The following is a 132,270-nucleotide window of genomic DNA, read 5'->3' on the forward strand; positions in this document are numbered from 1 at the left end:
TTAACAAACCCTTTTACGTTTTCGGATTAACAAACATTAAGGTATAGGCAATTTACATGTTTCGGAATTACGAACCTTCGGAATTACGAAGTGTAACCAAGTTGACCCCCCTCCTGTTTTGTTATGCTCAGAGTCATTTCTATGCATAAAATCATTTGTTCTAAATAGTTTCTCTTTATATTATTTGGACATTTCCATTAAAATAAAAACTCATTAACAGCAACCAATTTATGTTTTTAATGATGATATCGCTGTGTACCATAGTATAGTTTATCACATTCGTGGGCCTTTCGATATTATAGATGTATTTTGATGTAGATTTCCTGAGGAATACCACGTTTTTGATGTATTGATTGATGCATAACAATGTGACATCTCGTTTCAATTCGTGATGATTCCAAGGATTATGATAGGATAACAAGATAGGTATGGGGCACAGGATGGGTTTCATATCACGGCCCTCTTCACATTATAAATATCATTCATTGCAATGTGGATAGGTAGATGTGTCAACTGGAGTATCAGACAGGATGTTGATAGCTGATGTCAATATAAAGGCATTGAAATTCTAAAAATCTCACAAAATTTTTGTTTCATGAACCTTTTTCATATACTGGAAATAAAAACACCCTTCATACCATTAACCTGTTGCCTACGGGAACCGGGTGGGACCTGTACAAAGTCTATGGGGATTGTTTAATCTTGTGGTGAATGGTTTAATGGGGGTTAATGACAGAGGAGGTACATTGATTTATTCCAACTTAATCAGGATGTGTGTGTTCTGATAAGGATCATCATTATCATGGTATGAAACATAATAGCATCCTTGATTAAAATGAATGATCAGTCAAACTCAGTTATATGATTTACAGCTATGTTTATTCAATCAGTCATATAAAAAAGAAAACCTTTGATTAACTTTAGCATGTGAATGGGTCCATCATGTATTGATGATGCTCATTGCTATGCATGAAGATTCTACTCATGCATGGTTTTAACCCATTAGACTCTTAAAACATGAAGGCTTCATCTTGATGAAAATATTCCCATTTCTCAATTTGCCTCTGATTGGGTTTCTTCTCTTATCGAACATTCATCAAATTTTCGTGACAAAGAGCGTATTTTTCATGTCTCTTTTATTTCAGTATGGATTTGAATACAGACTTGTCTTTTCTGGAAAGTGCTTTGCAGAATTGGGTTTCCTTCCAAGGAAGAGATTTTCCTTGGCATTATGGGATCTTCTATACCTTTTTATTTTAGGTTTTATCTTTATTTATTAAAGTATGTATATTTTCACATATTTTTTCTCTTGCACCTAAAGTTTCTTTAAACTGAATTCACTTTCTTTTGAATTAGAATCTCCCTCTCACTATCTTTCTCTCTTTTTCTCTCTTTCTCACTCTCATGTCTTCCAAGTCTTCTTTATTTTCTACGTCACCTTCTCCTCTCTCTAATTTCTTAAATCATTATTTTCCCAATCTCCAGAATTTGTTTGATTGTATTTGTTCCACATTTTGCCTTTTCTACAGCCTGGATTCTCTTCACCCCCCCCTCTCTTTCTTTCTTTGTCTTTCTCTTCTGCGCTTACTCATTGTTGGATGTCTGACGTAATCTTGAAGACATGACAACAGAGCATCATTACATTTGATTACATAACATTAGACCTTGAAGATGATGAGCCTTATTAAGAGCACCTGAGGGTTCAAAATGACCGCATCCGCAGCAGTATATCCAGTACGTGGTGATCAGTCAGGTAGGTGATGATAAAGTGCATCATTTCCAATAAGATAAGCGATCTGTAATGTCAAAGATATCATCATGTAATAGCTCTATGATATGATAAGTCTGAGGCAAAATTGTGTACGAAAAGATGTGATTGATTACAAACATTTTTTCATCTTTATGCTACAGGTCCCTGATAATGTCTGTCAAATACAGTGCATCCCAGAAAAATTGTAATGCAGTGTAATTTTTGGCCGTCATGATCATATTATTAGCTACATTTGATGTACACCAATGAAAAGAAGTTTTTCCCTTCTTTCATTTTAAGCCCATCTCAACATTCATAATGCATGCATGACTGACAGAACAATTGAAAATGATGCTACCAAATTTTCATTTACACAAGCAAACTACAATATGAAGTGAGTTTTTCTCGTTTTTACTGCTATCTGTTTGGAAAACAAAGTTCAAACTTACTTGATTGGTTGTTGAGCATTGTTACCATGGAAGTTAGCAGTGTTTTAGTCAATTTGAGACCATCCAAGACCAAGACGAGAGGGTTCGAGACCAAGACCAAGAAGAAACATACTGGTCTTGAGAACACTGGAAGTTACCATTTGATGATGAAGTTTCCACAATTTTAACTTTTATAAAGATTGGGGGAGGGGTGGCATTGGTGAACAGATTTTTAAAATGATGGTCATTATTTTCTTAATTTGATGTGACATTTTTGGATGTGATGAAGCTTGGTAGCCTTCCAATTGTTTATGAAGCAACAGGTTGAATAGTGTTGACGGCTCTCTAGATGATTAATGGTTCCTGTACAGAATGACAGGAAACACTTCTCACTGGCAGTGTCACCCTTTGGCAGCTCGCCCTGATGTTGCACATCCAAGTTTTGTTGATTTGATAATAGAGAGTCTGAACATGGAAGGTCCATGGTCTGAATAAGAAGATGGTCAAGACTACATTACACCTGTAGAGATGTTGGCCCTGACTTTCCAGATCATTAACTTTTTCCTCTAGTTGATTCAATTAGCAAGTGTCTGAAGTGCAAGTCTATGAAAACTGCACCACTTTCTGTAGTTTGTAGAGGTATAGAGGACGGTGAACCAAAATTCCACTTCATAGCAGATGCATCCCGCTCTGGCAAGACATTAGTCTTCGATTGCCACTCTTCACCCAGGTGTATACCACTGGGTATAACAGGTAGGATCACAGGATGGACATGCAGTTTGCTAAGCAATTTGAGCTACTCTTGATTGCTCATTGCTGGAGTGGAATATTCCCCAGGGAGTGGATGATGTGGATGGATTGTGCGAGGGTAAGACTAGACTATGATGGCTGGATGATAGAAAAATATGCATAAACTGCATACTCACACATACCGTATTTATTTTTTAAGACCAAATCAGGAATGTAGAAATATGTTCTTTAATTTTGAGTACGGAGTCTGTTCCTCCAGGCAAGCTGGCCTCAGCCCAAAACTTTGACACAATCACTAAGCAATGTGATTCATGTTTTGATGATTAATGTATCACGCAGGGAAAATGAATTGAGTGAGTTTTTAATCCCCCTTTGCCTGACATCATTTTCCAAATTTTGGTGACATTTGGTTTCATCTATCTGAAGATTCTTTTGGAGATTCACTAGAGTCAAAATTCTGTCCAAATTAAAGTAATAATTTGATTGAGGTATTGAGTGAGTTTCTGTTGTTGTTTTTTATTTGAAACTTGATATTTCAAAATAATTTCTTTTTAATCATGAGATATTGACATCAGTCACAAGAAAGTTCAGAAAGACATTACTTTAGTTTACCTCATTACAGAGGACTATGTCCTGTTGATCATCATAACAGTTTTATCATCTTTCCATTACATTGTGAGCTAGAAAGCTATATTTTACCCACAATGTATCTTATCTAGTCGACAACATCATTTCATTTTTCATTGTTATAATTTGTGGAAATAAAAGACTAATTGCGCTACAATCGCTTGAGTTATTCATATATATGTCTCCATGAAAAACAGAATGGTAGAATCTTGGAAAGTTCTTCTAATTTTGAAGTATGACACATCAGCATTAAAGAGTTTTATGATCCCAATTTCATTAAACTATTACTTTTTCTACTGTCATTGCAGTAATTTTGTTAGATTTATTGATGGACTGTGATAAACTTTAGGAAACTTTAAAGGACGCAGACATAGTTGGCGCATGAAACATCGTAGGAAATTGTACATTTCCTGAAAATAAGCCCAAAAGCGGTTCAAATTATTACCCCCGACAATGGGTAGAGTACAGATACCCCTTAACGATATGATAGAGTTTCCTGGGGATTTCAGGCCTCGTAAATTTGACTCTTTCAAGAAAATGATTTTAAGGAAATCAGTGAGTTTATGAATATTCTGAATAACTAATTGTGTTTTCCGCAGTCTCATGATAGATATAGTATTCCTTAATAGCTTTGAGAGGAGAGGTATCAATATATTTGGTTAAGAAGGTAATTGATATTATGGTGTCATGTGATTTAGAACTATAAATAACTGCAGAAAATTATTGCATGTAATTGTAATCCTTCTAAGATTTGCACAATAAAATTCTAAGTTCAAAATTCTCCTCAGCTTTCTTTCCCTTACGAGGATGAATGATTGAAATTCTGGTACATTTAAAATTTTCAAACTCAGAAGTAAAACTTGTCTGTTTTTTTTTTTTTTTTATTTATATCATAATTTCATAATGTTCATAACTAACAAAATAATGGCTCAGTAAGATTTTTTTCAGTGAGAGTATGCTAAATTCAGTTGACACTTTGTTGGTTTTTACAAATTTTCTGAAAACTTCACAAGTTTGATGATCCCAATGTTGATGAGAGAAGGAGGAGGAAGAGGATGAGGTTAGGGAGAGAGGAAGAGAATGATTGGACGAAAGAAGTCTGTTAATCCTCCAGAAAAACCAACCCTTCATCAGTTTCTGATTAGATGCTGATACCATAGTTCCTTCTAGCCCTGGATGCATGGATCACTCCAGAATTATGAAAATATTTTTCACACTGTACAGGCCTGAGTTGATAGAGCCATTGCACTGTGTTGTGTTACTTAATATAGGCCTATCAGTTATTCTACACTAAACAAAAGTTTGCTATCTATTATATCTCTAAGGCAGCAATCATTAAATTGCAAAGGAATTCATTTGCTAATTAATTGAATTGTAAAGGTCTATTTCTGTAAGTCAATCTATTTTTGTAAGAATATTCTTTTAAGAGACTGCCAGTATGGGCTGGGGTATATCGAAAATGCATGTAATAAAAAAATTGGTCAGTCTCTATCAGGTTAAAACTTTTTTCTTTTATAAATTTTCAGCTTGGGAGATTAATCAAGTTGCAAATATATTACCCTGGTTCTTCATAAAAAAATCATGCGTGCTAATTTTAGTTCAAATGCCTTCAAATATAAATATCTGCAATTGACTCTTAATGATATTCAATCCTTTTGAGAAAATGAGGATTCTACACGCTCTACGACTATCCAATTAATGCTCATTAAAGGTTAGCTTAAATCAGGCACAGGTGTGTCTGTTCTGGGATATCAGCCAACTTTCTACTGGGAAAGTGTTTATTGACCTTTCAAGTTAAACTATAACTGAAAAAAACTTCGGTAAACATCTTATTACTACTTTGGGAAACATAATAAAGTTTGAATTACCATTACAGTCCATAGTTTTATGTTAGGAAATCAGTCTTAATTAGAGAAATGTTAATCATGTGAAGAATTCAAAATATTTAAAATATTTTTTGATTGATATTTTTTTTTTATTTAATGCTGGATTTGTCCCTGATAACTGTTTGTTGTAAGAGAAAATGTATACATTAAATGTTAACATTACCTTGGGAAATTTAAAACTGACAAACATTTTAATGAAACTGGCTATGTATATTATTATCAATGTTTTATTCACAGAGAAGACATGCAAGACAACTGGGATGAACAGTGGAATTCATTAATGGACAAATAATTTGTTAAATGTGTAATTTCAATATGCAGTCCATTGAAAAAGTATATACTAACGATTTTCATTTGCTAATCATTTTGATATTGTTTCATTTTTTTAGGAATGCACCCTTGGAATGAGATTTTTATCTGTTTCATGAAATACATGTCATATTTTGATATTTTAAAGTAAAAAATAAATTAAGATTTTTTAAGTCTAGTACTAGTATTGTGTATTTTCATGCTAAAAAATTGGTGCAAGAAGTGTGGATATAATGTTGACTCGAGTATAATTCCAGTTCTACACATCAGTTCATCTCCATTTTTAGAAGGTCTGATGTCGAGCGATTTCCCTGTCACTCTGATGTGATTGGCACTTGGTTAATAATCCAATAATCTAATCTTTGATGACATCTAAAGTCTTTTTAATCAATAGTTGTAGAGAGCTTCTCTTGGGATTTCCCTTTCCCCCCATCCCACCATCTGTCTTCTATCCAAACAGATAAATGAACTTTGATGGAGAAGGGATGGTTCATGTCTCTCATCTGGACCCACCCCCTCCTCAAAATACTTCCTCTCCCCTTCTTTGCTGTGATGTTATTAGATGAATGAATATTGGGGAAACATTTAAGTATTCTCTTCCTTTGATGATGTTTCTATGCCGCAGTAACATTTTTTTACCATTTCTTTTTATCCCGCTCTTGCCTTTTTCCTCATGATGTCAAATGCTTTTCCGTGCATTCGAACTGGTGTTTTATCAACGTCAAGAGATGGGTGTAACTGTGTTCTAAAATTTCAAAAGGCCAGTAAAACATGTCTTCCAAACAAAGTTTATCATAGACCACCTATCCTCCTGTCCACACACAATGCCCCTTTCTTCATTAAACTCTACAAATCTCCTTTCACCATATGTTTTGTAGACACCCATACAAGTCTTAATTACTGAATTTAATCTCTGTCTACATCTGTATTGTGCCCTGTAACATAAAGCTCAGCAATCGATCACAGGACTGATATTTGTGATCGATGACATTGATTATTGTGTATGATCAGATGTAATAGTCGGCTTCAAGATCAATCAGCAACCTTTATTTTACAGGGCCCAAATGTCAGTGTCTAGCCCTAACCATTTATTTTCATCCTTTATTGAAGTTAAGACTAATCATGAAAGTTATATTTCCAGCTCAGTTTTCATTGAAATTACTCAATAATGAAGAGAGCTCTTATTTCATAGATTACGATCTTGTTATGATTTTATTGTACAATATGATACCTTCCCCAAAAAGAAAAAGACATTTGAAGTTGATGTTGCATTGCATGAGCATCTGTCATTCTGCAATATTTATTATTCACATATTTATTTCTCAGTGAGACGGGTTTGCACGATACATTTTTATTTTCTTTGGGCTACTTATTTCAGGTGTATGAAATAGAAATAAAACCTTATAATTTTGTTTTGAGCAGTCAGATTTTGTGGTCTATCTTCTTAGAAGAAACTCCGCTAAAGCTCAAAATAATATTTAATCTTGCACACAGCTTCTCTGTACTCTTCGTCTCATATCAGACCACAAAACTGCTATATTTGGTTGAAAACGGTGAACTACAAAGTTTTCTAGTTCTGTTTATAAAAGGTTATGTAGACAGGTGGTAGACAGATGGATGGTGTCATAATCCTTGTTTTGGTTTAGCTTGGCTTCATGCTTGCCTTTTAGATCCAGACAAGGGTTGACCTCAAGCCATTATGACCCTGTTACCATGGTAATGTAGGTCATGCAGGGTAGCCATGGGTCATTGCATGGGGAGGTTCATGACTTGTTTTGTTTGGATGCAATGTTTCATGGCCATTGCATCAAACCAATGTTTGATGAGAGTAGATAAGGAAGAGAAAAACAAGATTTTTATGTTTGATAGAAATAAGGGAGAGACAGTATTAACAGTACTCAATAAAATGAATTATTGTGAAACATAGTTAGGGAAGAGGATAGTTTGTATAATTGTTCATTAAAGTTACATTAGTACTTTAATATAACTTGTACAAGACGAGCAAAATGGTTTCAATTAGCTCAAGTTTGAATGTTCAACCTAACTTTTCATTATTTCAAAATCTTTTTTTTTAATGCCATGTCATCTTACAATGATCCATTTTAAAATATTAGATTTAGTTTACCCTGACCCCTTTTTAACTTTTTTAAGAATCATTAAATCATTTTTATTTACAAAAGAAGTAGGTTCTAAACATGGAGATATCAACACTCCATGCCTTACACATCGAAAATCCTGAGGGAGCCAATAATGTCACACCCTCATTTATTGGGTATTTAAGATTAGAAATGTTTTAATGTATGTTTATATATTTTTTTTGTCCACTTGTGACATACAACATGGTTCTGTGAGCTGAGCATGTGACCAACTCTTTGATAGAACATTCTACAGTAGTTCACAATAATTCAAACAAGAGAATCTTGACCTTTAAAGGTGACCATTGGCAGGAGAGGTTGAGGGAACCACAAATGATGACAAATACTAACAAGTGTTCACCAGACTGATCTCATCTGACCATGCAGTGACCATTAGAACATGGGATGGAATATATCGGTTTCCGGTCAAAACATGTGATTTAATAATATTCCAGCTGTGAAGATAACAAATAACTGAAATCATGAATAATTGTAATTTAGAACTCATGTATGAGGTAAATGGCAGATGGATGGAAATGTTGTAAGGTCACATACTTTTTGCATTGTGTTATTTTGGGTTTCCTTAAGTTCACAGGCCTACAAGTTAGGTAGTCAGAAAAAACCGTGAACTGCGACTTTCCGCCATATCCTCTTGGAAATAACTAACCATCACCCCATCATCAGTATTAAAATCACAAAAAATCTTATCAAAGTAAAAATTAATGTTCTCTTCATGTCCCCTCCTCTTCCTTCTCCTCCACCACAATATCATATTATCATCATCACCATCTTAATCATTATGGCCATCATAATCATCACCACCACCACAACCACCACCACCAACATTATCATCATCATCACCACCACCATCACCATTATCTTCATCATTATCATCATCATCACCATTATCATTATCATCATTATCATCATCATCGTCATCATCATCACCACCATCTTTATCATCACTATCATCATCATCATCACTATCATCATCACCATCACCATCATCATCATCATCACCATCATCATCATCACCATCACCATCACTATCATCATCACCATCATCATCAGCATCACATTCCCCATCACATTCACCATCACCATCATCATCATCATCATCACCATCACCATCACTATCATCATCATCATCACCATCAGCATCACATTCACCACCATCATCATCATCATCATTCACCATCATCCCCACTGACCATCATCAGTAAAATATCAGTATACGATTGCTCATTCCTTCATCATTATCACCATCAAATTTTGTGTCAATAGTCAGTCAAAAATCAACCAGCATTTAATAGGAGACCAATGTTACAGTAATACAGAAAGCCTTGGTAAAAGACAAGTGCTATAAATTCTTGTTTTTGAGTGAAAAGTGTTGACATAGTCTGGTATGATGTTTCTGACTGTGTTTTGATTGGCTCCCTACTAGACTGAGTACTGTGCTTACTGAGCACAGCAGGGAAGCTGATTGGCTGTTATTACATGAAGTCAGGGACTAACCTTTTAGATTTCAACCAATCACAAGCCTTTATCATTGAATAAGATAAGACAGTAGACACTTGATGATGGTATACCACACAAATGATTAAAGTTACTAGTATGTTTGCTAGAACACTACAGTGATTGGTTCATGATCAGCATTTTAAGCATCAGTGACTTTACATCTACTGAAGAAAGTCATCCTAACGAAATTTAGAAGACAAAGGCCCGTATTCTGAAGTTGGGTTTAACTTTAATAGGCCATGGTGTTTCTCTGTGCTGAAATTATGGAAAGCCAAAAATGTCAAGATTTTCCTTACATTTTATGTTTCTTATATTTACTATATTCTTTTCTAACTCGTGAACGGTGAAGAAAGCTTTCTTATTTATCCTTCCGAAACAGTGAAGAATGATTTGAGAGAAAAATGAGCTGATGCATTGTAATTCTGCTGTTAGATATTTATGCCACAATTGGCTATCCATAGTTAAACTACAACTTTAAACCAGCATTTGAACTAAACCCGAGTTCAGAATACGGGCCAATGGGTTTAAAGCTGATATCATAATGACTAGGTAAATGAGCATAAGATTAAGAGATGCACTTTCTAAATCAAGTGACTTGCAACTCAAATAGATCTATAAGTATTCATGAGTATCTGGTTTTCCATGGACTTGTGATTAAATCTGAACTTAACAAAATTTTGAATTATTTGAGGTGATCCCCATACAAATGATCAATTTCCTATTCATCATTCTTTTGTCATTTAGGTAACATGAACTGGAACTAAAGGAAATAAATGAAAATATATAAGTTTAGGATTAGATGATAGAGAGTGGAAGAAGAGACGATGAATGTGAAATTACTATATTTGATGTCATTATTTTGATGGGTTTTTTTATCATAAAAAGGGCATATTATCTAAGCTGTCATGACCTATGCAAATTGAAGAAAAAAAATCCCCACATTATTATGTTACAATCATTTTGTACTCATCCAGATCTATTTTTTAAATTTTTATCTTTTGTCATTCAAATTAATTATACCTGCTTTTATATTTCACTATCAGAGACACATAATATGGAGTAGTATCAAAAGGTCCGACATGTTTGCCGACCAAAGAAAGGGATGCCAATTAGGTAGTACATATCGCTAATCGAAAGTAATTCGTCCCTAGCCGGTATTAATATCTTAGATGCAGTGGATTATCATCAATTACCTTTCATAATGCTGTCGGGGGACACTGCTATCCATGCTCAAATCCAGACAGAAAATTAGAGGAAGGACGGATTGTTAGATAAAAGAAAACTGTCCTGTTTACAAGTCTGTTACTTAATTGACCAATCAGAGAAAGGTTTGAGGAGTAAGAAGTGACCCATTTTGAGCAAATTATTTTGCTACTAGAGTAGCCTTGAAAGGGCCCATCAAAAGAGAAATTAGTCTCTAATCCTTTATAATCCTGCATACATGTATGAAATGAACAACACATTATCTGAGGAAAACATTGTATCCTTGTTTGAGAATAGAGTATAGAAAAAACATTTTCCTAACATAATCATTGCTCGAGGCTGCTTTAAAATTCTTCAATGTTTTTTTTTCAATATTAAAAAGAAAAGGTTCTTTGAGGAAATAGAAATTGCTTATGCATCCAAGGAGCATTCATTCATTTTTATGATTTTGGATGATCTTCAATATAGGCCTATCTTAGCAACATATTCTTCTGTTGATTTGAAATGGCCATGACTCCATATTCAACTAGTGTACCTGACATCATAATCTGAGTGTGAATGGGTTGACCATGATAGCTGTTTCTAGGTCACCGGCATGACAGTCTGTACTACCTATGCATGGCTAGCTGACAGGGAAGAGAGTGATGTCGTCAGCTTAGCACTCCTACAGTCGGCCTTTCGGCTCTTTCTCAATGGACTTTAATCACTGCCTGATTTTAAGCATGATTTGAAATAAGAATTCATACCTTTGATTTACAATGTACATGTACATCATTTAAAACCATCTCATTATTAAAAACTTATGATCTTTTGCCTCAATGTTTAATCAACTTGTATTATAATTTTTACTCTGGCCTTGATCAGAAACCCATTATAATTTCAAGCTAAATTGTAGCTCCAATCTTAGAACTTAATTATTGTCTTAAATTTGATTATTCTGTTTCTGTTTGTGGTAACTCCCGTAGGAACTCGGCAGGACAGCATTTTTTGCTGGTAAAGGCCAAGCTGGTATATATAACCAATTACCTTGGAAACATTTTACGTCTAGGTCAGATATCACTCTTGGGCCTTTTTATCAAAGTGGAGACAATGGCAGAGTTGGAATTCGAACTCACAACCTTGCAATTATGAGTCCAATGCTCTAACCACTGGACCACACGACCATACCTTAACTATACCATACCTTAACTTAACAATCATAAATCCAAACCTAAAGTGCTACAGTCACTCCTTATTCTAAAAAAAAGATATTGATCTATGCCACAAAGGGAAAAGGCAAACGGAATCACTTTGAAGTGCGGTAGTCATTTTTAAATTACACTTAAATTACAACCCTTAAAGCTAAAATGCCACCATAAACAAATGCTATTCCTGATCCTATCTCTGAAGAAAACTATCCAATGCATACACTGCCAGAACATCTAGGCGTGTCTTCTGAAAATTATGCCTGACCTCCTAGCGATTCACTCACTCATGACAGATAGGTCTTAACAGATAGTGTGAAAATTTTGGATTTTCAATAGAGCTAATCTATTTCTATTCTTGCAAAGTAATTGGAGTGTAATTGTTATAATGACTTAAAGCTTTAGGGGGTAGAGTTGCATCTTTCTTTCTAAAAACACATTTACTTATCTCTTTAATGATGTTGTGTCACACTTTGGTATAGGACTAATCCTTGTGCTTGAGTGACATGGAATAACTACCTTCTATTGATAACTTATTTTCTTGTATTTTATCACTTTCGTACTCTCCAATTACTTTTCACAGAAGTTTAGTCAAACCCATGGTTGTATATACCGGTAATCAGTTTTTCAACTGTCTCAAAACTAAACCTGATAAATAAACTTAAAAATGCAAACTTGAAACTTGAAAAAAACTTACATTTTGAAAGGAAATTCAGCAGAACCATTGTTATTCTATAACAGGCTTTCTTGGTTAAGGCATGTATTGCATCCACACCAAAGTGAATCTTTACTTGTTAAAATGATGAGTGGTCTACAATTGAAGATTGAAATAAAGCAATTAAACGTCAATTACCATGTATGATTTCATTTGCATTTTCATCTGTGATTAATGTTTGTGATTCAAGGTCCCAGCTATGCACTGTCGGAAGGAAACTTTCACTTCTTATTTTATGGAATTTCAAAAAATATCAATTTCTGATTATCTTTCAGCAAATCGTCAAGGAATCATATGGTATTCACCTATTACATTTTGAAGTTATATCTTTGAATTCTTATTCATTTTTGTGATCTTGATTGTAAGTAAATAAGGTCATAAAACAAACTGCTAGTAGAATGGTTGTAGAACTATTTCATATTTATTATTTAGATACTAAGGATATGAGCTGAAAATACAAGCTAATATTTGGAATATAATGTTAATGAATGAACATATCAAAAGAGGTGAGGTGAAGAACTTACAATGAATTGCCAAAAGAATGAAATAAAAATGACACATGATTGTCATCTTTATTTTTGACATGTTAAGGAGCTAATTAAATATTTAAATCTCCTTGGGGGCAATTACAAGCCTTTTAACCTTTATGGGATCAGTGCTATAACATCCATTCATCAACCTTGTTCTTAGGATGTGAAATAGTACAGATAAATTCATCACTGGTCTTAGTTCTTCATCCATTGAATTCTTCATCAGAGATGATTTAATCAATGCCGGCTTTTGATCTGTGGACTGAAGAGAAAAAACGACTTGTCTTTTGTAAGAGATCACAAAGAGTTTACTGTCACTGAATCTGAATGGAAGGTTATGGAAGGATTACCCTCTTGTCATTTTTAGAAGAAAATGAGTTAAATATTGATTGAACAAGTTTCTTAGTCCGATAAGTACATAAGTGGTCATTCATGAAGTGTTAAAAACACATTCGATTTTTCAGTTTGTGATATTGATTGTGAATTGTAGAGAAGGTGTATATTGGCAGGGCATGCAGGTTGGTGTTTGGTGAAGAGAAAGGTGATCTTTCTGGCCCATAGGCAGTTTCTTTTTCACTTCCAGTTTCAATTAGAGTTTGTGCCATAAAGATGGTAGTAATTAAGACAAATTTGTCTTATTATTATAGTAAGGTTATAATGACATAGTCTTATTGACCAAACTTCATTTTGAAGGCAAGTTTATCAACCTTTGATAAAATATCTTTCTTTAAATTGATACTGGTGTGTAATAACTTCATATTCCTTTATCAAATTCACAATCACGATTATTTATTTTTGATTAATGGTTGGGTAATATCAATGTAGCAAGAAGACATTTTGTTCAGCGTCAAGCAATTGATCATATTGAACTTATATAGGTATTCACATTGAGTCTCTAGATCTAAATTCCTCCCGGACATGTTACGTGAAAACATGGCTCTATTTTACCAACAAATGTCTGATCTAAATTCAGTCATATCACTATACCATATATTTTAACTCTGTTTTTACAAATTTCATATTTGAAAAAAGAAGGTTAATAAATGAATTATTGTATGCAGTTGGCCATATACTTTGTTTTTTCATATTCATTCTGAAATCGTTTAACATCAGCTGACTGCTCTTATTGAATTCAAGATTAAAAATAGACCTTAGGGTGTGTTTATGCTTCCATTGCGAGGACAGAATCAGCGATTTCAAACGTCGATTCAAAACGCCGATCGTAAACGTGGTTCTGGGAGTGCTGTTTATGCTTAACTTTTCAGAGGCAAATCACGATCTCCAGCTGGCTTCGCATTGTAAAGTGAGGTCAAATTGGGCGTGCCCTTTTTCGAAATTTTTTTTTTGAGTGTTGTTATTACGTGGAGATAACACGAAGCAATGCGACTGTATTTGCCCGCGGATTTTCATCTCACCGGAAGCATGTACCAAATGACGTCATTTAAACACGTTTACGATCGTGGTTCCGTTTATACTTCCCCAGAAGGCCTGATTGATTCTGGTCAAACGACGTTTACAAACGCACCTTTTTGTGAGTTTACGATCGGCGTTTTGAAACAGCGTTTAAATGAAAGTAAGCATGGACGCAACCGTGTTTTGGACTAATCACGTTTGGAAACGCTGATTCTGGCCTGAAAAGTGGAAGCATAAACACGGCCTAAGACAAATCCTGATTCATATCTTCAAAATTCAAATGTATATTTTCTGATATCCATCTGTTATCTTAGCAAATGTTTGTATCCCTTTCCCCATTAGGATAAATAAAGCATTTTCTTTTTCGTATTAGTAACTCACATCCAGAGTTGTCGTCGTCATGGGGCTAAAAGTCCGGATGGAAAAGGAATCGCGAAACATTTCCCTCCTAAATGAAGTATTTCCCTTCTAATGTAATGTCTTTGCCAAGGGAAATATTTCTTGTTTGCTAAACATTTCTGGTGATGTACAATCTATCATTCACCCAGTTGCCATCCTTATAGTTCAATGGCTGCATTCAAATTGCATCAGATTCCCCAGTTGCATATTTCAATCCATCAAACCATTTTACCTTAAACCATAAAGTTATAGTTACAAGGATCCTACAAAAATGGAAAGGGTTCACATGTGAATATTGTATTTTGTGTTCTTAAAGTCATGTCTGAATGCCACCAGTAACTGGTGTCCACTGTTGTATTGACCGACAGATATAGGCCTAAACCTACGAGCTTGAATATAAAACCAACACCAAAATGACCTCAAAGTTTTAAACCACTGCTTGATTTGACTTCATTTCCTAGGAACCACACTTTGGATGCAACCGCACATACTTACTTCTGCTTCCATATGATCCTAGTTTAGGTTTTAAAATGTGAACTCAGCCCATCCTTCTCTCAATACCAGTGTCAGATGACAATCTTCTTCACCTCTGTTGACCCTTCTCTATGACCCCTGTTCATATGGTGGCTAAACGCCAAGTTTATCGGATCTACATCAGACTACATGGACTTATGAAAATGGAACAAGAATAAATTGATGAGACATCCCTGTAAGCTGATGCTATACTGGGTATAGACAAGACAGGGGCATTGCTGAGGGGGTGGGGGTGAAAACTTTCAAACTTTTCAGCCCAGGTATACTTTAGGCTTTAGCAAATTTATTTACTTAAATTTTTGTTTTGATGTAGGCCTACTCTTTAATTAAGTCAATGGTACATTTGCAATCAAGTGGGGGGGGGGGGGGGGGGGCATTGGGCAGTAGTAGACCTTAGTTGGGCCCCATAGACCTGTTTTCTGTTTTTCACATTTTTCTTTTCTTACACAATATCTTTTCTGGGGGGGGGGGCATTTTTGTCATTAAAAAATGTGTAACATTACATTTGCATGAAACTGCAGATTTGATTTGCCAATGCATTTAAATAAAATTGTTCATTCTGTAGTATTACAGAGCTGTGATGTGTCTCTCCCATGGAGAGTCCACAATTTTATCACTGATATCCTCATCGAGTTTATATATTTTAAATGGAAAAAATAGATTCAAAGGGTATTTTCATTCTGAGTAGCCCTGATCCTTATTTGTTGCATACCATGTGTATGTGTAAGCAAGATATAGCTATTACCTTTCGTTATGTTTCAATTCGACTGATGCCTCCCCTTTGAATAGAACCCTGACACTACCCCTGCTCTAGATGGGTGTAAAACAGTTCCTCTCAGAGGAACCGTTCTAGACTGGAGGTCCTATATATCCCTCTTATCTTATTCCAATATTTATATCAGAATATTGTCCGGTCTGTGTTATGTTGTCAAAAGATATATTGCGTTTTGGGACCTACCCCATGAGAGTCAATCCTTAATTCTTTCCTGTGTTATTTTCGTCACTTATTCAGGATGGGACACACTTCACCTTTTTCTTTAAAGAGAATATTTTTTCAATCCTTTTGTTTCGAGAAATACAAATTGAAGGGACAATCCCAGGATAATTTTTTTCAACAAATTACAGAGAACTAGTTTTCCTGCAAATAATATCTATAAAATAAACTCAGTAACATAATTATTAAGTTCTTTTTACTGGCTTGTGATGTTAAATATAGGTTTTGCATACTGTTAATTTTCAAGTTTTGGTAATTCTCACTTTTCGTCATTATTTTTTTATTATCATTCAGGAGTCATTATAATATTTGCTTTTGAATATCTGTCAAATTTTCAGAAATCAACGCATCTTGTATCCAATTATTTGACAATCCAATAACCTCTTAATGGGGGTGGGAGGGGGGGTGGTGTTTTACTTGTACAAACAGTTATCCTTCATTTATTTTCATATATCAAGTGTCAACGCTGTAGAGATTGGAACCATCTTAAGTTAGAAGACTCGGATGTGCATGGAGACATGGCTTTGGCTATCTATCAATACTACTATCTGATCACAATCTCATTGACCTCCACTCCAAGTGGTTCAAGTCTAAATATTAGTTCCAATAAGAATACAATCACACATAATAACTACAGGTGGGTTGGCACAACGGAAAGGACACTTCCACCAACTTTTAAAGGTCAGAATCTCTTCTAGTTATTGAGAAAGCAATCGGCAAGAAATGAGTTAAATGCTTTCTTCTTCAAACCATTTTAAACTCACAGAATTGAATTTGAATTCAAAGATTTTGCTTCTTTATTCTACGATGTTGAGAGTCCAGTATAATTGATACCAATCAATTTTGCTATATCACACTATTGCACACTATATCACACTATTGCAAAAGGAAAATTTCTTTAGAATTATAGACAAGGTAGAAATATAATGATACTTTCTAGAGATATTTTCCTGAAATCATTGTAGGATCACAGTTGTCTTTGACAGTTTCCTTCTTTTCAAAGAATGTCAATGTCCTCATTACATACAAATATATATTTCTATGATTGTGTTAGAATCGAAAAATCGTGAAATGTAGATTTTGATTCTGAATAAATCATCAACAGTGTGTTATGAAATCACACCTTTTCCTGTCAGCTCCTTCGTTTTCTGCTAAAAATTTGATTTCATATTGGTGCTACGTGTGCAGATTTTTGTAGGCCATGCTCAAGGTCATTTTGCCAATAGTTTGTTTTGTTCCTGCAAATTTGTTTTCACTGGGACAATTTAGTTATGGTTAGTGTAAACAAACCCTGTGCTATAATTTGAGCCCTTTTAAAAACAATCGTAGTTTATGACATTCTCCATGTAGAGTTCAGTGTCTTCTCTGTAACTATGTAGCCCTGCATGCTTACTATCTAAGTAAAATTTAACATTTTGCTCACAACGCATTTTTAAAAATATTTTTTAAAACCGTTTTTCAACCAACACAGTTGAACTTTCATGATCATATGTTTACTATCTGTTTGGTTGCCAATACACATATATCCCAATGGAGCATTGCAATTGGCCATCAAAACATTTTGACACCTTAGAAGTAAATATTGACCAGAAACTCTTGTTACCTACTCATAATATCAAATATGTTATTATTAATGACTTTGAAATTAAGTATGAAAATATTTGGGATGATATTGAAGTGTTATGATACAGGCAACAATGTATCCCATGGAGTTCTGTAAGCTCATGATCAAGCTGTGAAAAATGAAATAGTAGTAGCAGACAAGCTATTGAAGTGTCAAATTAACAAGATGAATATATTCGTCCTTTAAAAAAATCTTATTTTGGATTACTTTTAATGGAAATGTAATATACTGATTACTCTGAAATAGTTCATTTATAAAACACGTAAGTGCTAGCTTAAGTGACCCATTTTGATTAATTGAGCAACTTAAAAGAAAGTTGAGAAATATTTTGAATACCCTTTGTTCAGTAATTTTAGAAACTTTTCAATGGAAAGTAAAGAGAAAACCAAAATGATGATATTGATTATAATGATGTATGAATAAAGAATATATTTATTAGTAGTTGATGTAAGAAGACATTATTACTCACTTACCAAACAAAAGCAAAATTATTTTCTTCAATCCATGCAGCATTTGAAAAGGATTTTTTATTTCTTGGATGGCTGATTAAAAAACCCTGCTTTGTGTATAATACATCTGTGCAGATGTTTCTCCTCTGTATCATTGATATCAATAGGAAATTATGGAAATAATCATAGTATATAAATTCAAATTTAAATCACTGTCACTGTATGACCTACTTCAAGCAAGATTAATGTCAATTTTGACAGGCCCAGGGTAAACTCTAGAAGATGGGGGAAAACCATCCCAAGTTTAAATCATAACTTAAAGGAATAGTTGATTTGTTGAGTTTCAAGCAGATTTCAAATGAAAAAAAAATTATTACAACCATTTTTTGTGGATCCATAATTATATAGGTCAAATGATTTTTGGTGTTGATTACTCATTTAGAATAGGGTATTTTTTGTTAATGTATGAGATTTGACCATTAAAGAAATGTTAAAATTTTTTTATTATATATTTCTTCGTTTTGTGTTTACAGCAGGGATAAGACAGATGCTGATTAATTGTACAGAGTAAAAGAAAAACTGGAATTCATTGCGTTTGGTTTGTGTAATAAGCCAGAATTGTTTGATTCCAAGATTTTTTTCCACTTTCATTCTTTCTTTCAGCATGTTCAGTGTCTGATCCTTGCCCTGTGACTTTATTAACCTAGTCTGCAGGCACAGACCCTGATTGAAACTTTGATCAACAAGTGTGTCTCCACTCAAAGACTAGCACATACAAAACTTGCTGTTCAGAGGGCCTTCAGTACACAAGGCATGAGTAGGCTGCACATTCAGACCCATAACTCGAGTGAAGGGTTTGCACAGCAGACTACCGGATACCTGTTCTTGCAAAGGTATCAAAAGAACGACTCTCAATGTCTTGCTGAAAGGAAACGCAAGTTTATAAGATAGGCTCAGGTAAGTTTCTATTGCATTTGAAGAAACCGAGCAGATTCCTCGATTTTGAAATACACGCGACAGAAAAACACCAGTCAAGTGTTAGATTGACGTCTTCTTTTAATATAGGAGAACCCCCCCCTGCATTGTACAGAAATACAAGCAAAAATATGATAAGTACCAATTCATATAATTACTAACATATTGAAATAAATTACAGTATGAATGGCATTTATGAAAAGATAATATATTTCTGTAAAGAATGCAGTTCATCAGATAAATTCGAAGTCGATATTCAATTAATGAATAAAAAAATTGAATAACTAGCACATGATCGCTACACATTAAAGAACATTTAGATATCCATGTAAGCCCGCATTTATACCAGAAGAATATTGTATCTTTAAAGACAAAAGGCTAACGGAAGGTAAGGGTTGATGGCTTTTGACAGTTTGTGTATGTTTTTATCCATGGGTCACGTGAGGTCACCAGTCCTATGCCTTTAACTAGCTCTGCTCTGTTTGCTACCATAATATGGAAGGTCATAAAGGGGTTCTGAGAGAATGGGTCATGACCAATTTTGGAACTAAAGATTACACAGATGTTGAGAGCAAGAAGGATAGTAGGAGTATAGACTTACATTTAGGCTACTAGACATGCTGGAGATATGCCTAGATCTTGGGCTATATTGGAATAATACAACAACATCATCTTTGCTTCTGACTGGCTGGGAGCATATTTTAAACTCAAATCTGTGTTAGGATTCATTCCTGAAACATTGCCAGAGTCTTAGTTTGGTCACTCCTGTGGGCCTATAAAGAAAGAAACCTGGAAAGATCTCTTATTTGATGCTTACAATTATTTCAATTTCATAAAGCTTCAGCATCACTAAGCATCATAATTTGTGTCTTTATAGGCTTATATATAGGCCCTAATGATAATATATAATATTTACCCAAGGAGTTACCAGTGCTGGTACCTCCTTGATTTTATACCTAAGTTCTTATAGGTAGCCAAAGCAGCTTTTCAATTGGGTCTTTTATTAGGCCCTGCTTAACAAAAATTATGTTTATCCCTCTTTATTCTGAGTGCCTGGCTCTATTAGATGGCAGAATTAAAGGTCCCACTTTTAAAATCTTTCGGTATGACTTGGTCAGGGATCAGACCCACGACCTCCCGTTCATGAAACGGGCGCTCTACCACTGAGCCACCATGCCTGGTATTATTACAGTGTATTGGCTAACGTCCTTATGATTCTGATGGAGATGATCATCTGGGTTTATTCAAGGGATTTGATGTTTGTGATTCTAGGGTGAGATTTATGGGCACAGTTGTGTGTGAATGTCTCTGTCTTATGTCTCTGGGTAAATTGAAGAAATGATCCATGTGTCTCCATCCAGTTTTCTAGAAATAATTTTATTGATTTACCAAAAGGAAGAAAATATTAGATTTGCATTAAAGGTATTATTTCACTTTGTGAGCAGCAGATTTAAAAAGTTCTCAAACCAAGATGAAACATGTGTACAAGTGCATGTATTAGAACTGATAAACCCTGAATACAACCATTATTGAGAACGAGAAGCTAAAACTACAAGGCAAACCCCGATTTTTTAAATTGGCGTCTTATAGATGCCTAAATAGTACACATAAGTGTACGGGATGAAATTAAGATGGTGTTTCCGGTAACTTTATACTTCAATTTTTGAAGCACTAAATAATTATTTTCGAACGCAATTTTTTCTGGGCTTCATTTTTGTAACACATCACAGACACAGGTGACAAGTGTGACCTTCTAGCTCAGATTTATTAAAAGTCAGACCAATGTTAACCAATCACTTTAAGCTTATAAAAGGGATGAAAATCAAGGAACTTAAGCACTTTCGTTGACGATAGCAGGCAAATTAATGATTAACTACAATCCTTCAAATTATATCTTTGGTTTCACTCTTAAGAAGACTCCTGAAATTAATGGATAATTTCACAATCTAAAAATAAACCAGTCTTGTATGACCATCCCAAGAGTAATATAAAAGAGAGTCAGCTGGCATCCTGTATTACTTTCATTTAGGAGTGGTCTTTACCGGTAATATTGCAGAAGCTTCACTCTCTGAGACTGTCAAGTATTCAGAATAGATTACTATTGATTTGCCCTTTATCTAAAAACATATCTGTAAAAATAATATGTATTAATTTTTTTATTTCATGTATAATCTTTGAATGTGCTTAAGAATATAAATGAGTGTGTATGATGCATCCCTGTGTGGTTTCGCAAATCAAATCATCAATCTACTGTTGATGTGAAAGAACTGTTCAATGTATACTTTAAAAAGGCTCACATTTTTTCCATCTTAGTGATGAAGATTTTTCCCTTTTTGCTTTGTTTGTAGATTTGTTCTAAAAAGGTATCACCAATCAATTTTCACAATATTGGTTTAATGGCAACAACAGAATTGAAATAAAATTGTTCTTTTGAAAAAGCGCAGTGCATTGTTGTGTTTATATAAATCTTTTTAATGATCTCCTATATGTTTTTGTAATAGCTTTGTATGGAAGATAGTAACATAAATCATAAAGAATAGAAATAAATATTGGACAATAAACAGGTATCCTTCAAATAATTAAATTGACTGAGCTTAACCACAGAAGTTCAAGATTTTCTTTGTTATAGAGAAGAAAGCAAAGCTCATAAAGGCAGGCTATAAATTCTCATCTCTGGTATGACATACAGTTTTGAAAATGAATTTGAAAAACACATCAATGAAACACAAGTGACTTGAGGAAATAATTATTTATGCAGCACATCTTCTGTCCACCCATTCTAACCTCGCTTCAAACCGCAAAATTCATTCCTGGTTAAAACCCTTCAAACTAATCCAAGAACCTAGGGCCCCATCTTGGCTCCTTCTTTACCAAGTTCACTCCCCACACCTGACCATAAATCACCCAAATACCCAATCTTTCGTTGACCCCTTGACATCCCCATAAAAATCACTCAGTTTTTATCCACATTTTGCTGTAGTTTCCTGCCATCAAGCGATATTATTCCCATTTTTCTGCCTTCATTTATCATGGACGGTTTATTTATCTGTTTTCCATTCTCCCCCTCAGTGAAAAAACATACAAAGGTGCTGAGTTATTGGTGGGGTTTCTCAGCTCATTCTCCCGAGGGAGGGGTCAGTATACCAGCTCACTGATTTCATGAACTTGATCCACTGTGGAAGAAAGAGGGCATTTGGTTGCTGGTGTAATTGGTATAATCCCCCGAGCTACATTGAAGTTCATGACGTTTTAAGCCTGTTGTTTACTTGCCTTGACTTCAAACTGAATGGAAAACAATTTCAAGATGACCTGATTTCTTGCAAGGAAAACATTGTATTTCATTTCATTTGTTTTTTTACCAGAAACACATGATGCATGGAAAGGGTGGTTGAAGTTCTTATGGGATTGGAACTTGAAGCTTTATTTCAATAAATTTTGACAGATGTTTTGGTTGTTTTCATAATGTTAATTTTGTTGTTCAGCCCCCCCCCTTTACCCACTGCTCTGTAATCTGTCTCTCTTTTCCATCTTCACATTTTCCTCTGTCTATTATCCCTGTATACCGGTATCCAATAGACATCTTTCCATCTCTCTATCTATTTCAATGCCCTCTTCTCTTCCCATTTCCTGATCTTACTCCTGTAACAATGAAGTAGTATACACTGGCCACACTAAAGTATAAAAATATTGCAATATAAATTGAAAATGAAATTGTTGGTCAAGTGATAAAATATTATAATATATTTATTGGTTCGCTGGTATTCTGGTTTGCTGGCCCCAAGTTCCTGGGGAGCGTCTCTTGAAAAGACTTGTGGGATACTTTATTCCACAAAATCATACACCTGTGCTTCTCAACCAATCAAAATCAAGGAAAGTTTTCAGATGTCAGAGGACGATTGTTGATGAAATGCTTTCCTGTTGTTATAAAAGGTTTCTGCTTGGAAAAAGGATACCGCAATCGTATCATCGGACAAAATACATGGTGAAAAACAGATTAATCTTCTCTGTGGTTTGGTGAGGAGGCAGTCCTGGAATGTCAAATAAGTGAGATATTGGTAGGAGATGATGCTGTCTCCATCTTAAAGAATCTTAAGAAGATTTCTTCCTCCTGATCCTCTTGAGATCAGTCAATCAGTGGTCAAGACATTGGTCAGTCAATGGGTCAAGACAATGGGTCAAGCAAGTAGCACTGGTCATAGGGAATGGTCAACAACAGGAAGTCCTGCATGGGATACTTGCTGAACCAATGCAGTAAACATGTGTAATCTGACATGTCAAAGAAGATGATAGAAGAATGCCCAGACAGATGTCTTTAGATTATAAGGTATTAGTTAAGAGAAAAGAAAGAAAGCATTTGGTGTGTGAGTACTATTGAAATGAGAATGATAGGATTATAATATAGCTTCATAAAACACCAAAGCAAACAGGAAAACATACATTAGGAATTACCTAAGTGGGAGAAAGAGGGAAAGATAATTTGGGAAACAAGATTGCATTTTTTGAAGGGGGCCGGGTGCACCAGAGTATTGCCATACCTTGTGTTGTATAACGGTTCTTTAAGAAGTATGTTCAATAAAGTGGCAAGCATTTATCCTTATTTGACACTTCATAATTATAAAATCATTGAGACATGAACCTAGTTTCATGAAAAAAATTACTTGTTGCTCCCAAATCTACACATAAATAGTTTTTTTTTTGCATTAACCAGAATATCCAACGATTCATTTGTTCATGGTCTTTAGTGAGATGCTCTTAAGTGAAGATTTGTGTGTTTTGTTTGATACTTTTGTAATTCCAATTGAAATTGATTTATTTTTGATGTTTTATTATAATTGGTCATCATTTTGATATTATTCACACAAGGGAATAGATAGATTACTCATTTGTATGTGCTGTCTAGTAATAGGGTCAAATATCCATTATATTTGTGAGTGCTATCGCAATCATCCAAGCACTATCTCAATTATGGTGCAACTAAAATCCAGGTTAATCTTATATAAATCTGATAATTTTCAATAAAGATGAACCTCGAAAGGGAATATTAATAGTGCTACAAAGAAAATGGGGCTAGAAGAGTAAGATGAGTGAGAAAGAGAGAGAGATAGATAGAGCGAGTTTTGGAACCCTTTTAATTCTCCTGAAAAGTGAATATTGAAGAAGATAACTTTATATATTCCTGATGTGAAGTTAAACTGTACACATTCAGACCAGCTGGAGCTGATGTCTGATTGTCTGCAACACAACCAAAGATGAATTAAAACTTAATAATCCAAATCTGAATTAATTAAGTCCAGATAGGAACAGCTTTTTATAAAGTGAAACATTCAGGCCTGAAATAACAGTATATATAAGTATAAATCACTTTGTGTTTAACCATTTGATAGATTTTGCAAATTTGTGTTTTCATTACACATGACCCTTTGGGAAAGTAAATTTCATAAAATTGTTCATTTTAATTTTATTTTGTCATTTTCATTCCACAGAAATCATTAGTATGGATTGGAGAGATGAGTGATTTCTAGAGAGCTGTCATCATCAAGTTCATTAACTGTTTGTGTGGTGTTTAATAGGTAAAACTATCTTGATATCACATGGTAAACTTTTGACCAATTGGATGGCAAGATTATTAGGAAGTGAAATAGTATGGGTGTGTATGTGTGGAGGGGGGGGGGGTTAGTCCTGGAAGTAGAGAAAGTTGTTTTTCATGATTCATTTCATTGTATTCTAATTTTAAGGATACAATCAAATCCAATTTTGTTACAAACTGCATTAAAACTATTTCCTGCTAAGTAAACTTATTTTTAATCAAGAAAATGAACAGAAAAGGATTGATCTCTTTATGAATGTGCAATTGTTCAGTGAAATATTGTTTGGGCACATACAATTTCAGAGATGAATGGAGATTTCGGCCGGAAAAACAGGAAATTATGCTCTCTGACAGGAAGGCGTTTTTCGTAAGATGATTTTTTTTTATTGGAGTAATACTAGTAAGAATGACATGTTTGTCATTAGGATGATTTGTAACATTTGTAAGACTTTGGGGATTAGAACCGGTTCTGCGGCTCTGTGACTCTGCAGGAAGAGATCCCTTGGACTGAAAGAGCGCTGCCTCCAGCATCTTTGAAGAAAGGAGATAAACCAGAGAACTATTTAATCCCATGATTGTTATTGTTCCATCATCTGTGATATAACCTATGACGTCTTTAAAACCCAGACTGGCTGTTTGCTTGGAGGACAAGACGGTGCTTAGTCCCACCTATACAATTGGGGATTCATCCTTGTTCATATGAAAGCAGAATGAAGAAGATCTTGAATGAAGGCAAAGCAACCAGATTGACCAGCTTTGACCTCTAGTAGAGTTTTTAACTTTTCCACATCAACCAATTAGTAGTTAAACATCTTAAATAACCATAAGCCAGCTCAGCGTCTAATACAATTGTCCGATGATAAAAACTACTATTTTCTGGTCATGTATCAAAGGTTAATCAAGACAACATGCAAATTGATATCACTGCGATATCCAAAGGTTCCAGTCTTAAAAGAAACTCTTAATGCATATGCCAATGACCTGAGGTTAAATCCCCCAATATATACTGGAATCTTAAGTCTTCTTTGTCTTCTTGCTTGGTCTCCCTATGTTTTTTTTTCTGGTGACATGTTGGAAAATATGATAAGCCTAATGTGAGTGTTGAAATATTGTAAAATATCTATTTTCAAACTAATGTATCATTGTATCACACATGTTTCTAAATCAGCTATGAATTATGAACAGTTCAATCCAATTCTCCTCTGACGATGCGTGGTTTGAATTATAAGTTCACCATAAAAAAAATAAAATAAAATAAAAGGTTTACTGAATTCTCTAATTTAACATTTTTAAAAGTATTATGCGAAATATTTTTTGTTTTTCGTATTGTGCAATAGTTTGGACTTAAATAGGCTCTGTTTAAACATTTGATCAGATACCCACTGACAAGACCTGGGTGGAGAGTGGCAAAAATATACCTGTCAAAGGTTGTGACTTTCATTCTGACTTGGATCATTCTGAAATGTAATCATTTCTGTAAATGAGTCATCTACAGTCATAAAAAGATAATAGAAAAGAGTTTTAACTTACTCTTCAGCACATGGAAATGTAAGCTAATGTATCTCAGAGATTAAAACAGGCCACAAAACACCTTAATCCTAACAAACTTTTACTCTTAGTGTATAGTGGGGATATTAACTTCTTATCAATCTCTCTTTAATCTTTAATCATGGTTAGATATCACTGTGAACGTGTAATCACTTCTGTTTGTTAGTCATCATGTAAGATATTGTTGAAAGAATAAGATACAATCTGGTAAAATTTTTCTTCAGCGAAGTGAAGACACTTCTGAATCTGATGCAAAGCCTCAAGATTAAGACAGACCACAATCGTCTTTTGCGACAATAGATTGGAGCATCGATGAGTGCGCTTCCTGAGAAGGTTTTACCCCCCTTCAAGAGATTTGGAGTAAACATGAACAAACAAGGGAAAGGATCAAATCATTGATCATCTCAGGCACAGATTAGATGAATCATGGTGAGGGTTAGAAAAGATTTTAAGACAATTTCTTGAAGTGGTTTCTTAGAAGACTCTCATCTTCTATCATCATTAGTGTACCTGTGATAATTAGTGCCCTCCTCATCTTACACAGATGTAAAAGCATTAGAAAAGTTTTGGGAAATCTTACAAACTTTCACCTTGATGTTTTGATCAAAGTCTAATTACAACCAAGGTAGCAATTTGTAGTTGATCATGGGTGTAAATATTGTTTATTTTCACCAACAGATTATTTTTCCAATCCTTAAGAATGTATATGAAAGTTCTGTTACATTTCATCACAGATGTTCTGCCTCTTTCATCTTAATTGGTACTTTTTATTTCAAGATTGACATCTTTCTTGATAAATGTATTCTCTCAGATGAATTACTTTTTTCATAATAAGAGGAGAAACATGAAACTATGTAAGTTGTCAAATGTCCTTACAGCTTCAGTCTCAATCTTAATTTCATCAGAAGAATAATGTTCTTAGGTACATAAAGAACTTAATATTATCAACAATCATAAGTTAACCCTCCTAACTGAAGAAACAGTAGTACTTTGATCATTGAATAGCTTCATGTGATTGTTATGATTACATGAGAAAACATCTCTTTCTTTATAATCATGATATTTTACCTGTTTCATCTACATTAAGGTCTGATAGTCTGATGAAACATGTGGCCTTGCAAGTGAAAACTGACCAAAGATGGGTAAAATTTCCTGCTTTTGAAAAAAGGATGTTAGCTTATTTTATAACAGTAAATTTCATTTCAAGTAGGCTATCCTCAATTGCCTTGATGACTATTAATTTTAATCTAGTGTCATTGTTATTGTAGGTTTTCCCTGGATGAGCAGCATTCTCTGTCTTGAGGAGAAACTTTCAACCATGAGTAGGTTGTTTGTTGGTGATGTTAATCCTTAGGTTTCTCCTGTGTACTTCCTGTCATGTTGGGGGTACCCATCGCTAGACATTTAGTCACTCCACTGGTATGCCGTGGAGAGAACTTTCCCCTCCCCTGATGACATCATCTCAAACAAAAACATCTTGAAATAACAAGAAATGTCATCTTTCATCCTAAGAACAAAGGTCTTCCCGCTTTTCTCAATATTTTCATGAAAAAACATGAATCATTATTTTGTTCATTGTGACTTACAATAATAGTTATATTGCTTTTTGTCTGAGGTACTCTTGTTACTTACTATTGCATTTTGTTTTTGTTAGAGGACTCGGTATACAATTTCAAATAACATATTCCAGCACATTATGGGGGGAAAGGAAAAAAAGGCACCCAAAATATCCAAGGAGAATGAGATGGACTTGGAGGTCAGACAAGAGGGCATCCATCAAAGTCCATGTTCAATAGTTTGTAACACTTAACTGTAATCTTGTTACATATGACAAGTTTTATGAAAAGTGTCCTTGTTGTGACAGTGAAAGGGTTTGTTAATCCTTTGTTCCTTCAGGGAATTGTGTCACTGAGATTGTTCTGGTACAAATTATGCTTAGATAATTTACTATTTAATGATTTAAGTAGTGTATTTTGCTAAATGTCTAGTTTTTATTTTCAACCAGCCACTAAAGTTGTTTACAACAAAACATCTTTTTCTAAAAAAAGATACATTTTAAGCATCAGTTGTGTTCTATTAAGTCTGATTAAGTCATTATTCATAAAGCATATATTTTTACTTTCATAACCATTACTTACCTATCATGTCCGTTTGCTTGTGACGTTTACTACAATTGGTAATATCAATAAATCTAAATAAAAGCCTAATAGGAGGAAATAGAAGCAGGTCAAGTTGAATTAGATTACATTTATTGTCTCAATTTAGAAGATTGCCTGTTATCAGGATGACTCGATTTTAGGTGAAGACTTCTCATCTGTGTTAGAGTGCTATTTTCAGAACCCATCTGTTTTCTTATTTTCATTTTTCTTTCTAATATAAAACAATATTCTCCTATGGTTTTACTGCTATCATCTCTAAATTGAGTATATTTTTGTTTTATTGCTAGCAAAGCCTATTCAATAATTTATTGTGCTTCTTCCAGTCTCTCCTTTTTCTCTGACATGTCTGAGCACTCTACTTCCATCCACTGCTGCAACTTTTCTTTAATTCTCCTTCTACTGGTACAATTTCTGTTTATATTTCTTGTCATATATGTTCTTGTAGAAATTTATAGACATCCAGTTGACCTTTTTCTTGAAATTTCTCCTTTTATATACCTTTGCATTTCCTCATTCAATTTCATCCCTCTCATATTTCCCCTTTTCCAATGTTCTATTCTCTTTGTTTGATCATTACACTTGTACTCAGGACTACTTATAATTCATCTATTCAGTTTTTTTTTTACTCCTATACCTTCATCAAGGTCTATCAGCATTTTCCACCTCCTTCCTTCTTCTGTCTCTATCCTTGTTCTCTTTTGAGTCCTCCATCTTCTTTATTGCCTATATGGAATGCTTCTTCCTGCCTTTCTAAAGGGTGCATGCACATCACTTTAGTTATGAACACATAACATGCCAAGTCAAAGGTCACTTCTCTTGTACCACAGGACCATCACTCACCTGGTAGACTGTATTCAGAAGGATGTGCAGAAGCAATATGTCTTCTGCTTGATTGAAATAGATTGATTGCAATGTGCTGTAGAACAGAACAAGGAAGCGGTTGCCTTTCAGATCAGCGCTGTTTTCATTCTCTCTCTAACAATTCCACCAGATTCTTAAGATATTTCTCAGATTATGCTTAATTGAAATCCACAGACATGATCAGGAAAACTGTCCCATTGATGAGTTCTTTCAGGAAATGGGTTTTCAATTCCTGCTAAGTATTGCACATTGCAAGGTATTTGAAAAGAGAGTAACCTAAATAAGGGTATCTTTCACTTGAAAGTCTGAAATGGGCCAGGGAATGGCCACATTTTCAAATGAATATGCTCACTTCAAATTGACAAGGTTGAATTTTAGTGTGATAGTAGTTTATTCTACCACATGAGAAAAATATGATCTAGCATTTTGAAAATGCATCTATAGGTGGTTTCAGACCGCCTCGAAGTTCGCCAGTTCCAGGTATTCTCTGATCGAAAATACCAGGTATTTTGGTAATGTGAAAGCAAACTACGCGTAATTTCCCCGAAAGAAAATACCCGCTAAATAGTAGGTACTTGGCGAAATTACGAGAACTTTTGAGGGGATTTTTCCAAGGTCGCAGGTATTTTGGCGATGTGAAAGCAAATTACGGGAACTTTTAGCCCAGCGTGGCGTGGCGGCGTGGGTGCTGCTGGGCTAGTGATTTTGAATCTCGCGCCTTGCCTGCTTATCAGACCATACTGCGCATGCTCGTAACTTAGGGAACTTATCCCGAAGGATGTGTTTCGGGGCGGTGTGAATGCAGGAATAATTAACGGGTATTTTTTAGCCTTAAAAAGTTCTCGTAATTTAACGGGGATTCTTGTGATCGAGGCGGTTTGAAACCTCCTCATGTGGTCAACCTTAGGTCCTTTACAGGACCTTGGGAATGTTTTTGAAAAGTGGGGATGGGGGGGGGCTGACCATGCAAAACAGTGGGGGAAAGGGCTGAAGCCCCTGGTTCCACAGTCCCTGCTTTAATAAATAGGCTTTTTACACAGGATTTTCTTAACCCCGGACTATCGCTAACCCCGTACTATCCTTAACCCCGTACTATTTATTTTCCTTTTCACACATGCCAAATTGTTTTTGCTAACCCCGGATAAGGAATGCTTGCTTTTTACACACGAAACTCGCTAACCCCGGACTATTGGTAGCTCATGAATATTCACGAGCGCACTGAGGGGTCATTCGGGTCATATCCAAAATCGCTGACTTCTGGCGTGCGCTTTTTTTTCATCGCCGTGATCGCTGTTTTCATGAATATTCATTATATTTACCTCTGATTGGACAACAGGGCCGGCTCTGTTGCGGGGCATGAATGGGAGCGCTTAGCCCACTTTCGTTTTACACATGCGATCTTAACCCCGTACTATTGCTCTTAGCACCGCAATTGGTGGGATAACCCTGCTTTTTTGCAGGGCCAAATAATCCCGTACTATAGGTGGGGTTAGCCCACTTTGCAAAAACGCTGTGTAAAACGAAAGTGGGCTAAGCTTAACCCTGTACTATAGGTGGGGCTAAATTGCCATTTAGCCCCACCAATAGTACGGGGTTAAGGAAATTTTAGCCTGTCTAAAAAGGGTATGAGTAGTGTTTTTGAAATTTTGGTTTTAGAACATTAAGACAGTGAAAAAAAATGTTTGATGTTTAAAAACTAAGAAGGAAAATCACCTTTTAGGTTTATAGAATGAATGGGAATAGACACAGGTGACTTGTCTCACTGCACATTTCTTTCAAGAAATGGAAGTTATAGAGATTCTGCCATTAAGAAATTGGCTGCGCTGCGAAAATTTTTATGAACTTCTTTAAGAACATCAAACCTTGATTTATTTTTTCTGAGCCCACTAACTACTTTTGACCTTTTTCCACAAATTAAAATAATTGAGGAGGTCCTTTTATTTAAGTGGTTGAAAAATCACAGCTGGCATGTATTTTAAAAATTTGGCTTGTTTCCCACTCGTTTGAAAAAGTGTCATCGCATGCCCATAAATGTTGGCAAACATGGAATACAGTTGCTTCTTGCATTATATCATTAATGAGGTCATTCTTGTCACTTCTACTTGAATAAAAAGTTACTGACTGTACCATCCTGTTAATCACCTTGTAATTTTTCTTTAGTATCCTTCCTATTAGTGTGTTCCAGAAGTGTTAGTTTTCTTGGTCTTTGTAGGTAATTATAATGGTAAATTGCCAATTCGTCTACTGCCATCCCGTCCACTCACCACATGGTCTACATTCATTTCGTCTAATGCCATTTCGTCCATCAACATTTCGTCTACCACCCATTTCGTCCAATCACCATTTCGTCAAATAGCCATTTAGTCTAATAGCCAGTTAGTCTATAGCCAATTCATCTACAACCATTTCGTCTACCAACCATTTTGTCTAAATCCATTTGGTCTAATGCCAAATCGTCCATTAACCAGTTAGTCCACTGTTCATTTGCTCCAATAGCCATGTCGGCTAATTTCATTTGGTCCAATATCCACATCGTCTATTTATCAACTCGTCCAATTGCCATTTCGTCTAATAGTCATTTCGTCCATCAATCATTAGGTCCAATAATCAGTTCGTCTACCAACCAAATCGTCTACTAACCATTTCGTCCAATTCCCAAATCGTCCAATAGCCATTTAGTCTAATAGCCATTCGGTCCAATAGCCATTTCGTCTAATACAAATAATTTGCGTTATCCGAGGAGGGGAGCGAAATGACTTTAATACCTTGAAATTATTGATGATATTAGTTTTTAAAAAACCCTAAAAACTATGATGAAAACTACTATCGCAAGGGTCGATTCAGTGGGTACAGCAATTCAGGCACCCCCACCCCCACCCCCTAAAACGCACACACACACATATAAAAGGGGGAACTAAGATGGGGAAAATGGAAAAGGGTCCTTTTAATTTAATTTGTCGCTCAATTTTTATTTAAAAAAAGAAAGAATATTGTATTCCGATATCAAAATACGATAAACAGATGAAAGACAATGTAGCCTTTTAAAGAAATATTGATCAATATACCCCCCACCCCCCCCCCAAAAAAAAGAGCTCTTCCCGATCTGTCCTTTCTTCTTTCCCTGTACTATCCTCTCCCTTTTTGTTCGTTTCCCGTCGCTAGAAGCCCGCCTGCGCCTAAAATAAATGTAGGCCTAGTAGTATTGACAATAACGATGAGTATAATGTTTGTGATATACTCATGCTGTAGCAATTGATGGATATAATAATAAGAATGATAATCATCATAATGATACTAATAAATAATAATAATAAAATTCACAATAATACTACTACTACTAATAATTATGATGATCATATTACTAATAATAACAAAAATGATAATAATAAGGATAATCATAATAGAAATAATATACATAATTAAAATAATTATTACTACGTAGGCGCGGATCCAGGAGTTTACAGGAAGGGGGGGTATTGAAATCACTAGAGTAGATTTTTGGTCGCGAGTATATAGGCCTGCCGGGTATAATTATAACACATCCCTTTTGCGGATCTAGCTTTTGCTAATGGGGGCAGGGGGGGGGCTGTTGCTCGAAAAATGTTCATTCATTTATATATTCCCCTGTCTGCGGATCGAAGAGGGTTTTTTCCGTGTTTTTTTTGGTTTTTTTTTTGCTTGCGCGAGCTGATCTTTTTTTTTATGAACATTTTATTTCATGTAGGCCCACTATTATTTTTACACATAAAATCATAAGTCTTGACACTGTTTGAAATCCTGAAAATTTCTCTAGATTAATAACTAATGCAAGGATTGCAAGCGCGCAGCGCGAGCAGAGAATTTTCCATATACTGACATGAAACAGGGGCGTTTTAAGGACTGCGTTTAGGAATTCTTAAAGATACATATTTTACTTTTGTAAATGCAACATCACAGTGCGAGCTGAAATTTTCCTATATTCAGACCTCAAAACGGGGCACTTTAATCACTTTTTGTAAATTTGTACATAATACACATATAAATAAACAATGCGAGCGCGGGTCGAAATTTGTGATATTCTGACATGAAAAATGACGTTTTAAGGACTGTTTGTAAGCATTCATAAAGTGGATACATAAGCATTTCGAGGAGGGCAAAGCGTCCGCCCCTCCTTATTGACGGCCCAAAAAAAAATAAAAGGGTGGGGGAGAAAAAAAGAGAAAAAGGGAAGGAGGGAAAAGAAAACTGGAAATGAGACGAGAAAAAGCTGAAGGAAGGAATTAGACATTGACAATCCACGTCACTATATATCCAGTTTAGAAATGAATATACAAACATGTGCACGGCGAGTTAAAAAAATTGATATTTCAGGACACTTTGAACACTCCCTGTAATACAGGATACATAATTATCTTAAAATGAACAATTACTGCAATTATTGCCGAAAATGTTGGTTAATTGACATAAAGAAGTAACAGATTAAGGATTGTTTGAAGGAATTCAAGAAGAGATGGATGTATCATAAATAAAAATGTGAGCGCGCAGCAAGAGCTGAAGCTGTTTCCCTATTTTCAGATCACAAAAATGGAAGATTTTAATCATTTTTCTTTTGTTATTATGTACAGGATACATATCTCAATAAATTATTAATGCGAACGCGAAGCATGAGATGTTTCCCTTTCCTTTTTTCCTTCTCTCTTTCTCCCTCTTCCTTTTTTTTCCTTCTCTCTTTCTTCCCCATTTTTTTCTCTTTCTCTTCTTCTTTCCCTCTTTTTTTTCTCTCCCTTTTCTTTTCCTCTCTTTCCTTCCCCTTTTTGGCGCCCCCTTTCGCCATCGCCAGTATACCATTCCGTTTTTCCTCGCCCGTATCGTGTATGTATAACCTCGATAAGACACACATTGCTTCCCCCTTTGGGTGGAAAACACTTCCATAATGCAAAGTAATCAATGACGAACAACACTAGTCAACAGTGATAAAATAAATCAAGAAGTTGAAGAGAATTGGTAATTAATTAGGCCCACAATCGCGAATAGAGTCGACTCGGGTCGTAGAGGGCGCTAGTGCAGCATAGTAGACCAGTATGCGTATTAGACGAAATGAATATTAGACGAAATGGTGAATAGCCAAAATGGCAATTGGACATATTGGCTATTAGACCAAATGGCAATTAGACCAAATGATTGTTAGCCGAAATGAGTTTAGACCAAGTGATAGTAGACCAAATGCAGTTAGACCAAATGGAACATGGACGAAATGAAAGTAGACCAAGTGGTTATTAGACCATTTGCCTTTAGACCATTTGGCTATTAGACCAAATGGGAATAGACGTAATGATAGTGGATAAAGTGGCTATTGGACCAATTGGCAAAAAAATACCATTAGACCAAATGGCTATTAGACCAAATGATAATAGACGAAATGGCTATTAGACGAAATGGCTATTAGACGAAATGGTGATTGGACGAAATGGTAATTGGACCATGTGGATAGTGGACCAACTGATGGTAGACGAAATGATATTAGACGAAATGATATTAGACCAGGTGGGTAGTGGACAAAATGGCAGTGGACGAAATGGCAATAAACCATTATAACTATTGATACTGATAATGGGTGCGTCGTGGTTTAGTGGTTCTGACTCTCGCCTCTCAAACAGAGGGTTATTGGTTCAAATCCTAGCTGTGGCATGTTTTCCTTCAGCAAGAAGTTCATCCACACTGCTGCATTCAACCCAGGTGAGGTAAAGGGTACCGGCAGGAAATAATTTTTCAAAAAGCTGTGTGCACCTGAATCGATAGCCTAGCTTAGCCGGGTAATTATAGTAGGGCCTGCTGGGAGAATAGTTTTTAGAACTGAAGTGGGTACTTTATTATTATCATTATTATTATTATGATGAAATCAAATGTTCAGATTAAGCCACAATGCTATTAAATCTTGCAATTTTAGGATGAATGAAATTAGGATTCTGTACCTCATGTACATTCTGTAGGCATATTTATTATAATTTTTAATTATAATGATGAATCACTACCCTGTTCCACCTCCATACAAAAATCATCTTCTATTATGTGGTTGCCTGACAAAGCAACGGCCAACATATTCTAACAAACTCTTCATTTTAGTGGTTCAGGTTTCATATAATTCATTTTTAAGAACCAAATAACAATTCAAAGCTACTTAAATAGAAGTATTTGATTGGTTAAAAAATATATTTAAAACAATTTTTTATTGATTACAATTTTTAAAACAGAATTCCGATATAAAATAAATGTGGAAACTATTAGCGGGGAGAAATTTTATTATTAAACACAAATATATATTTTTATGAAATACAAATTTACAGCTGACTGGGCTAACTAAATATTTACTTTAAATCATTTCTAATGTAAATTTCCTTATTGCTTCCTGGCCTTGAGTTTATATGTTATGTTTGTTATTTATTGATTGAAGATTTTGTATTTCAACACTCAACTTTGATTTAGTTAATCAAGTCTTGAGTATGAAGGTGTATTTAACCTTAAAAACTTTATTAATAATCTTGTTATTCATTATGTGCTTAAGAATACATTTAATGTATCTAAGCACTTACCAGGCGCGGATCCAGAGTCAGATATGGTGTGAATTTGTCTGAAAAAAGTTGGGAAGCAAATTTCATTTCATCACCCAAAGCGTAGACAAGCTGGGTGCATCGATGCACCATTATATTTGTAGTATTTACAGGGTGTGCCCACACCTTCCGTCACCCCCCTCCCCTCCCCCCCCCAGCATCAGTGCCTGCTTATAGATTATTAGTAATTCTTGCACAAATGTATGTACATCCTCCACTCCCGTGGAGTATTCTGTAGGAGCATGCACAATACTGGACAAGCTATACAATGACTTTCACATCCTACTGGGTACACATTTAGCATCTGGGTGGAGAGAGGCAAAGTATGGATTGATACCTTGCCAGCGGACGCTAAGACAAGGTGGGATTTGAACACAGTACCAAGTCACCACAATTCTTCTTAAAAGTTGGTGAGGGCAGGATGGAAATTTCTTTGTGTTCTTGGAGAAGCTCTTTGGTAGAGTCATTGTTTTGCCATATATGAGCTGCAATTGTTAACCAGGAATACTTATACATGCACAAAAATGATATCTATATCTGGGATCTTTATAATTGATATAAATTTATCCTGTTGTCCAGTTCTTGGCCTGCAATGTATACCAAGACCAGTTATTATAGAAACCTAATGTTGTTTTTGGAGTGGTCTCTTTTGAATCAAAGAACTAGGGTCATTTCATCCAAAGAAAAAGAATAACATAGAGAAGAAACAGACTATTTGGCTTGTGACGCAGTAAGTGAGTCAATATGGCAGAAATAATACTTTTTTTTCTTTGACTAGTCCTCATTTGAAGCTGTTTGTCAAATCTATTGACAATGCTTTAGTTAGATGTGGTACTCGACCATATAGCTTGTGTTTTGGAATTGTACATTTGATTTGAGGCTGTGGTAGTCCATTATACTCCATGTGTAGAGAGTAAACAGGTCAGGCTCTGAGCGACAAGCGAGTACCACTCGCCTGGCACGAACCAAGGACCCTATCCCTATTCAACAATGAAAAAGAAAAATCATGGAAAATATACCATTGGAACAAAAAATTGAATTTTTGACTGAATTGGTTCTGTGGAGTTGTATTGTTATGACCTTGTGTGTTTAGTCAAGCATGTTGCGGTTTAGGATACAAGTTTGAAGGAAGATTTGAAAGCAGCATGCACTGTAGTTCCTGATTTGGAACAAACTTAAACTGAGCAGAAAGGAAAGGTCAAGATAAATTCATTGTGAATAAAAAAAATAAAGAGAGAAAATGAAGAGTTGCCCCCCAGTATTGATATCAACTAATTGTACAGATATTCAGAGTCTTACCAAATTTTTGAGGGAAAGAAATATAGAGCAAATAATATCTTCCTACATAGAGTAAGTTACCCCTCAATATAGAAACCTTTTCTTCTTTACCCAAAGCTTTCAGTTTCTTGTTAGTTTTGTCATTTACACTGTAAAAACTGCGGTGTTAAAACTGACACCAATTGGTGTTCATAAAGGACCACACCCTGAGGTGTTAAAATTAAACCCTAGAGATTAAACATAACACCAAAGAGTGTTGTAATAACACCTATAGGTGTAAAACTAACACCACCAATTTAACACCGGTGTAAAATAATTGGTGTGGTCCTCTATGTACACCGGCTAACACCACAGTTTTTGCTGTGTATGTCTTTTCTGTGACATGATTTATATACCATTAATCAATCTCTATTTGCGTACAAAAACTGAAACAACTATTCATCCTCCTTTAAATATCTTTTTATTATTAAGTGGTCTTTTATCTAACTTTTTGTAGCACCAAGTGCATTCTGTAAAGTCTTGGAATGACAATATATACTTTATGCCTTTTGTTTCGTTTCTTAGAATATCTTTAAATATGTAATACATTCATAAATGATTTCACAATATGTATCATATTAATTTAATATCATAATACATCACTCTGGTTTCAGTATCATGTGAAAAGAGGGAAGTTGTGATTTACTTAGAGCTACTTCTAGTGTATTACCCACTCAATGGGCTGTATCCACTTTCATTTGACATGTTCATGATGTTTGAGGGAATCTGCTCTAAAAGTATATCATCTCTTCCATGTAGTAAAAAATTATAAATCCTTATGTTAATCTTGTGCTGAATTACTATTTTAAGAAAGTTTACAAGAAGTAACTACCTCCCAAAGTGTTGATTTCTTTGTTGAGTTTCAAACAATGTAAGGTAAATTTGTTCAAAATGATTCATCATTAAAAATGACTCATGAATACCCAAAGACCCTTATTTTCACAATTTTCAAAGAAAAGTTTATCATTGCTTACGGATTAATTCGACCCTGAAGAAAGAATGGAATGGTTGTATTGACTTTGTGTGTTGACACGTGCAGACCCTCAAACCCACTCAAAAAACAGAATCAGTAGCAACACAAAAGTTTGTTTTTTTTGTTGACCTTATTTGGAAAAGAAGACAATCAAAACACATGTTCTTTCCTGAAGACCTTGATATCTCTTGGAAATATATAAATACTTTTTTGAATATTAAGAAAACCGTTTATTTATTAATATATGTGAGAAACACATATTCAAACCTTTCTCCAAATTATTTAGTTCATACAAATTTTCCCTAAAGTTTGTCCCCAAACAATGAACGTAGCTGTAATAAATGATACATCTTCAGTGTATTGAGCAGACTTATTAAAGTCATTGAAAAACGAATGAATAGATCAAAAGACTATCTTAATAATAATAATAATTAACATTTATATAGTGCTTAATACAACGGTTTCTAAGCGCATATCTTCACATTTTTTTGTGAAATGATTTTTTTTTCATTTTATTTAACTTTTCCTAATTTCTTTAAACTCGACTGGTGATCATTGAATCATTGTCATTCATTCATCATTGGATTTGCAAAAAGGATGAATTGGACAGACTACCTAAGCACGAGTGAAAAGCTAGCGACCTATGACGTGTGAAAACTAACAATAGAGGCTTGTGGGAGTCATCGTGCAACTCACACTTATTCATTCTATTTCACTTTGGTAAGTAGGTCCATCAGTTTAGACCTTGGTCCAAATTGTATGATATTCACCTGGTTCATTTCTCCAATTGGTCATAAATTTCTATTCTTCCATTGCTTCATCATGTCACTGATATTATTTCTTGTTGGTCTGATATTGTCCAAGATAACACTAGCCACTCATTTCAAGCCTGTTCTGGTCCACTATGTCTGGTCCATTTCTAGTCCACTACTTCTGGTCCTTTTCTATACTCTACCATTCTGATTTCATTCTAGTGTACCATGTATGGTCCTATTTTAGTCCACTATTATGGTCCTGTTCCAGCCTACAATTTTTGGTCTCATTTTAGTCCTCAATTTATGGTTCTGTTTTTTTTGTGCTTTTTAAATGGTTGGATTGATCACAAGAGTCCTTTTCCTTGCTAGAAACAAGGCGAAAATATGACATTGTTTACAAATGAACCTTATTCTTTGCCTACCACAAACTTGTTTAAAAGAAAATAAGAATAGCCTGGTGGTTAAGTCACTGCCCGGCAAGCAGTAGATGACCAGGTTTGAATCCCTTTGTTTCCAATTTTTTCTGACTTATGATTTTCATTACCGATCAAGCATGCGATCTGAAACACTTAGGAGTAATGCCCAAAATTTGTTAACAAATTACGACTCTTTATTTACTGATAAGATATTTGTTTACAAATTTTTCATATTTCCCTTTAAAACTCTTGGGTTATTGTCTGAAATTGTGCTTCATTTTTTTCTGCTTGATTTATTGCTGTTGGACTTCATTGATGAACTGCAACAGCTACATAATAAACTGTTCCAGTTGTGAGCATATTTTTTTACTTCCTGATATTAGCCCAGATAAACAATGCAATCACGATCGCAGTTTTCGAATCTCTACTGTTATCATGTATTTATCTTTTATTCCAAAGTTTGAATTTGTTGACAAATTTGTTTGAATTTCTTGTTGAATGCCTCATTTACATACAATAAAGAGAGTGTAAATTTGCTCTTATGGCCATGAATATCTGTAAATCATTATGAATTTGTTATGAAGACCATACCTTGATTTGATTCATTGCATGTTAATGTTATATTCTGAGATAAATGATGAACAATTTTGTATTTTTTCACTCCGAGTTCTAATAATGTCTAGCAAGTATTTATATATTCACCTTTAGAAAGGATAATTTAGCATTAGCATGACGTAGATTGAAGTCAATCATTTAATTTTCTCCAAGATCCATATAAGTTAGGCCTTGAATTATGTCGGCCTATGACAGATTATGATTTCTTCAAAACTGAACTTAACTCATATGAATGAATTATCTTGAGTGGGTAGTCGTATAAAAAATGGAATATAAATAATTGCAATTGAGACTTGAGTTAGCTCTTAATATGTGAGTAAGCCATCTCTACCCACCCAGATATACTCCTACACATGGGTAAGTGTACGATATCAGATGTGATATGATTATTTCAGGGGTTTCTTTCTATAGAGATGTTTTTTTATGTACAAATGACTTTATGATTTTTTTTCTATGGCAAGCCATTTGTTATTCTCTTATTTTATGATATAGCTAAAGCTAATTCACAATTATGCAGATTAAACCCTTTCTTGACTCTTGTCTCACAATGAACATAAACACAAGCACAAATTGTTTTTGCACTATTCAGTAACATCATATGGTCAGGAACTAAAGTGATTTTGGGGTGAACATAGTTTTGCACCCCTTTTTACTTATTGATAGTTCTTCATACAGAATGATGTTATTTGTTCTCAGTGTTGTGAATTGGCTGATGGATGCAGGGAGGATATCTCCTGCTTTATAGGAAATTGGATTTCAGTATAGACAAACTTTTCTGCTGTCTCATAAAGCACACTGGGAGGTAATGGTAATCACCTGTATTCTTCATCTATTGCAATCATCAATTTTCTTTCAAGTAGTAGGCCTATAAAGTTCTGTGGCAACTGGTTTCTTTTCAATTTAAAAACTTTAATTAAGCATCACAAATTGGCAGTTTGGAACTTGGAGAGACTGTAATGCTCAAAGACAAGATCAAATGAAGCTTTTGCTATGCTGAAATTAGTAGTTTGTTTGTAGATGACCACCAAAGCAGGTTTTAGTGACTTTTGCTTGAACCCAATATCAAATAGATTCATATTAGCACTTTTGATTACCGTATAGAAGAGTGGGTTGCTTTAACAGTAACCCTTTGATGCTGGGGGGGGGGGGGTATAGAGACACACTGCAACCCATAGGGAGAGGGGGTCCCCCCTAATCAAAATAAAGAATTTAAACAAATTACTGTTGAATAATAATATTTGAAATTTATATAAGTGCTTTGTGAGTAAGAAAAATAATGTATATGCATGCACTTCATGAATTTCTATCCCTCTTAAAAGAAAATAATATTTTCAGTGTGTCAAAAGGGTTAACATGATGTCATTGTGGGAAGGTAAAATTGGTTTTGGGTATTAAAGCACTCTCTTAAGCCCTTGATTTTGTATCACTTTGGTAAAAGGAATCAACCTGATTGGTAAAATTATTGATGAAAAGCCATTCTGAGATACTCCTTTGACAAACATTCACTGATTGAATGCAATTAAAGAAGTGCTTCCAAGTTCAATTAAAATCTTAAATTAATATAAAGAAACCATGATACAGCAAATTAATGATGAAAATCCAGTAGACCGTAAACAACCACAAAAGAAGCAATCTCTAATGTCTTCTTTGTCTTGCCTTTTTCCCTTTTTAGGGGGTACAGGTAATTCTTATTTTCATGGGACATTTATTTGACACAGTTGACTTGGTTGTATTGTTTCTCCTCTTATGTCATATATCTCAATGTTTAATATGACAGTTGGGAAAGACAGAGTAACAATGAACTGAGTTGTTGAGTAGGTGATTTTCTCGTTATTGTACGCCCATCGATCTGTGAATGTTGGCTCTTAATGCACTACCTCACAAGGACACAGATAGTTTGCTTTCTTACCCGCTCCCGGGCTGTGCAAATATCCGACTTTTCATGTTAAATTGTCCAAATCTATGAGTTTGCTCCATTTCTTAGATCCCCTACCTTGTTAGGAAGACAAAGGATAAAACCTATAGAAATTGATTCAAAATGGTTACAAATATGAATAAAGAAAAAAATAATTAAAAAAGAAGTGCATAGATTGTGAAATAAAGTGAATGGGAGATAAAAAATTAAAAAAATAAGAGGTAACCCCCCAGCAGTATCGAGGAGGGATGGAGGGGGAACAAGTGTGCAATTTTCAGATGATGCAAAAAAGAACAAAAACTATTGAAAGTTTTATTTGATGAAGACCCAACAGGGATCAGAGGTTTGAAAGATTTAAGTGTTTTACTTACTTTTTCGAGGCTAGGCACATTAATGTATGTACAATGTAAGTAGAAATTGAGAGAGAGAGAGGGGGGTCATGGTAGTTAATATTGCACTGAATGTCATGATATAATTGTTGCTTGGCTGGAATTAGGTTGACAGGATTTATCCGTAGATGCCAATTTACTTTCCTCTTGGTATAAAGACATTAATAATTGTACACTGTCGAAGTTGACTTTTACAGCTAGTGCTTGCCAGCCATGTAGGAATTCAGAATCCTACTCTTGTACAAGCTACTACCCTAATTCTGCCAGCCAACCAATAAATTGTTTGTTGATATCAAGGAAAGAAATTTTCAGTGTCATTCAATTTATTCTTCTGTGAAAAAAATAATGAATTCCAGAAAAATCTGTAAAAATAAATCCTGCCAATCATCTCATTCATACATATTTATTTATATCATAATCCTCCACAGATTGTTTTTCTACTTTTCTGCTAATTACATCATTATTCCAGTTGTGAGCAAGTTTTGATTCAGGTTAAGGGCTTAGGAAAACAGGTAAAACCATCTAAGAATAAATATAGGAGCCTGGAGCGGCCTCAACCCTGCTTCATAAACCTCATGCTGTTCACCCTATTATGTTCTGATTCTAGATTCTTATTTGGTTCTTATTTCCTTGTGACGAGGTCTAAACCCTGAAGAACTGTACGAAGCTGTGAGAGTCTAACATTTACTTAGCATGGTCTCTGAAAGGACTCAAAAGCTTGAAGTAGCAGGGGTGAGGTGAGGCTATTATCAGACCACTCTTTCACTATTCACTCAGGTGAAATAAGTGTGGGAATCGCTGGTGTGCTCTTATGATCAATTGAGAGTTTGGAAAGGGGAGGGCTGGAGATCTATGGCCGTGTTTATGCTTCCACTTTTCAGGCCAGAATCAGCGTTTCCATACGTGATTAGTCCAAAACACGGTTGCGTCCATGCTTACTTTCATTTAAACAACGTTTCAAAACGCCGATCGTAAACTCACAAAAAGATGCGTTTGTAATTGCTTTCCAGCTCAATTGAAATTACGATGCAAAACAGCTCGAGATCGTCTGAAAAGTTAAGCATAAACAGCACTCCCAGAACCACATTTACGATCAACGTTTTGAATCGACGTTTGGAAACGCTGATTCTGTCCTCGCAATGGAAGCATAAAACACACACAAATGTCTGTAGAATACTACTATGCCAATATTTCATTTGTGTCTCTAGAAACTCTCTACATATTAAAAGTATATCAGTAATGATTAAAAAATAAACCATCCAATTTGTATAGCGCACTTTTCATCTTAATTGCTCATCACACATATAGTTTTGCTTTTAATAGAAGTATTATTAGATTTATAAATACATATTAAGTCGTGGGATACATATTTGCACATAATACATAATTCTGAACACCGGAACAAACTAAATTTATTTTTGTGGTTCATATTTCTATGAACATCAGAATATTTGCTTGAGTATTGAAATTAAGTAAAATTCAAATTGATTTTCAAAGATTGGAAAATTATAATAACAGGCAATCTGTTTTATGTTAAGTAATCTGTTCAAAGTTCATGTAGAAGAGAAAAAAAAGCCAGAGCCGATCAAAACAATTGGAATGGTATAATACAACATTTGGTGACTTTGGTCCCCTTTAAAGAGTTTGTGCACCCCTGCATTACCCATCTATGGGTGCGTTTATTCGACACTTTTTTACCCTAGAATCATGATTAGAATCATGATTCAAATCACGATTCTGCAGAATCACGATTGCGTTTAGTCGAAATTGGAAATAAACGTCTTTCAAATCACAAACATGAAACACGGAAAAAGGGGCGTTTGGAAAGACGTTTCTGTAGAATCACGAACGAAAAGGGTCGTATAAACGATATCGTGATTTGAATCATGATTCTATGACGTCATTGTGTCGTGCTTCTTCCGGGTTCGACTCAAAGGCGCGCGCTGTGTTTCGTGCAGGTTAATTTTCGTGTAGCAGATTGCCAGTGTACTAGTACCGGTATATGCCAATTGTCATGTGCATTTAGGAATTATCATTCTGTGTATTGTACCCCGGGGTTGTACTGTAGCGTCATTTGTATATTTCACTCAGGGTGACCAGATTTCACAAAATGAAATACGGGACAATTGACAAACGAAGATCAACAAAGTGTGGGCTTCTGAGAATCCATAGTATAATAATAAGACTTTTGAAAAAATATAAAGAATTAGAAGGGAAGGTGAACGAAAGAATGAAGGAGAGAAAGAAAAGAGATGATTGGGAAGGAAAGAAAACAGAAAAAATAACAGAAAGTTAGAATAAAAGGATGAAAGAAATAATAAAAGAGATAAAAAGGTTTCCGTCATTCTTTGAAATGAATATAGAAAGAAAGAAAGGAAGGAAGGGAAGATTAATAAATGTCTCGCAAAATAAAGGAGACAATTAAAGGGGGAAAGGTGAGAAAAAGTAGGAGGAAAGAAAGAATGAAATAAACATGTTTCCTTCATTCTTTGAAAGAAAGAAACAAAAAAAAGAAAATAAAAATAAGGGAAAAGAATGAGAAGGGAAAAATGAAGAAAGGAATAAAGAATGGAAGGGAAGAATGAAGGGGAAGAGAACGAAAAAATAGAAAATAATGGAAGGAGAGAAAGAACGAAAAGAAAAAGGAGACGAAGAGAGGAGGAAGCCAAGGTAATTATAAGGAAAGAAAGAATGAAGGAAATAAAAAAGTATATTGGATAAAGAAGGAAAGAAAGAAAAATGAACAGAGAGAGAGAGAGAGAGAAAAGAAAATGTCGAGGAAAGAAAGATAGGAAATAAAGATAGATGGAACAAAAAAGGGCAAGCAGAAAGGATAGGGTATATATAAAATAAAGAAAAGGGAAAAGTTCAAACTTCAAGTAAACAAAAAAATCCAATCATCTAATAAAAATCATAACTTTATTAAATGTATTTTTAAAATTTTAAACATAAAATGTTTTAGAAATGAATAAAATTTCAAAGTGAAACATATTGTCAAACTTAAAAATTAGATGAAACATCGCGGCATCGTGCACACCAAGACTCAAAACGAAAGCTGAAACTAGATCTATGAAAAGTCAATAACATTTTCCTCCGATTACATCTCCAAATCATTAAACTGAGAATCCATAGTATAATTATAAGAATTTCCCGCCGATTTTGTGATTATTTTGGTAGAAAAACTGTTTATCATGTGAGGTGTTTGCACCATTGAGAATTTGCTTCGATCCTCCATGCCTAGCTAGTAGCCTGCCACACACAGGCAGGAGGCCAGTTCGTTTGCAATGTATTAGCAAGAAATCATCGCAGAACTTGCAAAAGTTTACAGTTATCGATTTAATTGTTGTCCCTGCTTCGTCAGCCGTTGGTTATTTAATGAAAATTTGTCACTTTCAAATGTATTAACTACATTTTGTTCAATATTCTGAAATACGGGACAATCCCGGGAAATACGGGACGTCTGGTCACCCTGATTTCACTGTTTTCATCAATCATGTCTTCAAGTTCCAAAGGCACAAATTGGACTGACGACGAACTCAGGGCTCTGCTTGTGCTTTGGGCTCAGCCTGAAGCACAAGCATCCCTTACCGGGATTCACAGAAATATAAGACGATCTACGAGTCCCTTTCAGCGGCGCTTGCAAGGGAGGGATTTCAACGGAGATGTGGCACCGCCTGTCGAGACAAAATTAACAGAAGTCGTGCCCAGTACTACGGCTACCGAACACCATTTTTGATGAACCGACTAGATTGAATACAAGTAAACAAAAACAATACGAGGTACAATACACGGAATTCTGGAAGTAAAAGATTTATTTTTTCGGAAGCCGAGTTGCACTTGCACAAACGATCGCGCGTTAGCTCCGGTGGCAGCAAAAATCTAGCAGCCGACGTGAAGTTAGAAACACGCGCGAAAATGTTGACCTATACTTCCTGGGTCAAACTGCGCACTGTGATGCGCACTGGATCGGCCCGAATTCAGGGAGAAACAGCGTTAGAAAGATGGTCGTATAAACGCTGATTCTGTCGGATCGTGATTCATGTTGCTGTTTTGAATCATGATTCAAATCGTGATTCCAATCATGATTCTGGGTTGAGGTCGCATAAACGCAGCCTATTGCACCCCTGGAGGGAGTGAGACCTCTTTGACCTGTATGCTATTTGGTAACTTCAGGAGATATGGAGGTGCAAATTGGTTCACTAGACATGGGATAGGCATAAGAACTTGACCAGGGTTTATGGAGTTATTATTTTTATGGTCTAGCATTGGCCCAGCGGGATGTTTTACGTCTATTTTAATTTTCACTAATAACCATAATTGTTTTGAATGAGGTAATTTGCTGCATGTTTAGGCCGAGTTGCCGAGTCTGCATGCTTGGTGAAAAAATAGAACCTTGAATTGAAATATTGAATGGCGAGTTCTCAAAGTCAAACTGAAACGTGGTGAAACTATATTTTTCAGTTACCGGAAAAGTAATTCAGTAACATTCTTTTTGATTTGAAAACTTTATCAACAAGTAAGTAAACTTGAATGAAAGAAATGTAAAGCACTTTAACCAGCCTCAAGCTTCGTTGATATGGATTACATTCTGTTAGTTTATCAGCACCAAACAAATCTGTGATACTCATATCACTATTTTTCTTTTTATATAGATTTTGGATCTTTAATCTCTTTATCTTAGTGAATGAAAATGATAAGTATCATCACCACCATCGTTGACCCATTTTGAATAATGGAAGATTATGATAGCTATCTCCACCACACTGAATTCATTTATTACCACAGCACTTGTAAAGAAATGATTGGTCAAAAGTGACCTCTGAAATTTCCACTGACCATTACTGTATCTCGATGAGGCTTATTGATTTGATGAACTATCTTTGGATGCTCTTTCTAATGGCGTTACAATAACCTGTATATGATTGAATTCCATTGGAGTGTGAAACATAGTTCTGAAGGACATCTTTTATCCTTAGTGTGTTCCATTCAGGCTAATCATTGTATGCATTGACAGATAATATAGGATTTTGGTAGGCTAGAGGAGATAAAGAATAACACACAGAGCATCTCTTTGGGTAGTCTTCGATGCAGACCTTGATATATTCAGTCTACATGCATTGCTCGAGTTTTTGCGCGCTGTGATGGGAGTGTGACCGAATACTTTTTTTTCCACTGAACATATCTTTCTTCTCAATATTATAGAATTTTCCCGTGTTCGAACACAGTGTCGTTCGTCACTTTGAATAAAGTAAATATACTGATACAAATAATGGTTTGTGAAATAAATGAAAAGGTTTCTTCTTATTGGTTGATGAGCTATAAGGAACCCGCATGATATGATTTTAGGAGTAATATGTTTTTTGAAAACTTGATGTTTATATTTGATTCCTTGGTGTATTGCATGAGGAGGGAATTGGTGCATCTGTAGTGTGTCACCTGACTTTAACCACTCATACATTCCTTGTGGCAAAAGGGCTTTGTTGATATAATGAAAATACATGTACATGGAAATGATAAGAAAAGAAAAGAAGATATAACTATGATATATCATTGTCTTTTTAACAGAAGAAGGGAGTTTTTGTTATAGAATATATTATAGTGATGATAAATCCCTTCCTTCCCCCTTCCCCTTCCTGCCAGGCCATCCCTGTCTTTATAAAGTAAAGTATATCTACGGCTACACCTAGTCCTACCGTATTTCATCTCCAATTATATTTTACCCTCTGTGTTTCAGTTTTACAGTTGCCAAAGTGGCTTCTGGAGTAGACTACTCTCCCCCTCTTGAGCTCAAACTGGAGGTTGGCAGCCCTCAGGCTTGTCATGAATATTCATGACTGGATCTTCCTACTGGTTAGAGAGACTAGGTGATATAGTAAAATAGAAAAACTAAAAAACGGATAGTAATTCTCAAAAATATAAAAATAAAATATTGAGACTGTGTACATGCTGTAAGTTAGTTTAATGAGTGCAAATGTTAGACATTAATTTGATTTTGTGTAGAGTTTTGCAAGGATAATGCTTAAAGACAAGTTTAGACACCCCTATAATAATGGACTATCCCAGTTGTAACTTGTCACCAGTGGCTTGGGGAGATTGCTTGGGTAGATTTCTAGAGTAGACGGTGGAGTAGCATAGCTCGACAGTGATTCTCTGATCATTACCCTATGTGCTGGAATTCTTCCTAAAATTTGATTATATTCTGTGTTTTTGCTGTTTTCTGGATCATTCAGCATTGCTGTTTAGAGTTCCAATGGAGTACTAGCCTGGTACCTGGTGGAATTATCACATAAGGTGAGTTTTCAATCATTTTTTGAGCTGTACTTCCAGGGTTTGATGGGCAAGTGGAAGCCAAGACCTTCGGCTTGCTCCATACCTGTACAGCAGGTTCCATTGACAGGGCTCGCCAATCTTTGAAAGTAAATAGTGGCTGGCTTGCTTGTGCCCCTCCTACCCTCGATGAATGGACACGGGGCTAGGTGAAGTGTGGGAGATGTGTGGCTGACGTGTGCCGGGGAGGATGCTCCACCGCCGCCCACACAGGGATTGTGAAACATACTGCCTTTATCAATGGTGTTCAACTTGGCCATGGGGGGTAATAGTATTAATAGTCATTATCTATCTTATATTATCCGTATCCATTATGATTTATTGTTCTTTTGTAGTAGCTGTAAAATGAAGATGTCACCTAACTAGGAGGTGGCCCCCTGATGCGGTCGATCCTTTGGTCGCCCATCTTCTTTCGATTAATAGTGGCCTAGCTGATGCAGTTTTCTATATCTTGACCCAATTGATTATAATTGAACAGATTTAGGGATGTTGTAATTATCATAGACGCGCTTTTGGCACACGTCTGACATCAGGCAGTACTCTTTCTGGGATTTGTAGTCATGGCGTTTCATAACATTGGTGGAATGAATAATGGAAACAAAATGAAAGATCTTGTAGTACATAACAATAGTTCTTATATTACTCTTTTCAACTTAAAGGCTTCCACAATCAATATTGTCTTGGTAGGAGATGCCCCCCTGAGAAGATAGTTTTAGAGATGCTGGATTATCATGATGTTGCAATATCCAAACTATTGGCGTACTTTCGGCACGCTTTGAAAATCATAGGGGTGTCAGAATGTAGTCATAGTATTCCCTAACAATGATGCCATCCATATAAAGAAGCGAGTTATATGCTCAGATGATTAGTCGAGCTGTTACATGTAGAGGCACTAGTAGCAATATTGCCTCAGCCAGGTTGGAACAAGATTTTATTGAAGCTTGCTAAGATTAGGTAAAGTAATCCAAAACAGGTATTTTGCTAATATTGAAATATTTTTAATTTTTGCTGTGCAATATTATTAGTCATTCATGTGAAAATTTATATTGCTGAATTTCAGTTGGAATAATTATTTCTTTAAAAAAGAAACAGGGTTAGAATAGATCTAGAACAAAGCTACATCAGGCAGAGAAATTGTTCACCAGATGAAATGTTACAGCACAAGGCTCTTGCTCACTCCCATATAGGCTGGTTCATTATTGAAGATTCTAATTGATTACGTGTATGCCTAATTAGCCCAGAGGCTTTCATTTTCATCAATATTGCGTTTATAATTAGATGCAGATCAAGCCACAGTCTGCAGCATTTTCTGGTCAATTGTGTCTAAATTGATTACATAACCTCATACATTCATGTTCATATCATTATAGCCAATGGATATGATAATTATTCCCATAATGCTGTTATGCAATGGAGAAGCAATAATCAAGTCAACTTGTAGTTGAAAGCCTAATTGTATAACAGTGTGATAGTGTTACATATAGTGCAATATTCATATCTTTACAGTCAGTCGAATGAATAACACAGCAATATATTTTATTAAGATTGAGAATTAAATTATTGTAGAACATATCAAGCAATATACTTCACCATTTTAAATTTGATATAACTATCAACCCTTTGTTGTAAATGGGCAATTGTAAATTCTCAATTTCTAATATATGAAAGTTATCGGGTTTTCTTTGAAGCTATTAAAGGATGATGTATATAACACTGATTTTGATAACAGACCATGAGTTAAATTTTGTCATGGACCTGACAAGGTTTATTGTCCATGGGGATATTTTAGGAGCCAAGGAGATCAATTTCATGATTATGATATCACCATCTTGGCTGCTGTGGCCGTAATTCTATGGCCTGCTACAGCTCCAGATGTTGGATTTACTACCAATTTTCATTGCAATCGGCATCAAGTTTGTACCGAATTGATTTATGTAAAACAGGTGCATCAGGTGATATAGAATGGGTCATGTGGTGTAGTGGTTCTGACTCTCGCCTTGAAAACAGAGGGTCGTGTGTTCGAATCCCACCGCGGTCTGGCGTCCTTTGGCAAGGCGTTAATCCACACTTTGCCACTCTCGACCCAGGTGCTAAATGGGTACCCGGTAGAATGTGAAAGTCATTGTAGCTTGTCCAGTATTGTGTGCGCCTCACAGGCGACTGACTGGAATACTCCCCAGGGAGTGGAGGATGTGCACACATTGTGTGCGGGAATGACTGATTGAATCCGATGACCGGGGTAATAATATATCTGTAAAGCGCTTAGAAACGTCGTTCCGATGGATTAAGCGCTATATAAAAGCGGATTATTATTATTATGTTAAGTTCCACGGTCTGTTGTACCATGGTTGTACTTGGATCAAGTCTGTATTCATGACATGGCTTGGTACAATCATGGATCCTATACAATGTTCATCCATGGTTCAAAGATAATTAGGTTTGATCTAAAGCTTATGGCCCCCACAAACCTGTCCAAACACAAGATAACAGTGCAGTATCTTTAGTAGGTCCATAGTATCTTACCTTTACCTGTAATCACTGCAGTATTGATAAAGGAAATCTTGATAAAGGAAAATCACTTTGAATAAATAAATTGTAACATATTATTAGGGCCTATTAGGCCTGATGCAGTGCATAGCTCTTTCATCCCATCGTGCATTTTATACCTACACATTGAGCATCGTATTAGAATATGCATTACCAAATATATTATAATTACTATTATAAGGAAAGTCATGGATCATAGACATAACTCATAATATAACTTCATGAGGAGATGCATACAATGCAACACATTCAAAGATCAGCTGTCAGACTTTGAGGCTGTTCTCACTGCGTTCCTAAAACTACTTTACTGGAAACCGATTCAGGAAAGCACTTTGGAAGATCGCTTTGCTAGCGTTCTCACTTGATCACACGAAAGTGGTTTTCAAAATCACTTCACGTAAAGCACTCTTGTTGCTATGGAAACGCTCTCAGTGGGGTGACACGTTTCGCGCAAAATTTGAAACCGCAGCATAGGCATTCTACACCTGTCATGTGGAGTAGCGCGCTCAAAATGTGCGAAGATCGCTTCCCGAAGAACGGTTGTGTCCTCACTTATGCTAAAACCAGTTTAACGAGGTAAAGCGATCTTGAAAACTACATCGCGAGGTGGTTTTCCAAACTGGTTTGGAAGATCGCTTCCAAGACCGCTTTGACCGTTCTCACTACGCGTTTCCACTAAACTAGTTTCCAGTAAATTAGTTTTAGGAACGTAGTGAGAACAGCCTCTTTTAGTTCCTTGACTATGCACCTCTGCCTCCAATGGATAAAACAAATTGTCACTAGAAATGGTATTGGTATGATACATCATTAGCCTAGGGCAAGAAGGTTGTATGTCATTTTCTCACAGTTAATCCATTTTATCTTTCACCAGGTGTATGGTATCTTGTAGATCTCCAATTACTGCTTGGTTTGATCATGGACCTAGGTTTGATTGGCATGGAGTTACCTGCATGAAAATCCCTAAATCTTGCTTAGCCCAGGTGTTGAGATATGAAGGTTATGTAGATAATTACTAAAAGCTTGAAAAGCCTTGAAATACATTGGACTGTGTTTTTTTTTTTAATACCTTATTCTGAGAAATTTCATCTGTTGTCATTTTCAGATACTGAGAAAACACATACATGTAGCATAGAAGATAGAGTTTAATATGCATGAAAGATGTGGTTTCAGAGAAGTACACTGTATATTTCTTGTGAACATGAATCTTACTAAATTAACAGATCCATGCTTTGGCGTCCACAAATATCCCTAAGGGGTGTCTCAAAAGTACCTGAGTAGTATGGAACGTTACTGTGATGATCAAGAAGATATTGAGTTAATCTCCTATCTCCTTGGTTATGATCTAAGCCAATACCTCTGGTGTTTTCTGCACCTCTATGAATCATCTCACCTCCACTTCCTACACCCCTTTCACTCTGGGCACCACCCTAATCTGCCCCCCTCTTCTCTCCCGTCTGGAGGAAGACTCAACCACTTCCTTTCTCGCATGTCTTCACCTCCCAACAACGAATGCCTTTCTTCTGATCTCGTGCCCGCTCTACGTACCAACAACAGCCATTAGATCATCAATTTATTTTCCCCTTAACCGACTCATTTCCCCAATTTAGCTACAATTACGAAGCTGGTTTCACTGAAATTGGGCCACGCTTATGTTGTTGGAATATTAGCGATGAGTGCATGATGACTTTGTTGTAAGGAGAACAGAGAATGGATTAGTGGGGTCATTTTAGTCGCAATTTACCATGGAAACAAGATATCTTTAGATTACTACTGTAGTAGACCTCTACTAGGACAATACAGACTGATACAGACATCTGATAGGTTACAAATTATGGAAAGGAAATTATGTTTATTAGTTCATTAGGATGATTTATATTTAGAAATTTAGCAGGAAAACTAGACGTATTAGAAGACCATGGTGTATACACAGGTGCTTGAAAGTTTAAAAACCAAAGAAACCAACACACTCTTCGTCACCTTTCTACTCCCCCCAAAATAGAAGGTTATTTTATTGATATAGCAGAGTGTGTAGTCAAAGTAGCATTATTGCGTGATAATTCCACTCTCCATCCATGCCCATATGGGCTTTATGAATGAGAAAAGCAGACAAACGATAGCCAAACTCATGAATTAAACAGGCATCTTGGAGGAGAGTTTGAGACAAACTGACAATCTACTCACCGTAGTGTGAAGAAAACCCTCTGTGTTTGGTATGAAAAAAAGGGGGACTGTCTTTTCATTTGTATCGGAGCTGACAAGCGCAGCAAGTGTTTTCCCCATCACAGACACTTTGTAGATGAGGTATCTTTTTTTACAGATGCCCAGACCTACTAGCTCTAGATACTAAAGTGTCAGCGCTGCTGCCGCTACATTATGTGATGTCATACCAATATTGTCAACAGAACAAGTTTACCGGAAAGCCAATGTACTTTCTGAACATTTGAATCAATGATTGTGTTGTTTTTGACCAGTCATCCCTTGTACGAAATGATCGTAAATGACTTGAAGGACGCATGAGTTAAAAGTTGTTTTCATATTTTGTTTGATGTGTATAAGCTGATGGATATTATGTTTGTTTATTTGGGGCTCTGTTAAACTTGTTCTTTGTTAGCCCACCCTTATTAAACACCCAACCCCTCCTCCACACACATCTTTGAATAAATAAATATCAGCCTTGTTTCCAAACATAGTCAATGTTTGTATAGGGTCAGTCTTTGTAGGTTTCAAGAAATCTTAACAGTTCTACTGAAGGCAACGTGTTGGCTGTATATATAGGCCTATGTATTTTTATACCAATGAAGCCCCTTGCAGTATGTTAATGGGCCCCCAAAACCATCACCAATGAACAGTTTCATTGTGTTTGATTTGTATATTAAAGTGCAAATAAAGCAATAAATTCACACTTTGTTTTCATTTTGAGCGAAAAGGGAAAACCAGAAATGGCATTAAATGGCAGGAGTGGAGGAAAAGCTTGATTGAGCATTAATTAATTTCAACTGAATTGATTGGTAGTTGGACGGCAGGCTCACCTCGCGTGTAAGATTTTGTTACAAATGACTGATTTGACGCAATAAAGAAATGTATGTAGGCCTATGATAGTTCAACTGTTTATTCTGGCAGATATTGTAGAGAATTGGACAACTAGTGAGTGTCATATTGTTGCAACCTTTGCATCTAAGCTTCATAAGAATTGTTTATTCCTTCTTTTGCTTGTTGAGTGTTGTTCCAATGCAGAGTTAATAGGCCCGAATGTAAGTAGCTATTAGTTTATGCTTTTAAATTTGATTGAATTGTGATATAACTACTGAAGAGCCGTTTCTTATTGTTCCAAATCCTTGGTTGAGATTTAATTAAGGGAAATCAACCTTGATTGCTAGTAAATTGCTTTCATCTTTAATATTAATGACCTGAATTTCTTCCACATCATTATTAAACCTTTGTTGTTCTCTGATTTCATTCAAATGAATTTAATCACTTCTGAACAAAAGGAAGAACATAACAAAATGATCAATCATATTAGATCCTCCGGATTTTGATTGGACCAAAAACACTTTAAATATAATTGATGTAGGCTATTATCAAGAGACTTTATTCCTTGAAAATAAGTACTTTCCAAGATATTTTATTTTCAAACGATATTAAGCGAGGATCAAAAATAGCTTGAGGCATGTAGTTTGTCCTTTGTAAGTAGTTCCTTCTTTTCACAAAAAAGATAAACAGCTAATGGTTAAAGTGTCCTGTCCTTGTGTAGGATTTGGAAAACTGTAAAGTACAATTGTAGAAGTGCTCTCTCTCTCTCTTTATTGTGCACAGTGAATTATTGAAGAACTGGGGCAAGCAAGCAACATCTCGTATCCAAAACGTTTAGCCATCGTGAATGTGTTTTTTTTATATATTCAATTCTACAACAGCTGAGCTTTTTTCTGTTCATTTGATGGTGACGTATGTGAGAATAGGTATTTAGTTATAATCGATTTCAGTCGCCATAGTTTGAAAGTGGCATTGAGACAGTTGCCCTTGAAACCGTGTATGGAACATCCTTTCATCTACCGATGTTACAATGTGTCTGTGTGTTTTAGGTCAAAGGGCCCATTATATCTTGGATAAGTGATACCTGAATAAAGCCCAAGAACATGATTGGCTTCTGTAATTGCATGTATCAGGAGACGGTGTCTGCCTGCGTAATTACATTGTAGTCGGGAAGACTGTAAAGAAAATCAGTTCGTGATTCAACGATGATCAGGCCTATACGATGAAAGAGAGTTTTTCCGTGTTACATCACGGACTGGACTACGAAGGAGTGATGAATCCTTGATGAATGTATGATGTGGACATCATCACCAGCACACCATCTTGCTCACTGTAGTATGAGTTTGTAAGACGCTGACTTGGCACTGCTCCAATCAGAGCTCCTAACAACAACAAACCTTCCAATCTCATCTACCTGAGACCTCTGGTCTGGGTTTCCATGGTTACTGGTGGCCTCTAAATCCTTTGGTTTAGGTTAGGTTCCCCTTGGGGTACTCATTAGTGTTGTGTTCAGGGGTGCATTGGTGACCCCATGGTGAGGTTGGATGCAGAGACCCAGGGTAATGTTAGGGCTCTGTTTCAGGTCTCCTGCTGGGTGAGTCCTGGGTGAGGTTGTACTAGCCTTCATGGTATAATGCACAAAGTCCAACCAAAGTCAGAACAAGGACCAACTAATGATGAAAATCTCCTTTGTTTTCAGATTTGCAGATTTTCTGGAAGAATTCTCACACAAGTACCATGTTTACAGCCCTAAATCTGTTTTTTTTTATATAAAATACAATTTTTGGGAGGATATTGCCTTGTCCTTTTTCATGATTATGGAATCTAGATTCAGTCTACTATTTATACCCAGTTGGAACATATTTCACCATTCATTCTGCTACATCCTGGTTTATTGTGAGAACATAGAGGATAGTAGGCAGAAAAGTCATAAATCCTAAAAGTTTTATGTCCAATGTTTTTATCCAAAAAGCAATTTTTGTCAGCATATGAAATGAAGCATCATGTTGATTTGAAATTGTTGTGAATTGTATAGGCCTACTCTACAGCAGCTTGGGCTGTTGGATTCTCATTGCTTCAGAGTTCTGCCACTCATGACCCCCCCCCCTGGACATGACATACGATCTCACTGAGGTCAGTTCATGACCCCTGCCAGTAGTAGGTCTGTCAATAGCAAGATGATTTGATCTGTGAGTGGTTCAAATACAGGTTACAAACAACCTGCTGGGCTTCTATTGGTCAGCGCAGCACCAAAGTTTTCATTTTTTCAAAAATCAAGCCGGAGTTGAAGGCAAATAACCATCCCGCTGGGCCAAACTTTTCCTTTAGAAGAGAGAATTTATATGAGTTTTAAACGATTTTTAGAGCTTTATTGTATCGATGAATAATCTTTTAATACCAGTCCAAATCATTACCAGAGTGAGGTTTTCTTTTATTGCATGGGATGTATTGTGATCTTGCCATGATCAATCATAGTTTCTCTTTTCGCTTTTATTCCATCAAAATGCGACCTGTTTTTCCCAATATTTTATCACTCACGATTATCAGATGGATTATCAATTGTGCCTACTTATATTCATATCTATTCAAAGTCTCTCAAAACCAGTATTACACTGCTCTTATTCTATTGTGAATCACGTTCTATTCAAAATCTTTGTGCCGTGGCAGGCAGTTTTCTATGACTTTTTGTGTTCATAGCTTGGCTTTTTACAAATTTTTGTGTTTTCTGAAACTTTTTGGTGAGTGATTTTGCTCGGGTTCACCCCAGAGCAGTGCATATTGTTTTTCAATAGTAGTCTTATTTTGCAAGCCCTATAATCTCAAAGCTACCATAATTGATATATTGATAAAAATCTTGACATACCTGATTGTCATGGTAGTATCACTGGATTATATGAATTCATACGCCTTGTTATCACGCTGTGACCGACTAGTTTTCATCAAGATATTGAAGAGTATAAAGAAATTAAGCATAAATAATTGGCTAACATATGCTGCACTGCTTGTGTTTAGGCCCTATCCATTCTTTATGATAATGATGTAGGCATTAACTAGAATTGTATGGGTAGGGCATATATACATGTAGGTCTACTTGCTTTTGTTATGTACATGTATGGTGATCTTACTACTGATTAAGGATGTCAACATTTTTTTCATTGCATTTGGTAAAACAAGTTTATTGGACATATGAGGGTTCTGGTGTCTAATCTGTTTTGACAAAAGAGACTGATATCTGAATGGTTACCAAGACTATTCATGAACTTGTCCTAAACTTTCTTAATAAAATATTCCGTAGAGAGCCATACTGAATTGATATACAGGTCTGTATGTATAGATGTGATCTATCTCATGTGATGTGGTTCAAGTTCATTCAGCGTTCATTCCAGGATTATGGTTTGATAATGTTTTATGCTGCTGTAGATATATCCCAGACTTCTGCTTTATGAAGTCAGTGACAGCTCAAATTTATCTTGGTTTAATTTTTAGATGTAAACCGGTCCTTTCAATGAACTCGTCTGTTGCCCTGTCTGTCCTCCATAGCTAGAGGGCTTTATTTTGTTTGTTAGGGTCTCCAGCTAACCTGAGGTCATATACAAGATAAATTACACCAGGTTTAACTCTCAACCCCCTTTCTAATTTACATCCTATAGAATATTCATTCACCCTAACAGTAATTGATTTTGTAATATCTTCTTGGCTTGGGGATAGAATGGTATGATAATGGATTTTGGAGTTCACTGGGATAATTTGTTTGAAATATCCTTGATATGAAATAATTTAATTTGGTTATCAAATTATGGATGTATTTTGTTGAAAAGTAAATTGTTTTCATGTCAAAGTTGTTTGGTGAGTATGTAAAAGAAGTTGTTTTGTGAGTTTGGAAAAGAATGAAAGGTTCCATAAAATGAATCACAAAGAGAAGTTAAGAGCATGATTCTTAATCAAAGTGTCTGGGACATGGAAAACAGAAAATTTTTGTAACAGGGATGGGAAAGGAAACTTGAAAATAACAAATAGTTCAGCTTATAAAATGGAAGAAGAATCATTCCTTCAAGTAAACTTTAATGACTCACATGTCACAAAAGTTATAATTCTGACTAATGCCTTCTTGATCTATATCTACCTTGTACACTGCATTTACTTTTTAGAAGAAAAAAGGGCTTTAGTTGTTTATTTGGCCATGATATTTCTCAAAATCAGTGTTTTGTAAGCCACAATCTGAGCTTATCTATTGATTCTGTTGGCTGACTTGTCCATCAGAGAAGCTATTTAGAATCAAGAAGGAGGCATTGTAATCCTGATTAAAAATTGGTAGAAGTTTCTTACTTCGAACAACTCTGGGAAGATATACCTCAACGATCACAAAACCCCAGTAGAAAAGAAGCAGAAAACAAGAATATATAACGATTAGGATGGATCTCTTTTATTTAAGATTATGATGATGAATATGACAGGAACTCACTTGAACTTACCTTCATTTGAATTTCTTTAGAATTTGTTTATAATTTTTCATTCTGTATTGACAAATATTTGTGTTCCCTAAATCTTATTAATTTTTCATGTTAGTGGATTATAACCTATTTTAGCCTAATATTGTATATAAAAAGGTATTATAGCTTTGGTCCTTGCAAAATTATATTCATTTATTGTTTAAATTTTGGTTGTTATAAATGCAAGGATGGATTGACATGTTGACATATGTTTAGAAAAACTAGATTCTTCTTTTTGACAACCATTGGTAGATTGTGGAAACACAAGATGTAGATCAATATTTAATCACTGCATTTTGTGTATCCAGGATGCAAAATCATTCTTATAAGATGGGCAAAATTTGCTTAAAGTATAGACTGACAGATTATAGTTTTAACATGGTATTTTTTTTACTCAGACTGACCAAGTGTCCATTCTGGAAGTTGGCCAATTCTTTATATCAATAACAAGTTCAATTTAATTCCAAGCACATATAGGACCATCACTGACTCAGAATCACCCATCCTTCTATGGTATCTCACCCCTCCCTAAATCCATTCCCCTCATAATAACGCCCTCCTCAATACCCCTCTCCCCCTCCTCCTTGTTGTTTGGTAGTAAACACAATGAAACAATAGGGGCTTTGGTGGGGATAATCTTAGAATAAGACTTCCTTCCTTGAAGAAAACAACTTGCTTTTGTTACCTCATCCTGCTGAATAGAGAAGCCCACTCAACCTGTCAGTGTTGAATTAGATTGGTTAGGGGGCGGACGTACTTCAAGCGTTGCTCCAGGAATCCGTTTTAAGGAACTCAGGAGTACATACAGTGACATACCGACATTCTAACCCTGATTGGAATAGTATTGAATATATCTTTTTGTGATCTTACAACAAGCAAATGTGGATGTTATAAAGCTTCATGGTAAGTGGAGTTTACTAGTTTTCTTTTTTTCATATTAGTGAAGAAAAAGTAGAACATAGAAGTGTTGTGATTTGTAAAATTTGACATAAATATTGCATGCTTTTACTGCACTAGCTCTTGACATATAGGCCTATATACCTACAAATGGTCTTTACAAATTTAGACATTGTTGAGAAGTATACAACTTTATTGTAAAGTGAATAAACATCTTTTAAAGGCGTATTATTAAAGACATTTTAAGGGCACAAGCAAATGTAAAGATTCACTTTTTTCATGTTATCCGAGTGCAGCCAAGGCGTTTCTCGTTCACCATTCAAACATATTTATATTCAAGACTGGCAATGATTGAAGTGAATGCCGAATGAATTACACGTACAAGTGAATGTTTCCAGTACGTTTGGCAGCGTTATTAGAACCAAATGTTGAAGATCTAGAGAGAGCGGTTTACAGGGTTAGGTATGGGGATAGGGTATGCCATGACGCAAATGCCTGAAAGCTTGTATTACCCGACAGATGCTTCCTGGTTGAAGTAAAACTGGTGATGAGGACTGAGTAGGGGCAACGTGAGTAGGGTTCGGGAAGGAGAAAGCTAAATGTAGCAGGCGGTCTTGGCTCGATGGATCATAGCTGCTTCCTGTCACCTCCGACATTCGTGAGCTGAATGTGAATGAACAGGAAAACATTAACACTCAAGGAAAATAAAACATGAAATTGAAAATAAAGGAGTGGGCAACTACGACAACCCCCAGTGCGTTATCCAATACAACAACCTTGATGTTAACAACTCTAATGCAGCTAGGAATTTTTTTGGAATAGTGACATTTCTTGGATGATCTATGTGCTGTTGATGTTGCACTATGTAGGCCTATAGATTTTTTTGTGAAATTCAACTGTATGTTCCCTGCAAAGTATACTTAGACCAGTAGGCATACATACATGTAATGAATTAATAATGTGATGTATTGTAAATTACTTTTTATCACAGTTTGGGGGGTTATTTTCATCAATGAAAGTAAACAATTTTCCAGGATTTTAAGTGTAACTTTTTAAAATGGAAAGTTGTGCACTGTATTGAATTACATTACACTGAATTGATTTGGCAGTATAAGAACTTCCCAGAAGACCTACATGTTTTTTTATGTAATGTCTTTTTTCCTGATAATGAATTCCAGGATGCGTAGGCATACTAGGAAAGTGTCATTAATGAAAGGAGGATGAAGCTTAGGGATTAGAGAGAGCTGATGAATATGAAAACAGGAGAAAGTTATTTTTGTTATATTGGAAATAGCTTCTTACCGGTTGTACAATCCCTGCTTTAAAATCTCCTTTTAGTTGTACAGTTGTCGCTAAATGCCTATTCATAATACATTTCCTTCTATTTATAAAAAATTAGCAAGAATCCTGCATGTGTATTTTGAGGAAGGGATTTCTGTGGAAAGTGCTGAGTTCATGTACCGTGATCTTAAGATCTTCAGACCGAAGTCAAACGTGACATCAGCAACTAATATCAAAATTCACGAAGCATTGGTAATCTTATATGCTTGTACTTTACATGCACGCACACAGCTGTGAAATTCATCGTCCTAGTGAATATAGAAGGTGCTACAGTCAGCTGACACTGATTATGAGCTTTGAAATTCTTGTAAAATTAAGCAAATTTGACTGTTTTTAATACTAGAATCCTCTCATACAGAGTCATGCAATCAATTTCTTCATGTTATTACAACAGCAGAAGGATTAAGAAGAATCAGGGAAATGTTCACTAACATTAGAAGAAATGAGTCATCATTGATATTTTCTATTAACAGCAAACCCTTCTGATCATACTAACAGTCCAATGTGTGCAACTGTTTTTACTAGAAATCAAGAGGAATAAAGAGGTTTCCATGGTTCCCAGTTCAAATGGTTCAAGTTTTAATTACACTTCCACTTTTTCAAATTCCTCCTTGATGTATGGGCAAAATCTGAAAAGATTAAACTGTTTGGCAGAATGATAGTGCTCTCATATGATACTCATGATTTTATTCTTCATTTCATCCTTGTATTGTAAGTAGGTCAGATAGAGAGACAAGCCTATAGTAATTCCTGTACTAGGCTATTTTGTAATTAGGATGATGTAGTTACTATATACCGTGTTTACACATTGACTCGGCTCGGGTGTTGAATCTGCGAGCCGGGTTGAACACTGCGAAGAAGGGATCAGAGATCGCGTTTATACGTACATATAAAAAGGCGAGTTCAACACGGCTCGCAGATCTTGAACGGAAGAAGAATTATGACGTCGCAAATTAAACGCGGGAAATTCACCGCCGGAATCGAATCTTGTCCGTGCGAACAACAACAATGCCAAAAGTGAAAGCGCGCGCAGTGACCTGGTCAAGAGAGTTCGACACGGTTTTCTGTTTACACACGAAAAAATTGCCGAGTCTGACTCGGCTCGCGGGTTGAAACCTACGATTTTGGCGGATCAAAAAGCCGTGTTCGACACGGCTCGCGGATCACACTGATCGCGTTTACACAGCATAAAATTGCCGTGTTGAGCACGGCTCGCGTGTCGAACCCCCGAGCCGTGTCACTGAGTAAACACGGTAATATTTTACCATTCTGTGGATAACAGATGAATCAAGCTAAATCTCTAACAGCCATCTACCTGTTTAGGAGACATAATTAGTAACACTGATATGGCTAGATGTTGACGTCACACATGGTAACATTAAATCTTGACGAGTTTTATTGCATAGGCCCTCATACATGTATATATACTTTTTTTCCTAAGAATGACTTCCAATTATGTTTCAAAATTCACAAGTGACTATACAAATATATATGGAAATATTGAGGGATTTAATTCTATTTTTGAAATGTTTTCTCCTCTTTGCTAACCAAATATGGAAATACATGAAAAAAATGTTTGCAATCAGAATCCATGAAATAGTTAAAGAAAACACTTTATATATGTAAAGAAAGAATTCTTTGTTGCCCTAACCTTTCAAGTTTCTTCAGAAATACCAGGAATAGCACCTCACATGAAAAACAACATCCTCTCTTAACGATGATGGATTGACCCATCTACAACTTCATCAAATAAATTCATGAGAAGCATTATATATTCTTAAAGAAATTACGGAGCATTAATGTTTGATGAGAACTCTGTAGTGAAGAGAGTAACATACGTGTAGTGACAAAGTCATAATATTCATTCCTTCCAATCTATCATGGTAATGTATTCATGTATTCTGGCCAACTGTTTAAGTCAGCTGTACTGATCCCTGTTGATAGGCAGTTATGGGATGGAAGAGACAGAACCGGGTCCTAAGAAATGCCACCGATGGGAACATTCAAGATGAATATTGCCGAGATATTGCACCCATCGTCATCATCGTTGAGGGTGGGTGTGGGGCTGCCACTGAAGTGCTTGTCTTGTTCGAAGCTTTTCTGTCTGCCATTCTCTTGCCAACGTTCTTGCTGCATTTTTATTATTTGAAATATTGTATTAAAAGATTTAGGGGGTGGGGTCACCATGGAGGCTTTCATATGAGGTGATGTAAGGATAATCATATTTCACTTGTCAGAGAAGGCTCAAGCAGTTATGATGAGTGTTCCTCCTCTTGATATTTTCCAGTGATCCCTCATAACCATCCTCATCTGTTCTGACAGAATATTCAAGTCGCATATCCATGAGACATCGTCTGGGGCACTTTACCCCTCTCGAATGGACGTGGTCTGTAGCAGTAAGTGTTGGTCCCCTTTAAGCTGCTCTATATGCCCTCCTCATCTGCGGATCTAATCATCTGCTCTGACGCTCCAAGGAAAGATCTACAAATATGAGGCAGCATTGCTCAAGGGCCGCATCCCTGTTCAAGTACGCTCCATCATCTTATATCGGCGGGGGTAATATCTCGGTAGCGAGTGCTCTCTCTCAGTGAGTGGGAGTCTTGTCAGACTTAGGGGAAGGGTAGTCGTAGATATTAAATCAGATCTGCAAACCATTATTTTGCTTTCCTGACTCACATAGGTACAAATTAATTTTGTTTCTAGATTGAAGGAACGGACATGGAGATCTTGTGGTTTGGTGGATGTTTCATAGGCCTATATCATGTTTGATGATGATATGATAAATTAATTTGCATTTGGATGATTACAGTGCATGTTTTCTGATACATTGTTATGTAGACCAGAAAAGCTCTGCCTCATTTTGAAATTTATATTTTTTGCCAAGCTGCCTCTCTTCTGACAAAATATTGCAAATATAATTCTTATTTGCCTGCCAGTTTCTTTATTAATTCCAGGAGGAGGAGATATTAAATCTCCCTACTGGTATACGCCCTGAGTCACTGGAGATGCTCTGTGTGGTCATTTGATAGCAGTGATAGCGGCGGCGTGGAGATGAGTTATTGTCCGTCTAATGCACGCTGCAGGGGATTGGACAAATAATGTTTTTCATATTTGTTCCACTGGAAAAAGTCAATATCATTTTGTAGAAAATGTTCTGGCGGCAAATTTGATGTGGGGTATCGAATGACTCTTTGAAGTAATGAATGGAAAGTTTATTTGTCCGGTGATGTCTCAATTAGTAGCTTTGCAATTTGATTGTAAATATGGTTTGTGTATCCTGTTTGGAAGAGGAATGAAGGGATATCCCAGTTCTTGCCTTTTTCTTAATCTCATCTTCCATTTGTCTCTTGTTAATCACCACATTTGTTTAATTATGGGAATGGTGGCAAAAAGAGAAAGAATAGTCTTTCTTGTTGGAGCAAAGTAAAGTTGCCAAAGAGACCAAGAAGACAGTTTGATATGAGATTTCTAAGAATCCATTGACTGGGTAGTAGACAGTACTACTTTAAACTTGAATCAACATCAATAATAGACCAATGGAGTCAAGTAGACATGGAAGAGTTTGAGGCCAAGTCATAAACCATCCACTATATCACAGCTCCCTGTTTAATTAATACTAAACCCTATTAAATCCCCAGGGCCTTCATATGTAAATGAGATCACAAATAATGGCTAATCTTGGCTGATAAGATGATAGATGAGTCTGGGGATTAAAGGTTATTGTAGCGTGGATTAAGCAGTCTAGTCACAAAGGACTGTCCAGATTTATCACTCCAGGGTTTGATTAGCTGCAGTTGAATGATGCTAGAAGGGAATTAAAAAAGATATTGATTTTTTTTTTTAATTATGTGTTTTATTGGTATTCAAAATCACATATAATCACAATATTTACAGGTAATTGGAATGATTCGAAACAGTTCAAAAGCAGTAAAATCACAAAACAAAGATGAAATAAAAAGATATTGATTTTTACTAAAGACTCATGGAACCCACTTTTGCCAGTAATATTGTGGAGGTACATAGTCAAGGTATTGATAGGAGGGAATAATTACTCAATATCTTGGAATAAATAAAGTGGAAGTATTGTGAGGTGACTGACTGAACAGGAATATATTCAGAGTTCTGTTGACATATCAAATTAAAAAAATTGAAATAGATTACTATTTTCTCGACACCAACATGTAATATTAATGGACCGCATATGGAAATATATCTGACAAATGGGTCCAATTGATGATGAAATATAACAATGATTTCTATTTATTTCTTACTGACTCATAATCCTCAGGAAAGAACAGACTACTCTTTTTCTCTCAAATCAAACATCAGAAATAAACACTACTGGGTATCCAAGTGATCTTACCAATGGTTAATCAAACCGTCTCTAGGTTTCAAGTGTCCAGTCCTATAGTCTGCTTTCTAGTGAAGTTTGACCACATTACAATGAATCTCAGTCCTGACATCAAGACATTGTTTGACCTAGAACAACTTCTATTTTCAACTTTCCCACTAAATCCGGGATGATCAATAAATAGAAACCAAGATTAAACAGTGCTCATTAGTTTTCCTTTTATCAGTGGTACATCTACATTTTCCACTTTCTAACGAAATCAGAGGGAAATCAATATGTGTAGACATCCTTGACAAAGCTCTTCGGTTTTTCTCTCTCTAAAAATAATCTCCTTTGTATTGTCTGACGTAAGAGATTATGTTTAATCCATGACATTTGATTGTTTGATTGTATTATGAAAAAACAACCTTTGGGTGTTTATTATTCTCCAGGAATTACCAGTCATTTACTACTTTCCCAAATACGTATTTATCCAAAAAGGAATATGATGGTACACAAGGACCTTTTCAAGTGAAACTTCAAGTATTGTTTATTTTTAATGTGCTTCCTTGTTTGTGAGGTCAAGAGTAAAAGTATAACAGAATAAACAACATTTCTTTGAATATGGAATCCAAACATCAAGTTTACATTTCTTTCAATCATTCTGTTTCCTCAATCACTTCATATACCAACCTACTGATTGTTTACATGAGCTGCATGTTTAGGATTACTTTGATTTCAGACTTTGATTTTTTTACTACATCAGAATTGATTCTATCTTGACCCGTATGACCTGACAAACACAGGTCTCACCATGAGATTTGAAAACAACTACTCCAGTCCACTAGAAAAAATAACTTTATGGAGGAATAAGAAATCGCATCCATCATACTGAAGATTAAAATCTCTGCGTCTGTTTGATTTTGGCTATTCAGTCTCTCTGCGGGTGCCTAGGAACGGACCAAAAATCCCTCTCTTGCTGGAGAACTAGCAAAACAGATTAAACGCAGTCAATCAATATTGAGTTTTCAAAATGGAACAAACAGTATTAAACTGATATGACTGATTTGGGAACAGATTATGACCGGGACCAATGTTTGGTTCTTCTATTAAGGGGATTTTTAAAAACACTTTTGGAGACACCTCCTCTACTAGAAGTCTGCTGTAATGTGTTGATGTCTTGGGGTGTGTAGGTCAATAAATTGTCTTCAACATTGGCTAATAAATGGTAGATTGTGGGTGAATTCATCCATGGATGGCTGATCCAGAAAGCTTCTTCTAAAGGGTGTATTACTACATGTAGATCCAGGTCTTCTTCTGAGTCCCATCCATCGGTTCAAGGCAAGTTCATGTCTGTAAGACAGCTTGTTGAAATTAGCCCCACTTTGTCCTCCTGCGTCAAATTAGCTTAAAAGTTCACTGTGTATGGTCATTGTAAGGATGGAGAAAGCTCTTACTTTGTAATACAAACTTGGGGGAACAAAGTTGATGTACCTCCTTTATTCAATAAGTCACAATTAACTGGTGTGGAACGATGATTGGATTATGATTGTAAATTTGATGTAAGAATTCACTGTTCTCTCTTCTTATCATTGACAGGTCACCAGTGAATGAAAACGGGACCTTGTTGGGTGAAGCAAGCCGATAGTTTTCTCCGTCATCTGATACCAAAGAATCCATAATGCTGCTGCCTTCGTGCTTGAGATGCTGGCTAACTTCAGTCACCATCTGTGTCCTCCATCTTTTCTCTACATCACACGCATCAAGCAGGTGGATAGATCAAGAGCCAAATCTTATATCACAAGACAGCTTTCAAAGTAAGAATAATCAATTTTATGTTTTTAGAATCATACTCTTTTTCCTCTTCACTTTGTTCCCCCCCCTCTTACTTCCTTTCCCCAACTTTCTTTCTATAATTTCTATCCTTGCTTCTCTCCTCCCTTTTTATCTGCCTCTCTTTTTAATTTATTTGAGTGAAAATCACTTGAATAATTGAATTGCTTAACGGCATTTAATTAACTTTTTTTGCTAACACATATTTGCATGCAACATTATGGAACTTCCCGTTATAGGTGAAATGAAACTAATTGAATCCCATGTGAACAGATCTTGCTCTATTGGACAAATGAAAGAGCTTTATTTCAGAGAAATAGAAAGTGATCAGATATTTCAGAAGAGCCCCCAAGTATGACATTGTCTACTTGTATATGCATCGCCTAAAGGAGAGAAATAAGCTACTAATAGAAGATTTGGTTTAAGACTAGAATTCATTCATAGAAGCCCATTGAGGGCTCTGTAAGAAAGAAGGCTGAGAGAAGGAAGGGATAAATCTGGTTTTGTTGAAGCAAGTTTTCTTCCCCCTTGTGGAAAGCAATATCCCCTTACTATTGACACAGCAGAGAAACATGTGATGGGGAAGAGTGAGTGGTGAGAGAGGTCTAGCTTTAGAGCAAACATGCACCTGTTTTTTGGCACCCCTTCTTACCTGTGCTGGTTACCTGTGCATCCCTTGTACAGTTATTTAGGGAAGATTCGCTCATACAGGATCTTACTTGTATGTGATCACTCTCTCATTAGGCAAAACATGGGGAATGTTGATCGCTTTCTATGGAAGAGGATGAATTAAAACATTAGTCAGATAGAGACAGATTGAGAGAGAAAGAGGGGGGGGGGGGGCATTGAGAGTGTGCACATATCACTGTACATCCACGTTATCATTTCAAAGAGCTTAATATTAATATTCTTGAGCTAATCATATTTGACATTCTGTATTGGGTGTGCCATATTGCCAAAGAGCCCCGTAACTTGGACATTAATAAATGAATCATTTAAATCATTATTCATGATGACTTCTGTGATCAGTTCTTCACCTACTGTGCCCCATCGAGAATCCCCAACCCATCGGTGAGAGCCAAATTGACATCATGCTGTACCAAAGGGGGAAACTCTTCATTTCGTTGTGCGTGGGTCAGCCAACAAGTACTCTGAGGTTGCAGACAATGACTGAAATGAGAAAAGCTATCAGGAACGATTGTCTCTGATCTTGTGAACAGGAAATCTTGGATAATAGGAGATCGACAAGATAGCTACATGACATTGGAACATGAACAGCTCCTGAATGTTCGTGGAGAGCATGAACTCTCGTTCCATCTTTGATTGGGTATTCTTGGCTTGGGTGACTGAAAGAAAGTCATTACATAGATCATTAGCGATCAAGAATATTACTTTGAGAGGCCTTCATTCACAAGACACCATGTCTGACCTCTTCATTCTAAAGCCTGATTCACTTATTAGTGGTTTGTTGGTTAGTTGCCTCAAAGGGTCTGTGGTTAGATCAGGGTTCAACACACCCCCAAACTTTGACCGCTCATTGATTTGGTCCTACTTGTTAATTGTGCTTAACTTTAGAGATTCATTTCCCTTGTTATATACGTGAACTGGGTCAATTTTTTTTAATAAAGAAATATGGAAGAATAGAAGTACAATAAACAGAAGAGATAAAAGAAGAAGTTCAGAAATGAAGACAATTGGTAAAGAGCTGAAAAGCATGGAAAATGGGATAAAACGGTGTGAAACAGAGAAAATCTAAAGATTTTATTGACACTAAAATGATTATCATTATAAGATCTGTCCTAGTTGTACAACAAAAGGGGAAGAGTTGATTGTTTAAAACTAAGCAGTTGACTGACTCCATATCGTGATTAAATTTTGATTTGTATGGGGGTAACAGAGATGCTTGGAGATAAGAGAGAATTCAATAGAATCTTATTGATGTTGCTGTGAATTAATCATTTAACTTCATTTTGCCGCAGGGTTTCTATTTCGTGCCTCCTCGAACACACACCGGTACGTGTGATCTTCACAAATCAGAGCTTTTCTTTTTCTTTTAAAACTCATCTTGATTTGGTTGAAAGATTTTAAACCAAGTTCAAAAGAATAAAACAGATTTTTCATAATGCTATTCATATGTTAGGCATTGTTCTGATTTCTAAGAGTGAAAAACTGTAAAGTTTGCAAGTGAGCAGTCTTCCAGATCTTTTCATGACATAAATTACCCCTTTCTTTTTTATCCAATTTGAGGTTGATGTAAAATTGAACTTGTCAAAAACGATCATGACGCAAACTCATAAAATGTCCACAAAAATGCAATTTGTGGGCTTTGTGATAATTTCTGGTAAGGGCTGGTTGATATGTATTTATTACCTGAGAAACTAAGAAAATAATATTCCTCCTAATTTATTTTCTTATGTCATACAATATGGGCATGATGGGATTCTGAGCAATATGTTTTCTAAATACATGTTATTATGGAGTCCATACACAAGCTTTATCTCACAAAAAAGAAACAAATTGGCTGTTCTGTTGATATGGGTCTGCTGGAGGCAAGTTGTCTGATGGCCAGATCTTCTTCCCTTTGAAATGGCTAATGACAGACTCGGAGCAAGCAATCCTCTATCCATTCAATACAAACACTAACTCATCAAAACAATAATGAGCAGCCATTTTGGTCCAACCCAGTCTCCCTTTTCTTCCACTTTTTGAAAATATGCCTCTTGGGAGCAGTGAGCTATCTTTAAAAGACATGTTATGTGCCATTACTTAGATAGACCATTCACTTTGTTACCGTTGATGGCTCATGGAAAGCAAAATAAGATACTTTCATACAAAAAGAAGAGAATATATTGAAAAGGAAAGAGGAAAGATCTATTTGCTTTGGTGATTGAAATCAGTTGGACCAATATTGGAGAGATATATTCCAGGGGGCCTATAAGTGAGAAGACAAGGTTTGTCTCATGCTTACTGCCTACATGGCTTGATGGAGAGATGCTTTCATAAGGTGAAACAAATGAGTGACAGTTTGAAAACACCTTACACATTTCAAATCAAAACAGGTGACAATGAAAGAGATGGTGATGTGAAATCTTTTAAAAATGAAAGTACTCATATGCACTAATGATGTACTTTCGGGCAGAGTACAGTCATCTAGCTTAATGCCAAATTTTGTTTGTTCTTTCCCCGAACAATAAGGATATAGATTTATTTCATTTGCCGGCAATGTTTTACCTGTTTCTCGATCAGCATATCTCATGCAGTTACGTCAGAAGAGAATTATTGACTTATTTCATTTGTGGACAGTGCTTTACCCTTATTTTCGACAAGAATTGCTCAGAGAATGTAATTTGCATGGAAACATCGGCATGATTATTATATGTAGGTTCATGCACTTTTGAAGTACTCTAACTCCCAGTCATCATGACGTTCTATCAATCTTTCATCGGCCTAGGTATGAACAAGCAGTTGCCATGGAAACACTTGCATAATATGCCAAGTCAAGCATGATTTGATGAAATTATAAAATAGATAGCTGAGCTGACATACTTCACACTTTCATTTTTTTATTCTATCTCCCTTGCCTTCTTTGTTTATCCACTCTTTTTATTTTTTTTCACTTTTATATATATATATATATATATTTTTTTTTTTTTTGTTTCTCTCATCTTAATCCAAACAGTAAATATGGATATTTCATGAACTATTTTGATAAATTTAGGCACATTTTACGTTGCTATCATCTGGTTGATTATTTTTCCTCATTCATTTCACCTACAACATTTTCAACAATGCTTCTAGGCTAAAAAAAAGTTTTAGCATTGGATTAGTACAATGACACATCCCAAAATAAGAAAAAATAAGAAAAACAAAAAGGATGTTTGAATGGTGACTGATTTGGAATGATGTTGTTGTTTATTGTCTTTTGATAAACTTTTTTCCCCCACTTAGCTTTAGTTTCATGAAAAAAAAACCAGATAAAGAAAAGAATTGGTTATCCAGCATGACCCTTCTTTTTAGGTCACAGATCCTAACAGTGCTGTAGTCTAAAATTGCAGACTTGAACCAGCTCCAGGTAATCGTCCATCAGGGAGAGCAAGAAGTATGCCTAATTTACAAGATTAAGCAGTGAAATTTAAAAACATTTTGTTGAATATCTTGAATATTGGAAAGTATAATGAGTAAAGTTGGCTTGTGGAGATTTGACATTACAATTCATTGAAACCACTGAAGAATGATTTTTACCTAAAGTTTGATTTTTTGGTGACCTGTTCATATCAATGGAGTATTGTACACCTTCCCTCACAGCTTGCCTTCTTCTGTTTCTCCTATAGCTTCTATTGCATTCACTGCTATCCTGGGTAGCTATCATGCTGCGTTGCCTGATTCATGATAAGAAACATGGGTCAGATTAGTTTGTACAAGTGATCCCTTTCATTTTTGAAACCCCCAAACTCAGTCAGAAGTAAAAATGACTAATTCAATACATGAAGATTGATCCGTGGCAATCATTAGTCACTCAAAACCCACACAGTTTCTTTGTACCAGTTTTGCAACTTGAACTTGATTCGTGAATGACAGAGTTTCACTTTGTTTCATATTTTGGGGAGGAAAGGTGATAAAGTCATAGTTTGGATACCATCTTGAGGATTGACAATGGATATCATACAATACAAAAGTTGGCTCAGTTCTTTCTTTGGTATCAGTGACTGTATTTTAACTTGTGGTTCTGTTGTTCTTTTTATAGCACAGTAATATTAGAACACGCAGGAAGAAGATTAAGCAACTATTACCCAAGAGCCCTGTAATGGATACATGTGTAATGGTATATTAATGGGTTTTAAGTTATAACAAAATGGGAACTGGGTTGTAGTTGCGATTGTTTCAGAGGTAAAGCTAGTCCAGAGTCTGTTTTAGCATAATATCCACCTGTTACCGAGTTGTCTTCCGGTAGATGGGTACTTCAACAGGTAAAGATGCTTGAAAGTCAGGAAAGTGTTTTAAAATAAAATCAGAAAGTGTTGTCAAGACCCAGTCACCCCACTCTGTATTGTTATGAAATCTCACCCACACTATCGCTTTGAAGAGGCCATTTTGTGGTGATCAAGCCAAGAGGACCGAACAATAGTTCCAGTCTGGTTTCTTGTTTGGTCCTGACAACCACTTGATGCAGGGCTGGTAGAAAGGCTTGGAGCTGGGCAGAGATAGGCCAAACAACATACAATGAGACAAACTAAGAAAAACAAATAATGGAATAGAAATGAACAAAGGGAGGTGATTCTGTTGATGATGGATGAATAGAGAAGATAGTGAGACCATAGCAAACCTGTGTCAATTTACTCAATTAGCAAACACCAAGGTTTGAAAACAACATGGTACAGTAACTATTTAAAAAGAGGTCTTTATCTAATTGTCTTTCATTCCAAGGCTTGCAGCGTTTCATGGAACCATACTAAAGGGTGTATTTATTCAAAGATACTGGAGCACCCATCTCTGAGTGTTTTTTTTATAAGAAATAAGAAAATCAGTGCAGGATAAGATCCTGGTGATCATAAATTGAAATCAAATGTTTGTCTTCGAACCAGAATGATATAAAGTGAACAAAGTGCATGTTGATTCTGTCAGATATAAAGCTACAATCAAACAACAAGAACAAACAAACACAATTCTGTACTTGGAAAGATGGAAAAATAGGGAGAAAAACAGAAAAAGGGTAGTATTTGAACATGACACATCAGTTTCTTTTCAACTGATAAATCACATCGTAACTCAGTTGATTGAACAGAATAAATGTATTTGCTCACTCAAGTGGGCATAGATTTTCAAATTTTCTTTTCAGAATAATTGATGAATGTATAAATGGGAGACAGCTGTCAAGCAAACAAAGTTCTTTCAAACTTGGCACCTTTTTCTTTCTGCATTTCCCGCTTTTTTGAGCTATCATTTTAGTTTAAAATTTTTGATGGGCTGATGAAGTACATCGTACTATCTGTGAATTTTGGTGAGGTGTGCCTTGAAATCAGAAAGTGAAAATTTGGTTTCTCCAAGGCTAGTTCAAGAGAAAAGAGTTGGTCAGTGATGCTACCAGATATTGATCAGTTGGTTTCTCCCTGAACTAACGAAAGACAAGGGTTGTTGGGTTCCTAACCTCCCAGCTTTGACAGGGACAATTGAAATCAATACAAGAATGGTTGGTGGGATGGGTTCTTCAAGGCTCTCCTCACACCTGAGATGTGTGAAGACTGTTGTTCACCAAGACATGTCGATACCGCTGATCGATACATCAGCCGTATCAACGGAACTTGCGTCAGTTTCCCTCTAGGGATAGATTATTTGTTGTTGGAATCCCTTTCAACATTAATCCCACCTTTGGTTATACTCTGACAGATAACATTGTTCACCATTTACAATCAAACACCAGGTGTATCAGGAGATTACTTCAGAGAAAATTAATTCTTAATCATACACCTTTGTTCCTTGCTGGGATAATCGTGCACTTTGTAGATCTTTCAAGTCTAGAATTAAAAGGTCATTAGTGACCAATCAATATCTCTGGTCTTTGGAGCTTTTCTGCGCTCAATGAAATATTGACAAGCAAATGAAACACTCACTGCTTAGTAATAGTACAACCATTTTTTTTATAGGGACTCTCCTATGTGAGTGATATGCCTATGCAGTAACATTCATTGACATAACGGTATTGGAAATTATATTTAGGCTTATTTCCTCATTCTTAGCTTACAAATTTGTGTCAAATTATGGTATGATTCTATTTACTCACATGTAGCCACAAACCAATTTCATGTTTTCCTTGTGGAATGAAATATTACCATACTTTTTCCTTATTTATAAAAAAAAACTGACACTCTGCCTCAGCAAAATATTGACAATGTATACTGAATGAAATAACATGAATCATGTGGTAAGGTTATAAATGTAGTTTTGCTGAGGTGAATCAGTGTTTTCATTGTATGACCTTGAGTCTTTTTTTGTTTATTAATTCCCTTTTAGTTCCAGCATCAACAGATATTGTTGGTACTCTCTTGTACATCATTCAATAAAGCCTTTCTTATGCTGTGTCATGTTTGATGTCTGTTTGCAAACCATGGTAAACATCAGTCTGACTTTTTCCCCCGACTTTAAACAAGACTGAATGTTCCCTCTTGTATCCTAACTCACTGTTAAAGTCCACGTAGGCCTACACCTGTCCTGCCAAAATTAGACCAGCATCCATACACTACCATTGGAGAGTTTTTCAGTCAGGTGTTGTATTGCCAAGTTTCAGTGGAAAGCAGAGCAGGACCTCAGCATGCCCTTATTTGGCAGCAGAATAACAAGGGGTCAGGGTTCAATCATGGAGCAGTAGGGGAATTCTTGGCTTTCAGATTTCTCCTCTCTCTTTCACTTTTCCTCTTTCACTTTCTTGTATTTCATCTTGGATTTGAGAGTGTTCTTAGAAACATGGATTATAAACCTGTCAAAGTGTGGTTCCATGGAATGGTGACAAGGATATCAATATTTATGGTTATAATGACTGACTGATTCTTTGCACGTTTTTCTCTGAATCACCCCCATACTAACCCATACATCCTTATTTGAATAATAAGGAAGCGTTGTGGTGTAGCGGTTCTGACTCTCGCCTTGTAATCAGAGGGTTGTGTGTTCGAATCCCACCATGGCCTAGCGTCCTTTGACAAGGCGTTAATCCACACTTTGCCACTCTCCACCCAGGTGTTAATTGGGTAGCTGGTAGGATGTGAAAGCCTATATGTAGTATGCCTAGCAATTGAGTCTTGGAACTCTTGTTGGAATGCTCCCCAGGGAGTGGAGAAGGTGCATACATTGTATGCGGGCATGCAATGATCCGATGACCGGGGTAATAATATATCTGTAAAGTGCTTAGAGACGTCGTTCTGATGTGTTAAGCGCTATATACGGTAAATGCGGAATATCATAATTTGTCAAGTTATAGGCCCTACATTTTGAATTAAGAATTATAATTGTAAAGTATATTGGATTGGATTCTGAAATGATTTCAAATTGTAAATGCCCTCAGCAAAATATTTTTTTTCGCATGAAAATACATCTAGATCAACAAGAGGTTAAGAGTGCAATATGAAAGAAACTCAAATCATGTTTTGATTTTCGATGGTGTAGCTTCGTGATAAATGTGACATTTGTAACACGCATTTAGATAAAATGCAATCTGATTTTTGTAGAAAATGGGATTTTCAAACTGCATCTTTTATTTTCTAAATGGCAGTAATAACAAACAGCCATGATGTAACTTGGTGTGATTTTAAGCCATCTCTTGTAAGGGCTGATGGCCACTCATTGTGCCAACAGTTGTAGTTTGTAAAGCTGCTTTATTTTCTTTCAAAGTAGTGTCTTACAAATCCTGTTTGTGACAAACAACTAGCTGAATCAAAGCTGTTATCATCTCAAGGAAAATTATAGTTAGTAGTCTTCGTATTCTAGACATGTTTTTGTCTCTGAATCTTGTATAACTTTAAAAAGAAAATGATATACAAGTGATGTGCTTCAAAATTAATTGTTTCTGAAAGCTTAAGATTAGTTTTACATGGTTTACAATATCAGTGTCGCTCACTTCCTTACGGCACCAGAAAGAGAGGAAACAAAATCAAAGATTCTTGGAGGAAGGCTCGAGGCAAAGAACTCTCAATAGGGTTTAGGAGATTGGGCCATTATTACTGCACCCTAATCACAATGACTATCTCTGATTTACCATCCTATAGAGAAGAAGGGGTACATCGCAAGGGGGGTACCAAAATGGTTTCCGCGTCCCCCAAACCACTTTTTCTTCCTCGTAGTGAGACTGCAGCTCTGTTGGCCTGTGTAGAAGGAGTTGTGATCATGTGACTGATAGCATAGGCCACCACCATCAATAGTGATTGCGTATCATGGTTGTCATAGCAATGGGTTCTTTGTAACCTGCTTCTTGGTTTTGACCCCTAGTAACTCATTGTCTTCTTGGAATAAGAAAGTGGAAGTAAATGGCTATCATTACCACCTGTTGAAATAGATTTGTGGTAGTTTATGGAATTTTATTGTAAACACAAGAAATACTTTCACTTTTTTTCTAGAACTCTGTTCTCTAACTTGTAGTTGTAATACAAAGATAATGATGGCGCACTATTGAGCACACAGTTGTCTTTAGACTGAGCACTTCTGTTCCACACTGTATGGAACTGATCTAATGACAAAGCCAGCTATATGTCATCAATTACTCATTTAGCCGCACTGATTTCACGGGGAGCATAACTGTTTAATCTTCTACATCTTAATGTCTTTAACATACCCATTGTAATAAGTAATACATTGCATTACCAGTGATTCGTGTACATGATGATGATTTCATGCTTCTTATCTCTGGGATAATGTATAATCACAGATGACAAATAATGTACTTGTAATTAACTTGCTTCTATTCCTGTACCAAAAGCAATTATTTTAGGTCAACATTAGGGCATACGATATTCAGCCTTTATTGGATCAAACCCTATTGGAAGTTCTCATTAGCTCTCGTGTGTGAAACGAGTAATAGAGGAGAAACTAATTGCGTTAATCTGCTACTGTAATCAAATCAAAGATGAAGCTAATTTTGTCTTGTGTCTTTGGCTGAGGGTGGAGTAGTATTAGCTCAATTAGCACTCTTTCGTCTGACAGGTCTCAAACCTTTAGGAAACTGATGTTTATTAGTTGAGATTTAATTATATCTTCTGCTTGGGAAATGGTTCCAGAATCAAGGAAGGCTAATTACTTTGATGGTTTTGAATAAATCATGTATTTCCATTTATGCCACGTAGTGATTATAATCTTGCAAGACAGATTTAGTGATAAAGATAGCAAAATATTCACCACATTTATTTATTTATGTTTCCAGTATATGTTTAATTCTTTGGTCTGTAGGCTATATAATATTCATGAAATGATTATTATATTTCAACTTGTGTCTTTTTTGAGCTGTTTCTATTTCTATTCTGTTTCTATTTGTGGTAACTCCCGTAGGAACTCAGCAGGACAGCATTTTTGGCTGGTAAACGCCAAGCTGGCATATAACCAATTACCTATGAAACGTTTTACGTCTAGGTTAATCAGTCATAGTGGCTGACGTTATAGACGACAGATATCACTCTCGGGCCTTTTTATCAAAGTGGAGACAATGGCAGAGTTGAGATTCGAACTCACCACCTTGCGATTATGAGTCCAATGCTCTAACCACTGGACCACATGACCCATCTCATAGCAAGGCTCATAGCAAGGATAACATTGATGATGAATATAGTTGCCTCTTGGCTTTGCTTTGCTGTTAATATTGAAGCCAGTCAGTCTGACATTGAACCCTATGGACCCAATCCAATAACGTACCCTCTTATTATAAGTAGGGGAATATTGCCTGGAATTAAACATCTTCTCTAGCGTTTTCCCCCGAAAGATTAATAATCCCTGCTTCAGCAAGCGCCGCCGCTAAGTAAGCTCAGAGGGGCAGATCGCGACGGACTGAACGGAGTAAAATTTCAGGGTATGCCTATGCAGAGTTGGATCAGTATGTGCATGTTTAGTAACTGTACATTAGGCTCTTGATGTCTTATGTTGAGAGTCAGGTAGACGTTAGCTGTTCTCTTTATGGACTTATCACCTTCCGGTTCTGAACATAATGCAATTTTTTTTTAAAGAAAAGGATTATATGCTAATCATAGAGAATGCAGGCTTATTTGAATGCAAAATGAAGCAAAAGCATGTGATATATTCTTCAATAGCAATATACATAAAAATGCTTTTCTTCGAAAAGATGCAAAAATTATGATCCTTAATTTCAAGAAAATTTAACAACTCAATTGTCATCTCAGGTGGATGATTTGTAACCCCACAGGATGAGTGCCAGAAGGGTATATATTTATGGTCTTACCAAATAACCTTTCCCCATCTTGCTCCTGATAGCTGATAACACATGGTGTCTAATGTTGAACAATAGTATCTTATCTCCTGAACGCTTGTGCCTCTCTGGCTCTCATCCGGTTGTGCTAGGTCAGGTGATGGGAGATGAGACAACATGAAACATGAAGGAACGCATCAACTTATCTGATTCACAGGCATCTGTTGGAGTCAGAGGTTGTATTCTGAGATGATTGTCTTCTGATAACCTAACATTCTGTATAACCTCTCCCCTTTAAACCGTGTACATTACTGTCTGGAAGTATGAAATTCTTGGTTAAATTTTTGATGCATTGTTAATTTTCTATTTATCTTATTTAAATATGAGTGTCAAATAAAGTTCAGGTCTACATCTGTATTTGTTAATGACAAGGGGAAATTGATGGTTTGCAGAAAAAATTAACAAACAAGGATAATTTGAAGTTTCTGACGTAAGGCAGTTTGTATGATAGGCCTATTGCTGTGTTGGATACAAGGAATTTTGTCATCATGAATATTGTCATTTATCATTTCATTCACTTACCTTTTAGGCTCCAGGTAATACCTAGGTATTTTTGTTTTATAGTCCAGCAATTAGGCCTACAGTAAGGCATCTTATATGGGAATAGGAGTAACAGGTAACTGGGAAGGAATCTAAAGTGTGAACAGATGTTGTCTGGTCGTTTATCAGTCTTCATCTCTTCCTCTGTTCTACTTTCACCAGCCAATCATACATCATAGCCATGTCAACGTAGAGTAGGAGTCTCTATATAAAGATTTATCATTTTATTTGATTATGACTGAAGTCACATCTAGCATCCTCTGCTGGTATCGAATGTAGTACTCAATTTGCAGTCTACAATGATTTTGACATAAATAGAACCATTTATTTCATCTTGAATCATACATCAAAGCAAAGATTTTTAAAGTTCTTATTCTTACAGTTTATTGATGATCAGTTACTCAAATCACATATTGCTGCAGAGTTTAAACCTAATGAAGTATATGAAGGGATTGAAAAGCGACTTAAGTAAAACCTTTTTATCAACCCTTTTGGATCGTAGGAGACCACTTATGGGTCTTTGACAATAGATCGATAAGTGAACATCATTTTTGAGGAGCTTTGTCAAATCCAATCAAACCTTTCAAAATACAAGAGTTCTTGAAGAGATGTTGGTGATCAACATTTTTCTGATGGGTCAGAAGTACCTACTTTCCCATGATGATATCCCAATTTCTGACAACGTGAAAAATCGTCTTGAGATTAGCATCCCCAGATTGTCTGTCATTTGTTCAAATCTGTTGCCGGGAGAAATCGTAGTAGTGGCTGCCGGTCTGTGTTTCATTCTAATCTCGATGCTGATCTCTATAATGATGTCTCTGAACCCCATGGATGTAATATAGCGATTGAAAACCACAGGACTGGTTATTGCTTTGATTAAGAATAAACAAAAAGATAAGAGCCCTGTGAAACCATGAACAAGTTGAGCTATTCTGTTTCCTTGTGTCTCTGATAATGAGATTTGATCACTGTAACCTGTCTTCCTATTGTTCAAGTATATAGTACCAGACTATCAAATCTTCTTTCTCTTTTGTTCTTTGCTGATCGAAGTTGATGTTGGGCGCCACCGCAATAGTAAAACTTGGTGGCAATCTGTCTTGGTTTGTTTGGGTGGGTACTGGTATAGAGATTTCTCAAACCTCTTTGACGTGGTACAACCATTTTGTTAGGTGGCCACACTTCAGCCACTTTTTGTAACCTTTCGCCGAGTTCCTTCCAAAACTTATTTTGTTTATTACATTCATCTTTATTGAGGAATCCTTGAGAAAGAGATATCTTCTCATGACACAGCATTTACAGGATTATAAATAATACTTTTGGAGTGTTTTGCCTCAAAAGTTTCAGGTTTAGTATTACCCCCCAAGAGTTGCGCTGCTTTGTATGAGTGACATCAATCATTGACATTGATGATGATTTTTGCTTGATATCACCTTAATTTTCATCTATCTTGACGTCAATTTGGGCACATTACAAAAGCTTGCTTCAGTGCGTGATTTTCAATATTTTCCCAGGGCTTTAAAAACATGGAGTAAAAAAAAAACATGCTCATAAATCTGACTTATTGTGACCCTCCAATAATCAAGTTGAGTTGTATCATTTAGTTTTGGGGTGAATTTTCATGCAGAAGTTCCACTTTTTGGCTTCAAGGCAAGCAGTGGGGTGAATAAGCAAAAAAAGAAAAATCGCTCTGGTAAGCTTCTTTAGAGATTTTGTAAATTGGCCGCCCCCCTCTTGCTAGCCTCGTGGTTCTATTGAAATTTTGTGTTAGTTGTTCTATTCAAAAGCAGTCAATCACAAACAGGGACTCCATCATATTCACTGGAACTACTGCTTTAAGTAAACCTACCATTGTGAACTCTGTTTATGCGCCTATTCTTGTGGCCCTTCCAGGCCTCTGAGATTTGAAAGTTCGTGTAGAAGGAATAAGGAAAAAAAATGAGGAAAAAAAAATGTGCATTGATAGATGACCAGCCTAAAGGGAGTTCTCTATTCAGAGTTCTATGAACAATAGAGTAACACTCTGTGAAATAAAGCCTCTTCAACCAATGATTATGCAGACTCTATATACCAAAGACTGTTGACATTTAAAACAGGTCTTACTGTGGTCTGAGAACTCGGGAGAAAAGTACTCCAGAAAAATAGAGTGTATTGTTTAATTTTAGCCAATTGCACAGGTCAATACAAAAACAGCTATGATTAGATGTGGGGGACTGGTCCTTGTTGTTTGTTGATGTAAACACTAAAAAGAAAGTTGCATTGCATTGTGGGTCTGTGTAGTATGCAAAATAGTGTTTAATGCCAAGATTTAGGATCTGTGTTGAGAGATAAAGAATTAATAGGTGTATATTTTGGTGGTTTAGAGGACTGCCAGAAACCGCAATTTTGTAATTATAATTAAATCCCAAGCCATCTCCTGCTGAGAGGCAAACATTTTCTGTTGAACATTTCACATTGATAATTTCTATATTCATGTTCAAAAGTGATTATAATTAATGTAAAGAGGAAGTTGAGTGGGGAAAAAGTATGTGGAGATTTTGGCAGATGTATGCGGAAGAGTGTCGCAGTTTTAATGTTAGATAAAATGATGCATCCCTCCTCTTCCAAGAGAGTTTGGCAAAGAGTTTTGAGACGGATATTAACCACTCCCATAATGCATCTTGGCAATGCTTCATCGCATAGAGCAGACAGGTGAATTCTCAAAGGGGCAGGTTAGATATGGGCATCTCAGGAATATTTCCCCATTATTTGCCAATTTTCTTTTGCATAGATCGCAGTTTTAGTAGATGATGTCCAACTCTATTTTTCATTCCAGGAGTGATTGAGATTCACTGAAATCAAGTTCAAAGTGGATTAAAGTGAAGTATTCTGTGGATTTAGTAAACTTTTTAAGGATTGATTTCATCTGACAGTGTATCAAACACCCCCTCTCACCCATGGCAGTAGCTAGGCTTGTAAACAGTATACATGTACGTGTAGTATGTGATGTAAAGTGCAGTTCGAACAAGTTATATTCAGCAGGCCTGTGGGTATGAAGCAGAAGTAGCATGCACTTTAAACATTAAAACACAAACAAATTTGTTCATATCATCAAAGTACATTCCCATCTTCTTTAAATATAGATGAGCATAATTATAAAGCTTTCATTTACTCAAATTTCATTAATACTGGTAGTAATATCCATGTGAATTTGAGCTACCTGTTCTCAGTATTAATATCAAATTGCTCCCCGGAAAGGAGGAATCAATATCCTCTATTGATTGCGATGACGCTGACATTTAATTATCCAGAAAGGAAGCAATAGAAAGTAACCTTGCTACTTTACTGTATCAGAAATGTATTTAATATTCATAACGATAGAGGATTACCTCACCTGGCTTTGTATAATGTGATAGATATAGTTATTTTATTACATGTATATGTATTTAGAAATCTTTGGAGTATTGGGTAGAAAAGGTGTATTAGAAACTTACAGTAGATCCCTTTAACCTACCACCAGTATCGTGTATTCGATACATTTTTAAAAATAAATTTTTCAATTCCTATTTTTGATATAAATTCCATAAATTACAACTTTGTTAAGTATCCGTGAACATGTTTCTGACTCATCGACCAAACAGCCCAATTTTAGCAGAACGAGGAATGAAATGTAAAAAACAGTCATGCCACATAATAAGGAACACATTCCCTATATCTGTTCGTCAGTATTGAAGTTATGAAGTCTTGGAAAACTTGCCAAGACAATTGATGTTAGTCTTTCCATTGTTGGGTGACAATAACAGTATTCAAATGTTTCCTCTGTCTGTCAACCTTGTTTTCATGCTTACTTTATTTCCTGGTCTTTGTTGTTTTCTTACCAAATGAAAAAAGACCGTAATTATTTTGTTAACCCATTTGAAGAAGGAAGGAAAAGTCATTCTATTCTTCTGGGCATGTTAAATAAATATAGTGTTGAGAAATATGCATTATGGAAACTTTATTCTTGTGCTGGCGATTATATTCATTTGATTTTTTACCAGTTCACCAATGAGTTTAATCAATGATATTTGTATAGTTTAACAAATAATATTCCTTTTACTTGGTAGGTCAAATGAAAAAATAAGCATGTTGACTAATTGAAACATGTTGATTGCCCCTTTAAAATCAACTGGGATGGCAGAATTCAGCAGTCAGTTGGTTAAGAATTGTCAAACATACTTGCTTAGCTACTGATTTCTTTCTCAGTAAATCTTTTGAGATGATCTTACTCTCCATGTCTGAGGCGGCAAACAGGTCTAGTGTATTATCCGATGCCAATGAACATGACAATACCCCTAGGATGTGTACTAAGTACACAAGGATGAAGCTAGGCTTGAATATTAGCACCAAAGGTCGAGATGTGCAAATCCAAGTTTCTAGGACACAACACTGTGATCTAAGGAATGTCAATTTATCTTTGAATCCTCTTCCTTTGAGATACTTCTTTTCATAGAGATGCTACATGGTTCTGTTAAGTAGTATCTGTTTGATGATGATTTGCTTTTCAAGCTGTTTTTTTTTTACTCTGAACTATTTTTCTCTTTTTAATATGCTATCTCTAGAGCTGTTCTTATTTCCTTCTCTTGCTTTTTCTCAATCTCTTTCTCACGCTATGTCATTACACTCTATATTGTTTCATTCTATCTCTGTCAACTTGATTTCAAATTCTGTAGATAATTATTTTCTCTTGCTCTCTTTTATTTTATTTGATTTGTAGTTGTTGTATTTTGTTTCATTCTTAAAATTTTCCACATTTAGAGCTTTCAAGATGTTGAATCGATCCCCATCTGCATAGCTCTTAATCAGTCAATATCTCATTGAACTGATGAGAAGAGTGTCCTATTTTATTTAAAGTCTTTCATTTCTTGTCATCCTTATAACCATTTTTTTTTTCGCGTTTAGAGTCTTGTATGGAGCGTCCCTCATGCGAGACCTAGAATGTGGCAAGATCATCAATAATTAACCCTTGGATTATCCAGGAGTGTTTTTAAATGCTTCACAGTTGAGTTCTTCATTGATTAAGAGATGAATAAAGAGGGCAGTTGACATGTGTTGTACTATTGATCTGTTTTACCATAAGAGCAGTCGAAAGGCATTCCAGGATAGCCGCTCAATAATCCAATAAGATAAATGGAAACGTTGCATGAGCAGGGAATGAATTCTAAACTGTCCCATGGTCGTAATGAGCTAACTCACACAAATTGGTGTATTGAGCGCAAACTCCCTGATTTTGGGGGAGAGTGAAATTGAGATGCGTTAGCCGTTGATGAGAGAGAGAGTATCGGAAACGAGTGTCCAAGAGTAGGATTGATTAATGGTTTGTTTGCGGTATAAGCCCCTGTGATGAGTCATACGCACCATCAAAATGAAGCATAAATTTGAATTAATAATGCTCTATGATTTACAGCAAATAATGCATTACAACATGCAAGCCAAGCACTGTATGGGTAAAGTGTATAATCTCGTTAACAGCTTGGCTGAAAGACCTGGTTAAATTGCATTGCATGTTTGGATGGGAAAATTCTACCAACCACAAGAAAAATTGGACCCCTCTCTACACCTAAATCGACACCTTGATTCAAGAAATAATGATATCCTTTTCAAAATGGATATTATTCTAAACTTGATGAACAATGCAAATTATATGTACGGGGTCATTGCATGGCCAATTGGCGTATTGCGGAAAGAATTGCCATTTTTCTCTTTCCTTCTTCTTTATTTCCCCCAATTTCACACCTCATGAGTTCAAGTCATTTGTTGGAAAGAAGCCTGTAAATAACGCATCGAGCGGGGAGGCTCACCGTGGCACAATGTTTTTCTTTTGAATGAACTTGTTAGCAATGGAGAGGGAGAAAGGGGCTACTGTAAATGAATAATTCATGGATCCAGTCAATCCCATTATGAAGAATGAAACATGATAGTAAAATATTCATGACAACCGAAATCAATAATAGCATTTTTCATCATCATGACCACAAGTTCCATCTCAGTGGAGCTGATGTAACTGTCAGGGGGAAGCAGATTGAATGGCCTTTATAATATCCATACATGTATCTCTGTTTTTGGTATAATTTATTTATTGGAATCTGAAGGCAGTTCTCATTGTTTGTTTAAAGCTAATTTGTATTCCAACCATACCCCCTTGAAATAAAGATGCGAGATATTGATTCTAATTGTAGTTTTTTATTAATTTCAAAATGAAAATTAAATTGATTTTTGCTTAATACACATCATGTATGTCTGTCTTAATTCATTTATTTTCTATGTAGTTGTGCTTCAGTGTGTACATGTTCATGTAATAATGAAAATAAAAGTACAAATACATCTTAATACAAAAAATATAACTCTCTGTCCTTTTTTCTCTTGTTTTTCTGTCCAGATTTCCGATCATTCCAAGGTCAACATTTTGGATCTATGACATTGAACAGTGAACAGAGATTGCTGATGGTCGGAGCTCAAAATGCTTTTTATCAAATCAACTTGGAAGAGCCGCTCGGCAGCCAACAGGTATGTATGAAGGGTTGAAATTGAAAAGGTTTTATTCAAAATTATTGCACTTTGCAGCCAAAAGGCTGAATTGCGTACAATTTACAGGTACATATACATAGAGTGTACAGATTTATAAACATCAAACTTGAAATGATTATGAAAATATATTGCAACTTAATTTATTATGTATACTAAAAGGAAAAGATGAAGTAAAAAAAAAACAAGTAGACCTAAAGGTGGTGGTGGTGGTGGAAGGATGCTTATTGATAAACATCGTAATTCAAACTCAATCTTACAAATCCACCTGTATAGAGGACGGAACCTGCCTATAAAAAAACACCATATCATTTGAACTTCCCTGTAATTTGCACAGTATATATATGAATCCCTCCTTTCTATAAATGGTTGAATTGCATGATTAGTTTAGTTCTCTTGCTGTAATTTTTTACAAACAAATTTACCTCTGTGCAGTATACAGTATATGAAAAAAAAGTAGTTCAACAAATTAAAACTGTTTCCTAGTTTAATAGAACAATCAATATTCCGTGCCAAGATCCATTGAACAGCAGTTACTATTGCTCACCAAATGAGAGTCATTATACCGGTCAGCTGTCGCAAATTGGCATTGTTATAATCAGAATTGCTGGAGGGAACCTTAGGTTGAATCAGTATGTAAAGCAAATATTTTGGGAAATATCATCGTCACCTGATGATGATTAAAAATGCATCCCATATTAGGGAAGAAAACATCGTAAATAGTTGCTTGTACATAATTGTTGGCTTTCTTTTAAGAAACCTGCATACATAATATCTTCTGATTTGATAACTTATGGAGATCATTTAATGTTTTATAGTCCCTGGTTGTATAATCTCATCTAGCTGATGAGAATATTGGGCTTGTTTACACAAGAAGTGTGTCTATGGGTATATGTTTTAAGCTCCATCAATTAAAAAATGGACTATTTGACAATTAGATACTGGCGTAAAGATTTCAGGATGTATATGTCGTTTAATTTTTTCTTTTTTATTTGCATCTGTAGGGTATCCAGAACTACAGTTGGTCCTCTGAATATGTGACGATTGAGAACTGTTTAATGAAAGGTGTTGAACAGTGGGAATGTCAGAACTTTATTGAGGTTTTACAGATGAATTCTGCAGATAACAACAGGCTGTTTGCATGTGGGACCAATGCACAGTCACCCAAGTGTAGATACTTCACAGTAAGTTATACCATCCAATGTTTTCGTGTTTATTTCAATGTTTGGCAGTGTCCAATCATATCGATATCTCATGGCAATCTTGTAATATCCCTGAAAAATAATCCAATAAAACAATCAAACAAACAAACTATCATTTCTAGTGAAATATATGTCGAAGGAAAGTCCAAATTTTTAACGTGAAACAATGGAAGCGAAAACAAGTTTGGAATTTTTAATGATTTATTTAGACTTTATAAATGCTGATCTTGGTGTTCTGTCCATTGATTCCCAACCGTTCATTTAGAAATGACTCTTCAAGAGGCAAGCCATAGATGAGAGAGAATTGACTTCTTGTATCTGCTCAAGCAGCAAAACTCCTCCGCTTTCCAAGGCTACCCTCTTTATCAAGCTCTGGCGCTGATTTCATGCAATTGTCTTAATGTATGGGGGCTTTGAAAAGGAAATGCAGGGTTTCAAAACAAATTTGGAAATGCCTGTGTTGAACTCTAGCACAGAAGCTGAATGCTAAAAAACAAATATTACCGGGGGGCCCTTATTGGGAGTAAATGTTTCACCCCCTTCGCTTGCCCCAACCCCTAAAGCCTGACAGTAAATCTTGGAGAAGAACATTCATCCAGCCATGAATGTTGACTCATTGCTATCTCTCTCCACTCCACATCTAATTGGTGTGATGTTTACAGCCCTCTCGTAATGAAAAATGTCAGAGCGAGAGAGTAGGAATGGGGGATTCAAGCTGTCTCTTGCAAGCCTAGATGACGATTCTGCATGCTCTCATAGATCATGCGAACATGTAATCTGGAGTCTAAATTTTAAAGTGCCCCAACTATATCATGAGAAATAAGTTTTGCACAAAACTTTCCCATTTTGAAACCAGATTCTAATCTCCACTCTGACAATTAATCCGGTTTTATCTAGTAACTTTATGAAAATGAAACAGGTGAAATAAAAAGAAATCTGATGTGAATCTATAGTAGAGGTTTAGATTGATATCATGGTATAATCGTTAAATCAATACATAGATCAAGCATTTTGATATCATTTCTTTGCATTAGAATAAAATTGAAACAGATATGGCATGAGAATTGTTATCCTTATTATTTATCTTATCAATAATAATATTAATTATAAGAAACATTTGTGAAAAATCCATATTTTATTGTTCAATCTTGAAATACTAAAAAATTGGCTTTGCCTAATCGATTGTTGGCCCGGCAGCTGCTGTGCAGCGCCACAATTCCTACTGTCTGTGTGAGAACCGATATTGGTGTACCAAACTTCATATTGTACCATTTGTTGGTTAAGCCTCCACACATTATGCTCTTTTAAGTGTGTTCTCACTACCCAATATAACACTGGATAGATACTAATGAATTTAGTTCAGTGTGAACATGGTTGGGATCATGTCAGTCACAGATAGTGATCAGTAGGCTTGATCAATTTATGCTAAACGCATCTCTGCTGCGTGGGTGCCCATACCATCATGCCGAACTTAAAGAAGAATAAATTGATGAAGTTAAGCACGCAGGAGGGAGACATCAGACGTGAAAAGGGGGGCACACTTGAGGCCCTTGCCTGAAACTCGTACTGAATCTAAATGTTTGTTCATCTGATCAAAATGAGAGTTTTTGAGCGGCTGAATGCTTCATGTACTGAATTAACTTTTCCATTTCCTGCGTTGTACTTTGTTTTGTAGACTGTTTTCTATGCAGTATCATTCTCCTCCATGAATGTAAATTGCCTATGTTTAATTTCCAGTTACAGCTGACCAATTTCAATTTTTGTAACACTCACAGTCCTAATTACATTTGCTATCATGGGTTAGCAATCAATCATATATAGCTAGCCTTGTTCAGTAATTCACATCCAATTTTTGAATTTGGTCGTAGTAAGGGATATCGGAAGCTTTCAATTTGGTTTTGGACGCTGTAGCTGATAATGCAATCAGCGCAAGACACCTCACAGTCGTAGTTTCACGCTCTCCGTAGCTTTCTCTGTCAAGGTTAAAGCTAGGATTCTCGGCTGATCGACCCGTGTATGCTTTGTGACTGTGAAATATCCCAGCGTCACATTATTTTACACCTCCTTCCCTATGCATTCAGGATGATGAATCATGACCGGCTTTACTCTTGATGAAAGATGCATCTTTAGATAATAAATTTAGGCTCAAAATTCTGATATATCTGAAATTTACTTCTCTTTAATTGAAAGCTACGTGTCGATATAAAATAGAGCTTTGGGTCTTTGCATTTAAGTTGAGAGAAGTTAATAAGTTTGAATGACTTGCATACTTGCATCTGAGTTAACACCTTTCAGGTGTACAAGAGACAAAGTGAACATTATATTGCTTCAGTCATCATCCATTACAAAGCACTGGGTGTGAGTCTCTAATTAAATGAAACAGCACTACCCCCCAATCTCTGTTTAACTCGTCAAATCATGAGTGTGAAAAGTGTGTTATTGGCACTAAAATGTTCGAGAGCTGTTTGTCATCTGACAACCTCTGACCTCTGACAATATGTTCTGAATTTTAGAGGGAGAATCGTTGAACAAGCCCCTTCCTCATCTTCCCCCTTCTCATAGTAGTTTTTAATTTTTTCTTTGTAAATTGAGTGAGGAAGAATCCAGCTGACGCTTGCTGGTTACCATGGCAATCGACTTGTAAGATTTCTCGTTTGATAACAACATCGGGACCCGTTGCGATATTGAGTTTGACGGACGGAGGAAATCAATCGATGCTACAGTGTCAAGAATGTTTTCAAGTTAGAATTCCTCATAGTAAGCAGATTTGACGCTTATTAAAAGTAAGTTTTTCAGTATCGCCCCTTGGGCTGCTAGAACAAACTAGGTGGAAAGTAGATTATCCGTTGTTATGGTTGTCATGGTAACAGAGATAGATGATAATGTTTGTTCTTAATGTTTATTGTATTGCTCGTTTTCTTTCAGGATTCCTCTCTTCAAGACTATGTAGAATCAGATGGAACCTTTATCAGTCCTTTCAACCCCAAGCAAGAGGGTACAGCTCTCTTTGCAGGTAAAGATTTTTTTTGTCATAGAGTTGTATCATGTGAAATAGCATTCAATCATTTCAAATTCATCTTGATGTAGCACATCTACAGGTTCTATTGATAAGATATGAAAGCTATGAATTCTTATTTAATAAAGATTTCAATAATTTACATTCATATGGCATATTTTTCTGTTGCTCCTGTATTGATGTTTCACACTAATATGTATTTTGATAAAAACAAACAAGTCAATTATATTAAAGCCACTCGTTACAAGTTTTTTTTTCTTATCTTTGTCATTGGAGGATTAATTGAAACTTCAATTTTCTTTTCTCTCTCTCTCTCTCTCTTATCAGATGGTAACCTATACACAGGTGTTGCCAGGGACTATACTGCTAGAGACTCCGTTATATTCAGATCACAAGGGACACAAAAAGTACTTTACACTAAAATAATGGACTCAACATGGCTCAAGAGTAAGTCTATTGTGTTTGCTTGGTTTTCTGCCAGAAAGATTCTTAGTGTGAATACTAGTTTATTGTTTATTTTTTCCATGAAAATGTATCAGTGACTTAGCTTTAATCTGAGATTTACTCTAGTTATGTCACTCTTTTGGACCTCAGTTTGGAATTCAGCATGAGGACATGTTGATGAATGCAGGAGCTGGATCACAGAGCAATATTTGTTGAAAATACAATAATATTACAGAACATTGGGGTGTCTCACAAAGAGTTAAGTATGACTTAGAGTTGCACTTAAAGGATTGATAGCAGTAGTGCACGCGTCCTCTTGGCATGATCTGACCAGTCCGGCCATGACTTTTATACCGCACGCAACTTGGCATTCTAAGTCATACTTAAATCTTTGTGAAACACCCCCTGGTATTATTATGTTTTAACAAAAATTGCTTTGTAATCCAGTTTCTGCATTCACCCGAAACATGACCTCATGCCAAATACCGAACTGATATCCAAAGAGACTTGGACTTTTCACTGAAAAATATAAAAATCATTTACAAATACGAGTCAGCTGTGTAGGAGTAGGTTAGAATGCTATATTGAAGAACAATCAGTCATGCCTTGGGGGATTTTTTAAAAATAAAGATATTGTCATTTATCTCAAAAGCAAATATCGTGTGGCCAGGTATTGTTCCTGTTTACTGAATGTTTATTGCTACAGCATTTGATTCAGAATTCTTTAGAAGGTTATTTTGTTACATTGTTGTGTTATTATTCCCTTTTGGCATTAAGAATTGAATAAAAAAAGAGACATCCTGTTTATCAACTTAATGAAACATGAAAAGTACATTGTCTCAAAGCTATAGCCATGCAGAAGAAAAACATGGATGTATATTGTCATCTTTATTTCTTTTAAAAAAAGGACTAAAATCCTCTGTAAGAAATATTGATATCTAGTTGAATTTCTGGATGAAGTTCAGAGGGATTGATGAACAATCAGAAGATTCTTTGTCTGAATATTTTTTTATGGAAAATTTGAATTAACAAGCAATTTTTTAAAGACTTTGATGATGAGAAAGATCGAAACAAAATATTAATATCTCTTGAAAATAGTTGAGTGTATATATCTGTTGGTGTCCGATCATTTTGAAATGTTCATAACTCACTCCATTATTTATCCCCAACAGTTCCAGCATTTATAAAGTCCTTTGATGTAGGAGACTGGATTCTGTTCTTCTTCAGAGAGGTTGCAGTGGAATACACATCAGGAGAGGTAAGAAATGAGTCCAGTCTTGTCATGACTACTGTACATAAAACAACATGTGATTGTTGTATTCAATGCAATATATCATGCCAGTTTTTATGGTCCAATTTCAATAAACAGCTTCAATGTCTGAAAGAGACTAAAAAGTGCTTGTACGTCAAGAGTTACCTGACACTGTTTACATCATAAGGGTTCAAGGGTTGACTTTTCATACTTCATACCTGTAAATCTCATATTACATGCATGTTTGGTCATACATTGTACAATTGATAGTGTGATATAAAAATTGTGGCTTTTGAGAGAACATTGTGATTAATGTCAGTTAAACAACATAAATTGCAGTGACATTAACCATTCAATTTTCATACTTCTAGGATTACAATTCAAGTTTTATTTTTCATATTGTTGTAATCTAAACAATGGAATGTTTTGATTGAATCTGGAAAAGCAAATAAACAAATTTTGCTCTCCATGGTAATTTATTGAAGAGTAAAATGACTCTTATTATAAGGCAAACAAACAAGTTTTATTAGATTATATACAGTATATCTTGACAAATAATCAGTTGATTTTTACTAGGCAAATCGGATAAACAGCATCTTCTTTTAACTTGTTTGTTGTAGAGTGAACTCTTCATATTTAGTAAATTAATGATAGTCATGACTCTAAAGAGATTACATAGTCAAGACTATTTATTGCATAATTTATGTCTTGATCAAAGCATATTTTCGTATGTGTTGATTTATGCTTCTTTACATTCTTCATACTATCATAAGTACTCTCATTTTCAAATTGCCATTTGATTATTTGGTTTGGTGTTGCATTCCTTCATACACCTGAAGTAACGATATGAAATTTTCTCAGTAAAGTATCCGTAGACCTGATACAGCTTTCCAAAGCTATACTGCTGTGCTCATTCAGCACATGGTTCAGTAACTCAATATATTAGTGAGGAATTTTGATTACTCACGCTCCCCATGCCTCTGTGTGTGTTATAAGTGCTTGTGTACTTAGCAGCTATTACGCTGTGATTTCATTTTGGGTTTGAAACAGATTGGCCACAGCCAAGAAAATGCCAGAGTGTATTGCTAATGTAGAATATATTTGAAGCATTATTTGCAAAAAAAGTCTCATTTTATGGTGTTTCCAGTAAGTAGAATGCTAGTGAAATTGTTTGAAAAAAATGAAATGATTGTGATTTCTTTCATTTATTCATCCATTGATCCACTAAATCTATCAGTCAATCATTCATTATTGCACCCATGCATTTACAATCACACCTATTTGTAATTGATAGGACTTCTTTGTATTTATTTGTTGTTATTCATTTGCTTACTAAGCCTGCTTACTTATTTAAGAATTTTGCTTGTATTTTAACAGGGTATTTATTCCAGAGTTGCTAAAGTTTGTAAGAATGACCAAGGAGGAAGTTGGATATCGGTTAATGAATGGACAACCTTCCAAAAGATTCGTCTAAACTGTTCGTTACCTGGAGCAATTCCATTTTACTTCCACTTCCTCCGTAAGTATATATATATATTTTCTCTCTGTTCATTCCTTTTCATAAAATGTATATTTGTCCAATCTCCTTCCCTTCCTTTGCTATTTATTCATCTCTATCTTTTAATTATTGTACCCTTTATCACTTATTATTTGTTTGCTAGCTTTCATATCTTTTTCTCTGTTCCTCTCTGTCACTCATTTGATCTTCACCTTTATTACACTCTTGTCCTTTCTTCTTTTCCTTCCTTCCATCCTTTCTTATTTTTTATGAAAAAAGTCTCCAGATACTTCTCCCCTTCTGGTTCCTAAGAATCCTTCCTTCTCCATTTTTACTTTCACATTTTGTCTTTCCCCATGTCATCCATCTCTTTCCTTTAAGACTTTCCTCATTTTCTCTCTCCGTCAATCCTTTATTCCTCTGTCCTTCGTATCCTAATCAACTGTTTCCCTAAATAGATATCAATTAAGCCCAGATAGCATTGTTCTATCCCATGCCATATTTCCTTAGGGAAAAGTTGCAATATTACTTTGTAATCCTCCAAAACGCATCTCATACAATTATGATAGCATAGGGGATTAGACATTGGCATTGAAAGGACTATGATATTGTCCGGGCTGTGGAATAGAAGAATTAAAACCATTTGTCAGCGGTGATGAAAGCTACTCTTGTCTGTCAGCATAACTAAAACCTGTCAGAAGAATTTTCTGGAAAGCTCGTTAAGATTTGTGGAAAAGTAATCATCATTCATTCCCGTCTGAATTTAGAACTCTCTTCGTTCTCATATTTGTCATGCAGAATGTGTTGCATTATTTAAGATTGTGGCATAAGAAAGAAGTAATTTAATTCAAGTACAATTTTCGACAACTGATGCTTAATTGGAATTTGTAGTTGATCTCATTCGGCTGATTGATTGCTGCAGTTTATAGCTACTTATTAATTTGGTGGCTAATTCATATGAACTAATTTCTTTTGATTACTTCAATTTCCTATGAAGCATTCCAATTAAGGTTCTTAATGACTCAAGTGTAATGCCTAATAGAAACGATTAAAACCATTTCCAAGAAAATTGTAATGGATTTTACCCATGAGAACTTATGTTTTCATCTTTACTTTAAATGCTCTGTTTTCCAAACATTTTATAATAAGAGGACAAAGTGTTGTTCGCAAGTGGTTAAACAAATAATCAACTGAAAAGGCAGGATATGATCACAATGAAGACAAAGACAATAGCTCTAGCCTACATAGAGAATACTTACAGTTTACATGTTAGGCCGTCTTAATGCAATTCTTCCATGTGCCTCACAATTACAATTGTTATTTTCACTCAACCCATCATGTGTCGTATATCCATGGGAACTTGATAAACACTATCTTTACACCTTCCTAGCTAGGTCCCACCTGCTGATTTAGCTAGAATTGACCGTAGGTACCAAAGTCATGAGCAAATTTAAAGGTATTGTTTAACTTTGTGAGCAGCTGATTTAAAAAATTCTCAAACCAAGATGAAACATGTGTACAAGTGCATGTATTAGAACTAATAAACCCTGAAAACAACCATTATTGAGAATAAAAAGCTAAAACTACAAGGCAAACCCCGATTTTGTAAATAGGCGTCTTATAGACACCTAAATAGTACACATAAGTGTATGGGATGAAATTAAAATGGTGTTTCCGGTCACTTTATATTTCAATTTTTGAAGCACTAAATAATCATTTTCGAACGCAATTTTTTTCTGGGCTTCATTTTTGGAACATATCACAGACACAGGTGACAAGTGTGACCTTCTAGCTCAGATTTTTTAAGTCAAACCAATGCTAACCAATCACTTTAAGCTTGATGTCTCAGAATAATATGAACCTTCGACTAAGTTGTATTTGTATAATTGGACTCTGGTTCTTATTTTTATCTTAATGACAGAGGATGTTGAAATGGTGGAATCTGAAAATGATACTCTCTTCTATACAGTCTTCACTACCGGAGGGTAAGTCATTTTGTTCTCAATTTTGAAATATGTGCCAGTTTTCGGATAATTATTGAAATGAGCACATTGACCTTGAACATGTGAAATGTAATTTGAATTTGTGAGTTCCTGCTCAAAAACCTTGTAATGATGATAATGATGAGAGTAACATTTTAATTTTAGATATCTACTGCACTGTTAGAGCTTTCAGATGTAACCTCCTCAATAAATGAATCTGATTTTTGTTATTTTAAAGACAAGAATGAAAATTATAAATTCTGCCTGTTTTCCTGTAGTACAATTGTATTGTATGTGACAGGTCAACCTTCTCTTATATGAAGACTAGCATTCATTTAACCTTTTTATTGTCTGTTATATAGTCATGAGATTCCTGGCTCAGCTGTATGTGTATTCAGTCTGAATAAGATAAGAACTATCATGAATGAAGGAGAGTTTAAAGAGCAACAAGGAGGGGCGTGGTATCCCGCCTCCCCACCACCACAACCACCACCAACACCCCCAAGACCAGGATTGGTGAGTCTCTCTTATTATCATGGGCGGAAATCCCAGGGGGGACGTGTCCCCCCTACTCAAACTAGTAGGGGGGAACACAATATCAAATGTCCCCCCTACTATTTTGGGTCTGCGGTGATGCTAAGAAATATATCACTCAAAATGGGAATAAAACTTGCGTTTTGGGACGAGATGACCTTTTTTTTTGCTTGTCAAATTTTCCAGACCCTTGTCCCCCCTACCTTTTGGGAGAGATTTCCGCCCCTGCTTATTATTACCTTTCATCTTTATGACTCTAAATCCTGTTTATATTACTTTGTTAATTAATTGATGTATTTCCCCCCCTGTGATACAGTGTTTGAAAATCAAGTGTAATTCCTCCTTTTGTGAATAAAAAGCAGTAAAGCATCATGAGAAAACGCTGGTGGCTGATGACTGGCCATAAATCCCCATGACCTTGGCTACCCTTACTAGTGACAAGTCTTAACTATACAAAATATAAATGATGAAATTTACCTTCTGCTTTATTATTAATGGGGAATTTATTTAGTTTCATTGGATTATAACATCAATCTCAATTTTAGATGGGTTGTTTGAATAGCAATATTCATAATGTTTAGTCACATAGCTTACTCTTAGTATAAATGGCCATGATGGAAATGATCAAATTATATATCAAACAATGATATTTCCCGTCTTTAAGAAATATATTTTTGTTTGTCTTTCTTTCTTTCCAGTGTGATGCCGACTACCAAAGTTCTGCTTCTTTACTGCAATGGATATCCTCTCACCCTCTCATGCATGAAGCCGTACCAACCCACAAGAACCCACTACCTATCTTTACACTCACGAGGGCAGACTACAGGTTAACACAGATCATGGTCCATAGCCAAAGAGCCGTTGATAGTAATTACCAAGTATTATTCCTCGGAACAGGTGAGTTTGAATTCATTCTGTTCTTCATTTTTCTCCCTTGTTTTGTACCACCATCATATGCCTCTTCTGATATTCTTCCCTTATCCACAATTCTTTGGCTTCTCTTCCTCCTCCACCACTTCTATTTCTTCAATCTTCTTTTCTTCCTCCTTCATCCCATTCTTGGTTCTCCTCTTCCTCCTGTATAATATGACTTTTCCGTTCGTCTTTTTGCCTTTTCACTTCTATTTCCTCCTTGTTTCATTTCATTCTTTTCATTCTTTACATTCCCTCTTCTCACTCTTATCTCTATCCAAAATATTAATCCAAGCCCTGATATCTGTTCCGTTAAGAATCAGAAAAATTTTCATAGTTTATTATCAAACCTTTGGATAATTCTCTCTCTTCTAATCTATTTCCTTCTCATGTCATCTCATTTTTACCCCATCCCCATTTTCTCTTCTGCATACCCTTTCCGTAATCTAACATAATGGCCGTATTCTGAAGTCAGATTTAACTTAGACCATGATCTAACTCTGTGCTAAAATTATGGGAAGCCAGGCGTTTCAAAATTTTGTTTACATTGAATGCTTGTCATGTTTACTGTGCTCTTTACTAATTCTTTAATGGTGAAGACAACTGTCATACTTATCCTTTCCAGGCAGTTAATGATGTTTTGGGAGTCAATGAGCTGATACATTGAACCTCTACTGTTATAGATTTATGTAACAACTGGCTTTCCATAGTTAAACCACAACTTTAAACCTGAGTTTAAGTTGAACCCGACTTCAGAATACGGGCCAATGAGTCATGGGTATCATTAACATTTTTTTTTTCTGACAAATTGTCTGATTCAACAACTTCCTTGATTTCAATTTTGAGATGACTAAAAAGCAATGTTCCTATGGTAATTATTAATTAAAACATGAAATGCCCATCAGTTCAGTATCGAAACAGAGCAAGAATTTATCCTCCTTTATCCCACCCTACAGATGATAGCAAACTCTTAAAGGTTGTCCTAGTTGAGACCGAAGATGGCGCTGTTCATACTAATCTCTTGGAGGAGATCAGCCTTCATCCTAAAGACAGCTGTGAGAAAGTTATTAACATGGAGCCAGTTACCAACCATGAAGGGAAACAAGTCATTCTAGTTAACACCAATAGCTCTATCTTAGAGGTTCCATTGCAGAGGTGTATAAACTATACAAGTGATTGGTAAGTTAGTTGGGCTGTTTTACTTGTTTTAGTTGACAACAAATGTAGATGTGTATTATCCCTGTAATTTGCTCCTTGTCTAGCATTCTTAATTCATCTTTTAGAGTTATATGTCATTGTATTATATTTTATATTTGAAAAAAAGTTAGTGAATCTTGAAGGTGAAAAAGAAGAAGGCCATGCAGAATTGCAAACCATAGAAATTGAGGATAAAATAAAACTTCTGGGGCCTGTTACATAACACTTTTGCCATAGAAAATTTTCAGTGGCATAATTTTGTTTACCAGTGTTTTTGTTTCTTTGCCAGAGTTTTATTACAACAAAAGTTTTATGCAACGGGCCCCTGGCATGTTTATTTTCATACAGTTAAAGCCTTAATTCAGGCATTGACATTCAACTTCTATCTACTTTGATTTCTTTTATCGTAATATCTTTTTATCTTTCTTCCTACAGTACATGTACACAAGATCCTTTCTGTGTGTGGAATAGTATAACAGATGAATGCTACGAGTATACTGGAGATAATGCATTGTGAGTATTCAATGTTGTGTATTTTGGGAAAATACGAACTGCTCATAAATTGGAAAAAGCCTTGGTTGTATTCTATTTTGTTTTAAGAAAATTATTGTATGCAAGGAAGTTTTACAGGTCTTTTTTTTTAACAGATAAAATCCTCATGATGTAGAAATATATTGTATTCTCAAACAGGTTTTATTTCTCTGTCACTGTCCCAGCCTATGCCTTCCTGCTCTGTGTGTCTGTCCATCTCCCCCTCTCTCTTTTTCTTTCGGTCTTTTGTTTCCCCTCCATCTATCCTATTACTATCTATAATAACTCTTTATTTGATATTTTTCTCTTACAGTGATGAACAAGATGTCAGTAACATGCAGGAATGTCCAGGTAAAGATAATGTTCTTTAGAAACAAAATTGCAAATTCATGAAATACATAGACTTCAGTTTTCCAGTACCTATTTGATTGAAAACAGGCCACACAACTCAAACTTTTGTATGTGTAAGGACAGTGTATGTTATTACATGAAATTGTTAATTTGTTTACTACAAGGTGTTTAAGAAAATAAACATTGCATTATTATTTTGAATGCATCCTCTCATTTATATGACATTATAAGATTACAAGATCCAGTTTTTCAATCTAACTGGATCTGATCCATCATTGGAATATCCTGAATAACTTTGATTTATTCACAAGTGTCATTTCATGGCAATTTTTGTCAACATGTAGCTGTTTATATCTTCATTAATATTCCCCTTCTTTACTTTCTTTCACACCATATCTCCTGGTCTTAATCTTCTTTTTGATGGCCTTCTTGGACCTCATTTATCTTTAAATAGAAGGTAAGTTCCAGAATAATTTATATATCAATAAATCTTATTCCATAATCATAAGTACATTTTCATCTATATAAATTTATGTGTCATTGTAGGATATATATTTTGTGATATGTCGAATAATCATGTCATATAGTTTTGGAAAATTCACTATCATAATTATGATATTTTCTGTTTCTAGTAGTTGAATAGTTAAGTCTATGCATTATGTCTTGAAGAATGATTGCATTTAGACATGGAATCATGATGTTAAGAGTTACCATGCAGGATGGGCTGTTATAGAACACTAATCCAAACTCATATATATCTATAGTATTCTACAAAATCATGCTCATACTAGAAACGCAAAATAATTAATGATGTATATTCTCATGCTCGTGTCATATTAAGGTATTGAAAATCAAAGCTCTTTCTGTTAACATTATAACATGCTTATGCTATCAGCTCTACTGCCATCATTGGTGAAAAAATAAACAACTCGATAATATATCAATGTAATCACAAAGAAAAACTATACTGCTTAATACAGTCACATAACATGCATGATCATTTCACAAGAATATGCTTCACATCACATCTTCAATAAGATTGGATCGTAAGTCGATTCCAACATTGATATCTAATTTTCTCCCCTATTCTTTCAAAGCATGCTTTTTTTTAAATGGTCACTAACCATGTTTCCTTCCAGAAAAACCCCTCTTTGAATGATTTCTTTTATTCTCCATCTTTGGTGAATGAACGGTACTAATGTTATGACTTGAATGATCATTTCTCTTGTTCTTCATTGTATATTTCATGCATGGGTGAATGGGCTTTGCATCTTTGAAAAACTGATACCAGTCTTACAAGTCTTGAAATAAATCTGCATCAAGAAAATACTTGTAGAGTCTGATGACAGACTGGTTGATGTTGAAAGATTTAGGAATGAATTCAATGAATCATACTCATATTGATTTAACCAATGGTTTGTTTTGGTATTGAAGAAAAATATATAAAGGTCTATTCTCAGCTTGGATGATTTTTGTAGACTATTTGATTTATCTTTGGATAAAAATGACATCTAAAACTATTGACAAAATATTGCTTGTACTTGTTATTTGAAAATGATTCAATATTTGCATCTTACATGTACTTGCATGTTTTTTGTTTGTTGCATTTGATGATATTTTATTTTTCTCTTGTTAAAAATCATTTTTAGAGTTATTCTTTTGTACCATTTTGTTCAAGAAGGGAGTCTCATTACTCATTGCTACTTTTTCATCCATGTTTAAATTAGCTGATCATATTAATTTGATTTATATTCCAAACTTTTTTACTTTGCATCGGAAGAGAAGGAAATTTGTAAGCAGCAATGTATTGATACCATGTTTTTCTATCTGATTATTTTTTCAGTCTCATATTCATTTTGACAAAAAAAAGAATAGACTATTATTCAGTTCTCATTTTCTCATGACTAACTACTTATCATTTACTAATGATTTTTATCTTTGCTCTGCATTAACTAACCATTTTACTCTCATTTTGATGAATTTCTGCCAATGAAATATGTTCCTTTTATTACAAGCCTCACACACTGACACTGGATTATATATCTACTTGGTAATATATTGTTCTCTTGAATATATTATTCTCTTGAATATTAATTGCTAGGTCAAATTAAGGCAATTAAGGCAAGAAATTAAATTTGGAAGGATAAAATACTCATGACAATAAATTGTCAAAATAGAGACAATTTAAGGAATAATTCCAGAATTTTCATAAATTTTTCTTTTCCTGTGGGAAATGACAAATGCTTTAAAGCGTTTCTTTCATTTTGAATTCTTGCCTTATGAAATGATTTCTTGCTCTCAAGATGTACCGCAGTGATGTAACCTAATGCTAAGATTGTCAAAAGCAATAATACTCTTTGCTTTCTATATTTCATTTTACAATGAATCTGTCCTCTGCCTTTCTTTTCTCTCTATTTATTCACCTTCAGTTGTCATCAGTTTTTCTCTTTCAACTTGATATAATGATTTCTTTCATGTCACATGGACAGTATCAACTCTATTTCTATCTGAGATAATATCAGCTTTTCTTTCCACATTCTTCCATTTGACTATTATCACTTCTTAGTTCTTCCTCTTCAAATTCCATCAACCCCTGCTTCTCAAACCACTGCAGTGGATGCTCTAGAGAGGGCGCCATCCTCTTATAAGAGTCAAATAGAATTGGGATGTGAAGGTATTGGTTTGGTGTCAAAGTCACTTTGTGGTGTCATTGCAATATCACCTTGTGGTGTAGTGATTAGAAACTTGCCATGTAACCTATACACTCACAATCATGTCGGAATGTCTGCATATAGAGGTGTATTCAAGCAACTTTCTTCAGCTCTAATCACATATCAAAACACCAAAACAAAACATAGATACTGCAATAGACAGATCAGTTTCAATTACCTCTCCTTTATATCATAATTTAAGACTTGAATTTGCACACCCATTTGGCCAAAGAACATTGAATGTACCGGTATGCAGTGCATTGTGTGCCTGTAACAGAAGCTGTCCATAAAAATGATATCATGGAATTTTTATTTAGATCTCAGTTATGTTCAAAAGATATTTTGCAGTATGTATTCTGCATAATTGTGTTTCATAAGATACCTTTTTAAGCTTTTCAGATTCACATGTTAGGAAAATAAAGTTTGAGTGCAAAGGAGTTACATGAATTCTACCCAAATTAGTATAAAAAATGTACTTTACGCACAAATTGTAGGCTATTGCACGACTGTGATATTAGGATATTATGTCATCTGTGTATTATTATCTTCAGCATTATTATTCAAGAAAAATATTTGATGGATATGCATGATTTAAAAAATTGAAATTAATTTAACCTTTAACCCTGCTAACTATCTCAACCTATTCCAATGTTATCTAACCTGCTTTCCTATTGCTTCTTAAAGTATTATTTCTATTTGATTTAATTATTTTATATTTTCTAACAATCCTGCATCCTGGTACTCTGTTCAGATCCAGTTTTAGTTTGTGTAAGTTACTTTATTTTGTATAAGTAAATCGTTTTGCTGTGAATTGATTCTGTTCAGTAGATATTATGATTTGATTAGAACCGTATGGGGAGTTTTTCATGAAACAAATGGTGGTTTTCACTGACAAACTTGCTCTAAACCAATCGGATGCAAGTATTTTGGTAGCTTATAACAATAAGTGAAAATCAATGACTATTTGTTTTGTGAGATGCTCCCTTGATTTGCAGCACCTGTCACACAGTGTTCTAGTCTGAGATGATTTCTTTATGATTTGCTGTGCGTTTTAAACTGACCAACCCCGTTCACTCCTACCCCCCTTTCCTTGTGCATGGTACAGAACCACCACCACCCACTACCCCCCAGCCTGAGTGTATATGTGAGACCACTGCACCGTCTGCTGCAGCCACCACTAAATACACCACCGTTATGGCCACAACACCGTCGACGGTACCACGGACAACAACCGGTCAGTGTCAATCAATAGTTTTCATCTTTAGGTTTGATGTTTTTGCCTCTATATTCGTTTTATGCCATCATTAAAGTTGGTATATGAAAGGCACTGGTGTCAATACATGATGTCATACTATTCAAGTGGGGGGGGGGGGGTGAAAAATAGATCACCCCCTTTGAACAATAGATTCACAACACAAATCGACACCCATGATGAAAAGAACAATAAGCAAAGATCATGAATAACACAATGTTGATTTTTTTTTAATTTTTAAAATTGGACTGGGGCAAGCTTGTGTCGTGTGCTCCATTTTATGCCGAGTCCATTCCAGTTGTTATGGATTTAAACAATTAATTCCTTTATAAAACTTAAAAGACAACCTCCATGAATGATACATTTAGTACTAGTATTACATAACTTGAAAACACAGATGCATAGATTTGAATAGGGATCTGCTCCCATACTTGTAGCATGTATTTTTTTTATTAGATGATGATATATTCATGTTCTTGATCTTTGCTTATTGGATTCAATTTAATTCATTTGTCTTGAGTTTGCACCAATCATGACCCCCCACCCAACCCCCAAAAGAAAAAAAAAGGATGTTATTGAGGTTTCTGAAAACGTTATATCATTCAAGAAAAGAAAAAAAGATAAAGGTTTAAAAATTCTTTAATTTTCTACATCGTGCAATCCCTCATCACCTGTTGTAAAATATTTTCCAGGAGGATTGTGTAGGATGCCTTATGAAATAGTAGAAACCTCCAAAGATCATCATATATGTGAGTTATAAACTCAACTAATGAGTGTCTTTGAAGTGGTTTTGAGCATGATGATGAGAACAAGTTATATTGTCTAGTATTTGACTAGAATAGTATACTTTCTCAAATTTATCACGCCATTGAATGCTAGACATTATTTAAAAAAAAAATACTGTACTTATTCATATGGCATTTAAATTAATGTTATATATATTACAGATATTATCCTTAATCAATGAAAAGAAAAGTACTGTTTATCGTTCATGGAATATGCTAGTAAAATGTACTTGTAAAATAATGTAAATAGATAGTGAACAGCTGACTTAGCTCTTCGTCAAACTGCCTTACTTGTGCTGGTCATAACACCTCTATTATATAGTGTAGAGTTGTTTAACTTTTGTATGAACAGTAGATGAGTTATTTTGTTGCTTTTTGTTCCTTTTAACATTTAGTTCTATCTATGATGTAATTGATGTCTTAATTTAACTGTCGTGATGTAAACTTGAGTCAGTTTTCTTTTTCATTAAGAAATAGAAATGAGTACCCACTCCCAACTTTATGGTATTTCTCAAGTTTATTTGACAAAAAAAAATAGAAGAAAACAACCATCAATCAAAGATCTCTCGTACAAAATTGGATTTGTGCAATTATTGCATGGTTTGTATGCATGATGCCTGCAAGTGCATTATACTTTTGAAAAGGCAGTGTTCCTTTCAATAATTAATCGACAAATTTGTTGAAAGAAATTCTCCACTTAAGCAACATCCCTCAAATTTCAGATGTTCTTATTGAATTTGGAACAGTGCTTGAATTTCATTTATTTGATTTGTTAATTTGTTTTCATTGACCTTAATTTGTTTACCAGTTATGATTTGAGTTCCTTGTTTGAGTTTCTGTTTGTTATTTTTTGTTATATTTTGTTGCTATTATGTTGTGTTCAACAGCCGTTCCCACCACACCCAGCACAGTGTCCACAACAATTATTGATTGGACAACTACTGTGAATAGTTCTACCGTACTACCAGGTACAGATAGACCAAAACTTTATCATCGTTATCATCACTACCCTCTAAACTATATCATCCTTAAAACCCCTCAGTATATACCTATCATTTTGTTCTTTGGTCTAACTATCCCCTCTGCAACTTTGACCCCACCTCTTGTATGCTAACACTTGTTTTGTATTGAGTGATACAGTTTCTTTTGTTCTTTCCTGCATGTGTTATATCTGTAGCATGATTATACCATCACCTTTGCCCCACATATCACCTTTCCTGTTCTTTATATTAATGATAATTACAATCCTACCTGCCTTGAAACTTTTGTAATACTTTCCTCCCACTTGACTCTGACAATCCTGTCTTTCTCTTATACCTCTCAAACACTCATATTGAAATATCTACAATTATAATTCTTCCTTCTCTCTTGTTTAGATTTCCGTTCTTCCAGTTCTAAATTCTAAATATAATTTCTGAATTCTGGTTCAAATCCTCTGGTTGTACATTCTTGTATCCCTCCTGCATGGCAGTTAAGTTGTATATTTACTGACTTTTATCAGTTTCTTATGATTTATTCTTTCTGTTACTTATTTTCAAAATTCATATTAATTTCATATCCGTTCATACTGTGTATATATGTTATATTCCATAGTCGTTACATATTTTGATATATAATTCCTTGGATTCTCTTCTGAAGGGAAAACAATCCTAAGTGAACAAAATATAATAAAAACTGCCAAGGTTATCTTTAAACATCTATGATGAATCTAAATTAGATACATTCCTATTGGATTGGAGGCTTAAGGGTGGGGAAGGGGAGGGGGCAGTGGCGTAAAAAAAAGGTAATCAAGCTCAACAGGGGGGGGGGGCAAAATAGGTATTCAAGCTTGTCAGGGGGGGGGGCAAAATAGGTATTCAAGCTCGTCAGGGGGGGGCAAAATGGGTATTCAAGCTCGTCAGGGGGGGCAGGGATACGTCCTTTGCCTGGGTTGTGCTTCGTAGGTATGCTAGTGGGAGGGGGTGCAATGCAATTAAGATGTTGATGTCAAGAGTCCCAATGATGGGGGGGGGGGGGCACAAAGTATTGTTTAATGACCCTAATTGTCACCTGGTTCTCTGTTATACATGTAGAATGTATGTTTGCTTTCTTCTGAATTAAATTGACTTTTTTTCTTTCCCGAATGGTTTGTGTTAGCCTTTCTCATCTACATGTATATGTTATTGCATGATTTATTTTAAAGCATTGCTCCTCTTTCAAAATTTTCCTGTTTGTGTGTTTTTCTTATCCTTGACACCTAACATGTAGTTATTTCCCATTTCAAGTATTCTAATACTCCTTTCTACCTCTTAACCTGTTTTAACTTGACTTTGTTCTTTGATACAGTGTACATTGATATTATTTTAATGTGAATTATTTTCTTTGTTCGATTTGATTGTTGTGTTTACCATTCTTTGCACCATTTAAATTTCAAACTTGATTCCATTTCATTATGGTATATTAATTTTTTCTTATCATGACGATTACATTCACATTGGTCAGTATAAAATTTCGGATTTTATTGATTTTATTTTTCCCCATTTGATTGGAATCAGCAATTTTTTTTTTTACAATTTTGAGGATTGGGTGCTGTGTTTCTGGCAGTGTTATTAAATATTTGCAATGTTTTCAGAATTTTGATTCAATTTGATCCTTAATACCTTGTCTTTTTTTTCATTGAACTCCCATTTTCTTCCTGCATTCCATGGAATTAAACTTGATTAATAATTTATTTTAGTACTCCATAGTGCATATTACATAAGGTTTAATAAACTGATTTTATTTTCCTTCCAAATTTGACCCCTTTCCTTCACATGCATCCAAGGATTATGGAATGAATTTTAATTGTACATTGGTTACATTTGTGTGAGTCTTGTGTTTTTAATTTGATAACCAAATATTCTTTATCCAGCTTTCCATCAAATAAATTATACATCAGTCCATATACAGACAAAGACAACACAGAAAACACAAGTAATACAAATTGACATACCGTATGTAAAAAAAAAAAATTGAGGAAATACTAGTAAAATATGGCAGAATACGTTAATGCTATAAAGGCGCCCACTTTTTGTGTCAGTTGATTAAAAAGTCTTTTTGGCTCTCAACGCACAATGATATTGTGATAATTCATAGAGCTGATAGCCTGAGCATGGTTGGGGATATTCGTAATGTATATCATTTTTTTATCGACGACTAAAATTCACCATGTTTATATTTTCCAAGTATCCAATAATAATGAAATTGTTTTTATATCCCTCAGTAGGTAGTCATCAACCATCAGAATCAACCACTGATGGTGAATTGACGGGCGGTGAGGACGATAACAACATATCAGAAGGCAAGCTACCCTCTTCCCTGCCCCCTTCTACCACTATCAGCAACGTCATTGGTCCTGTCGGTAAGACCTCTTTTAAGTTTGTTCTTCGCTCATTGGTGGTTGGCTCGCTCATCAATTAACCATCATCATCATCATTTTAACAAGGCGCTTCTCATCAGGTCTCATCGCGTGCCACAATATGAGATTCCATTTGTTTGTGATTACATGAGATGATTCAGCATCAAATTGCCTATAATAATATGTAGTAGTAATCATGTGAGCTATCAGAACTTAGTTTCTGTTTACATTAGTTATCATGAAAAGTTACTTGACAAAATCAGAAATTGAAAATAAGACAAAAACTGTAACTAGAGTTGGTACACTTGCAGCCCCTCCCCTTCCCATTTTTTATGACCCCCCCCCCCCCCGGTAGATGAAATCATTCGCATGATTGCATCTTACATTAAATTTTTTTTATACTGTACTCTGAAAATGATTTTTATTTTATAAATACAAAGAAATTTTTTTTTACTGCTATCCTGATTTTTTGTTTGTGTCTACTGGATTGATTTATACGAAAATAAGTATTTGCTAACCTTGTTTGCCCCCCCACCTCCAAAAATAAAACCACCCCATTTTTTTTAGCAAATTCTAAGGAAATGATTCTAGCATGCTCTTTGCCTGTGTATCTGATGAAATCAGTAGCTACCTGCTTGCCTTTCCATAAAAAATTGCTATTTTTCATACATCTACTCTACTTAATACATCAATAACTCATGCTCTTGCAAGTATCATACAAAACTATTCATATACTGTATATATCGTACTATTTCCAAACATTTTAACTAGATACATTTCAAATATAATCGTCATTATCTAATCATTCCAGATCCATAATTCTAATTTCAATAACTTTCATAAAAATATATTCAGTGATATCAAGTTGGATTCATATGCAATTTGTGTAATACTATAATCAGGAAAAGTCAAATATTGATTGACCCATTGATGCTAGATTACTGGTCTTGAAAAAGAACAACTTCATCTGAAAATGGAAAAAAAAAATCACCTTTTACTGTGAAAAAAATAGAGTTGAATGTCATAGATTATAGAGGAAATTTGAATGAAGGATATTACATGGAGGTTCTTGTAAAACCAGGCTAAATATTTCACCTGAGAATAGATAGATGGCGCTATATAAATCCTTTTATTATTATTGCATTATCCTTCTCTATTCTCTAACACTTTTTCTTGGAATCTCATTTACAACTCAGTCATCTCTGATGTGGATATTTTAGAGGTTGCCACGACGATTACTAATGAAGTAGATGATATCCATGGTGATAAACGTATACTAAGACCAGATGTGTATGAGTGTGAGTAGTTGGATGGGATACTAGCTGCATGTAAAACCAGCTTGTCATGTGGTTCCAGTCACACCGAAGGAATCGACTCCCAACAGACCAATGGGATGCCATTGAAGATGATGCAAACCTTGTGATTGGCCTGGTGTCGGTTTCGTGGGTGTGACTTTGGTCTTTGTCTTGGTTCATAAACACCAGCTTGTCTTGTAGTTCTATCTGATATGTGTCTTCGTTCTGTTACTGTAGGAAGCATGCTGAATATTCTTTGGTGGAATGCAGGAAAACTTCAGAATTTAAGATAGAGACAAATCACAACATACGAAGGGGGGTATATATTCACATACATAAAATTGAAAGTACATATTTAGGTTGTGATAATAACCATGTAAAAATAATTTGTTTTTTACTCTTTTCTGACTTGCTATCAAGATGAATTTGTCTCTATTTTGCAATCAGTCATTTCATGTAGGGGGAGAGATCAGAACCAGCTTGTGTGAATGTGTAATACAAGGAAATATGATTTTTGTCTCACCTGCGAAGCAGAGTGAGACTATAGGCGCCGCTTTTCCGACGGCGGCGGCGGCGGCGTCAACATCAAATCTTAACCTGAGGTTAAGTTTTTGAAATGACGTCATAACTTAGAAAGTATATGGACCTAGTTAATAAAACTTGGCCATAAGGTTAATCAAGTATTACTTAACATCCTTTTAGAGTTTCATGTCACATGACCAAGGTCAAAGGTCATTTAGGGTCAATGAACTTAGACCATGTTGGAGGGATCAACATCGAAATCTTAACCTGAGGTTAAGTTTTTGAAATGTCATCATAACTTAGAAAATATATGGACCTAGTTCATGAAACTTGGACATAAGGTTAATCAAGTATCACTGAACATCCTGCACGAGTTTCACGTCACATGACCAAGGTCAAAGGTCATTTAGGGTCAATGAACTTTGGCCGAATTGGGGGTATCTGTTGAATTACCATCATAACTTTGAAAGTTTATTGGTCTAGTTCATTAAACTTGGATATTATAGTAATCAAGCATCACTGAACATTTTGTGCAAGTTTCAGGTCTCATGATTAAGGTCAAAGGTCATTTAGGGTCAATGAACTTTGGCCGAATTGGGGGTATCTGTTGAATTACCATCATAACTTTGAAAGTTTATTGGTCTAGTTCATTAAACTTGGATATTATAGTAATCAAGTATCTCTGAACATCCTGTGCGCATTTCAGGTCACATGACCAAGGTCAAAGGTCAATGAACTTTGGCCGAACTGGGTGTATCTGTTGAATTACCATCATAACTTTGAAAGTTTATGGATCTGATTCATGAAACTTGTACATAAGAGTAATCAAGTATCACTGAACATCCTGTGCGAGTTTCAGGTCACATGATCAAGGTCAAAGGTCATGTAAGGTCAATGAACTTTGGCCATGTTGGGTTTTTTTGTTGAATAACCATCATATCTCTGTAAGTTTATTGGTCTAGTTCATAAAAAGTGGACATAAGAGTAACCATGTATCACTGAACATCTTGTGCGAGTTAGAGTAGTACTCAAAGTCAGCACTGCTGCTATATTGAACCGCGTGGTGCAGGTGAGACGGCCAGAGGCATTCCACTTGTTGTAATTAATTTTCCATAGTGGATGAAGTCAGAAAAGTAAGAAATTATTTGAAATAAAAACATTGGATCAAACTCTTTTGAATGGAGAAGGAATATGAAACTATTGACTGTTGAAAGAGTAGGTGTAATACGGTATTGAGAATTATATTTTTTCAATTGTTTATTTGCTGGGGAAAATATACTACATTCACTTGGGCATTCAGTATTAAAAAAATAATATGTCAATAGTACTATAACCATAAATTTTACTTGAGATATAGTTTGAGTATGAGGTATATATAAAATTTGAGAGGGCCTATCTAGTGTTATAAAATGTATCATCCACATACATACATAGTCAACTCTAAATTCAATGTATCTTTCTCGACTTCTTCATTGCATGATTGTGATGGTTTATATGGAGAGTTGTTTGCATACTTTACTGTGCATGTAGTACATCTCCTACACTGTACAGTCTTGTTGAATGTGAATAGACCCTGATACTCCACAAGATGCATACGTTTGTCTCCGTTAGTCGGGGATGCATGATAGAAGACTACCCCCCCCCCCTCCCCCTCCGTACCCCTACCTACAGATTATTTGTCCTATTTGACTTGAATTTCATTGACTCGTGTACTTTTGGAAATTAAAAAGATGATGTATAAGATGAGTTATAGCCACCATGTGATAAGAAGATACAAGCGTAGAGGTCATACCACAATATCAAGCATTTGGGAGCTTTTAAAGTGAGGGCAGTACAAGTGAGGATCGCAAGAAAGTAGACTTAATCCATACTGCGCTCTAGTCTTCTTTCATCCCTCTACCGACTGTCTCCACTTTAAAAGCTCTCTTTTGTCACTGTTTTGTTTGATGTGCTTTTATGATCACTTTTTATGTGAAGAGAGAGGCTTACCTGTGTTTATTGCTTAATTACCATTTGGTGTGCTTCGATGCACTAAGGAATAACAATGTTATTCAACAATGATTAAGAAGTGCCAGCATTGAAATAAAATTCAAATTTATGATTCATTGATGGCTATATAAAAGGTAAATCCCTGAAGCTTTTTATTTTATGACCATTATAGGCTCAGTCAAAGGAGTTCATTTTCAGTTTTGATTGTTTGACACCCAGTTTGATAAGCTTTGTTCACATTATCACTTATACATGTGGCCACTGAGTGAGTTGTATATATCATTTGCTTTTTGCTTTTGTTTAATTATTTCATTTTGGTACTTTTACGTTTTGACTTTGATTTTTTCCTGACAAAAAAGATTTTGATCGTTTCTCCATTTGTTAATTCTAATTCCTGATTTTTTTTTCTTCCATTTCTTGCTCTTCATAGACTGTGATAAGGGTGAAAATATGATTACTTATCTGAATACTAACTCATTGATCAATGAATATTCTTTCATTATTAACTTTTCTTCAATTCTAACACAATGTACATGTACAATTTAACTTTCATGTTTGTTCCAATGTGAAATTGTTCATGATGTAAGGGTATATTGTCATATTTGAATGTACAGTGGATTTTAACAAAACTGAATTTGCAATGAGCATTTTAAAAAATAATGATATTTTCTTATCAATTTTCTTAAAATAATATTCTGCCATGCCTTTTGCTTGCTTTATATTGTTTTTTTCTACAATAATCACATGTACATGCATGTTAGTCTTGTAATATGTTCTCATATTCTCATTTTTTCAAGTCATGGCAAGGACTGTAAAGATGCACTGTATCTCACTCATGTTTAAATTACATTGCATACCTTATTGTTGGTAATATAAGATATTGATTTTTAAAGTCATTTGAATTTGGGCATACAAATGATGACGTCCTTAATTGATTTTTTGTCAGATTAAAAGCAACAGTAAGGACAGATGAAGACAAAAGTTCTCGTAACCTAATGGTTCAGAGAGTTTTAGATCACCGCTCAATAGCCATTCTTTTCTTTTTTTATGATTTTTGTTTGCTGAATCGTTGCTAAAAGGTTAAATGCTAATCTTGAGTTGAATGAGAATTTCTTGGAATTGAGCAATTTTCCAGTCCTTGCCATACATTGTATGGACCATGTATTATTGATTGATATCTGTCTGGGTGCTGGTAGGAGGGTCAACATTAAATTAAGCAATTTCATTTGTTCTGTTTATTCTAGCTCTGTAATTGAATAGGTAGTAGTATATTAACTTACAAATTAAAATCTTTAGTGTCATAGAGTAATTCAATTTAGATTAGAAGGACAAAATCTTCTTTGGTACGTGACATCTTACAAATGTGAAGGCTAAGTCTGCTCAGTTATATTGGATGAGTTGAAAAGACTAGATTCACAAAACAGTTTGAGACATTGAATCCAGACCTCACCCTTATTTTGCTTCTCCCCCAAGAAAATTAATCCGGGAAAGATAGCCGAGTAGTTACAACTTTAAACAGTTTATGCAAGTAAGTCATATTGAAAATTGTACTTTCACAATTTCTTGGTGTGTCATAAGACCATTGTATTAAAGTCATTATTTGTATTCATTGTCTTTGTACAGATCCTCAGCGGAACCACAGTCTGATGGAGGAAGGTAACGTCCTGGTCCTGGTCTTCCTAATCCTAGGCTGGATCCTCTTCACGTTCTGCGGGATGGTCGTCCTTTATCAGTGCTACAACCAACATCATAAGGGTATCTATCAACCTCCTTCCAGTGATGATAGCATCCTGAGTGCAAGTAAGGTTTCTCTGATCCCCCGAAATAAAAAAAACCCTCAAACAAACAAAAAACCCTCCATGGCATGCCGTGTCACAAGCTTGTCCACTGGCTCCTGACAGCAGGGCATACACACCCTGGCTGTAGTATCCGTGCTTCACCCCTGGCTCTGCACATGCAACGACATTGTGCTTTACAAACCTCACAATGCTGAGAGATAATCATATATCATCTTCTTCATCTAATTCCATCTATTCATTGCACTTATTCTATGCATTTCATTTGTATCCTTCGCTTTGCTATGTAGTAGGTTTTATTCCTTCGGTTGAGGATTTAAAATGATTTTAAAATGGTTCTATTTATCATTTCCCCATTTCATTGTGTGCCAATATTAAGGATATCCTCACTACGCCTTTCTCAGCTCTATTGCATTTTATTCCAATTAAAAAGGGAGGGGGGGATTAAAAATACACAAACAATTTGAAATGTTTGATATAAAAGATGGGCATTCTATGAAATGAGGAGCTCTTTAAGGGGAGAGGTTTTTACTTTTAATATCATAAAATTGACAACCTTGCTTTACCTGCACTCACCTATATGTCATGCTAATGTCTCTCTGTCTGTCAGTCTGTATGTTTGTCTCTTTGTCAAAGTCTGTTCATCAATATACTCTATTATTCTCTTATCGTCTTTCATTGCTTGTAATACTTAAAAAATACTGCCTGTGCTCATTTCATTACATCTCTCAATTTTAAATTTAAAAATTCTATTGATAACGTCAATTGAGTGATTCGATACACTTAGTTTGTTCTAGAAATGAGATGATAAAAGATATATGTATCTAAAAAAAATTTCATTTTGTGATTGAGGTCACATTTCAGTAGCTTCATTTGTCTTTGTGTATATCATAACGGATGTTTTGATTATAAAACATAATTTAGTTGCACTGAGAAAGTAGCATATTTCTTGTCACATTAATGCATTCTCATCCGTGTTTCTCTCTCATTCTCTTTCCATTGCTTTCTTGCACATGCTTGTTATATCAGAGGCTCATTGTATACCTGACATTGTTTTATAAATCATCTAATCAGGTCATGTGATCATGTCATGTGATTGGTAAATAACACCACTGATCATGTGATCAGGAGTCTTTACATCTAATAATTGCTGTCCATGCTGTTATTGTGTTACATACATCATTTATGTTTGTTGAATCAAACAATTGATTGTTATAAACATTAATCATGCAGTTTGATACTTGTTGAGATGATTATGTCATATTTTCACATTTTTTGTCTTCTCCTTCTTTTCATGATGTAACCAATCTTCTTCTTCGCTAACCAATCTCCCATCATGCATTTTGATGTGCATAACTTTTGACTGGTATGTGGTAACTAACATGTTATTTATCATCTTGTGTCTGTAGTGTTGCAGTCTTGCTTAGCAAAACATTGTTTTTCTTTCAAAATATGCTTAAAATTATATTATATTTCAATATTCAAGAATTCTCATAATTTTTAATGACATATTTGTCTGAATATTTATTGATTCCCCTTTAATTCTTACAAACATGAACTTCAAGGAGTGAGACTGAAGGCATTGTTGTAAACTTGCTCCCATTTTGTCTTTAAACTTTTGGAATTTATTGGGAAAGAAGAATTATATGCAAGACAATTAACTGTTGCCAGATACTTTCATGTATCTTTAGCAATTGTGCAGCTCTGTCCAAGATTCAATCATTGTGCATGATATTGTTATATAATAAATTCTTACTTACATTCGATTCAATTATACTCCATTTCTATCTCATTTTTCAAGTCTACCAACAATCTCATTTTATATTCATTATATTATATAATTCATATTTATGTCATACTACTTTTGACAATAAAAATAATAACATGCACTTGGTGTTCTGGAAATATTGACAATATTATGTATTCTATATTTATAACATTCATTTTCAATAATGAAATAATTCATATTACCCACATATATTTTTTGAATGGATATATTCCCCCTATTTTGAGCCATCTAAGATTTGAAGCTAGAGATCAGAGAAACCTTACATTTTTTTTCCTTTTAATTTGTTTGTTGATTTGTTTTTATCATTTGTTTTTGATGTCTATTTATTTTGTGTTTCTTATTCCCCTTTTTGTGTTATTGCAATAACTGCAAGTATTTTCCTCATGAAGACAAGAAAGAATTTGAATTTTAAGAGTATTTTCCTTGAAGATTTTAGAGTTGAAACAATAAATGATAGTCTTGTTGATGCACAAAGATTATCAAGAAATGTTTGATAGCATACATGCAAATTGAAATGAAGTGGTCTTGCTGTTTCTAGTAAAAACATTGTAGTTTTGCCGTACCTTTATTTATGATTTCTTTTTGAAACTTTATATACGTCTGAATATCCTATCATTGAAGTGTCACTACAAACATCTCTTTCTTTTTTGTACCCCCCTGAAAGAAATTAGTTGATTTACACAAGCACTGTGTTTAGAATGAATTCAGTTGACTGCATTGAAGTTCATGTTTGTTGTATTATTAGAATCTGTTAATTTAAAACAATATTTGTTTCAGATTGTGAAGATGTTGGTTTTGTTATGCATGATGTTTTTTTTCCTCCTGAAAAGATACTTGAATTATGATATTATTGACCTAATTTAGTTGAGATATTAGGAAAGTAGTTTGTGTGTATATATTTCAAGTCATCAGTCACTTAACATTTGTGAGCAGTAAGTTTCCTAGTAAATGTCACCAATAGTCTAATCTGAAATTGCATAGACTATGCATTTGTTTGTGTGTGTTGTAATTGCAGTTTCATTTGTCGAGTGCAGTGAAATATTATGGTTTTTTAACACAATTCATTGCTGGGGAAACAAAATCTTGTACCTCAAAACAGACTATCGGGAGACTGAAAAAACATGGCTGCCACTCGTCTGGGTAGTGTTTGGCTTATTGTTACTTTGCGTTGAGCTATCGATTAGAATAATAATTTTGGCAATGATATTGACCATTTTGTGGACTCAATTAGGTGTTGGCACTATATGGACAGAGTCTTACAATTGCATTTCCAATCTCAACACAAGCCCCAACTCTGAACATGAAATCACCAACAGAGTCCATTTGGATGGTGTTCCCCTTTGACAAAGTGGATTAGCTTTATTTTTCAGATAGAGGTTTGGGAGATGGGTAGATTATCCCTTGATGAAAGCTCTGCTCATTAAAACAACCCCCCCAATAAATGTGAGAATCAAGGATTTATCACCCTAGCAATGGTAATTGTGTTTACTGTTGGTTAAAGATTGAAACTAAATTTATTTTCATTTGATCTTATTTTAGGAATGAAGACCAAGGAGCAGAAAGACCTCCTCTCTACCCCAAACCAGAATGGAAAGGTGGGCAATGGCATCCCACTGGAGGTCCCGTGGTCGCCCCCCTCCCGTGCCACCCACACCCCTGCAGGCAGGGAGAGAGACTCTCTTGGACCAGTCAACGGCCACAGCTTACCTAGACGGCCCGTACCGGTACCTACGCCCATGGTTCCACCCGCATACCGATCCCCCGTCTCCTTCGCTCACACGGTAGGCTCCTTGCCCAGCCCAGCCCGCATCAACAAGTACAAGAACAACACCAGCACCTTTAACAGCCTTGACAGGCACAGGACACCACAGATACATAATCTGTACGTGGAGCACCCACGTAGCCATGCCAATGAACCTTACTCACCTTACAACGGGCGGGTGATGACAGCCGAAGACAGGAGGCCATCGGGTGCGTCGGACAGTGAGATGTACGACGATGACGTGTGGCAGCCGAGGATGGCGGGGGAGGAGTTGGTATGACTATTACACCACCATCAGGGTCAACCTGTTAAAGAGAGACCTCTGTGGACACAGTCCAGTGAGGAGCTCGGAGATTTATCTCTTTAAAGTAAAGACTTGTAGCAGTACTCTGTGTGAAGCACTCTCATTCCACTCTGGATCAAGCCATAGACATTGTGGATGATTCGTAGCTCTCGCTTCACTGGCTGGTGCAAAGCCAGTATAATGCACTGCTTGTAGATGTCATCAGAGACCGCTGGATCCAAAGAAACAATGTTAAACATAGTTCTCTGATGTATCTATCGCCATGGCAATGCTAGCACACAGTAATACGCAATCATTGCAAGTTATGTATGCGGAGGCACAGCACGCCATTCCTGTTGTATCACTGAGATGATTTGATCACAAGGTGTATTCCTACCAATGTCATTGCTTGCATCACCTCGAGTGTTTGATTATTCCATTTCAGATGAGCTTCAGGATTAAAGGCTTAATGATGTCAGTATGATCATCATTGAAAAAAAAATCATGTCTTCTTATTCTTGAAACTAGACACTTTAGTTCTGGTTTTGTGGCAGATAAAGATATTTACTTCCACCCAATGTCTTGAAGTAAACTTTTAAAAGCAAGTACACCTCCCTCTATTGACTGCCATCTTCCAGTTAGTTCAAATGGAAAGGTTTAGTCATATAGCCAGTCACAAGAGTAAGAAATGACGTATGGAGACTGTGTTGGAGCTGCGATAAGAAAAAAAGTAGTGGGGATTGTGCAAATATTGATTTTTAAAAAAATATTGATAAAAAATGAATAAAAAAATATTAAAAAGACATGTAGAACTATTCAAAAAATATTCCTAATTTTTTACAAGAATAGAATTTTTCTCTATTTTCAAATGTAGACCAATTTAGCGATTGGTAATATTCATGTTGTGACCCCTGATAATTTTATTAATGGTGTGTGTTGTAGCCTGCCTTAGATTAGCCACACAGTCGACCCTTTCTTCTAACACAGCTATGGCGATTCTGCAAGTTCTTTTAGACGTCACTACATACAAGTACACTTAAGTAAGCTGCAGTTCAAGTATTAACGAGTTTAAAAAGTTTAAGTACCATTTTTTTTTAGCTGTCACCCACACTGCATACATATACACTTGAAGCTTTTATGTGAAGGAATAATGGGAGGGGGCTTCTCCATTTCATGGAGATTTATAGTAGTTTCTTTTTTGAAAAGGTAATATGCAATGCAGTTTAATGTTTGCACCATGAACTACACCTATGCAATTATGAGTTATGTTGTCAAGATTCATTCTGAAATCACAAGTGTTGTTATGTTTGGGATAGAGCTGTATCAAAAGAAATGTGAGTAATGGGGCTGGGCGATACCTGAAGCAAAACAGCTTAACAAAAATCCAACTAGGGTCCAACAAAATCAGATCATTTGTAAACTATGGTATGTAAAACTTGTCAATTGCACATATAAAATCACTTAACAAGCAATGAAAAAATCACTTGTTCAAGAAAGAAATGATAAAGAAATTACATAATGAAAGCAATCTCTCTGTACTTTAACCCCTTTCTTAAAATTTGTCTATTCTTTTTCTTTTGGTAATTTGTTTATAACCAAGATATATGTTTTTGACCATGGATTGAAACTTAATGATTAACCCGTTTGAATGATTTTGACATTTCTTGACGAATAATTTCACTAACACTGTACAAACTGCTTTGCGATGATGAAAGTGTACTAATTATATAGATGTATAGAACTTTTAAAGGAGCTATTGCATAATGAGTAGTCGGTGTTGGGGATTTTGGAAACATGTCTGCAATGCAGATATTTAAAAGCAAAAATTTATGGGTTAGTTTTATATTTTTTTTTATTTGTATAGAATATAATAATGCAATTTTTGTAAGAAAAGGCTAAAAGGTCCCATTTTGTGTGCATTTTTTAAAGAAAGTTGTGTGGAATTTTCTCCTTTTGAAGAAGAAAATGTCTTTTATGTTGACTAAGTGTAAAGAAATCCCACATTCCAATTTTTTTTTTAGTTGATTTTATTTGATCACTTATACAAATTAGATTTTTTTAAAAGTGTGTTATAAACTTTTTTCAATCTTTTAAAAATGACTGTGATTAAAATCTAATTATGCAATATTGCATATACGATTGAAAAAACAGTTTCATTACTTATTTTTAAAAGAATTACTGAGAAAGCTTGACTGATTATTATAAATTACAGATTACTGCTCATTCATAAAAGAAAATCTTTGTTGCAATTTTGTTCTTGATGAAATATATATTGTATTCACTGCCAGTTTATATGATTTTGCATACAAAGTTTTTTGTTAGTTGGTAAGTTATGAGGACTACTATATTCTGTAGGTATGTTTGTTTCATGCTGCTATGTTCCACACAATCAATGATTGCATTGTCATTCACAAGATCGATTTTAGTTTTTGAAATTGAGGAGAGAGATTCCTGGTTGGTAGTTCATAAAGCTGATTGCAAGTTCGGCCGAATCTTATGCACAAGTCAAAATCTGAACTCTGTTCATTAGCATTAGCGTTCTTGTTGTTAACAAGCATCTCAATGCGTAGTTTATTATTTGTCAAACATTTGACCCGAGTCAAAGGAAAGTTACCACCACTGTGTGAAACAGATCAAGGCTAGGATATCTCGGATGGCACAAGAATGGGTCTTGAGTTGAGCATGAAGATTTGTGTAACTTGCAGACACCAACCTGAACTGATTTGATGTTTTAGAGAAATGTAGAAATATTTTGTTGTTATTACTGGGATGATGATAGGCACACCAGTATTAAAACCTATTTGTCTTTCACATGTGTTATATGCATTTCCCCCACTGTACCCACTCATCATTTATAGAACTTAGGAAAGCTAGGATTAGACATCATTTGTTTTATTCAGATATTCTGTCATCATTATGTTAGCTGAGAACGAATTAACAAAAATGCAGTAGTAGAAAGGATATGTTCACGACCCAGGATGCATTGTTGTTGAAAAATATTCATTTAACTTGAAAAATTAATCATTTTATCATGATTAAATCTATTTCTTGGATTGGTGTGGGTAATTATACCCGTCAGACTAATGATGTTAAATGGGGCATGGTCTTATTCAGGTGTGCAAAAAACATCAAAATGATATCAAATCAATTTCTTGAATTAAAAAAATTTGCTATTGGGTTGTGGGCATTTGTTTTCATACTACCACATGTTACTAAACTTCCTGAAGATATATGACTGCATTCTTCTTCTTTTAAATCGTCCAGATGAAATTATTGTCTTCCACTCTCATTTTATGTAAAAAAAAAAGTGGATAATGGTTTAGAAAGAAGAAATAGTTCAGAAGCAACACTTTTCAAATGATTAATAGATGTATGTGTATGGAATTTGCAATTCAAATTAACAGCACTGTGTTTTGAATATGTAGGCTTATATTAGCACTTCACTGGTTTCATGAGATATATATATATATGGAGAGAGTGATGAAGATATTTGGGCTGTCGTTAGGTGTATTGTGATATATTAGCTCATATATCTCTTGGGATGATAGTGTATTTCCTTCATTCATCATTTCTATCAAGTTTTACATTTCTACTTGTAAAGAATAAGGAGTATACCCAGAAAAGAGATTTATTACTACAGACGGGTATGAAACCCACCGTCTGAGCATATACACAGTATATGTTAGCAATTACATGTCAACATGAAAAAGCAGTTATAAAATACAGGTACAGAAGAATGTTTGAAAGATATCATGTATTGATTCAAATTTATTTACTATAGTACTAGATAGGATGTTTTTCAGTTTACAAGTATTCTTTAAAGGTGGTGATGATTGTCACGCTATATTTTATTTTGTCTTTGATGGTATTCATTTTGTAGATAAGTGCTGAAATTTGTTTACTTTGTCTTATGAATTCTTTGAATTGTGTTTAGTTTTTAAGCCTATGTTTTCATGATTGCTTAATTTTGCCAAATGCTTTTATTATTATTATAGATCTACTTAGATTCCAAAATTATGTCTAGAAATAAGATGGACTATGAATTAAAAATAATCATTTTCATCTTGTGAAGGCAAAAGGTTTATTTTTGGTACTTAATAAGTCACCAAAATGTAAATGAAAGAGACATATTGCATATTATGTAAATAAGATATAATGAATATTATGGGACAAAACTGCATCCGAAATAACATGTGGTTTATGACCCGGATTATACTTTATTTTTGTAACTGTTGCCTTTCATAGGTTTAACATGCTTGTTAGGAAGCACTTCTATGCAGAAAGTTATTGTTTTAACATCCAACAGACAGGAGATCGTGTGTTTAATTTAATGTCAAGAAATCATGAATTGAAATCAGAAAACAACATTGATCATTATGAAATAAAGTTATGAAAAATTTAAAGAGATGTTTATGGAAATTAAATACTGATTATAGAATCAAAAATATATTTGATAACACCAACTATTAGATAAATTACAGTTTCTAGACATTACGGAATGACGAAATCTAATTGGATTGAATTCAACCTACTTTTCTTGAAACTATCGCTATTTTGCTTAATCCTGTCCTGTTCATCATTTTCAAGGAAATTCAACTTTGAACAATTATGTCCATAAGAGATGTATATGCTGATCATGTAAATAAATTGCAACGCCCATTTTTATGTTATTGCAATAAATGCAAAAAATAAAAATACAAAATAAAATGAGCAAATTTTGAAATGTGCATTTGTTTAGTTACATCTTGTGACAACTCTTAAAAATATATTCGACTTATGTTCTATTTGGAATTAATTCTGCATGAAAGAGATTGAATGAGACAAAGAGGGCCGTGTTGTTACATTAGAAGAATGAGTGAGAGATGGGGGGAAAGGGATACGGAGAGAGAAGGGGGGGGGGTGGAGCGAGCAATACAGTGAGCAAAGGAGAGAGAACATGGTTTTTCAGGTTAATGATAATAGGCCTGAAAACAGATGGTAATAAAATATGTTACTCTCGGGGGGGGGGGGGAGGGAATCAGTCCTAGTGATATTTCAAAATGTAAGAGATTTTTAATATTGATAGATGCTTTTTAAGTCTGTTGTATTAGATGACACCAAAATGCAACTATTAATCCATACTGGAGCGAACACTGATTATTTTTGTTAATTGCGCAAAAATGGAGAAAACAAAATCTTAATTCAGTACTCTGAATCACATGAATTATTCACTGCATTCTGATTGAATATTGTATACTTATCAACTGTGATGGACTTTTTTTTGCTTGTCTGAGCATGGTGGCTCAGTGGTTGAGCGCCCGCCCCCTGAACAGGAGGTCATAGGTTCCATCCCTGGCCGAACCATGCCGAAGACTTATAAAAATAAACATGTGACCTTAATTGTCAAGCTTGACATTATATGAAAAATAGGTTACAGCCCGATAGACCGCGGGTCCGATAGACCGCGGGTCCGTTAGACCGCGGGTCCGATAGACCGCGGGCCCGATAGACCGCGGGTCCGATAGTCCGCGGTGTGTGTAAAATTATGATCAGGACAATATAGTGAAATCCATGTCATCAAAAGGTCATTGATACGAGTCCATGGGGTTCTATAACGATGACCCACAGGACAATCGCCCCCTGACATCTACTTCAAGGAAAATATTATCTCCATATTTTTATCGTCGGGGACTGTATACCCCCATCCCCGGAAATATGCCATCTAGACGCCATACGGAGCCTCTAAAATGCCATCGACTTGACGACATGGTGAGATACTTTATCTCGCCATGTCGACTAAATAAGCTTAATCTAAATAAGCTTAATCTTAATCTAAATAAGCTTAATCTATAGACGTAAAATGTCCGCATGGCGAGATACGTTATCCTGCCAAGTCAGTCCACTTATAAAAAGTTATATGTCAACATGGCGAGATATTGTATCTTGCCAAGTCGACTTGCCAAGTCGATTGTATCTTGCCACACGGGTCGTGTGGTCCAGTGGTTAGAGCATTGGACTCATGATCGCAAGGTTGTGAGTTCGAATCCCAACTCTGCCATTGTCTCCACTTTGATAAAAAGGCCCAAGAGTGATATCTGTCGTCTATTACGTCAACCACTATGACTGATTAATCTATAGACGTAAAATGTTTCCAAGGAAATTGGTTATATACCAGCTTGGCGTTTACCAGCAAAAAATGCTGTCCTGCCGAGTTCCTACGGGAGTTACCACAAACAGAAACAGGAATATGTTACATGTCAACATGGCGATATGTCGGGATTCTTGCCGGGACTTGTACACTTCATATCTCGCCATGTGGACATATCGACTTGACAAGATAGAATACATCGCTATGTCGAAATAATAAGCTTATTAATTACTTAGGCGGCGGAAGCGGGGGGGGAGGCTTTCCCCCTAAATTTGAGGTGGGAGGACGGTCCCCCCCTAAATTTTTAGTTGAGAACCTTTTTTGGTCGTCAATTTCTTTTCTACGCCCCCCCCCCCTAAATTGAGGTAGACCACCCTAAGATATTTTTGTCCCCCCCCCCTAATTTTGGTTGATAACCTTTTTTTTCCTTGTCAAAATATTTTGGTGGTCCCTCCTAAAATTTTGGTTGATTTGATTGTCAATTTTTTACCTTTGTCCATCCCAAAATTTCAGGTGGATCCCCCTAAATGTTTTGCCTTCGGCCGCCAATGATTAATTAAGACATGGTAAGATAAAGTACCACGCCATGTCGTCACGTTAAGGCATTTTCACAATCATTATTTTCATAATCTGGGGTAATTGTCTGGAGAGTAAATTTCCGGGGGGGGGGGTAACAGTCCCCGGCGGTAAAAAAATATGGGGATAATATTTTCCTTGAAGTAGTTGTCAGGGGGTGATTGCCCCTAATTGGCTTATTGTTATAGAACCCAGGCGCAGTTCCAGGATTTCAAGGGGAGGGAGGGGGAGCAAATTTGACCTGATGTTTGGCGCCCATGTGTACTTTTCGAAAAATGGCGCCCACTCCCTCCCGGCCAGGCTAACTAATAATTATCTTATAATCACATAAAAAAAATAAAGACCACTTTTTAATGTGTTCTCGAAAAAATCCATGAATACATAAATACCAAAAGGTAGGGGGACACAGGGGCGGTTCCAACCTTCGCCAATAGGAGGGGGGGCGGAAATTTGTTTCAGCCATATTTTCCCCGGCCGATCGGCAGCTCGAAGATAATTTTTGTTTGTTTCTTTGAAGGGGTAGTCCTCATTAGTCACTTCTTGGCTTTATTCTTATAAATTAATACATAATATCATAATCCTCATTTATATGATGCGAGCGCGAAGCGCGAGGTAATTTTTGGGGAAATTTTATGTATTCTGGGCAATGTTTGTTATCCTGAAAAAGACATGTATGCAACTCAATAGTTACTACGAACGCAAAGCGCGAGGAGAAATGAACTGATGAAAAAGATACCTGTTAAAGTAGCATTTAACAATCAAATGATGCGAGCGCGAAGCGCGAGCTGAATCTTTTTGAAATTTTCACCCAAAGAAAGGAAATTCGTTTTTTTTTTCTTTTTTTAACTAAAGCAGAATAGGTATATGAATAGATAATTAAAGCAAGCGCGAAGCGCGAGCGGAAAATTTCTAGATTTAGTCCTATAATATTTACTAAACGAGACACTCTATTCATGATTTGTAAATCCTAAAAAATATGAGTATTAATAATGCGAGCGCAAATCGCCAGCAAAAAAAATTATACGTTTTAAACTGGTACCTGTTAAGGACTGCTTGTACTTAGCCATGAAGGCGTCACATATTTCAACAATCAAAAATTGCGAGCGCGAAGCGCGAGCTTAACATTTTTAACTTTTTTAAAGAAAGAATGGAAATTTTCAATCAGTTTTTGTAATCGTGAACAGGATAGCTATGTAATTTAACGATTGATGCCAGCGCGAGATTTAGACCTAAAAGTGGGCCACTCGGTTCATGTTTGGTAAATCATCAAAAGGATGAGTAATATGGGGTCTTCCTTCATTAATAATGCGAGCATAAAGCGCGAGCAGAAAATTTTTGATATTGTGATATGAAACTGGATAATGATTTAAAGTAGAGAACAAGTTGGTTATCTGAATAAACATGCGCGAGCGTGTTTCATTCTTAGACCTAGAATCTAGGCATTCTAAATACAACTTTAATCATGAAAATCATGAAACTTTGATAGTCCGATCTGAAAAAAGAGTCAATTTCAGCTTTATATTTCTAGCACGTTGTAGAAAAATAATTGTAAGGTGGATATGGATCGCACTTAAAAAAGAGCTGTTATTATTATTACTTTGAGTTTTGACATAGGACCGGGACATCCTTACGACATGCCATCATATGAAAATGATGACTATCTTCCTATTCATCTTGCTAAGCGCGAGATGAAACAGGGACAATTTAATTATTAAATTGATATCATATTTATTAATGCCTATATCTGATGATATCATGGCATAAAAACTGGACATTTCACTTTTGTGATTATGAATAGGTTGCATCACTTTATATATTTTAAACCATTGATGCGAGCGCAAGTCGCGAACTATACTTTTTGATAAACTGTCATGAAAAGGGGATTTTAAGTAGTTTGTTGTATAAACAATATTGAAACATTTATATAACTTGCCAATCAAAATACAAGCATGCAGCGCTCTAGCTGATGCGCCTTAACAATCAGACCAGAAAAGGGATATTTTGAAAACTTTATGGAATACTAGAAAATATAGGTTCCTGATAAATCAAAATTTGCGAGCGCGTAGCGCAAGCAGCAAATGTTAACATTCAAACCATAAAATTGACATTTTTACAGAGCACTTTGTAAAAACCAATTTGTAAATTACACACAAAAAAAATGAAAGTTCGATTTTTCGAGGTGAAATATTATGTGTTGTATATTGACTTCCAAACTTGATATTCGAACTCCATATTGAACAAGATATGCAAATCACCTAATAGGCAATGTGAGCGCGAGCGAAAGTTTTATATAGTTGCACGAAAGATTATTTTTATTTTCCAAGTCTTCCCCTCATCTTATGTTATGCCTTCGTCGTCCTTCTCTTCCTTTTCTCCTCTCTTTTCCCTCCCTTTTCCTTCTTTCTTTCCTTTTTTTTTCTTTTTTTTTGCTCCGCCAAGAGGGGGGAGGGGGAGCTCGGCCCCCTGGATCCGCCTATGGGGACAAGGGGCGGGAAAATATGACAAGAAAAAAAATAAGGTTATCATCGCCAAAGTAAGGTCATCTCGTCCCAAAATACATGTTTTATTTCGATTTAGAATGATGTATTTCTATGATTATCAAAGACCCAAATAGTAGGGGGACATTTGATATTGTGTCCCCCCTACTATTTTGAGTAGGTGAGACACGTCTCCCCGTCCCCCCTGGGATTTCCGCCCATGATGTAATATCAATTGGAGCGCGAAGCACGAGTGATTTTGGGGGGTTTCAATTTGGTTTAACTTTTCACCAGAGTAGGCCCTACTAGAATATTGTGAACGGGAGCTGTAGTTTCTGTACTGTTGTTTTAGTATACCCTTCAATATTATTAATAATAACCTCTAGGAAATATGCAATCTCGACTAATTATCCTCATCAGTGGCGTATTAATTCAGCATGGGTGCAGGGGGGGGGGGCCGAGGGCACCAAGAAAAAAATAAATGAAATGGGGGGGGGTAGACGTTAAAGAAAATCTGAGATTTTATTCTTGAAAAATACATTGAGGTATCTCACAAGGCCTAAATAAATAATGAGAACGCGAAGCGTGATCTTATTATTTTTTTTTTTTTAAGAATTTTCCTGTATTTTATCCTGAAAGCCTAAGTCAGGGGTGGACCCAGCTTCCGCCAATAGGGGGAGGGGCCATTTATTTCACCCATATTTTCCCCGATCGGCCGCTCAAAGTTGATTTGTCCAAGTGCTGTAATGAGCCAACAATTTCGAGGGGGCTCGATATGGCGTATCGCATGAAATTAATAAGAAGTTGGCAGTGAGCGAAGCGAGCAAGCAAATATGTTGACACTTTTATTACAAAAATACAAGGTTGTGATAGATTTTTACATAATATTTGGAAAATAATAATATATTACATCCTAATCCCTTTCCTTTTCTCTCTATTTTTTCTTAGCCTTGGTTCTCTCTTTTTTGTAGGGGGGGGGGGGGGGCAAACGCCCATGTCCTAACAGTAATTTCCTAGATTTACTTTATAATCAACATAAATGTGTTAAAATCTCATAAGCCATATGCAAGCTAAAAATTAAATTTCATGTATGTTGTCCTGAAAATTTAACATTCTGGGCAATGTTTGTGAACCTGAACAGGACGCGTATGTAACTAGATAATTACCACGAGCGCGAAGCGCGAGAAGAAATGTTAAATATTATGGACTGGTCGAAAAGTTAGTCATTAAGACGATACATATTTCAACGATTAAACTGAAAATTTTTGATATTCCAACCTAAAAAGATGAGATTTCAATTCCCCTAATGGGACATTCGACATTCATTTCCATCTTTCTTTTTCTTATCTTTCTTCCCATCTTTCTCTCTTTTTAATATTATTCTCTTCCTATTTTTTCTTCTTCTTTCCTTTCTTTTCTTTTCTTTCTCTTCCCTCTTCCTCTTTTTTTTTCTCTTTTCCCCATTACTTATCCCTCTTTTTTTTCTTTCCTTTCCCCTTTTTTCTCTTTTTTTTTTTCTTCTCGCCCTCCCCCTTCCACTCTCTCTCTTTTTATTCTCTTCTTTTCCCCTCTTCCTCCATCTCTCTTTTTTCTTATTTTTCTTCCCATCTTCCTCTCTATTTAAATATTCTTCTCTTCCTTCCTCTTTTTTTTCCTTCTTCTTTTTCCTCATTTTCCTTTCTCCTAGCTTTCTTTTCTTCTCTTCCTTTTCCCTCCTCTCTTTTTTTCTCTATTTTCCCCCTGTTCTTCTCCCTTTTTCTTTGTCTTTCCTTCCCCCCTCTTATACTCTCTTTTCTATTATCTTCTTTTCCCATCTTCCTCTCTCTTTTTATTCTCTCCTTTTCCCCTTTCCCCCTCTTTTTTTGAGCGGGGGGGGGGGGGGTGGGTGAGGCAGTTCCCCCTCGCCCTCCAGGGATCCGCACCTGATAGAACCCCATGGTCTCGTATCATTTGACCTTTGGACCTGTCGATGACATTATATATATCTGATCATAATTTTACACGCACTGCGGTCTAACGGACCCGCGGTCTAACGGACCCGCGGTCTATCGGACCCGCGGACTATCGGACCCGCGGTCTATCGGGATGTCCCCGAAAAATAGTAATAATACCATTGTTATGTTGTAATCCAAGACCAGAGGAGGCGGATCCAGCTTTTGTCAATAAGGGGGGTGGGGGGCAAAAAAAATCACCCATGTTTTCCCCTGATTAGTCGCTTAAAATTTTGTTTGTTCATTTGAAGGGTAGTCCTGGCAGTCATTTCTTGGCTTTATTCTTTTAAAACAATATAAATATGTAATAATCTCATAAGCCTTATCTAAATATTGCGAGCGCAAAGCGTGTGCTAAAACTTGTGGAAATTTCATGTACTTTGTCCTGAAAATTGAACATTCTGAGCAATGTGATCCTGAACAAGATACGTATGTAACTAGATAATTACTGTGAGCGCGAAGCGCGAGCAGAATTTATTTGATATACGTTTTGTCCTGATCGAGAAGGGCCCTGTTAAGAAATGTTTGATGATGACGATGAATATTTCAACAATTAAATTAAAAAGCGCTTGCATTAATTATTGTTTAGAGAAATAACATTCCGACCTAAAGAATAAACATTCTAAGCACTTTTTGTAATTTTGGTTGGGATGGGTAAAGTATAACTGAACAATTAACGCGAGCACAAAGCGTGAGCAGAAAAAAACGAGATTTCAGAACGGAAAACCGGACACTCTATTCATGTTTTGTAAATCATGAAAAGGATGGGTAATTGGGTATCTTCCTACATTAATAATGCAAGTGCAAAGCACGAGCAGTTTCTCTTTAAATATATTTTGTTCTGAAGCTGGATAATCTAAGCATATTTTAAAAACAAAGAATAAGCTGTGTATCTCAATAATCATGCGTGTACTTTTTTTTAGATTAATACATTTTCAATTATTGATTTCCGTTTAGCAATGCTGTCCATAATACAATAAACAACGTAACAGAGCAAAGAATATTACAAGACATGATATAATAATTAGGCCTATATATATTTGATAAACACAATTAAAAGAATTAAGCTGCCTCAGATGATTTTTCTTTTTTAGAGTAAAATAAACGGGCTTACCGAAAAAAGAAAAGCTTGTATGAAAGGCAAGCCCCTAAACTTAGTTTCATTACCTATTTTACACACACACATCCCCCAAAATCATGATAATAATAATAGTAACAATTTTATCGAAAAAAAACATGAAACAATAAAATCATGAAAATCAATAATGAGAGCACAAAGCGCGAGCTGAAATAATTTGATATTCCGATATAAAAAGGGCTCAATTTAAGCACTGTAGGTATAAAAATTGTGAAGTGGATGTGGATCGCAATTAATCATACGAGCACATAGCACGAGCTGATATTTTTATTAAAATTTTGACATTGGACCTGAACATTCTAAGAACATTTTGTCATCATATGAAAATGATGACTACCTTCCTATTCCTCTCCCTAAGCGCGAGATGAAACTTGTCGATATTCCATTCTGGAAAGGGGGACAATTTGTCATTAGAATGATTAATAAGATAATAACATTTTCAGCATTACTATAGTAATGCTGAAAATGCTATTATCTTAATAACATTTTCAGCATTATTATAGTAATGCTGAAAATGTTATTATCTTATTAATCATTCTAATATGCCTAATTAGAGCGTAAAACTTGTTGATATAAGGCCTGAAAACTGAAAATTTTAAATACTTTTGTATTATGAACAGGATGCATTATTTAGTATATTTTAACAATTATTACGAGCGCGGAGCGCGAGCGAAAATATATAGTAACAGGAAAGATAAAAAAATTCCAAGCACAAGAAAGAAATAACTTTTCCAAGTACAAAAAGAATTATAAGTAATGGCCTAAGTTAAGCCGGACTTCAGAATACGGGATTCTGAGTCTAAAAAAGGGCAGAGAACAATGAATATTCATTATGATAAGAAATAAATTGTTACTCCTGTTCTTTCGCTAGGATCCAGGATTTTTTAAAGGGGTGGCCGAAGTCCTACACGCACCAAAGGTATGTTCTGACTGGTAGGGGGGGGGGGTCTCGTGGGTCTCCCCCAGAAAATTTGCAAAAATCAAACCCCTCATGTAATGCGATTTCAGCATTTCTGAGGTCAATCATTCCATGTAGAAAATTATTGATTTCAAATGTTAAATGTGTGTTTGATGACCTGAGTTGAGGCTAGGGGCTTGACTAAAATAGAAAAGTGAGATTGTGGCACGCATAGGCCTACTCATGTATCGTAAAGTTGGCGTGACTTACCAAATTCTTCTTTACACTGGGGTCGGGCCGAGCTAATTTTGGCGCCCCGGCTGTGAACTTTAAGGTAAATTAGGTAAATAACGCCCCCCCCCGCCAGGCAAACATAGTTGCTTTAAATACATGTTGAATATGATTATCTCATAATCACGTGAAAAAAACTCAACCCAAGATAATGTTTTGTAATGTGTTGAAAAGAATTAATGCGACCAGAAAGCATAGAATTTTAAGCACTTTGGGGTTTCAATTAAGTTTACTTTCTCGTCAGAGTCGGCTTTACTAAAATTATGTGAGCAAGAGCTTTAATTTTACTAGGGTCGGATCCAGCTTTCGGCAATGGGGGGGGGGGGGGGGGGGAGGGGGTATTTTCATCTATATGTTTCCCTATCGGACATTCTAAGTACTTTTTGTAATCGTGGACATGATGAGAAAACGTACATGTAAATCAAAGCAATTGATGCGAGTACGAAACGCGAGCTATTTTTCATAATGTGACCTAAATTGTGGAAAGTCTTTACGCACATGTTATAAGAACAGGATGGGTATTCATCTCAACATTTTTATGCGAGTGCGAAGCGCGAGATGAAAATCTTTGAGATTCCGACCGAAAACTGGACATTCAAATCACAGTTTGTAATTATGAACAGGATGGTATTACCTAATTAGGCCTAATTGATGCGAGCGCGAAGCGCGAGCTGATTTTCTTTAATATTCTGACCTAAAATTTTGACATTCCGAAGCATGTTTTGGTAATCAAGAACAGGATGAGTATGTAACAAAATATTTTATGCGAGCGCGAAGCGCGAGCCTAAAATCTTTCATATTCCGACCCAAAACTGTATATTCTAACTTTTTACTAAGCACATTTTATAACCATGAACAGGATGGGTATCTAAATCTAAACAATTGATGCGAGCGCGAAGAGCGATATTAAAGTTTTTCATATTCTGACCTAGAATTTGGACTTTTTAAGCACTTTTGGTAATCATAAACAGGCTTTGATGTGAACGTGAGCGCTGAAGTCATGTGAAACTTGAGTTTGGCGCCCCACCCACGTGAAACATGAATTTGCCGCCCCTGGTCAAACATGTAATTGATGCCCCTAAGGTCGAATATGAATTTGGCACCCCCTCCCTAGGTTGAAAATGAATTTTGTGCCCGAGGATAAATTTCAAATTGGCGCCCCTATGTCGAACATCAGTTTGGCGCCTCTAGGTTGAACATCAACCCGGCGTTCCCTATGTTGATCATCGATTCGGCACCCCAAGGTAAAAAAATAAATAATTCGGCGCCCCCCAGAGGATGAACATCAATTTTGCGCCCCTATGTCGAATATCAATTCGATGCCCCTAGGTCGGACATCAATTCGGCCCCCTATGTCGAACATCAGTTCGGCGCCCCTATACGTGCATAGGGTGACCATATTCAGGGCCCCCTCTCCTAACGTCGGACATCAATTTGTCGCCCCTCTCTGTCGAATATCAATTCGGCGCCCATATATAGATGCCCCCCTTCTTTTTTTCCTTCTCTCTTTCTTCCCCTACCTTTGCTCCCCCTTTTTTTTATGGTTTTGGCACCCCTTTTCTCCTCCCCGGGCTGCCCGGGCCCCCCAGAATACGCGCATGGGGCCGGCCATTACGAGGCCGTAAATTAAACATGGGTAGTATATCTCCTTTTTACTTTTCGTTCTGTTTTTAAGCGTTTCTCTCAAGTTAAAAAATAACAAGATTTTCTACAGGTTGCCCTAGGGGGCCGAGTGTCCCACTTGGATCTACCCCTGATTTATTTTTTAATTTTTTTTGGGGGTGGGGGGGACCCCAAGTTCAAGAGCTATGCATGTACATGGGCAAAGTACTATCGTCACTCTTGGTTATGACTGTAAAGGCCACCAGGCCATCACAATTATTTTTTATTCGATGTCATGGCTGTTGTAATGGTCTGTTATGATTTATACTGAATTATATACAGTTGGGCTGATTATGCGTATCAGTATGCGAGCGAGCGAAAAGAGCAAGAAAATTTTAATTGTGTCATAATAAGTCTTTTTAAGGGATGTAAAATTATGGGAAAGACTGAAAACCCTGCGGGTGAGCTAGCGTATAGTGAGCTATAAAAACAAACTGCTTCAGTCGCTTGAAATAATCATCATAATGATCACATTTGAGGAAATTAAGGGTAACTTTTTACTACCGAAACACAGTGACTCGGAAAGGAAAGTATTAGATGGTGTAGTTGTTACATCAAAACGAACAAATGAGGCCTAAACAGTCGACATTTTGTTCAATGAAAATCTATTTACTCACTGGATAGATGTGAGATAAAAATGGTTAAAGATGTGATCATGAATCGGAGATAAGTGCTTATAATTATTATGCAGGCCATTATACAGACTAAAATATACAGAAACATGAAATAGCACGATGATATAAATGAAAAGGAAATCATAGAAAGGAAAGATTGTGAAATAAGAATAATATCAGCAAAAAAAATTACTTAGCTGGGGGTGTATACCTCTTATTCTTATTTGACTATTTTCTAGTCGTATTTTACTAGAACAGTGTTCTGACTAGAATATATTTCAGAAATGTGACTACACATAATTATCAGTTGCACCCAGCTGACTACTGGTCTAGTCAATTTGACTTATGCTAAGAGTGTATAACATCCGATAAGAAATAGATAGAATTGTAAAGATGGGTAAACGTGCACTCTAAAAAATATTAGGTAAAATTGCTCCATGATGGCCATTACGTGTCAAACCAACACTGCACATTTCTTTTTAGCATTTTTATTTATCCAGTGTGATGAAAATTTTGCCCATAAAGTAGCTGCTGCTTATTTTTAAATTTTAAATGCTGGACAATATGCTTCCCGCATTGGGTAAAATACTGCCCCAAATCAGTTGGACACATAATAAGAAAATTGAAATTTCATATATGAAAT

The 132,270-nt window shown here is 35.5% G+C and overlaps 1 protein-coding gene and 1 long non-coding RNA gene across 14 annotated transcripts; both read left to right on the top strand.

The window, feature by feature from the left end:
- The first annotated feature begins 19,245 nt into the window (after nt 1-19,245).
- On the top strand, nt 19,246-39,169 carry LOC121416297. The gene is made up of 3 exons (XR_005970124.1): nt 19,246-19,405; nt 24,907-24,993; nt 39,052-39,169. It is a non-coding gene; the product is annotated as an uncharacterized LOC121416297 (long non-coding RNA).
- A 9,465-nt stretch (nt 39,170-48,634) lies between these two features.
- Nucleotides 48,635-117,663, top strand: LOC121416298 (semaphorin-6D-like). 13 transcript variants are annotated; one of them, XM_041609846.1, is made up of 22 exons: nt 48,635-48,836; nt 67,107-67,324; nt 85,229-85,356; nt 86,379-86,558; nt 89,502-89,589; nt 89,920-90,039; nt 91,209-91,294; nt 92,666-92,807; nt 94,708-94,771; nt 95,131-95,284; nt 96,001-96,199; nt 97,171-97,393; nt 97,847-97,924; nt 98,256-98,293; nt 98,748-98,750; nt 102,110-102,238; nt 103,929-104,009; nt 106,283-106,420; nt 107,614-107,715; nt 111,847-112,023; nt 113,049-113,118; nt 115,348-115,436. In XM_041609846.1, exons 2-21 carry the CDS (start codon nt 67,189-67,191, stop codon nt 113,078-113,080), a joined length of 2,298 nt encoding a protein of 765 aa, XP_041465780.1. In that variant the 5' UTR covers nt 48,635-48,836; nt 67,107-67,188; the 3' UTR covers nt 113,081-113,118; nt 115,348-115,436. The 13 variants fall into 13 exon arrangements, with proteins under 13 accessions (XP_041465780.1, XP_041465772.1, XP_041465773.1 ...); XM_041609833.1 differs by lacking the exon at nt 113,049-113,118 and having other exon boundaries at nt 48,636-48,836; nt 115,348-117,663; XM_041609837.1 differs by lacking the exon at nt 113,049-113,118 and having other exon boundaries at nt 48,636-48,836; nt 111,847-111,978; nt 115,348-117,663.
- Nucleotides 117,664-132,270: the final 14,607 nt, after the last annotated feature.

The sequence above is a fragment of the Lytechinus variegatus genome, chromosome 5 (genome assembly GCF_018143015.1).
Source record: "Lytechinus variegatus isolate NC3 chromosome 5, Lvar_3.0, whole genome shotgun sequence".
Classification (NCBI taxonomy): Eukaryota; Metazoa; Echinodermata; class Echinoidea; order Temnopleuroida; family Toxopneustidae; genus Lytechinus; species Lytechinus variegatus.

Excerpts from the sequence above, each read along its gene's own strand:
- LOC121416298 (XM_041609833.1), top strand. The coding sequence starts at position 67,189 with ATGCTGCTGCCTTCGTGCTTGAGATGCTGGCTAACTTCAGTCACCATC. Across the intron at positions 97,925-98,255 it reads TATACTGGAGATAATGCATT|TGATGAACAAGATGTCAGTA; the intron begins GTGAGTATTCAA and ends TTTCTCTTACAG. Across the intron at positions 104,010-106,282 it reads TAGTTCTACCGTACTACCAG|TAGGTAGTCATCAACCATCA; the intron begins GTACAGATAGAC and ends TATATCCCTCAG.